The sequence below is a fragment of the Chenopodium quinoa genome, unplaced genomic scaffold (assembly GCF_001683475.1).
Source record: "Chenopodium quinoa cultivar QQ74 unplaced genomic scaffold, ASM168347v1, whole genome shotgun sequence".
Classification (NCBI taxonomy): Eukaryota; Viridiplantae; Streptophyta; class Magnoliopsida; order Caryophyllales; family Amaranthaceae; genus Chenopodium; species Chenopodium quinoa.
The window spans coordinates 7009620-7153798 of NW_018743252.1; the positions used below are offsets into that span (position 1 = coordinate 7009620).

The 144179-nt window shown below is 36.5% G+C and overlaps 8 protein-coding genes across 14 annotated transcripts; 4 read left to right on the top strand and 4 right to left on the bottom strand.

Moving 5' to 3' along the window:
- The first annotated feature begins 11196 nt into the window (after nucleotides 1-11196).
- On the top strand, nucleotides 11197-20972 carry LOC110735130 (glutathione S-transferase DHAR3, chloroplastic-like). Its single transcript, XM_021915282.1, has 6 exons — nucleotides 11197-11447; nucleotides 13178-13268; nucleotides 13360-13503; nucleotides 14709-14826; nucleotides 18613-18753; nucleotides 20708-20972. Exons 1-6 carry the CDS (start codon nucleotides 11378-11380, stop codon nucleotides 20789-20791), a joined length of 648 nt encoding a protein of 215 aa, XP_021770974.1. The 5' UTR covers nucleotides 11197-11377; the 3' UTR covers nucleotides 20792-20972.
- A 5706-nt stretch (nucleotides 20973-26678) lies between these two features.
- Nucleotides 26679-28458, top strand: LOC110734914. The gene is made up of 4 exons (XM_021915040.1): nucleotides 26679-27000; nucleotides 27161-27356; nucleotides 27435-27939; nucleotides 28048-28458. The coding sequence occupies exons 1-4, from the start codon at nucleotides 26679-26681 to the stop codon at nucleotides 28456-28458; spliced, it is 1434 nt and encodes a 477-aa protein (XP_021770732.1).
- A 4878-nt stretch (nucleotides 28459-33336) lies between these two features.
- On the top strand, nucleotides 33337-65738 carry LOC110735131 (valine--tRNA ligase, chloroplastic/mitochondrial 2-like). Of its 7 annotated transcripts, none has more exons than XM_021915284.1 (28): nucleotides 33337-33805; nucleotides 33879-33981; nucleotides 35216-35342; nucleotides 37699-37782; nucleotides 40513-40607; nucleotides 42523-42614; nucleotides 44319-44372; nucleotides 44825-44877; nucleotides 44965-45032; nucleotides 45225-45300; nucleotides 46283-46366; nucleotides 47825-47973; nucleotides 48049-48166; nucleotides 48267-48383; nucleotides 51854-52074; nucleotides 54074-54163; nucleotides 54663-54774; nucleotides 55748-55858; nucleotides 58485-58622; nucleotides 60531-60596; nucleotides 60660-60772; nucleotides 61620-61767; nucleotides 62935-63039; nucleotides 63177-63278; nucleotides 64099-64171; nucleotides 64260-64426; nucleotides 65074-65207; nucleotides 65308-65738. In XM_021915284.1, exons 1-27 carry the CDS (start codon nucleotides 33670-33672, stop codon nucleotides 65203-65205), a joined length of 2934 nt encoding a protein of 977 aa, XP_021770976.1. In that variant the 5' UTR covers nucleotides 33337-33669; the 3' UTR covers nucleotides 65206-65207; nucleotides 65308-65738. The 7 variants fall into 7 exon arrangements, with proteins under 7 accessions (XP_021770976.1, XP_021770975.1, XP_021770977.1 ...); XM_021915283.1 differs by having other exon boundaries at nucleotides 33338-33805; nucleotides 65298-65738; XM_021915285.1 differs by having other exon boundaries at nucleotides 33339-33805; nucleotides 60531-60581; nucleotides 65298-65738.
- Nucleotides 65739-69393: 3655 nt separating this feature from the next.
- Nucleotides 69394-74118, bottom strand: LOC110735133 (DNA-directed RNA polymerases II, IV and V subunit 12). Its single transcript, XM_021915290.1, has 4 exons — nucleotides 73974-74118; nucleotides 73563-73618; nucleotides 73361-73453; nucleotides 69394-69744 (listed from the first exon to the last, which is right to left on the bottom strand). The coding sequence occupies exons 2-4, from the start codon at nucleotides 73600-73602 to the stop codon at nucleotides 69722-69724; spliced, it is 156 nt and encodes a 51-aa protein (XP_021770982.1). The 5' UTR covers nucleotides 73603-73618; nucleotides 73974-74118; the 3' UTR covers nucleotides 69394-69721.
- Nucleotides 74119-93362: 19244 nt separating this feature from the next.
- Nucleotides 93363-94532, top strand: LOC110735134 (protein RSI-1-like). The gene is made up of 3 exons (XM_021915292.1): nucleotides 93363-93529; nucleotides 93723-93747; nucleotides 94139-94532. Exons 1-3 carry the CDS (start codon nucleotides 93449-93451, stop codon nucleotides 94318-94320), a joined length of 288 nt encoding a protein of 95 aa, XP_021770984.1. The 5' UTR covers nucleotides 93363-93448; the 3' UTR covers nucleotides 94321-94532.
- A 1595-nt stretch (nucleotides 94533-96127) lies between these two features.
- Nucleotides 96128-99034, bottom strand: LOC110735135 (myosin-binding protein 2-like). Its single transcript, XM_021915293.1, has 2 exons — nucleotides 98131-99034; nucleotides 96128-97501 (listed from the first exon to the last, which is right to left on the bottom strand). Exons 1-2 carry the CDS (start codon nucleotides 98771-98773, stop codon nucleotides 96378-96380), a joined length of 1767 nt encoding a protein of 588 aa, XP_021770985.1. The 5' UTR covers nucleotides 98774-99034; the 3' UTR covers nucleotides 96128-96377.
- A 1217-nt stretch (nucleotides 99035-100251) lies between these two features.
- LOC110735136 lies at nucleotides 100252-109121 on the bottom strand. Its single transcript, XM_021915294.1, has 13 exons — nucleotides 108978-109121; nucleotides 107585-107978; nucleotides 107209-107361; nucleotides 105769-105842; nucleotides 105159-105235; nucleotides 105003-105074; nucleotides 101954-102022; nucleotides 101757-101803; nucleotides 101566-101680; nucleotides 101410-101478; nucleotides 101214-101317; nucleotides 100713-100788; nucleotides 100252-100629 (listed from the first exon to the last, which is right to left on the bottom strand). The coding sequence occupies exons 2-13, from the start codon at nucleotides 107917-107919 to the stop codon at nucleotides 100477-100479; spliced, it is 1344 nt and encodes a 447-aa protein (XP_021770986.1). The 5' UTR covers nucleotides 107920-107978; nucleotides 108978-109121; the 3' UTR covers nucleotides 100252-100476.
- A 3899-nt stretch (nucleotides 109122-113020) lies between these two features.
- Nucleotides 113021-119014, bottom strand: LOC110735137. Its single transcript, XM_021915295.1, has 5 exons — nucleotides 118073-119014; nucleotides 116843-116901; nucleotides 116567-116695; nucleotides 114688-114823; nucleotides 113021-113593 (listed from the first exon to the last, which is right to left on the bottom strand). Exons 1-5 carry the CDS (start codon nucleotides 118772-118774, stop codon nucleotides 113231-113233), a joined length of 1389 nt encoding a protein of 462 aa, XP_021770987.1. The 5' UTR covers nucleotides 118775-119014; the 3' UTR covers nucleotides 113021-113230.
- Nucleotides 119015-144179: the final 25165 nt, after the last annotated feature.

A 144179-nucleotide genomic window follows, 5' to 3' on the forward strand; every position in this document is an offset into this window, starting at 1 on the left:
TCCTTGTGCTCAAAAATTTCTTTCTAATGCATGCTTACTCGCCCAACTTTTCGCTGATCATCGCGATCAAAGTGATTATGATCAGTATCTTCCAGCAATGGAAAAAAAGTGGCGTAAATATTATAGTGAGATTCCTTTGATTTATATTTTTGCTTCCATATTAGATCCTAGGCAAAAGTATGAAAACACATTTATGTTAGTTGACATTTACTTTCAATGCATGTTTCTTGACGATGATGTAGAAAACTATAAGACTAATGTGAAGGATCAGTTTTTTGCTTTATATAGAGTCTATGAAGCCAAATATGGCACCGTTCCTCGCTCAGGGCCTTCCCAACCATCCAAAAACGTAAGTAAGAAGGCCAAACATTTATTTTCACAAGCTACTAACTTGATTTCAAGGTTTTCAGGTGATTCATCAATCAGGAGAACGCAAAGCGACGTCTCGGAGTTGCAGATGTACCTGAGTTACGACTTCACCAAAGGCATGGACGACGATGAGATAAACAGCCTCGACCTCCTTGCATGGTGGAAACAACAAAGCTCGAAGCATCCAACTTTGGCGGCAATGGCACGAGACATTCTTGCTATCCAAGTTTCCTCCGTCGCCTCCGAACGAGCTTTCAGCGCATCCGGAAGGGTTTTAGACGATAGAAGAACAAGTCTAAAACCCGAAACACTAGAAATGTGCGTGTGTTTCAAAGATTGGTTGGATGCGGAAAATCGCTCACAAGACCGTTCTTACGACCACAACGACAACGAAGAAGGAACCTCCGCTTCCGGTTCGGGTTCGGCTAGTTCCCAATCTATGCAACTAGCCGATGACCTTGAAGGCGAAGGCGAAGACGAAGACGAAGACGAAGACGAAGACGAAGACGAGCAAGAAGAAGGAGAAGAAGAATAGACAATTATTGTATATTGTACGATTTTAAAAATATCAATTTTATCATTTTCCAATTTTTGTTTAATACCATCATTGTATGATTTTTATCATTGTTATCATTGTACAATTTTCTCAACTCAAGTAATAATATAAAGTACGCATTATTCACATCCAAAGTCCAATTTGCCTTTTTTCCCCGTTTTGTTACAATTTGTAAATTCATATTAAAAAAAATAAAATTATACCAATTACTAATAAATCATAAACATTAAATTTTAAAGTAATAGTATAAAGTAAATATATAAATATAAATATTGAATATACAAATTATAAAACATAAATATTCAACTTATAATTATAAAATTCATAACTTAATAACTTATAACTTATAAGTTATAAACTTATAAGTTACCTTATAAAACTTATAATTATAATTTTATAACTAATATACATTATAAACTTATTAATTAATAATGTTGTCATTAAAAAAAAAAAAAAAAAAAAAAAAATGAAAATTGCACCAGCCCGCGCAGGCCAGCCCGCAGCCCGGCACGTGGCCGGCACGGCACGAGCCCGCCAGGCACGAGGGTCGTGCCGTGCCGTGGGCTGGCCTGTGAAAATGGCCGGCACGGCACGGCACGAAATCCTGGGCCCGCCGGCACGACCGGCACGGCACGAACCAGCCCGCGGCCCGGCACGGCACGGTGCCCAGGATTAGAAGCATCTGCATCAGGTAGCGTCATCCAACCCCTGTAGGTACATGAGGTAGGTGTATGCCATTAGGTGATCTTCCGGGTTTGTGGTACCGTCGTAGGTACGAACCAATATATTTTTAACCTTGGCTGGCTGTGCCGCCTCGGTTATTTCCCGGGAGAAAGCCGAAGGCTATTCCCCAAGGTTTAGCAGTCGGAACTGCCAGTCCATAGGCTGGACCTGGTATGCCGCCTGACCCCCAAAGGGAGTCGACTGCATGAAGGGAGATCCATACGGGGCGTATGGCTGTTGGGGCACATACGGATCCTGTTGGATCACGTGAGGACCAGTACGTGCGGACACGCCGCGTGACTGACTCCCTTGTTGCGTCTCCGAATGCTTCATTGAAGCATTTTGGAAACTGCTTGGGTAGGTCGACGTGGAGGCCGACTGAGACATGCTCTGACTTCTCTTCTCCTGGATGAACATCCGGGCGTTAGAGAAAGTCTTCTTTGACCTATCCGACTGTGTATGCCGGATGGCCTTCCTTTGCCCTGATTCAGGGAAACAAAGTTTGGAGAGGTCGATCAGGGGCCCATCCGTCCCCTTGGGTTTGGGGTGAGGAGTAGGCACCCGGTCTTTGATTTGCTTCTTCCCGGAGGGAGAAGGCTTCTTTGCCGACTGACCCTTGTTTGAGTTAGTTGACTTCTTGATTATGTCCTTTATTTCCCCTTGAAACTCGCCATGAATTTCATGAGCTCGTCTCTAGTGACGGGGGCAGCACCCTCCGCCGCCTGGGGTTGTCCAACAGGCTTGCCGCCTGGGTTGCTGGGACCAGCTTTGTCTTGGCCCTGTTCCCTTGTTTCCTTGGAACGGGTGCGCGCCTGGAACGAAATGACCCGTCTGGGGCCATGTAGGTTTCGACGTTGTAGTCGTCACCACTGCCACATTCATGGTCCGTATGGACCTTAGGGTCAGCCGTAGGCCGACTGCCCTCTGCATTCGGTACAGTGTCGGATGCCATCTCAGTAGTACTCTCCCCACAGACGCCGCCAAATGTTTCGGGTGTTTTTGGAGTCCCTCGGGAGAGTTACAATACTGAGTATGCGCGCCTGACGTCTGTACGTGCAAAACCACGAAACTCCGGTTGGGTGGAGTTCCGCCTCCGACGATCAAGTTAGTATGATTCCGGATAAGTGAATGTGCGGAAAGTAAGTAGGTATTTCTCACTGATTCAGAGAGATTCTGCAATTAATATTGCTCGGGATTCGTGTTTGTATTTGTGTGTGTCCAATAAATGAGGATGCTTCCTCTATTTATAGCAGATGAGAATCTGCTCCCCCATTGGGGGTACAATGCCATGTGGCATCCTCTGATTGGATCCCTCTGGGTCTGTATGATGGTGACACGTGTCGGTCCCTCACTGGGCCACGTGGCAGGGGTAATTTTTACCCCAAACAAAAACCATTATTAAATAAGAGAAATAATAAATTTCTGATTAAACATAATTTTGCAAGTAAATGTATTACATATGTAATAAGTTTGCTCAAAACAAATACAACTTAAATTACATCACTTGCTTCAATCTAGTTGCCCTAGTATGAGCTTCATGCTTGGGGTGTGGAAGGGATTTAGTAAGAGGATCAGCGATATTCTCATTCGTATGAACTTTGCTCATCTTGACATCTTGTCTGCTAACGATCTCTCGAATGAGGTGATACTTCCTCTCAACATGTTTGGATTTGAAATGTTACCTTGGCTCCTTTGATTGAGCAATGGCCCCATTGTTGTCACATAACAACTCTATTCCTTCTTGAGCACTTGGTACAATGTCCAGCTCATTAAGGAACTTCTTGATCCAAACTGCTTCCTTAGCTGCTTCAACTGCAGCCAAATACTCAGATTTTGTCGTAGAGTCTGCGATAGTGCTTTGCTTCGAACTCTTCCAGCTCAATGCTCCTCCATTCAGATAGAAAATGTACCCGGACTGGGATTTGAAATCATCTCTGTCTGTTTGGAAACTCGCATCCGTATAGCCCTTGACAACCAACTCATTTTCGCCACCATATACTAGAAACATTCCTTTAGTCCTTCTCAAGTACTTAAGGATGTTCATGGCCGCTGTCCAGTGTGCTTCACCTAGATTTGCCTGAAACCTGCTACACATGCTTAGAGCATATGCAACATCCGGCCTTGTACATATCATGGCATACATAATGGACCCTATTGCAGAGGCGTAAGGTATATTAGCCATACGTCTCAACTCCGAGTTTTATTGAGCATAATACCATGAGACATGGGAAGAAATCCTCTCTTGGAGTCTTTCATGTCAAACTTGTCAAGGATCTTATCAATATAAGTCTCTTGACTAAGTCCAATCATCCTTCGAGACCTGTCTCGATGGATCTTGATTCCTAAAATGTACTCGGCGTCACCCAAGTCTTTCATGGAGAAACAACTCTTCAACCATTCCTTAACTGACTCAAGCATTGGTATATCGTTCCCCATAGCATTATGTCATCTACATACAAGACTAAGAAAACTAGGCTGCTCCCACTAGACTTCTTGTATACACAAGGTTCTTCTTCGCTCTTGAGAAAACCAAACTATTTGATCGCCTCATTGAAACGAATGTTCCAACTCCTTGATGCTTGCTTCAATCCATAAATGGATTTCTGAAGTTTGCATACCTTTCCAGGATTTTCTGGATCTTAAAACCCCTCAGGTTGTGTCATATACACATCCTCCGTTAAGAACCCATTCAAGAAGGCGGTTTTGACATCCATCTGCCAGATTTCTTACTCGAAAAATGCAGCAATCGCTAGAAGAATCCGAATGGACTTAAGCATTGCTACTGGGGAAAAGGTTTCATCATAGTCAATACCATGAATTTGTCTGAACCCTTTTGCAACCAGCCTTGCTTTATAGATGTAGGCATTTCCGTCTTTGTCTGTCTTGATCTTGTAGACCTATTTGCAACCAATAGGTTTAACCCCATTAGGCAAGTCTACTAGGGCCCACAAATCATTTTCAAACATGGAGTCCATTTCGGATTTCATAGCCTCAAGCCATTTCTCTGAGTTGGGGCTCGCCAAAGCCTGCTTGTAGGTTGTGGGTTCCTCATTTTCCAACAGGAAGATTTCGGAATCCTCAGTTAACAGAACATCAACAAACTATTTGTTTATGATTCTACTAGACCTACGTAGGGTAGGAGCAACAGTAGAAACGTTCTCTTAAACTCTTTGAAGATTTTCGCAAGAATTAGATTGAAGTGGGATGATAGGAGTCTCGCTAGTTGAATCAGCTTGCTCCGACGCATGATTTGTCAAACTAGTTGACTCATGTGCCCTCGCTTCTAACATGGTATTATCCACATCCATTTGTTGCTTGTCTCGAATTTCTTCAAGAACCACTTTACTCCCACTTTGCTTTGTAGAAAGAAATTCCCTTTCTAAAAAGACACCATCGGGAGCAACAAACACTTTGTTATCTGCGCGATTATAGAAGTAATACCCTTTTGTCTCCTTGGGATAACCTACGAAGAAACACTTTTCTGATTTAGGGCCTAGTTTATCGCCTTGTAAACGTTTTACACAGGCTTCACATCCCCAAACCTTGAGATAAGACAACTTTGGAACTTTTCCAGTCCATAACTCATATGGTGTCTTCTCAACTGCTTTGGACGGGCTTCTGTTCAGTATGTTTGCAGCTTCCTCTAATGCATATCTCCAGAACAATATATGCAGATCAGTAAAGCTCATCATAGATCGAACCATGTCAAGCAAAGTTCGATTCCTCCTTTTTGACACACCATTCAACTGTGGTGTTCCTGGAGGAGTTAATTGTGAAAGTATTCCACAATCCCTCAAATGATCATCAAACTCTTGAGGCAAATGTTCACCACCATGATCAGATCGTAGTGCTTTAATTGTCTTCCCAAGCTGGTTTTGTACTTCATTCTAGAATTCCTTGAACTTTTCAAAGGATTCCGACTTGTGCTTCATTAAGTAGATATAGCCATACCTTGAGGTTCAGACTGGGGGGTCACCCCACCCCCAGCCGCTGCAGAACCAGATGCAGCATTGAGTGGCATGCCACTCTTCGCCGTCTCAGGGACGCCCGGCTCTTTGACAGCCGTCTCTGAACCAGACCGAGGTCCTTCAGGCTTTTGCCTACGAAAGTTGGCCTGTCCTGAACAAGCGGCCTTGATGATGCCGTCTGGGCGGACGGGGTTTTCCTTGCCTTGGAAGGAGCTTTGGAAAGTTCCTCAGCCTTCCGTTTGACGAGCATTTTCGAGATGGAGTATGGAACGTTCTTACTTCCACCCTGAAAAGTCATGCACAAGGGCCACAGCCGGTTAATAGCCGTCTGATGACAATAAAAGATAAGTTAAAACACATAGTCGGAGCTTACCCCATCATCCTTGGACGCCAGTTGGGCCCTTTTCTTTTCAAGTTGATCCTTCCGAATCTGGGCTGCTGACCTGGCAAGCGTCTTTGCTGCGTCAAACATTTCTAGACCTTTTTCTGCAAAAGGAAAACCGGTTGGTTAAATGCAAAACAAATCAGAATTATAGAAGCGGCACTAAAGCGCCTGTTAAGTGGTCTACGTACGTCTATCATAAAAGGTACTAAGGCTAGAGGCGGAGAGGAAAGCCTCATCCTTGAGCCAGTCCGGATGGGGTACCCAATTCTTGGGTACGGTTATTTCAGTTCCATCATCCAGAGGCATGATGGTCCTCTTGAAAAACTCCGGCTCCATTATTTGTGCCCAAGCCTCCTCCGGGACACGCGGAAGGACACACTTTTTCCCCAGGAGAGCCGGCTCCTTATTTTAGTGACAGAGCATACGATTTAGACGTCTGGATGGAGAGGAAACCAAGTAGAACTTGCTTTTTCAGTTGCTCCACTTAGACGGTTTATCAAGTGTCATTATATACTCCAGATGCGTGGTTAAAGTGTACCACGCCTTCCAGCCGCCTGGGGCACGACTTAAGTAGTGCATATGTGCAAACGCCTCCCAGCTGGGCGTTATGACCTGCATCTCGCAGGCGGCGATATAACTAATGATGTTCACCGAGGAATTGGGGGTGAGTTGCCATACGCCCAGATCATTGCCCCTCAAGATTGATTTTATTGCGTCATGAAAGGGGAATCGGAGGCCGGCTTTGAATGCTGGCTCACAGCAGCCGAAATAATTGTCGGCATGCTCAATATCGTCATCCCAGACGATTGTCGCCTCTGCAGGCGGCACGATTATTTCCCATCTATCCCCCACTGGCATTTCTCTACAAAGGCGGGGAAGCTTGCTGTTAGGGTGACTATATCTCTGGCGGACATGTGTGCCTCAGTAAGGTTGGTTATAGACAACCACTTATATGCCTCATCCTCTTCACTAACGGCATCCGTCTGATGTGAGGTCGACTTCTCCGAGCCGGATTGTTGGGCGGCCTCAGCGCCATCTCCTTGATCAGAGTCTTTTAAAATACCGTCACTCGGAGTGCTAGGTGCACCCGGAGGACAGTTATATTATATGTTAGTCGACACCTCAGCTGAGCCGTCTGTTCTATAATCTGGGTCAATGGTCGTCCGCTTCGTCCGAGCCATATTGTCATGCACATGCATAGAGACGGTCAGATTCGAGGAAAAGCAAGGGTGGTCCAAACACCCGCAGGCGGCACCCCCAGTCCTAGAATCAGCTGTACCAGGAGACTGGCTGACCACTGTCCTAGGCTGTGCCGTGTGTGTTGTGGGTGAATCCATTATTCAATGTAATATATACAGACGATAAAAGCTTGAAAGAGTTGTGAAGGGGAGGGACGGTACCTCGAAGATTTTTTTGTAAGTGAAGAAAAGCGTTGACCGGCTGTGATTGGCAGGAGAAAATCAGTCAGCTGCTTGAGAGAGGTACAGACGGTTGACCGGATGTACCCACTTTGAAAGCAAGAGAATTGGTTGGAAGGTGCCTAGACGGTAGTCCGGCTATATCTAGCTGAAAATGGGGGCCGTTCTGGAATATCCCCTGGTGGTTATGAGGTTTCTTGTTTGTGAGCTACACAAACGGTATACCGACTGTGTCAGGCGGAAAAGGCAGAAAATTGTGAAAACAAAGGCAGATGGGGTCAGAGCTTCTCTCTCTAAAATCTTCTTTCTCAAACTTTTCAGATTTCTAAAATGAGAAAGGGGAGGGGGGGAGTCTTACTTATAGAAGGGATGGAAATAAGGGAACCCCTATAACTTCCCCAGAAGGCGAACCGTTAAAAAAAAATAAAAAAAATAAAATAAAAAATAAAAAAATTTCACCCGTCAGCATGTGACACCAGTCACAGGCGCCACGTGGCACGCCACGTCACACCTGTGAGGAGCAAATGATTTGGGTAAAAAAAACCCCCAAGGCCACGTGGCCCAATAAGATGGTGACACGTGCCACCCTTAGAGAGGTTCAAAATTAACCTCTCATCTGCTGACACGTGGCATCCTCAATCATTGGGAAAAAAGTGGCCTTCAAGGCCCAATTCCTGAGAAAGCCCACCATTCCTAGGTTTCCGTAACCTAGAATGGCGGCACAAATTCCAAGACTATAAATAGGGAGATATTCCCACTTGGGAGGACATATACACATATTTACTGAAAACAGAGCAATCATTAATTGCAGATATTCTCCACTGAGAGAGCACTCTTGATCTCGGAATCCGAGAAGATACTTTACTTTCCGCACTTTTTACATCATCCGAACACGTTCTAACTTGATCGTCGGAGGCGGAACTCCTCCCAACCGGACTCTCCGTTGTTTTGCAGGTACAGGCGCTTGGAATCCAGTCTTGGTGTTGTAACTCTCCCGAGGGATACAGAAAACCCTGAAACAAGCATATACTTCTTTCCCTTAAAAGAGAATTACCAAAAGTGATGATATAATGATTTAAATTAATTTTGATCACAAAACCTAACCACATTATAAAATATATATCGAACCTTCTATGCCTTAGCGTCTTCTCAATAATCATGATTTACATTTTACTTTACCTACTCATTTAGATTTGGACTGTTAAACTATACATACAAAAATAAATGTTTAATCATCTAATGTCAGAATTACTATAACAAATAACAATAACAACAGAAAAAGGAAGCAAAACCAACACAAACACTGCATTCTATGAGATAAGCAAAGTAAATAGTACAACAAATGTTACATTCCTTCTCTTGAATACCTACTAAATAGGTAGATAGATAGACATTTACATCCATACTAAATATAGCCACTACCTTATTCCTTATTATAAAAAAAAAGGAAAAAAAAAAACAACCTTCAAGCAACTACCAAAATATTTGATACCACAACTTAGTCCCGAAATAATGCAATCTTCAGATCAATAGGATCCCGACTGTTCAAGAACATGTAACCAAGTCTACCCACACATACACAGGTTTCAGACAATATTTCTTCGACCATAAACAACTTCCCTATCATTAACCATTATCTCCACTAGAGCATTCCAAGTCCGACCACCATAGCAAACTCGAATTAGAGTGAGCATGTTAGCCTGAGGAAACAACTCAGGAACAAAATCCAAAGGCAAACTCTGCAAAGAATAAGTAACAAAAAATATATATATTAGTTTACACATACCAATGTAGCAGATGATAAGTAAATTTACAATACAACCAGCCACTCTAATTCAAACCATGTTGGTGAGATCACAAGAGGAAAAGCAGGTCTGCTTCCAACACCTAGCATTATTTCTCTTGGTGTAGGACTTGATACATTCCGTACATAATCTCTCACATTACCACTTCTTGCCTCAAGGGAAGAAAACCTTTCATCCATTGAAGAAGCAAAAATCCTTACATAAAACCTTCGATCCCCATGCTAGCATAATAAATAATAATGATTTCACCATTGACTAAGTTATTATCCCCGACAAATTGATCCCAGCCAATATCAAGGATCATATTACAATTCTTGTCATCCATGTATTTTAACAACTGCACCTTCCAAATCCTGTTGTTACTCCCACGAATCACCTCTATAGGACTATGGACACCACTCAACATAGAAGTCCAACTGTCCGGTAATACCTGACATTGCACAACTAATGATACACAAAAAAAAACTACTTAATATCATATTTAAAAAAAAAAAGAACTAAGAAACCAAAATAAAGAAAGAGAACAAAACATATTCACATACCAACACATTCTTGCAATCATCTCTAAAAAAACTAAATGGCATGGCAAATCCTTATACATTTTCACAAACAATACACAACAAATCTTTAATTTATAAGTAAGCAACAACACTACTATCACAACTTGCAAAGTTAAAAGAATTGTAGTAGCATATTTATAAGACAATAACTACAAAAGAATAGGGTTTCAAAAAGTCTTTGGCACAAATGACAAACAAACAACATGATTTATCTATCACTGACTCAATCCAAATAATGTCAAACCAAAAATGCACTGCCTTTATTCAATCCCCATCTATCATACCCAAAAAAATCCCTCCCTTGAAACTCTCAAAGTAATTCATATTTATCCAAAAAAAAAAAGATTAAAATCAAACATACCTAGAAAACCAAATCAATGTAGACTTATCAACACATTACTAACTCCAAAATATATAATCCCCAAAGGCAATAGATTAGCAAAACAAGATAATAGAAAAAGTAACCAATGCTTAATATTGCTAAGTTGCTAACCATAAACATCAACTTAAATACACAAAAAAACTAACTTATTACATCTTTGGCTACCCACATAATTCGAATTCCAAAAACAATCCAAATTAATTGTCAAGATTTGCTATACAAGTTTGACCAAGAACAATTACAACACCATATCAAATCAATGCTAAATTAAAACATCTTTCAAGAAAGCTAATTGCTAAAAATTATACAAGTTGCTCCAATAACATCAAAGAAAGCTAATTTCTATTAAAATAAAAAAAATTCACAACAATATGGCACCCATCATAGTAAAACAATAACCTTAACAATCAACAAGGGAAAAAAAACACAAAACATGTAATCATACATCCTAAATTAGTTCATTACAGAAACACGCATACTATTTTACCTTAAACTATAATCCATTCATGCATAAAAAGTAACTTCCTCTTTTAACCTTGGATACCTAACAACAACAAATCATACGACCATCAAACATATCCAACGGTTGGGGGGGGGGGCGCTCCAACAACTAGTAAACAAAAAAAAAAAAAAAAAAACTTGTCGTATGTCAATTAGAGCTGATCACACTGAGCCCGACCCGATTTTGGGTAGGATTTTCAGCCTGGCCTAATTTTAAGAAAAGTTTGGACGGGCTTGGAAATGGGATTTTATGCAATTTTAGTTAATTTTTTTTGGCTCGGCCCGAAAAGCCTTACGGCCCGGCTAGTTTGGGTGGGTTTGGATACATATTTTCTGGCTTGGCCCGACAAATGGGTGAATTTTTTTTACCTCGACCCGGCCCAAACCCGTCTCAACCTGCCCAATTATCACCTCTAATGTCAACCCAACCCAACCCAACCATCCTGCACGTGTAGCCTCCAGGGGGTAAATTCTAGACATAAACATAAGAGAAAAACACGTGTAGAAGGACGATAAATAGCGATGAAGAAAAGCATGGTAGCAGAAGAAGAAAGAAATGTCGACCGTTAAAATAACACCAGTCGCGTATTCTCTCTCATCATCAACCTTTCAAACGTCAGATAATCTCAAACCCCCATTTTCATCACCACAATCGCACCATTTTTACTCAGAATTTCAAGCATTCTACCAGAAGATCTCTTACTTTTTCAATGGCTTCTTCGGATCCTCTCCAAATTTGTGTCAAGGAATCTATCACCACTCCCAACAAGCTTGGCGATTGTACTTCTCTCTCTTTCTTCCAATTTTATTGTTTTACTATATAATTTGATTGTTATAATGCTGAATTTCTGTTTTAATGGTTATAATTTTGTTTTTGAAGCATAATTGTGTAATTGGATACTCGTATTTTGAATTTATGAATTTTTATTTTTATTTTTATTTATTTATTTATTTATTTTAATCAGGGTAATTGAGGAAAATGTGATTGTTTGAGGTTTTCTGGTTGAATTTTCAAGTTGAATTTATTGGTTATTAGATTAGATGATAAAAGGTATACTGTCTTGTACTAGGAATTTGGGCTCATAAATTGTCACCAGACTTAACAGATACTCGTACAACCGTTACGCGTAATCTGAATTAGTATTGTGACAACTATATCCTGACTCGGAGGATATTAAATAAGTACTCCACTAATAAAATATGGCCACTCTTGAGGGTAATATGCAGAAATTTTCAGTGTGCAATAATAGATATTTTATTTTCCTAGTGTTTCTGCTTTTTATACCGTTTTGTATTAAAGTCTCAGCATTGGTTGTATGGCTGGTTTGATTATCCGCTATTTGTTTGGGTTAAGGTCTTTTTGTCTACTTGATTGAACTACGGAGTACATTATTAAGCTATGTTTGGTTATGAGGTTATTGAGACATAAAAGTGAGAATGCAGTGTAAAATATCTGGTCATTATGTTTGGCGTACAATAACGGAGTAGAAGAGAATTAGAAGACTTAGAAGAACAAATGTATATTCCAATTTACTTGTCCCATATCTATTTGCACAAAATATCATGCAAGTTAGAGTAGAGAGAAAAATGGGCAGGAGAGTGTAGAACCTAACTCTAGAGATAATGTAGAGAGTAAAATTCCTATTTGAGAAGCAGGGTAAGTATAATGGGGCTGAGGTAATACTTTTAGGGGCCGGTTGGTGTAACAAGGAATGGGAAACAAGGAGAATGGAAACAAAAACCCTTAAGGGCCGTTTGGTTCATCTAAGGGAAAGGGAATGACTAAAACAAAGGGAAGAGAAGAATAAAATGTAATCCCTTTGATTTACTATGTTGTTTGTTTTAAATAACAATGGGAATGTGTGCCACCATACAATCACCATGCGACCTCCTCTTCGCTTCTCTTTCTCTCTTTTTCTGGACACCATGAAGACCCCAACCACCCACCTTAGCCACCTATCCCACCACCTCCCCCGCCGCCCGTCCCCTTCCCCTCAATCCCTCCCCCCCCCCAAAAAAAAACCCTTAAATTCAAACCGTTCTCGTATGTTGCTTTGGTTCTTCATTTTAATTTACACAACACTTCAATTTTCATGATGAAAACTTTATTTGTCTAGGCCACATGTTTGTCAGGGAAAAGTGTAAAAAGAGGGGGGTGGGGAGGAGAAATTATGTAAAATATGCTCGCAAACAAACTTAATACATAATTTTAACAAGGCCTAGAATTTACATTAAATCTAAGTGTGTGCATATGTAATTAAAATATTAAGAAACATGTTTCATGAATTCCCTGCCCTGTGTTCAAGTTTAGGATAGAATCCATGTCTACAATTTCAGGCCTTGATGTGCAACACATTTTTTTGTTTTCACTAATGGCTATTTCTCAGTTATTTTGATGCACAGCTGAGAAATTAATGCAGCATTGGTTTTGTCGGAGTATATGCTAGAAAACTTTCACAAAATTTTTGCTACAATCTTTCAATCAGTTTATTTTTCCGTTGTAATGCCAGGTCCATTTTGCCAAAGAGTGTTGTTAACTTTGGAAGAAAAGCATCTCCCATATGATATGAAGCTGGTTGACTTAACTAACAAGCCAGAGTGGTGAATTGTTTGCAGCTTCTAGTCATTTTAATTTCTTTTTTCCCTGAAATTTGCAATTTAATAGTTAGTTTTTGAATCATTTTGCTGTCAGGTTTACAAAAATCAATCCAGAGGGTAAAGTACCTGTGGTGAAATTCGATGAAAAATGGGTTGCAGATTCAGATGTCATTGCAAAGTCCCTAGAAGAGAATTTCCCAAACCCACCTTTGGCAACCCCTCCCGAGAAGAGTTCAGTGTATGTTCCCCACCCCATTGTTTATGGGTTTTGATTTTGGACATATGCAGTTAATCTTGGTTCAGAAATCATCTACACAGTATTCAATATTTAACTTTGATCAGATCACCAAAAAGAGAAAAACTACATTACCCTGCCTCATCGGTTGCTTTGTTGTTGATTTAAGTTGTACTTTTTTTGTGAAAATTATGTTTAGATGGAGAAATATCATTTTTGAAGTTTATCTATTCTCAATAAATTGTACCCCGTATGCGTTTTGCCTTGTAATTGCAATATGTAAGTACGAGAGTTAAGAATTTATGAAAAGTAAGAGAATTAAGATATTGAATTGTTACACTAGCATACCACCCTTTTTTTGGATTTCCTCCTCTTGTTTTCATTATGATATTAAGAGTCAGCAATGTCAAAATTGTAATTGCCAGCATGGTCATGGATCAGTGAATGTAGCATATTGCTGGTGTTACATTTATATTTGCTGACATGAATGGATATTCTGTCTTGGACTTTGTAGATTGTACAAATTAATATTCTCTTATGGGAAGGAGTAACCTTTTCCTTGTTTTGTTCTGTTTTGATGTGAGATTCTGTCTGAACAATCTTAATGAGTATAAGAGCTGGAGTCTTGTAGATTTGAGATTTTGCTTATTTATGATATTTAATGAATTTGATAGGCGTAATCAGCTTAGTAATGGATTTCAATGACAAATCCGTCAGCATAAAAACCTATGCAAATGCTGCTATGTGATGTTCTGTCCACATTACGTATTGAATATCACTCTACAATAAGCTGAAATCATTTGTTTGTTTACAATACGGTGTAGCCATGTATTTAAGTGCCTCTTTCGCTTCAATGACTGAAAGAATAATAGAATAGCATACAATCTTCATAGACAATATTGAGGTATGAGGTTTATACTTAGCTGAATGACAAGTTAGACATGGCGTTCATGTGATTGAATTTTTTAAGTTTGTGTGAGATGGCTTTACTATTTGTACCCTTGCTAACTTGGTTTCCTGTATCATATCGGGCTTCCTGGCAGTGCCACAGTATAAATATTAGACTGTTTACTACTTTACTGCCTGCATTCCTGCACCACTCTTTATTTGGTTGTGTTTTAAGAGATGAGGTACAGTGAGACTACCTTCCACTTTTGGTTTTGTAGCTAGATTGTCAGTGTCTCAAACTCTGGCTGTTTTTTGTGCAGTGGTTCAAAGATTTTTCCTGCGTTTGTTGGCTTCCTTAAAAGCAAGGACCCCAGCGATGGAAAAGAGCAGGAATTACTTAATGAGCTCAGTTCCTTCAATGATTACCTGAAAGAAAATGTGAGATCCTTCTTCCCTGGCACAACCTTCTCCCCTTCCCTTCTTCCCCACAAACCCATTATATCCAACTATCTAGTATTGAATTGTAATAAGACGAAATTTATGCATTGTATTAAATCATTACCGGATCTCCTTTTTCATGTTTACCTCTCTCATTTGTTGTTAAAGCTGCTTGAGATTGCTAAGTATAGGCAGACATGAATGTGCTGGTGATAGGCGATCACAAGAACCTTTAAATAAAAACCCTAACTTGGTCCATTTAGCTATGTAGTATGATGGGTAAAGGTTAATCAATAGGAAACCTATTGCAAGCACTTTTGCCACAATGGTAAGCTAAGTTCAGTCTAGATTTAGAGAATAATGATCTCTAGAGTCTTTACTAACATGTAAGTACCAAAAACTATGCTTATTAAAGGTATCAAAAGTCTTGAAATGAAATAGTAAAGCAATAAAACTAAGATGATTATCAATAAGAGAAAACATAAAGCTAGGAATACTCCCACAATAAGCAAAATACGGCAACATAGATCAATTAAGAGGGAGAATATTCAGTTTCTTGCTAATGACATGATGAGTTTTAATCGTGCTGGACTCCAATAATTGATTGTTTTGAGATCATCTTATGAAATACCAAAGGATTAAACTACAAGTTAAAAATTTATGGAAATAGGACCTTCTAGGTAGGGGGAAACTCATTATTGGAATATAAATTTTTTTTTTTTTTTTTCCTAGGTAGTTTCTTGACTCCATGCAAATAGGTGATTAACTAAGAAGTCAAGCATACCATATTTGGCTTAAAAAGTTATAAGAGAACTTAAGGTAGCCAAGGAAGTATCTCTCTCAGCCATGATCATTTAATATATGCCATCAGGTCTGGGGTTTTCTATTTTTTGATTTTTTTGTTTCTCAAAATCATTTTATATATGCCATGTAATGAATAAAAAGTTGGTCAAACTTATTAAAATCATGATAATTTTGAAACTGACGTGAAAACACCTTTTTTTTATTTTTTGTTTTTGACTTTTGTCTTTTAAAAATAAAAAAACTGAAAACAAAAAATGATGCCAACCAAGCCACCGAGTACCCCAAATTAATCCATTAACCTATATTTACATGATTGGTTTTTACCATAGCCCTAGAAGCTTAGACTATTCACCACTCATGATTTAGAGCAAAACTAAAACAACTTTAAGCACTTTATTTAGATTAAATTAAGTAGGGATTAAGCAAGGAATCAGCAAAAGCATGAAGCTAAATGATGAGAAAGAGTAAGTAAAATTCTCAAGAAGCTTCAAAAGAAGTAGTTGAAATCTTCCTAAATAAGTTTGAAATCTTAGTTCCAAAACTATTTATAGCTTAGCTTCTTTGGGGAACAGAAGAACATCCCCTATATATAAGGATAGTGAAATGGAAAAAATTAGACAATCCAAAGAAGTTCCTATTAGTTATTCTTTGAAAAGGGGTCTAGTTTCAGCAGAGCCCAGTCATCTTTTTGCTTTCACTACTTATTTAAGGTGTGTTCTCTCTTTAAAAAAAAATAGTTTAAAGTCTAATAAGTTTAGATAAGTTTCAATTAGAAGTTTTATAAGTTCAAATCTGATCTTATAAGTTCTAATAAGTTTCAATCAGGTCAAATTCATCCCCACCCACCCAAAAACCACCCCTACTACTGATTGGCTACCCCACCCCTTGAAATCCACCCTACCTTGTTGAATCCACCCCACCCACTTGAAAACCCACCCCCACCCTAGAAAAACAAGATCCAAGAGATAGAAAAGGAGATGGCAATAGCGATACAGGCGGTGGTTCAATGAGATCTGGTGGAGATGAATTGAGAAATGAAGGAAGGAGATACTGTTGGTGGTTCAATATGTTTATATATATTTTTAACTTTCTCTTTGTACCGGAAGAACAACAAAATTGGCAATCCAAACCTTGGCCGCTTTAAACATGAATTCTAATTAATCGCAAGGGATAACTTTACAACCAAGGTAAGATTTTTTTGGTGATGGCCTTGGAAAATGCGTCGGGGACACCTTGGTAAGTGGCGCGAAAGGTGGAATCGACCATCGGAGCAGGGAAAAAGTCGATGGAGAAAGATGGTGGTTTCGGGAGGTTGTTTGTGATAGTGGTGGTTGTTGTGGTGGCGGAGATTGGGTGGAGATTTAGGGTTTTATAGTTGTTTAAGGTGGTGACTTCACCCGAGTTTGTCGCCGACGCCGCCGTCTTCGGCCGTTGGTGGAGATGATTGAAAATGATAAGATGGAAATAAGAGAGAGGGGAGTGCAAATAACAAGTTAATTGGGTGCATTTAAGAATAAGAAGTTAATGCTTGAAATGATAGTCAACGCCGGAAAAGTACACAAAGGTTTCTTTTGACAAAAAAAATGTAAGTTGGTCATTTTTGTTTGTCAAAAAATTTAAAGGATTTTTCTGACAAATTTTCCTAATTACAAGTATGTAATATTAATAGATGAATCGTTATAATAAATGTATTACTTTACTTCTAGCTAATTTTTTAATAGTTATTGATTTGTACTTTGTAGTTTTTAGTAATGACTTTACAAGTTCAAGTCCAATCATGTGAAGAGAACTCACCCTTAAAAAAGTTCTTTCCGTTCCAAAAGTGAATGTAGTGTCTGGTAAAGCAAGGTCCTTCTTCAACATTTTAGCTTCATGCTTCCCCCTTGCGAGCTCGTGAGCCTGATAGTCAGTTATTTAAGGCTCATGATTGAACGGAGTTGTCTCGGAAGGCGTACTTTGAATGCCTACATGGTAGAGAGCAATGCAAAGAATTACAAAAGAGTCTAAAAACATTTAAGATTGCCAAAATAAATCTAGAATGAACTCAAGGGGAATAGGAAATAAATCAAAACTGAACTCTTAAGGGGAAAAGGAATGAATCTACTTAAATTGCAAGGTCTAAAGTGAGTTAAATCTCTTATCGTGATTGATGACCTTTGTTGGGGTTTAAAACCAAATTTCCTACACTGAACTATACAGTGGATTCTGTCAGCACATGAAATGATTGTAATTAATACAATTGCTAGATGGTGTTGCTTTATTTTTTCCTTTTGAGTGAATAATTTCATGTAATACTATCTAATGTAGTCTAGTTTAGTGACTTAACAGAGACATACAAATGATACAAGGCTTTTTTCTGGAGCTTGTCCATGTATGTCACTCATTCTGATGAAGGCAGGTATCGTATGCAAGTGTAAAGGAAATTATCAACTCAATAATATATTCTGATAATGTGATGTCTTTGGATTCATAAATTTGGACAGTGCTAGGAACTGACATAATTTTAAGCTTAACAATGGCAGCAAATAAGAAGTAAATTGATGATTGTAGTATGAAGATGAGAATTACAGGAAGACAAATGATAATTCCACTTTCGACAGGTGGATGCTCTCCTAATATGAGCTTTCAAGAGGCTCACTCTCTCCCAATAACAAACCTCTAACTTATTCCCCAAGTCACTACTAATGGTCTATGACTAACATGCTCTCTTCTTAATATTGATTCCTTGCATACAGCAATCTGCTTGTCTGCTCTGTTTGCTGACTCCCTGATTCCACCTTTCTTCGCTTGATATGAGCCTTGTTATTAGAAGCAGCTCAACTTTAAGAATTATGTGGACTATGAGAATTATGTGGATGTTGTTGTGGTGCGTGTGCGCGTGGGCGTGGGCGTGGGCGTGCGCGTGATTAACCAATTACAAATGTGATTAACCAATTACAAACAACCTAACCTTTACATATATTGATAAATTTCTACCTGTAGGGGCCTTTTATTAACGGGGAGAAGATCTCTTCTGCGGACCTATCTCTCGGACCAAAGCTTTACCATATGGAGATTGCATTGGGAAATTACAAGAATTGGTCTGTTCCAGAGTCACTTCCCTATGTGAAGTCTTACATGAAGGTATCTCTTATCTGTTTACTCTTTCACCTCCTAATGGCATAGAGAATAACTGCAAAAGAATTCTGCTCGTTTATGAGGGGAATGGAAACTGCATATAAGTCAAAACTATTTATTCTTAATTTGTTTTATTTATTTTTTTGGAATATGAGGATTGAATATAGAACATCAGTCAAATTAAAGTGAAGGGTCTTCTTCAACTAGAATAAACTGGTTCAACCACATTCGATCTTCTTAATCTTGCCATTGCCTTCCTTGAAAAAACAAGTTGGAGCCTCCTTGTGCTTTGAAATTTGAACTAATTTTCCGGTTAACAAGCTAATAACTAGTTAACTACTTGTCCCATGTATACTTGTTTATTCTTGAATATTTAGGCTGAAATGAGAATAACTTAAAACACTTTTCTATGATGTGACAAGTGCTGAAACTGCTGACTATCAACTTGTAGAGTCAAAGCTGTTGCAGTGATCCATTTTCTACTATATAACCATCCCTGAATACCCTTGAAATTTTTATTGGAGACCACATAGTCTGTTAAACTTGGACTCGAGGGAACTACACCTTATACAATTAAAAATCTCTACAGGCCCCATCTTTAGTTGTTCATTCCAGGAAGTAATCAGTAGCCAGATCCTGACCATTCCTTTTTCATCCTTCAAAATAGTATATTCCCATATACAGTTGTACTCCTTTTCTTTTCGTTGTACTACTAAGGAAATTTTTATAGTCAATCATAGACTTAGATTCACTAGTAGATGTTGATATCCTTATAATCCTCACTCTTGTCTTTTACCCACTTCTTATTCATCTCTAGTTCATAATTAATATCGAATACGGAGTATCAAATTATTCACTTGCTTTAACTACTCATGCTCTGGATGTGGCCCATGTTGGAGCATTAACTCCGTTCTTGTGGGCTTTTGAGGAGCGAGAGAAATTGTTGGAATTCTATGAAAGAGTCCCAGGATCCATATTAACATCATCAATGATTTAAGTGGAGGAACTAGAAATTGAAGATTGCCACTCCCTTTGTAACATATAGAGCATTCTCTTCTGTGTCTAATTTTTCTATATATTCTTTCAACTTCAGCTCCAACAATTTGACAAGGTTCTAAAAGTCATAGCAGAAAAGCCATAAAGCTTTGACTGAACTAAAGATCTTTGGAAAGTTTTGCCATTGATCATCCATCCTTGAAAATTATGGTTGCAAAGAGAGGTTTTTTTTTTTTTTTCTTTTGTTAAACCATAACTTTCAAGCTTTAACATATTGCCACTTATTGAACACTAGAGATAATAGAATTAAGGGACTTCATCTCATCCTCTTCATCTTGTGGCATTGGCAGGTCTTGCTGACCATAGTTGCAGTATTGATTACCTTTCTTTTTCATCTCCTATTCTCGGTTTTTCTTGCCCCCCTTAATTTGAGGCCTTCCTTGTCCTCCCACTTTAACATACTGATTAACCCCTAAATTGATAATCTGTTTGGTTATCCAAAGGATTCTGCCGCAGCAATAGCTGTGTAAAATAACCCAAACATACATGCACACACAAAAAGGAACCAACACAGTGATAATTAAGAGTACATGAACCATAGTTCTCGCTTGAATTTTGAGGCCTTCCTTGTCCTCCCACTTTAACATACTGATCAATCCCTTAAAAGATAATCTGTTAGCTTATCCAAAGGATTCTGCTGCAGCAATAGATGTGTTAAATAACCAGAACATACAAGCAAACACAAAAAGGAACCAACACAGTGATAATTAAGAGTGCATCTATTGCGAAGAATTCTCGAATTTATCTAATGCCAATTCAAAAATGCAGAAAGTCGAAATGATTTTAAGATATAGCAAAGTTACAGAATAATACTTGATTGAACAAACCTACTACCTTAGAATTATCAATCATAGGTAAAAGGTGCAATCGAAGTGAATTCTGATAGTCTACTACGTGTGTGCAGAATATATTTTCCAGGGATTCATTTGTGAAAACAATTGCATCACCAGCGGATGTCATTGCTGGTTGGGCAAAACACATAAGCTGAAGCTGTCCAAGATTTACGGTCACTGGTTTCTTGTGCAGAAGATGAGAGCCTTGGTGTGAATTGTATTGTCTCCGTAAGCGATTTTGGCAGAGCTTGTAATCGCTTAAATGTAAATTATCTGAAGTATAGTGAAGACTATTTTAACTTCTCTATGAAAAACGTTTTAACTTCTTAGTCTAAATATATATATATATATATTTTTTTTTTTGGTGTTTAGAGAGTCATAGTGGCGGGGGTAAGAATCGATCCCAAGATCTCTTGGAACCGGGAGGGAAGCTCTAACCACTTGAGTTATCCCTCACTCGCTTAGTCTAAATATAATGGATGGGAAGAAATCAATGCTAGATACGAATCCTTGAATTATTTTTTTCCATGTTAAAAATCAGAGTACAAATTTAGGTGGTGCAGGTGAGCTATGGCAACGCAAATGTCCTGCCCGCAGATTCAGTGTTCTCTTGGACTCAATAGGTACAATATTGTAGGTACACTTCTAAGATAACATTACATTGGTCACATGGTTACAAATTTTTTCATAAATCTCTTAAATAATTTAGAGACGGGAGCTCTTTTGGTTTGACCTTTTATTATAATTGTAGGGGGCGTTTGGTTAGTGTATTTTTTGGAGTGGAAACGGATTCAATTAAACCGATACTGTTACCGTGTGTTTGGTTAGAAAGCATGGTAACAATTACCATTACATAAGGGTAATGGTTACCCCTCATTTGTTACCCCTAAAAAACTTAGGGTAACAAATACCCTTACCCTCTTCAATCACAAAATTACTATTTCTCTCCTTTCCATGGTTAAACCAAATAAATGAAAAGGTAATAGTTATTTGATTCCTTTCCCCCCTTTTATTTGTTTCCATTCTACTCCATTTCCATTATCCGAATCAAACGCCCCCGTAGTTGTTACTTGCATTAATGAGAGAAAATATTTCCTCAAAAAAAAAAGAAAAAAAAAGAGAAAATAATAAACAAATATCTTTAGGTTTAGAAGATATCATTGTTCAAACATTATATTCGTAAAATTATCTCAAACTTTTGTAATGATTTAGATTGATTTCTTTATTGATCATTATAATTATCTCAAACTTTTCTATTGATTAGATTTATTTCTTTATTGACCATAATTATCTTTTATGTGCATACATATTTCATGCATATGATAAGTATAAATTGACAAATAAAAAATGATAAATTTAATATATGAATAGTACAAAACATTAACAACTAAAAAGCAACAGACTTAATAAACATATACTATTAAATCTTAATATAAGCAAGTAACAAAAAACAAACCCTAAATAAATTGAAATTATCTATTATATCATAATTTTAATAAGTTTGACTAATTTTTTTTTATATATTATATGATAATTTTAAAAAACAAAAAACCAATAAACAGAAAATCACAACAATATCAAACAAATCCTAAATAAATTGTAATTATTCAATTCTCCATTTATTCATGCTAGCAAAATAGAAGATACGTGTTGGAAATTAAACGAGTATTAATATTAATGTAACCTCAATTTATCACATGGAACTATGGTCTATGGAAGCCTATAGCTTTATACGCATATATGGATTATAGTAGAAGACGTAAGGTTTGGAATGAAATAATGTTTGTTTTGTAGGTTATATAATTATAAATTAATAATGTATGTAATACTTTGCTTAATTGGCTAAAATAGGTCAACACTTGCGTTGTTAAATACTGTTTCATTATTAAGAGATTTAGTTTACTCTAATAATTATAGTGTGTATATCAGGATGACTCTGTTTTATAGTATCTTAGATGAAAATCATACTAATAAATATTATAATTAGAGCAAATTATATTCCCTTAAATATCCTGGCACAATATCTACCAAATAAACATAAGTTTTGGCAAATCTGAATTATTCACATCTATATGAATAACCCAAATATTTACACCTATCATCTATTGGTGTGTCCTTAATTTAATTTGAATTGTTCACACTTGTCATCTACTGGTGTGTCAATTTTGTACAAAAATAATTACCTAATATCTTTTCATCAAAAAAAAACCCTAATCTTATACAATATAATTATTTAAAATAAAAATAATTTGACAGATCTTTAACCCAAATCTAATCTAATATATCATATCACTTCACTAATCATATAAAGCTGGTCTCGCAGCCAGGCCACGAGACAGCAACACTTGGCATTTCATTTTTTTGCCAAGTGTCACGCCATGTAAGGGACAATTATACATAAACATGCCACATAAGATGTTATGTAAGGATTATTAGATATATTTGTTTAGTATAAAAAGTTATCTTTGAGTTTTAATTTCGATAGACTTTTAATCTTTTTTAGTTTTAAATTCCTCTTTTTAAATGATAAAATATATTTAGATAAAATATTGACATCTATCTTGAATATCTAATTAACAATAAAATTTTATTTTTATCAATACATCACATAATTTTAATTAATTTGAGTATCCAATTAAGAAGTATAGAATTTTACACTATACGAATACACCACATAATTATAACTATAAATAAGGTCAAGTATCATTAATTTTTTAGTCTACCATCAAAGCTTATCAATGAAGTATTCTTTATATTCAAATCAGGTAAAAGTTGAATCAAATGAAAGTTGAGAAAGTTAGAGAGAGAAAGTTTTTTTTGCCGCCATTTTTTACATTGAAAGCTTGTGCTTGGGCCATGGCCAACCGTAAAAAAGGGAAGGCAAAGAAGATTTCTGGGTCTAAATCTTCCTCTAAGGCTAAGAAAAAGCAGAGATATAAGCTTAGGTCATGCAAGAAATCGATTGAAGATCAAGAAGTGGTGTCTGATGGAGGGTCGATTGGAAGTTGGTTGAATGATGAAGCTATGGATGAAATTCCCATTAAAGAAGTCTCTGAAGATATCAAAGCTCAGCATCGATTCGATTTTAATCAATGGTTGCAAGTAATTGATTCTACCCCTTTAATGGCGAATGGCTCTATTTCAGGGATACGATCAAATTCCTTTAATCCTTCCCCTTTGATGATGATTGTGGATTCAAATCAGTCGATTCTTGAGAATAATTGTAGAGATAATATTCTTTCCCCAAATTTAAACTTTGAGGGTGTTGCGAGCCCAAAATTGAAAACCCCTAATTGCAGTTCCCCTGTTTTGAACGAAAATCAAGATATTGGGGAAAAATCGTGGGGTGGCCTGTTCAAGAACTTGGTGGATGAGGGGATTAATCTTTCTAATGGGAATAATTGTCATAATCGTTCTAATATATCTTCTAATGGTAATTGTATGCTGCAATTGTCAAAGGAAGATGTTCAACCTGAAATTGAATTCTGCGATTCTGCTATAGTATGCTATGTTCTATGCACTCAACCTCCTTATTCTATGATGAATAGTTTCTTGAGAAGGATTTGGGGGAAGTATGGTATTGATAAGGTTGCTTCATGTGATAATGGTGTGTTGTTAGTTCGGTTTAGAACACGTGAAGCTAGAGAGCAAGCTCTAGCAGAAGGGCCCATCTTGTTTGACAGGAAGCCTATGATTGTTAAGAAATGGCAGCCTGATCTGAATATTAGAGAGGAGAGGGTCTCCGATATTCCTGTTTGGGTAAGGCTTCCCAATCTGGATTTGAAGTTTTGGGGAAAAGAGGCTTTAATGAAGATTGCAAGTTTAATTGGTAAGGGTAATCAAGACTGATAAGGTTACATCCACTAAGGAGAGAATTACTTATGCTTGGATAATGGTGGAAGTGGCTGTTAATGGGAATTTACCTGAGTACATTGAATTTCTGGATGAGGAGGGGAACAAGATTAAGCAAGTTTTTCATTTTGAATGGAAGCCAGTAAGCTGTCATATGTGTAAGGGTATGGGGCATGTGGAGCAGGATTGTCCTAACCATTTTGTCAAAGTTAGGAAAACTCAGGAAATGAGACAAGCTCAACATAAGAGGCAGAAAATGTGGAGGCCTGTGCACAAACCTATGCAAAGGTCTATGCACAAATCTAAGCAAAATCCTATGCAGGGAACTGGACAGGATACTAGGCAGGGGGATGTACAGGAAGCCAGGCCAGAAAATGTGCAAAAAACAGGTACAATGCAGAAGGTTGTAAGACAAGATAATGCTGTGAAGATAAGTAATAGATTCACAAGAATACAAGACATGGATCAAGATCATGTTAGTGATGTTCCTATGTTTCTAAAGAGGCGGGTGCTGGATTCAGGAAAGAGAATGGATATGACAGGTGGGAAGGTGGTGATGGGGGTGTGGGAGAGGGGTGAATGTTCTCATAATGTTGATGGATAAGTGGGGTTTTTGGAATGTGAGGGGACTAAACCAATCTAGCAAAATTTGTGATGTTCTTTGGTTTTTAAAACATCATAATATTGGTTTGTTTGGTCTCCTTGAGACAAAAGTGAAGGGTAAGAAGTTTGGGAAAATTTTTGGAAATTTTAAGAACCATTGGTCTGTCTTAACAAATTATAGTAAGGTGGATGGAGGCAGGATTTGGGTTGTTTGGCAGCCTACTGCATATATATGGTTCAGGGGGTGAGGAGTGAAAGACAATGTATCCAAGCTTATGTTACACATAAAGCCTCTGGGGTCTCATTTTGGTGTACTATGGTGTATAGGGTTAATCTGGCTACTGGAAGAGAGGAGTTATGGAGGTAGTTGATGGAGTTAAGTCACACAGTCACTGGCCCTTGGGTGGTATGTGGTGATTTTAACAATATCTTGAACATGAAGGATAGGGTGGGATCTCCTTGTTGCTTGAATGAAGTGGAAAATTTTAGAGAATGCTTGAAGTATTGTGACTTAATAGACTTTAAAACTGGTGGTTCATTTTTTACTTACACTAATAAGCAGCAGGGTAGTGATAGGGTTTGTACTAAGATTGATAGAATGTTGGTGAATGAGAATTGGTATGAGACCTTTCAGAATACTAGTGCTATGTTTCTTCCTGAAGATCTTATGGATCACTGCCCATGTCTGGTTTCCTTATTTGAGAATGCTGCAGCTGCTAAGAAACCTTTTAGATTCTTCAATATGTGGACTGAGTTCCCAGGATATTAGGATATAGTTTCCCAGGCTTGGACCACTACTGTGCATGGAACAGATATGTTTGTATTAGTAAAGAAACTTCAAGCTGTTAAAGGATGCCTTAAAAATTTGAATCTGTCTCAGTTTTCAGATGTTGAAACAGCTGATGCTGTGGCTGCTGGAGAGCTGCTGAAATGTCAGGAGAGGCTGAGTAGAGACCCTCAAAATGAGGATCTCATTTAAGCTGAGCATTTGGCCAGGGGAAGGTATGCTGATGCTCATAAATCTAAGTTTCAGTTTCTAAAACAGAAAGCTAAGCTTCATTGGCTTAGGGATGGGGATGTAAACTCAGCCTACTTTCATGCATGTTTGAGAAATAGAAGAGTTCATAACAGGATTGCAAGTATAGTGGCTCCAAATGGAGAAGTAACCCAAAACCCCTCTATGATAGCTGATGCCTTTATTAAATATTACATAGATCTCCTGGGTACCTTCTATGTGCCTCAAAAGAAGGTTCACCCTGTGGTTGTAATGGAGGGACCTGTTCTCAATGATGATCAGAAAATGATTCTCTGTAGACAGTAGGATGTCAAGAGTGCTTTGTGGAGCATAGATGAGGACAAGGCACTAGGTCTTGATGGTTTTTTCGAGCAGATTCTTTAAATCTTCATGGAACATAGTGAAGGCTGATCTGTGCAAGGCAGTGCTTGGGTTCTTTGAACATGGCAAACTTCTGAAATAGGTTTGCACTACCACCCTCACCTTGATCCCAAAAGACTGATAATGCTTCCTTGGTTTCTCAGTTTAGGCCCATTGCTTGTTGTAATGTGGTGTATAAAATAATCTCTAAAATGATTTGCTCAAGATTGAAGGAGGTTCTGCCTGTTATCATTGATGATTGTCAGGGGGCTTTTGTGGTTGGTAGGTCAATAATGGATAATATCTTGATTTGTCAAGATATGCTTAAAGACTACAATAATAAGAGGAAATCTCCTAGGTGTACTATAAAAGTCGATTTGAGGAAGGCTTATGACTCAGTGCATTGGGATTTCATAAGGGATATGCTAGAGTCTCTTGGTTTTCCTGATAAGTTCATTCACTGGATCATGGTCTGTGTTTCTTCTCCTTCTTATTCCTTGTTATTAAATGGTGGGCTCCATGGCTTCTTTCAAGGTAAAAGGGGGGGTTAGACAAGGGGATCCTATGTCCCCGTTGCTGTTTGTGATAGTTATGGAATACCTCACACGATTGCTTAAGAAGGTGGGTAAACTTAGGGGTTTTAAGTTCCATTATAGGTGCAAAGGTCTTCAGCTCAATCATCTGATTTTTGCAGATGATTTAATGTTGTTTGCTCATGGAGATAGGCAGTCTGTGAACTTGATTTTCAAAGCTCTGATCAAGTTTGAGAAGGTGTCTGGTTTGCAAGAAAATGCTGAGAAAACATCAATTTATTTTGGGAATGTGGATGATAGAACAAAACTGAGCATTATGAGACTCACTGGTTTTGTTGAGGGTTCTGGACCTTTCAGGTATCTGGGTATCCCTCTTAATTCAAGATATCTGAGAGTGTCTGACTTTGATGTGCTGATTGATAAAATGTTACACAGGCTTTTGTGTCGGTCAAGTCGAAATTTGTCTTATGCGGCAAGAGTTGTTCTTATTAATGCAGTTCTAATAAGCTTGCACTCTTACTGGGCTCAATGTTTAATTTTACCTAAGACTGTCATACAAAGAATCAGAGCTTTCTTATGCAGCGGTTCAGCTGTCTTATCTAAAGCCCCTCCTCTGGCTTGGTCTTGGGTTTGTAAGGCTAAGAAAGTTGGGGGTTTGGGCATAAGAGACTGTGAATTGTGGAATAAAGCAGCTCTTGGTAAGTACATATGGCAGATTTCTAAGAAAAAGGACTCTTTATGGGTCAAATGGGTTCACAATGTCTATATTAAGACTCAGGATTGGTGGACTTATAGTTCAAAGAAGGCTGATGGGTGGGCTTGGAAGAAGATTTGTAGGATTAAGGATGAGCTGGAAGAGGGATTCAGGGCTGAAAACTGGACTGAGAAGAAGTATTCCATAGCTACTGTCTATGATTGGCTACAGGGCAAGGCTGAGAAGGTAGATTAGACAGATTGGGTGTGGAATAGATACAATATTCCCAAGACTTCCTTCATAACTTGGCTGGCAGTGCTTAATAAGCTTAGAACTAGAGAAATTCTTTTCAAGCATGGTATTAGCAATACTGATTTGTGCTTACTGTGTGGAAATGGTATTGAAAGTCAACAGCATTTATTTTTTGACTGTGCCTATAGCAGACGATGCCTGTTAAGGATTAGTAGGTGGCTTGGAGTCCAGGAAATTCACTTCAATATCATAAGTACCTGGAAACATTGGAAAAGGATTCTCAAAGACTCAATAGTGAGAAAGATTGGGTATGCCAGCCTTGCTGCACTGGTTTATTACCTGTGGGCTGCTAGGAATAGTGTATACTGGAATCAAGCTGTTCCAATCCCTGACATTCTTTGTGATAGTGTTTGCTCAGCAGTGGTAGGACGTGCTCACCAGCTTATAAACAGAAAGTGGAAAAAGCATCATTGTAAATGGCTGAAAGCCTTGAGAGACAGTATAACCTCATAAGTTGTACTATTTGTGTTTGAATGTGGTCTAGTGTTGTCTGTTTTTTGTACTTTGTCTTGTTATGTTGGGTGTTTTAGCTGTTGTTGTCCTGGTCCTAGTGATGAGTTCCTTTCCTAGAAGGTGCCTTGTCACTTGAGGCTAGTGAGTGTTGTTTTCTTCTCCCCTTTGCTGGTCTGGTACCCTTCCTAGAAGGCGAACAGTTCAGGTTAGGGGATGTGGGGGATTGTGTGCCCTTGGGGCTTGTGTAGTTTGGAGGTTACAAGCTTCTTGTATTTGCTTTTGAGGGTTAGCCCTCTTTCTTTGGTATTAATAGTACTTCTTATTACCAAAAAAAAAAAAAAAAAAAAAAGAAGTATTTTTTATATTCAGTTTTGATAATTTTGTGTACGTTTATGATTTTGTTTTCGGTTTCATTAATTTTGTTTATGCCTTGAATCCTTAATGTATTTAACCGCGGCTTATTCGTTTATTGTACTTATAAATTAAATATTGTACGTTACCTGAATAGATAGTGTATTTTTGTGTACTTGTCCTTTCCTTTTACAGATGTCCAAGTATTTCTCAATTCATATCCAATTTTTCAAGATAATTCAATACTAATAGCATAGATATGATACCAAAAAACAATGGAATGCATTGACACGAAGAAATAATATTAGGCATCTCATCATAAAATCGAAATCTAAATCAAAATTATAGTTATCCCGTCAATCCTAAAATTATACCCTGCCTTAGCTCCTCCATGTTTTCGGTTTCGATATAATCTAGACTAGATAATTATTTTCATTTTTAATCATATTATTATTGTTTTTTACAACTTATTTGAAGAAGAATGGATGCAATAAACTGTAAAAGGTACTACTTATATTAGTACTACAATTAGTTTCTTTTTTGCATTTTTTTTTTAATGTTAACTCAAATTTCTCAAAAACTTTTGTAAAAAAAAACAATAAAAAATCAGGAATTAAGTGATTTATAATATTTTAACCTAGCAATTCAGAGGCATAGAACATCACATGAACAAGAATATATCATTTGAACAAGGATTTAGAAATTAATAACGAGAGACGACAAGACTAGATTTTGAAAGTGAGGATCACTCGATTGTGGAAAAAATTAAGCCCAAAGAGGAACAGTGGTCGAAGTACGTCAAGCTAATAGTGCCAAAAGTGTAAATGTAACATTTAAATAATACAGGCAATAGTAATATATTTAAAAGTAACAAAAGTTAAAAATAGTATATACTAGTATATATATGAAGGGGAGTTTTTTTTCCGAGTTTTTAGAGATCCAAGTAGGATAAAAATTTCTTAACGTGCCACATAGGATTATAAATTTTAGTTATAGCCAATTACATGAGAGATTTGTAATTTCTTTTAGAATTAATTAAATAATTCAAATGCCACATAAGCAAAATTGGCGAATGAGATTTTAAAGTTTAATTTAATTAAATATAAATTATAGCCATGCTTGGTTTATAAATTATTATTGATAATTGATATATAGAAGTTTCTAGAGGAATATAAGATAATAGTCAATTATAATAATTAATAATAAATAAATATAATGAATTTCCTAGGTAAATTAATGTTTCTACACCAAAAAAAAAAAAAAACAAAACAACGGAGTTTTGGAGGGCAAATTCCCTCCAAAAAAATAAAAAAAAAACTCCATTTTAATATTGAGTAATATATTTTTGTAATTAAAATGATAAAAAGATATGCTTCCTACATATTATGGTACTTATTTCTATATATTATTACTTTTCATTATTTACAACTTAGAATTACTAAATTTTTGTAAGATTCCTTCGAAGTTTCTAACCATCAAACTTCAAACATTCCCACTAAAACTGTCTCATTAACACTTAAATATTGCAAAGACTTGATAGTGATGATACATTGGCTAATGGACTGTATAAATCCAACCTAAATTTTACTTAACGCGTTTTGATATTGACTAGACTTAATTCTCTACAACATGTGATAAATTTCTCTACAACATAAAATATATTCCATCAACAAAATATATTTTCTAATGATTGCATCTCTATGTATCCATACTCTTGTATGGATACATTATGTGACTTAGAGGAATTTTAAAATTGCACATGTATAAGTCAAAGATAGATGGAAATATATCGTTTCATATGCAATTACTAAGTATAACATAAATAAATTACGAGGATAATAAGTTCAATAAACTAGGTAATCATGAATGTGTTATTAAATCAATTATGATATGAGGATCAACAAAATTTAGAGTATCACTTGGATCCTATCAGCCTATCGGGTCACACAATAAACTACGGATTGAAGCGAATATACCAAACCTATGATGGGCTTAGTGGACGATTAAAAGGGAGTAAACTAAGGAGTTACTTTTACCCTAAGTAGATAATGAAGATTATTTATTTGGGAAAATTGAGAGAGATTTTGTTAGATTATCTATTGTCAAACCGACCCAATATGATGGACATTGGACATAAAGATCAGGTATAAAGTTGGGGCCGGTCCAAAATAAAATATTACTCAGTATTATTTTGAACAGACCATAGACCAGCTTTTTAAACAATTTTAATTATGTTTTTGACTCAGCCCGAAAAGCTTGCTAAGACTGATTTCTGTAACGAGTTTTGGGCAAGTATTTTTTGGCTAAAAACTTGGCCCGACCTGACTTAAAGGGCTAATTTATTAGCCTTTGACCCAGCCCAAACACTCATGATCATCTCCATTTTTTTTGGGAATGTTAAAAAGGAAAGTTTATTAATTGTAGCTATTTAAAATTTATTTTTTGCAAATTGCAGTAATTTTTTAAAAAATTGCAAATTACAGTCTAAAAAACTAATCAATAATAACTTAATACTAAAATTGACACCGGAAGTGACACGTGTCACATCTGGTGCTGTTTTTTCCCTCCAAAATCCCCTTCCATTTTAGCATTTTTTATTTATTTTTGGAATACTTGTATAATAATACAACTATAATAATAATAATAATATTATTCATAATCTTATATACTACTTTTATGAATATATTTTGTTTATCAAGGAGATAAACTTGTATTTTCTCAAATAATAATCCCACCTTTCAGTTATTTTTTAATAATCCGAACTTTAATGCCAATTCGCCGCTTTAAATGGTCCCAACCAATCATTTAACTTGTTATACCAAGTTACATGATACGTGTCGACGTCTAATTGGTCAATAAAATTAAAAAAATTGATTTTTCTTAAAGAAAAAATAAAAAATTATTACTTAATTAATTAAAAAAAAACCCCGCCAGCTAACCACCCTCCACGACGGCCCACATCCACCAGCCCGACCCCCTGCCTGCCCCTAGCGCTGGAGCGTCACGCAGACTACCCTCCCCCTGAAACCGCCGACTCCCCTCCCCTCCCCCTGAATCACCAACCACCCTCGAAAAACCCTTTCCTCGTCCCGATCCTAAGCTCCTTCCCCTTCTCCCGGCACGTTTCCGGCCCCTCCCCTTCCCATTTTCTTTTTCCAGCCCCTTCCCCTTCCACACGCCCCGATTTTTCCCCCATCCTCTTCTCGCGCCTCGAATTCGGCCCTCCTCCCCTTCTCATGCCTTGATTTCGGTAATGGTTGTGGTGGTTTAGGGGCAACGGAAGGGCGTAGGGGAGTGCCGACGAATGGCGCGGGGAAGCTAAGGTCTGGTCGCGACAAGGCTGGCGGCTTTGGGCCGGGTCTGGGCTGATGGTGGGGGCGGGGAGGTGGCTGGGGCTGATGGTGGTAGTTTTTTTTTTTTTTTTTTTTTTTAATAAAAAAAGTTAGCTTTAAAATAGTTTATTAATGTTAATTAGTAATAATTATTTTTTTAAAAAATTAAAACTTTTTTTTTACCAATCACGTGGTGTCACATGTAAATTGAACTTAATAAAAAAATTACACAGTTTTTCCAAAAAAAAAATAAAATTGGAAAAGAAACTTAAGCTACTCCCTCTGTCCCATAGTATAGTTTCTATTTGTGTTTTTTCACAATATTTAAGAAATGGGAGGAGAAAGTGAATAAAGTACATTAAAAAATGTAAAATAGTACAATTATAGACAAAAGTTAGAGAGGAGAAAGTGAATGAAGTACATAAAAACGAGGTGAAAAGTACAATTATAGACAAAAATTAGAGAGAGAAAGTGAATGAAGTACATAAAAAAGAGGTGAAAAGTACAATTATAGACAAAAATTAGAGAGAGAAAGTGAATGAAGTACATAAAAAAGAGGTGAAAAGTACAATTATAAGTAGGGGTGTACACCGGTCCAAAACCGGACCGGACCTGGACCGGACCTGTTTGGACCGGGGACCTGAATTGGGTAATTATGAGGACCGGGGACCGGACCTGAATTAACAGGTCCGGTTCCGGGCCAGACCTGAAAAATCAGGTCCGGTCCGGGTTTGGACCTGAATGGACCTGTTTTGTGTCTTTTTCGTTTTTTTTTTAATACAAAACCTGTTGGACCTGCATATGGACCTGCATATGGACCTGTTTTGTGATTTTTAGACCTGTTGCATAATTTAATAATTACATACAAACCAAAATTATCAATTACAAAACTACATAAAGTCTATAAAGTCCCGATTCTCAAACACCAAAAATACAAATGAGTCCACCGAAAATACAAATAAGTCCACGAAAACACAGTTTCAATTTTTCAGAGTTTGGTTTTCTTCTTCTTTTTTTTTTTTTTTTTTTTAATTACGATTTTCCCGGGTTTCAGGTCCGGACCTGAAAACCCCGGGTTTGGACCGGGAACCTGGATTTTTAAGAACCGGGACCGGACCTGAATCAACAGGTCCGGGTCAGGTCCGGTCCGATTCAGGTCCGGTTTCAGGTCCGGGCCAATTTTTGTACACCCCTAATTATAAGACAAAAGTTAGAGAGAGAAAGTGGAAAAAGATACAAAACAAGTGGAAAATTCAAGGGTAATTTAGAAAGTACAATGAAAAAAATTAGAAAAAATGAGGGTATTATGCTCTTTATATATAATTGAAAAAATAAAAATAGGAACAATATTTTAGATCTCGAAAAACAAGAACAATTTTTTAAATCTCTAAAATAGGAAAATAGTAACTATAATACGGGACGGAGGGAGTAGGATGAAATAATTAAGACCCATTTCTCTACCTCACCTCATTTCAAAAGTCTTGCCATCACCGCACTCTGCTGGTGAAGCTCTTAGAGGAGCACAACGATGGCGTTACTTGCCAACCCTTTAATCCTCTCTTCTTGCTCCATTCGCAAATTCAATCCTCTTATCCTCTCTCAACGTCGCTTCTTAATCAATGTCTCCTCTCGTTTATCCTATTTCAGAACTCGGCTTTTCTCCGGTAATTCTTTATTGTGGAAGAAATTCCCACTTTTAATTTCGTATGTTTTCTTCTCTATAATTATCTTTCATAGATGCTGTTTTGGTTGCAGTTTCGGCTTCGAAAAATGACGTGTTTACATCGCCGGAGGTGGCGAAATCATTTGATTTTGATTGGGAGGAGCGCATTTACAATTGGTGTGTTCTTGACATTAATTAACTAGTAATGCTATGAAGTTGTTTAAATTATCTTGTGAATTAATGTGTTTTAATACGACTTTTTGCATTGCATTTTCTCTTTGTTATCTTACTTATCTGCAAACAGCAAATTTATAGCTGATATTCTTGAACAATTATTTTTTCAGTTTCATTGAATTTCTGGTATTTCATGTGTCAAAAATCAAAACCATGCATTTATTTGACTGTTAGGATCACTAACTTAATATTAATATGAAGTGAGGAGCTTATTTATTATTTATTTAACTTTTTTAATTTTGGGAGTTGGGCTAAATTATCTTATAGCTTGGCATGCCACATCAATTTGTTATGCTACTTGTCAATTGGTTTTCATTCAAATCATATATACCAAGCTAGCAAGATGTGCTATAATTGTGGAGCTACTAGCTTAAGAAATTTTAATATTTGCAAGCAAGTCCCTTTCTAAAGTCATAAAAATGTAGTAGTAGATGAGAAGAGGGAATGGGGGGTGAGATACTGTTTGATTGGATTTGTATATTAGAAAGAAATTTTAACTTTGAGAAGAAAAACAAAATAGCTCTTGCTCTTAGTTTATGTTGCCTAGACTCTTCATTCTATTCACGTTAGATCATGGACGCTTTTGGACATGGGTAGGATACTCCGACCTTTATTTTTGACCATTATCATGGAATTTTTTCACAAAATAGCTGCGTTGGACACTTGGATAGATTATGCAAGCAACATAGCTTACCATTGTGCATATTTCTCTTTCACTTTTAAGCTTGCGTGAAAACTATGTTTGGATAGATATTGTATATTTGTATAGTGTAGAAGGAAAAAGAAGGAGTTGATTTTAAGGTGAGGAGAATGGATCCCCCCAATTCTTTTCACTTCCCTTCCCTCATATTTTATCTAAATACGGGGAAGATGTATCATTCACTTTCTTTCCTTCTCGTTCCCTTCATATATTCCAATCCAAACTTAGTGTAGCCTTTTTTGAGTTGGAAGTAGCATCCCCCCTCCCTTGTTTTTCAAATTATTTTTAAATGCCTATATGAATTATTTGCTAATGTTTTTCGCTGAATAACCTATCTTACATGGGTCTCTCTTCAACTTAAGCTATTTAATTCCACATTTGGGTCCTCTCTCTCTCTCTCTCTCTCTCTCTCTTATCATGTCCTTTTCATGTTGAAGGCAATTTATGGCATCTTAAAGTGGAAGTGGCTGCTTTCAGGTGGGATTCTCAAGGTTACTTCAAACCAAATATGGATCAAGGAGGTGAACCTTTTGTTATTTCAATGCCACCACCAAATGTAACAGGATCATTACATATGGGGCATGCAATGTTCGTAACTCTTGAGGTTAATTTCTTATTACATCTTAATCGTTTTATGTGTTTCATGGAGGGAAAACTTGTTCTTGCATGTGTACTATGTGATTTGCTAATGCAGTGGAACTTACTTGTTCTTGCATTTGTAATTTGGCATCTTTCCTTAGAAATTATCAAGTGTTGCTGAATTATTGGGATTCCACCTATTTTTTTAATCATTTACAACCTAATAGGTCCATTATGTGACTTTTGGGAGGTGCATGGGCCATAATACTCCGCATATTAGCTATTTTGCTTATCATTAGAGAGTAATAATATGATACATTGGGATTAAATGTCTAATTGAGCTTTCTTATCGGAGTGGACGATGTTTTTAGCTTTTATATAGCTTATTGAGCTCATGGCCATGAGGTCTCCGTGCCTTATTCATATGTAACATATGATTAATTCCTCTCTCTTTCCTTTATTCTTATTACTTGATTTTGGTGGACCAGCTATGCCCCTTGTATTTCCTCTCCCCTTCTCTCTTTCTCTTCATATGTTGCTTTGATGGAAATTTTCTTAATGAAAAAATGATGAGTGAAAGTCGAGTTTTGTATATCTTTTAGAAATTGTTTGAATGTGTCAATAATGAAAATATAGGGAAAAAACTTATTTGGGAGGCATGAAAGTACATACCAAAAAAAAATAATGTAAAACTTTAAACACAAAACTTGGGCTTAGCTGAAAGTATATTTCATCTCTCTTTTTCCAAATATTATTTAATTTAATTTTAAATTATTTAAATTTTTATAAATATTAAAGGTATGAGAACCCCCTTAAATTCTTTACTTGTTCAATTACCTATAGCTCTACAACCACCATGTTATAAATGAATGTACTCTCCACTTTCACCGACGGAAAAGTAAAAAAAAAAAAAGGGGTCTTGTTAGTTGCATCTCATAAGCCCAATTTTGGATTGCCCCAAAGTTGTGTAATCCCATAAGTGGGGTCAGCAACATGAACCAACATGAGGACTTTCTAGGAGGTTACCCAGCCTAGTACTACTCTCTATCATTGTGGATAAGAGAGAAGATGTAAAGAGGGGGGAAGGTTATACGATAAAGTAGGAGAGAAAATGTAAAAGGTGGGTGGGTGTAAGATGAAATAAGAGAGAGAGAGTGTGAAAGATAAATTAAAGTGAGTAGAACCCAACAACAACAACAACAATAAAGCCTTAGTCCCAAAAATGATTTGTGGCCGGCTAACCTGAATCGTCATAAGGAACCATTTGAAAAGGAACTAGAGCATAGCAAGATAATCAATTGAATAAAAGTTTAAAGGTGTGTAAAGTGAGAAACATAAAAAGTATACAAATAAAATTTAAGAGAGTTTTAAAAGAGTGGTACTAGTTTCCATTTGAATTGGAATCTTATCATAAAAGAATTAAGTGAGTATATAAGATGATTATATATATATATATTTTAATGTATATTTCACTATAAACTTTTCATAATTTTTACTAATAGATTATTAGAGATGTTAATGGTTAAAATTGTGCATTGACAACTAATTTGTTGTTGTAGTTGTGTTCTTATTCTATGTGCCCAAAAGCATCACAGAAATAAAATGATTTATTTTATGGGATTAAATTGAAATTAGTCACTTTAATGATTTTTGGGAGCTTGTCTCTCCTCTATTTCATTGTTTTATCTAGGTCAGTAAAGGTATATAACTATACGTGAGCAGGGGTTTAGAATAAATCAACAAAGTTAAGTGAAGATTTTTGTAGTTAAGGATATTTTGGACTTGATATGTAATGGTTTTGGGATTATAATTTAATTTCATTTTTCTTAGATCACTTTTATTTTATATTTTATGGTTTATTTACAAAAGCTGCTTTGAATTTGTTATCGTAAGACTTTAAGTGCATCGATAGCACTCCCAAGGTTTGAATGGTGTTTATTAACCTAAATATGGCTTCTATATATAAAAAAAAGGGCTTTGTGGGGGCATTACAATTAGCTTGTCTTAGAAGGAGAAAGTATTAATAAAAAAGGGTTCAACTTTAGAAATTGTTGTCCTAGACAATGCCATTTGGAACAGAAAAAATGCATGATAAAGTGTTATCATTTGAGATTAGATGACTTTATGGGCTTTTCCTCTGTAGGGTGTATGTTTATGCAGCTTATGCTTGCTTGGCACTTGGAAGTAGTGTCCCTTTATGTGACATCTTGAATATTATCATCATTTTTATCTTATGTGATGCTTTGCTTATCCATGTAAAGTGAAGAGGTGGTAGTGGATAAATGTTCATCTTTTTCTACAATATAGCTGCCTGCTTGATGTTTCAGCTGGGAGGTTTCTTGGAGATTCTAAAGTCTAATGCTTTTGGTGGTCTATTCTAGGATATTATGGTTAGATATCACCGCATGAAGGGAAGACCTACAGTGTGGATTCCTGGTACTGATCATGCAGGCATCGCTACTCAGGTTTGGTTCTGGATCTGTTCCTGGTAAACATAGTGTGATAACCCCTAAAGAAACATGTTGCACATATGGGGAGTTGATAGAGTTTAGTTATCTTCACCGCTTCCAAATTTTTTTCTGTTTGGACTAAATTGCAGCTGGCTAATTATGTGAGTGTTTCTTGAAATAACTCATGTTGACTTTCTGAAGTTCACTTTTGCACCCCCTGGTCTCCTTTTTTTCCTCCATTGAACATGATACTAATTGACTTGCTTACATGGCCTCTGCAAATTATCAATCAGTACTTTCATCTTCATCCATAATTTATATCATCACTGTAAGACCTCCCAGCACCCAGGGCTGCACCTTTATTTTCCGTTACTATTTAATAAAATCTTATTTTGTCATCATGAAAATGACTAGTATGGCTTTTCCTTCTGTTTTCTAACTTAATATACTTGGCATTCCATTGCTGCGAAGTTGGCTTTACAATATAATTACAAATGGCCTAATAGCAACTTATATGAACTTAACTATGTTGAATTCAATTACCCTTTTTTTCTTAGTGATTGTATGACCTGGATGCTTGGTAGTAGTTGTGCCATTGGTTTGGGAAGGGGGATTGTTTTTAACAGCATGTAAGCACTTCTTCCTAATTACATTATGGCTAGAAATTTGCGTGGAGCTTAATGGAACAAAGATTTGATGACAGTGGCATTATTATTGCGTGTAAACAATGGAAGTTATAATTATTTTTTAAAAAAGAGGCTTTTTATTATAAATTTTATTTATTTATTTATTGTTTTTTTTTAATTTGCACTGTTCGTTCCTCTTTGTCAAACTTTGTGGACTTTTGCCATATTTTTCTACTAATATATACCAAGAGAAAAAAAAAGGATCTCATTAGATTTGTCATAGTGTGTATATACATACAAATTATCAACTTTTTATTATTTGTAATATACAAATCGAAAATTATTTTTGGTCAAAGGTATGCATTGGACGTTAGGAAAAATTGTGGTGCTAATGAAAATAAAAAATCATTAACAAACAAACAAATACCATAAGTGACATGCAATTTCTACAATGAGTGGCGTTCATTAGAGCTGGTAATTGATCAATAGGAAATACTGTCACTGAAAGTTGACGTAGGTGCTGCTAATCAATACTTCTTAGGGACACATTAAGAGTAAATATTGAAGGGAAAGGAGTAAGCTGTGAATCACAAGTTGAGAGGTATAGGTCGTTAACAATTTGTGGTCTTGCAAGTGTTAGCATTCTAAAAACTATATGTATGGAAACTGTAAATTGAAAAAAATCTGTATTTTTGAAGCGTCTTATAAACAATAATTGAAGAAACGTTGGCAACACTCACTTTATTTTTTTTTTTTTTTTGGTTTTTTCTAAGTTTCTGATCATTGGCACAATACACATCTGTTGACTCCAACAAGAAATAAGCTTAATAATTACGATTTTTTGACTTTTACCACAAAAAAAAAACATGAAATTATTTTTTACCACCAAACTTCTATAACTTTTATTTTACCACAAAAAAATTCTATAAATTGTTTTTTTACCACCTACCGTCAAGAAAAACCGTTAAATCTAACATTTATAAAAAAAAATTCTTCGATTTTCGTGCGCAAAACATATTTTTTTTATAGGTTTAGGGGGGCATTTTAGCCCCATAGATCCAATTTGAGGTCAGAATTGACAAAAAATAATCGGAAATGCCTCGTTCTTCCTACTAAAAAATACTTTGATTTGCGTGAAACACACAAAACGAGGCATTTCTGATCATTTTTAGTCAATTCTGACCTCAAATTGGATTCGTAGGGCTAAAATGCCCCCTAAACCCCCTAAAGATCATGTCTTTGGCACGAAAATCGAAAAACTTGAAAATTCCGTTAGGTTTACCGGTTTTTTTGACGGCACGTGGTAAAAAACAATTTTTAATTTTTTTTTTTTTGTGTTAAAAGAAAAGTTTTAGAACTTTTGGTGGTAAAAAACAATTTTGTGATTTTTTTTGGTGGTAAAAGTAAAAAAAACCTAATAATTATTCCAAAAGTAACTATAAAAGGAATAATAAGTCTCTGTATGAACTAGGTATGATTGAGCTGAACACATTCGATAACTTTAATGTCTAATTGAATTGGGTTGAACATATTTTCGAGCTAAACTTAATCTCAAGCTTAAATTGGACTTCAACTAGATAAAATAAGTTTGAACAAGAACAAGAACAGAATAGTACTCGGTTGAAATTGGTTCATATAAATCCCTATGCCCTAGTGATATATCATACACTCCCTTCATCCCTATTTCTTTTTGGAATATCCCTTGAAGATCACCCTGTTTCCTTATATAGTAACATATCTTCACCATTCAACCCCACTTGCATACACTCATAGAAGTGAAAAAAAAAAATAATACCCCATCCACTTGCAATTTTTTTGTTTAATCTTAAAGCACATTTTGCTTATGGGGCAAACAAATAAGGACAAATTGAATATGGATATCTTTTGGGCTGAAAGGCTTTTCTAAAATGTAATGGGTTGTGGCTACATGGCAAGTTTGACTAGAATCAACTAGTTTGGGAAAGAAACTGTATCTTTATTTATTTATTTTTTATTGTAGAGTAACTTTTTCAGAAATCGCGGTTTATCTTTTAACATTTTTATTTCTTATTTGCCTCTTGTTTAAATTCAAAAACAGCTGTTCTTATAAACCGATGATGCTGTGTTTCTTTTCTTGTAGTTGGTTGTTGAAAGAATGCTTGCTTCAGAGGGAATAAAGAGAGCTGATTTAGACAGAGATGAGTTTGTAAATCATGTTTGGAAGTGGAAGGAGAAGTAAGTTTGATTCTTGAGTTTATTGACAATTACACTTAGTCATTCTTGATTCGAAAGTAATTCTTCTGAAATTATGACAATTATAAAATTTCTATAGACCACGTTAAAAAAGGGATTGGGTGTTATAGAAATAAGGTTGTCATTGATGAAATCTTTTCTTATTTAGTTTCATTGATATAATAGATGAAAGTGATGATGAACCTCAATCAATAGAATGATGTTAACTTAGAGATGATTGGGAAAGTTTGAAAGAAGTTATACAAGCCGATTTTGATTCGTCGAATAAAAGAGGTGTATTTAGACCTATAACTTTTACACCATAAGGTGCTGCACTCGGTTACAAGTAGATTTTTTTTTTGTGTAAAAGCAATGAGCATAATGTGGTTGTGAGATACGGGACAAGATTGGTAGCATAGGAGTTTTACAAAGGCCATGAGTCGATTATACTATAACCTATTCACTTGTTGTGGTCTTGTGGATGATATTACTCTTACGACCTAATTGGTAGGTGGCTATAAATGATGGTAATGAGAATGAATTTGCATTTAAATTTTTAAGGAAATTCAAGTTTTATTCCCGTGGTAAGGCTAGCTCACCCTAAATTAACCATTTTTCCTTAGAAATTTCCTCCCCATTTAATAACTCCTTCCAAGTGTTAATGGAAAAACTTAAAGAAGTGAGGATAAAATTGCATAACCATGGGGATTACAATGTTAATTTCCTTCCTAATTTACACTACTAAACGGGCTGTAGGTTTCTAATGAGCTTAACATCTATTGAATGACATCATTGCACCTTATGAATGTGGGCACTGCATACCTATATGAGTCATAAGACAAATATATATCTGTAAGGATTGAAAATGCAAGTAGTTTTTAAATGTAAGCTCCTGGTATGTACTTCATAAAGCTAAAGGTCCTTGTATGGCCTTAAACAATATGGAGGAATGTGGTATAATTGTCTTAGTGAGAACTTATTAAAGATAGGATATGTGAATGTACCTATTAAGCCCTAGGTGTTCAAAAAGAGGATTGAATCATATTTTGTTATAATAGTTGTTTATGATCTTGGAAAGAGATTCCCAAAGTATTTGAGAAAGGAATTTAAAGTGAAGGACTCAAATGCACTTGGTATTTTTTCGGCCTACAATTTGCAATTTAAAGTGGAATTTTCATTCATAAATCAAATAACTTGAGGAGCTTCTAAAGTGCTTTTATATGGATAAAGTACACCTATTAAGTACACCCATGGTAGTTCGATCACTTAGGAGAAAGATCCTTTTTGTCCTCCAAATGAAAGGCAAGACATTGGTTCCCAAAACCCCATATTTTGAGGCCGAATATAGCTTTTGTAGTAAATTATTAGCAAGATATAGTTCAACGAAGACACTGGTATGGTGATAAGTTACGTTATCTATGTGGGACTAGTGATATGAGACTGTTTTATAAAAAAACACTAGGATCTAAGTAGTGTCCAATTGATTGAATATGCAGATGCTTGCTATTTATTTGATTTACACAAATCAATATCGTAAACAATGTAGTTATTCATGTACGGTAGAATTGCCATTCCTTGGCTTATAAATGCAATTCCTTCTCTACTCTAATTTGTTTATTTCACCAATGAAAATTGCATTTATAGGGAAGAAATATAATGGGGAGAAAAAAATGTTTATGTGTCATAGTTGAGACCAAATTTTTTGATTTTAAAATGTTGTTTTAAAAGAAAAGTTTTGGATGAAGGGGTTCATGGTTTTTGCTACCTTCTAATTTATGTTGATAGATATGGTTTTTGCTACCTTCATTTTATGTAATGGACATTTATTGCATTGCATATAACTTGTTATGTTGTACAATTGCTATTTAGAAATTTGAGCTGTGGATATAACAATACTTCTTCATTTTGTGACTTATAGGTATGGTGGAACCATTACAAAACAAATCAAGAGGCTTGGGGCTTCTTGTGATTGGAGTCGAGAGCATTTTACTCTTGATGAACGCCTAAGTCGTAAGAGTTTTTTTTATTTTTATTTTTTAATTGTTTTATTTGACTAATAAACCGATAACTACATTTTAAAATAAATAACTGTATTTGTGCTAAAGTGGAAGGAATTTGGGGGGACAAGATGTCCCAAAAATGTATTCTAACTCAAGAAGCTTGTCAATCACTTGCTTTGTCACTTGCACACAATTTTTGAATAGATCTAATGGTGAGATCTCTGGGAAACTGAATTTAGGAAAATCTGAAACCATTTTGGCTGTGTTTGTTTTGATGGGAAACATCTTTCTAGGTGAAATCCATAAATTCATCTTTTTGAGGCTGAAGGTGTGTGCTTTGTGTCATGGAAAAAAGGATATAGAAATCTTGTAGGAATGATGTGTGGAAAATGTTTCATCTATCTATTTGGTGCTGCATGCAGAAGGTAACCTGCAAATCTGTATGTACAAAATTCTTCAACCTAGCATATAGCTAATATAGAGTTGAGTGATGAAGTCAATATGCCATGCATTTTTTAGAAAGAGGCTGCTCTATCATCCTTTTGGAAGTCGTCGGATCTTAGAATAGAGGAGTACTACCTGTGCTGCATTTTTTGATGTATGATACAAGGTCATTTTGGAGCATTACAATTGAGGCACCAAATCAATTTGGCATTTATGGTTTTTGGTTGAGGAACTTTTGTGGCGACCCAGATTATTTTTGACTATACCTGATTTTAGTTTACGGCAAAACTCCAAAACTGTTCCGTTCCTTTGTACTTTTTCTGTTTATAAAATCTCGTGATTTTATGTACTTCATTCTCTTCAGCAAAATGTGGTGGGCATTTATCTCTTCACTCTTGTCATGTCTGAGGATCCTTTGTTGATTCTGATAACTGCATGCCGCTAGGAGGAGCATTTCGCTAGGTTCATTAAGTTATTTTCTTAGGGATTGCTTTCAACCAGTTTATTGTTTCTTTATGCTGTTTATTGTAAAATTCATAAGGTCTAAAATACGTGCCTTAAAGTGAATGAGTGTTTTGGTGTCATAGTCTTGTACTAGAACAATTTCTCTTCTAAGAGGACATTTAATGTCTAAATGGAGATTGGAGATGTTGGACATCTATATAATTTGGTGGCCGAGGTGAGGCTCTTAGATGGAAAATAGCAGCAATGTTATTTGACCATGTTTGACTGGACCAATAATTTGGAAGCTAAGAAGAAATATCTAAAGTTAATTGGATAAGTGTTTTATAGAGTGGCTAATAGTTTTAGATTGTATTGGAGGACCCTAAAGCAGTCTTTGTCTTGCTGATTACAAAGTGTCTGCCATATGCAGCATTAAAACGGGAGGGCAAATTCATTCTAAGGCATTTATCATGAGAGAGACAGGCAATGTTTTTATGTATAAAAATTAAGATGGATAGCTTGTAGTGTTGATGAAAGATAAATAATACAAAGCTACAGAGATATAAAGTTCTATGGTCCGTAAAGTTGCCTAAAAATATGCTTCTCAGTGGAAAATTTGGCCAGTTCTAACCATCACATATGGTTAGCCATGAACCATCATTCTAATGGCTTTTCCTTTAACCTTTTATTCCTGCAGCTTTAATGAGTTTTTTGTTCTAGAATTTCTATTCTTTATTGAGTTTATTTTTCTTGTTCTAGCTGGTACTCTGTATCCACATTTCAAAACAGTGCAATGTTTGTGATTTGAGAATTTCTACTTTTGCAGGAGCTGTGATAGAAGCCTTTGTGAGACTCCATGAGAAAGGCCTAATATACCAAGGTAGATTATCTGAAGTCTATCTTTTAAGTGTGAGTTATGTATTCTAAATATGTGCTGCTCAAGTTCTGTATATGTTCTGTGAATATGTGCTTTTCAAGTTTTGTGTTGACACCCAGATCCACTTTTGGCACATAAAGTCTGTCTTTTGCTTCTATCTTCTAGGGTTGGTTCTTGAATTAACTGCTTGAATTTGTTCTAAACTCGTGTATGATGATGCCCTGCTAAGCCTTCGTGGTGAAAGAAAACAGATCAGTTACCAAATGTATTTCCCACTTTTCATTTCCCTTTTAGAGTGTTATCAGCCAAGTATATATTTTGTTCTACACAGTATTGTTGCACAAAATTTGACTTTCACAAATATATATAGGTGATTGTGGTTAACTGCTGAAATAAACTTTGATAGTACAAGATGGAAGGTGCTCACATAAATATGCATGGGTTGAATGTTTCAGGTTCATACATGGTAAATTGGTCTCCTAATCTTCAGACAGCTGTCTCAGATTTGGTAAGTTCATGTTTGGTGAAGGTATTGCTGATATTTCTATTTTGTGATTTTTTTTGGGTTTGAGTTATATGTTCTACATACAAGTAGGAAGTGGAATATTCTGAAGAACCAGGTGCTCTCTATCATATTAAATATCGCGTGGCTGGAGGCTCAAGGTGATTGTTATGCTTTATTTTCCTATTCTAGTTATACACTAGACTTTATTCTCCTTTAAACCAGATCTTATAAGCTGTAGCTGCTTCTTAGTTTGAAGGGCTTATATGTTTAATTTGCACTGGAGCGACCTCCTTTTGTCTTCCAATTTGCTAAGTGTAGCCTCTTTTTTTATTTTTTATTTTCATTTGAAGGGAGGACTTTCTGACAATCGCAACGACAAGGCCAGAGACTCTATTTGGTGATACAGCTATTGCCGTTAATCCTGAGGTTTACGGCATTATCTTCCCTGTTCCCTAGATTTTCTTGTATTGTATGATCGGAATAATTGTGCTGATTTTTTTCTCAGTTACACATCTTTCTAGAATATCTGTCAAGTAATAAGCAGTGTTGTTTATTCTCTTACACATATGTTAAGAGAAAGTTGGATATATTAATGATGACAGTGGACCTGCAGGCATTATTGTATCAACAGCATTATTTTCTTAATTACTAAAATCTACAAAAAATATAGTTGTCATGTAGGTCCGGTATCCTTGATGTTTTTACTCAGTCATATTCAATGAATTGATATCTGATTTTTGTCAATGTTCCATTGGTCTCTGTTAGAAATATACTTTTAGGTTCAGTTTAAGATAAATGAAACTAACACTTGATAAATCAACTTGTTGTTTTCTGTTGTCTTGCAAATCTACTAGGAAATAATCTCAAGGATAACTAGCAGATTAGCTACCATGTTTAAGACCTATAGGTTATTAGGATTCTGCAGCATTATTAGCATAGGATTGTACTGTAAGGGGTAGAAATTGATCTGGACTGTTTGAGGATTAATGGGACGAGTTTTGTATTAATTAGGATCCCTGATCAGATTCTATGATCCTTTCATGTGACATGTACCGAAAATATGAATTTCATTACTAAAAGCTTTATCTTTTCACATTACAAGGTAATGGTACATGTCTTGTCAATGTTTGTGCATGTAAAAGTATGTGTTATTACTTGTGCATTACCAGATTCAACGTGCAGCTGCATTTGAGGAATGGTAGAGACTGCTGTCAGTGACATATACTGTATGCGTGGCAGTATGTAAAAGTATGTGTTATTACTTGTGCATTACCAGATTCAACGTGCAGCTGCATTTGAGGAATGGTAGAGACTGCTGTCAGTGACATATACTGTATGCGTGGCAGTAGTTTTTAGCCTTTTTTTATGATTTATTTCTGCATTCTGACAATGGTTGTTGTGTTTGAAGGATGAACGATATGCAAAATATGTAGGCTGTCAGGCAATCGTCCCCATGACATATGGTCGTCATATCCCAATTATTGCAGATAAGGTAAAATCATCACCTGCTTGTGTCCTCTGATATTTGGTACCTTTAATTTCCTTGACCTTATAAAACCTTTCCTTTTCCTAATCTGGGTCGGATTGATCTGTGAGAGGTTCCGGTTTAGTAGGACGCCTTCCTTACCTACAAATAAATAAATAAACAAATAAGATTAACTAGGGTTAATCAAGTAATTCATGCAAGGGAGAAATAAGAAGTAACTGGATTTCATGGAAGGAAGCTAAGCAATACAACAACAAAAACAACAAAGCCTTAGTCCCAAAATGATTTGGTGTCGGCTAACATGAACCGTCATAAGGAAGTTAAGCAATGAGGTTGTTTTTTTTTTTTTTTTTTTTTTTTTTTTTTGAATAATAAGCAATGAGAATCTTGTAATAAGAAATGATCATGAAAACTGTATTACTTGATTACACTGATTAATAAATACAACTCTTTAAGCTTTCTCTTAATTTCCTTTTTTATTACTTGAAATTACCGGGTTCATTGTACGATAATACTATGAGAATGTAGGGAATGATAGTGAAAAATGCCTCATGTAATTGGATCCCGAGAACTCTCTGGTAATTCAATGTAATAAATTATTCAAAAGTCATGTCAAATCACACATTATGTCATTCCAACACAGCTAGTAACCTTCCAGGTACTGCTCTACACCGCTATGTGGGTTCTGACATAAACTTAGGCATTTACAGATGATTTCAATTATTATTCATATTGCCCAATCAGTACCTATAAGGAATATCTATTAAAAATCTGCCAGTCCTCTTCTTTCTTTCTTTAATTATGCATTTTATTTATTTTCCAATTTTCATAGACCGAGTAAATTATATAGAAAATTAAGCAATGTGCTAGAGTAGAGGACTAATTTTTTTGGATAAAAATAAAAGAATCACCATCGTCAAGTTGAAGACAGTACTTGAGAGTTAGTTGCTTAACCACATGATCATAATACATATTGTTATGGAGGCTCGTTACTTTGTAAGTTGTATGTGACGGGCCAAGAAAGGCCACCAGTAATTCAAACTTACTCCTGATGCAAGAACAAACAGAAGAGGGAGGGAAGGGAATTGCTAGAGGGAAAGGACCTTAAGGACTGTTGATTGGCAGCGTATAGTGCTGGCATAAAAGGTGTTAGAATCGTCCCAGGAGTTGCTGTAAATAAGTAGGAAAGGTGGTCGACAGAAGAAGGCATCTTGAAGTGTCATAGGTTATGTGGGAGAGTTAGTTAGTCTCTCCAATACTCACCATTTTATTGTTCTATTTTGGCAATTGATTATCCTGCTTTATTTCAAAGCTTGTTTCTTTTTTGTTTACTGCTGTGTTGTGTTGTGTGTATTTGTCCCAATTGCAAGTGCTGCTCAGGTTCGTTACATGATAATATTTGCAGTTTATGCATGTGTTTACTTTGTATTATACATAATTTCAGATGCTTATTGATTAATGCAGTATGTTGATAAGGAATTTGGAACTGGTGTCTTGAAGATAAGCCCAGGGCATGATCATAATGACTATCTACTAGCTAGAAAGATTGGTCTCCCGATACTTAATGTTATGAACAAGGATGGAACATTGAATGAAGTTGCTGGACTTTATTGGTAAGTTTCTGAGTATTAGTGCACTGTCAGTGATCATGTCAAATATATTTATCCATATGATCATGCATGTTGCAGTGGGCTAGACCGTTTTGAGGCTAGGGAAAAACTTTGGAAGGATCTCACCGAGACAGGCTTAGCTGTAAAAAAGGAACCCCACACCTTACGAGTTCCTAGATCGCAACGAGGCGGAGAAGTGCGTGCTGTAATTAATTCACTATTTAGCAAAACTCTGCATTTTCCTTTTCATACATCACTCACACTATTTTCTTTCTTTTAAAAAATTGGCAAAGCAGATAATTGAGCCACTTGTAAGCAAGCAGTGGTTTGTAACTATGGAGGCCTTGGCTGAGAAAGCCCTTCATTCTGTTGAGACAGGAGACCTGACCATTATTCCTGATAGGTTTGAGAAGGTAAGTCATCGATAATGTTTTGAGATAGACCTAATTAATCACTCCATTCCCATTTGGTAATTCTTAGCTTTGTTCATTATTTTTAGACGTGTATGCATAAGGATTGTTAACATGGGTGCAAGGCCTTAGTAATTTGTATATTTGATTAAAGATGAAAGCTGTACACGATTGTAGTGAATGCTTTGAGAGGAAACAAAGAGGAATTTTTATATATTTTTCCGTACTTCATAATGTTCATGACATACTTCACTTTGTTTGAGAATGATGTTGTATATTTAGGCCTAAACTTCTCAGATTCTTAGTCATTAGCTACATCTACATACCCTAATTATTTTAAGTAGATTGTTAAACTTTAATTGTGATTGATAAAAATAGCCAAAAAATTCAATTTCAGCACTTTTGGACAAGTGTGTGTCTTGGGCAGGGGACTTGTGAAAATTCATGTTAGCCAACACCAAATTGGGACAAAGGCTTTGTGGTTGTTGTTGGTTGGGGGGGGGGGGTGGGGAGGATTGTTGGATCTAATTACTATATTTGTAGGTGGAGAGTGCATGTGACACCTATGAGCTTGTATGAAGATACATGAGAATTAAGGTTGTTAAAAAAATGAGCAACACCCACATGATATGCATGCACTAGTGACGTCCAGTGTGAGTAGGGGGTTTGGAAGTGGAAAAGATGTTTTTTTTTTTCTTATTTTTTTTTTTCCCCCAAAAAACTAAACTTGCGATGGTTGTTATTAATAGAAGTTTTCAAGTTAGGCTTTGCAAAGGCACCTAGGTTGTAGTGGTTTTGGTGATTTGTCATATTTCATTGATGGCGTCTAGTGTGGGTGGGGGGTTGGAAGTAATAAAAATGGTTAACCCCAATAGAAATTAGCTACTTGCGATGGCTAATATTAATAATAATTTGATTTGTTGAAGTGACCATGTCAATTTAAATGACCACTTGCTTTAATCATGATTTAATTTAAGGCAGCCTAGGGAGGTGAGCTAGAGATGATATGTCATCATTGTCTTGTACTTACTGTTGGTTTTGTTGTCACCTTTGATTGACTAGGAAAGAGAAACTTGATGAGCTTCAAAGTTTGCCCTATGACGGATAGGTTTGGAAGAAATAATGACCATTTGCGTTTTGCTATCTCTTGCTTATAGACATGAGGTGAAAATCCATGGATTTTGATTGAGATTTTGGGTAAACAAATGACTCTCTTATTGGAAAGTTCATGACTATTTTTTTTATGCAAGCACAATGTGGGGATGGCATCAATTACTTTTGTTTATCTGATCATAGTAAAACATGACATTCTATGTCAAGACAAGGAGTTTGATATGGAATATCACAAATTACAGCCACTTACCATGTTAGTATAGTTTTGTGATGTAAGAATATTGAAAAAAGAGGCTGTTAAGGTGGTTGTAGAGATTAACGGGTTGAAGAGGGTTTATGTTGATTGATATGATGGATTTGGAATGCAATTTACAAAGGAAAATAGTATTAGGGAAAGTTAATTAGATATTGGTATAAGGTAGTAGGTCAAGAATTGAAAATCAGAGGTGAAGGAGGTCTGGATTTTGGAAATCAAAAGGGAGGATTGTTGTGATGAGTGTGATGATTGATAACTAGTGATCCAGATGCCACTGTTAGGGAGAGCATTTCTTCCATGCAGGGGTCCACAGTGATGACAACCATTAGAGATATATGTTGGATGGCATTGAGTGGAGAGCCTGCTGACTTAATTTTGCTGCTTATAGTTCTTAGAGAAAGCATTTATACGTAGTAAATTTGCAATATTGAAACTGATAAGCAGTGTATTATTAGGACCAAGGGTTGTGCTCACAGATTGTGCAATGAATTGGTATAATATGTAATAAACTAACCTAAGGAGGGGCATTATGGGTAGTCTGGTATTATTTGTTAATAGCTTTATTTTTTAAAAGAATTGAGAGAGAGGGGAAAGGAAGAGGCAGGCAGATTTTTGGAGTGAATCCTTTGGAGAGTTGTGACCTCAAGTCACTATTTTGAGAGTGGTGACAGTCACTAATAGACATTGGCAGCTTAAAGTTGCTAGCTTGTACAAACCCCCTTTTACAATATTTTCAATCAAAGATTCGATCTTTTCTCTATGTTATCTGTGTTAATTGTGTGTGTAGAGTCCAACAAGCTTGAGTCCATTACGTTATATTGCGGATTTAATGGACATGAAATAAAAATGAAAAAAAAGATAGATTTTTATGTGTAAAATCTTCTCTTTGCATAAGAGAAGTTTAAACCATGAACTTTGCACTAGGATTTTAATCAATGTATGGGATGATGATACAAGACTCTAAGATCTCTTACTAATACAAATTCTCTCACTTAGGGTTCTCTAACCTAAGAATTATAATTTTAAATGATGTAATAGGCTATTTGTAGAAGGGTACAAATTCTCCTAACCATGGAATTAAAACTCGGCCGTTTTGTTACGTATCAGCTGTTCTGTAACAGATTTTGGATGTGCCGTTCTGCAAAACCCCGTAACATAATGTCGCGACAAAAACCACATCTTTCTCCCCGCTTCATCCATTACGTAACGCTGACTTGCCGTGTTACACATTTTTTTTCCCTTTACATCCATTCTATTTTAGTAATAAGTATGCAGTCTATGATTCATGATATTTTGAGTGATTATTTGTTCACTAAATATGTTATCCACTCTTATCATTATAGTATAATTCTATTATGTTGAAAGAATACTTTATTAATTATATATATATATATGTATATATATATATATATATATATATATATATATATATATATATATATATATATATATATATATATATATATATATATATAAAATGTAAACAAGGCTTAAAACCATTAACGTGAGTTTTTTAGAAAAAAAATTCACACTCTGTTAACCATGATCCGTTCTATTCATCCATTACAAGCCGTTTCCTCGACAACGCGATCGTTAACATGATCGCGACTGCATCCACAATTTTCATAGATGCTCCTAACCCTAATCGACTAAGCACATTTTCTTGGAGAAATACACGACCATGTATAGTACACTACATGGTCGTGTAGTAGTCTAGGTACACGGTCATGTACCTTAGTCTACACGGTTGTGTAGTCTATTGCTTACAGTCTTACACACCCCAATAAGCTCGCAACGCCTCAATCACCATGGTCGTTGCCATGAATACCTGTCCTAGTAGAACCATCTCCAAAAACCCAACATGTAGTCATGCATAAGGCCCTGGTCATTATCAAGAACGTGGGTACCGAGAATACAATAATGGAGGGTAAATTAGTGGCTAATAAGAGTATGTCGTCAACTTTGTTTTACTCTCATTCCTAATAAAGTGGTATGGGCATATACGTACTCCCTTCTGTGGTGTGTGGAATCTGTCAGCTTTCTGTTGTTTTCCTTCTTTACCATGAATGATTGTTCTTATGCAAAATTTGTTTTACGTTTATAGATCTATAATCACTGGCTATCAAATATAAAGGATTGGTGTATAAGTAGACAATTGTGGTGGGGACATCGTATACCAGTCTGGTATATTGTGGGAAGAGATTGTGAAGAAGAATATATAGTTGCCAGGAGTCCAGATGAAGCACTTCAGAAGGCTCAGCAGAAGTACGGGAAGGATGCAGAAATATATCAGGACCCAGATGTTCTAGATACTTGGTTTTCAAGGTTAGCTATTAATGTTGTATGATAAGTGGGCCTTGTCATAGATATTCATGATGCTGAAAAATGTGCATTAACAATGGATCCCATTTCCTACATTAGATGGGTTTTATTTATTTACTTATTTATTATTATTATTATTATTAATTTTTTTTTTATTTTTAATTTTTTTTTATGTGAGCTTATTCCCTTTCCTTTTCTTATTTGGTGTCCTTATTTGAGGAGATTAAATGAGTCATTTATTATTCCTTCTATCTTAAGATATACTCCTTCTGTTCCACAATTTCGGTTACAATTGGTGTTTTTGTGTGGTTATTAAGTAAAATAAGATAGTGGAAAGCAATGAGTAGATGTCACATATATCAAATATTGAGGCATTAAGTCAGCGTTGAAGAATGGGAATGTTTTCTTTGGGAGAAGGTAAATTTTTTGGTAAATAGGATTAGTTGCTTTGGGAGTAGGTAAATATTTTGATAAATAGGAATAATTGTTTTGGGAGTAGGTAATTGAAGTTGCGTTGAAAGTGGGTAAATATGAGGGAAAATGCAAAATATATGTATTGAAAATAGAATTAATTGAAACGTAACCAACAAAGGGGAACCCCCAAAATAGCAAACTTAACCAAAATTGTGGAATGGAGGGAGCAGTTCCTAATTTAATTTTGCAAAGTTTTTAGAGTAGTTGAATGTAGATAAATAAATAGAATTTCATTATGAATTGTAGGTAGATAGAGTGAGAAAATAGTAAAAGTAGATGCTGTGATATAGAAAAGGGCTAAGTTTATTAACTGTTGGCTTTTACTTAAAAGAGAAAGTGGAATCGTCAAGTTTGGATGTCCAATTTATGTATCTGTAAGTTTATTTTGAGACAAAGAGAGTATTTTTGAAATGTTGTAGATTATTGCCTGGCATTATGCTACAAATAACTTGTAACATGCCTTACAATTTGGAAGGTTTCCAAGTATAACTTTTCTATGTCAGTTCTCTTTGACTTATACTGATTATCTTGTTTCCTTTTATGATGTTGCAAAGTTAATTATCTTGTATGATTTGTTATGACACTTACGAGAAATGTACTTGTATTCTTCATTTCACATTAAGTACCATGTCATATCCACAATAATCCGAAATGTGTATGGACACTTTGACACTTCAATTTAGACCAAACTCATGGAATTGTTTCAAAATCTTTCATCTAAGAAAAAAAAAACTTGTCATTTTAAATATCAGTTGTATGCAATATTTCAAAATCTTTGAGGCATAATTTTATTATTAGGTTAAGAAGACTACTATATTCTACATTGAGATTCAGTGAGAACTGAGAAGTCCTGAATTTTTTTTGTTCCTCTTTACACAACACCCATAAGATAGCCACATATGTAGCATGATAAGGGGCTTCACAGAGGATAAGTAGTCTTCCATCTGTGTCCAAAAAAAAAAAAAAAAAAAAAAAAGAAAAGAAAAGAAATAATTCTAGAAGCTCCCTAATCATTTGAAATTTTGTTTCTATACAATCCTTCAAAATCTTTGAGATTTAAGTTTAATATGAGGCCAAGAAGACTGCTATCCTATAATGAGATTTAGGTTGTTTATTCCTATTTACACAACATCCACAAGATTTGTTTGTTCAAAATGGCGATGGGTTTTCGTGTCTTCACTGGGGAGCAGAACTAGAAAATAAGTCCTCCTTCAAAGCTTCTGGTTATATTGCAAGAAGTTGTTACTACAGGACTTGCACAATATAATCCTTACAAGGCAACTTTTATCAAATTACTGAGACATATTGGTCATAGAAAATGATCTCATCTACACATTAACTGTTCCTATATTGCAGCAGAAAATTTGAGTCATTTACTCACTTCTGTATGAGAGAAATTAATGACCTTATCTCATTTCTTTTTTGTCATTTCCTTTCATGGAATAATGACACCAATTTTTATTCCATTTGTGAACACTAAAACTTCTGTAAGCTTCTGATGATGTTTTGCTTATACATTTTTCTCCAGCTCACTGTGGCCCTTCAGCACACTGGGATGGCCTGATGTATCAGATGAGGATTTTAAAAAGTTCTATCCAACAACAATGCTTGAAACAGGGTAATTAAGAGCAATACTCTTTTCTGACTGCCACACATGTTTGTTGTCTACAGTTGCATTAACTATGAGAATGTAACTTCAGTATGGAAACCTGATAGTTGTAACTTGCTGCCTCTGTGAGCAAGAGTAGGGACAGCTGTAGCCCACATCTTACTTTTCAGCTACATGGTGATTTCTGTATGGAATCTATTTTACCTTAAGTTTTGGTTTCCATTTTTGTATCGAAGATGTTTGGGAAAATGGATAAGATAACTGAAGAAGTGGATTGGTGTAGTATGGCAGTGGGTTCCATTAGCTATCTGGTAGTCCACATAGAAAAAAGGAACTGAGTAACTTACTAAACATCGGGTTATTGCTTGCTCTCACGAAGATTTAACTTATAATTGTTAGTGCTTTTATATAGCTTGCATCAAACAGTGCAGGTAGAGCATTTCTTGTTATTTCTTGACTATATTGATCAATGCTTGATGATTCTGATGCTTGCCATCCCTTTGTATAGGCATGATATACTGTTCTTTTGGGTAGCGAGAATGGTTATGATGGGAATAGAGTTTACAGGAAATGTACCTTTTCGTTATGTATACCTGCATGGCCTCATTCGAGACTCTCAAGTGAGTGGCTTCCTTACTTATGAATCTGATTTACATTTTTTATGGGAGGGTTAGACACAAAGGCATATGTTTGGTATCTGAAATCAAGGGAATTTGCAGTTGCAAGGTGAAGCCCAACCCATTCATCTGGACATTCGGATATTGAAAATTTGAAATGTGTTGGACTTATATTTTTTGTTCATGTCACTTATGCTGCTTTACAAAAGCTTCAGGCACAGAAAATCATCATACAATAATGAACATCAAGAAAATTTGTTAATCATTTCCTATCATTATTCATCTTTCAGTGATCCAAGTTTTGGGAAGGGGGCGTGGAGTAGAAAATGAGTTGATGTAATGCGCAATTAAAACCTAATATGACAGAAGTCAAGGAAATTCTAGGAAAAAAAATTACTAAAAAATAAAAAAATTTAACTGAGAGAGCTGTTGATTGGGCCTTCCAGGGACCTGGTTAAGGGCCCATTTTGAAATTATTGCTGTCCTGGTGCTATGGCTACTTGTCATCTTGCGCAAATACTAAATTTTTAGTTATGGTGTTTTGTAACTTAATTATGCCCAATGCCTGATTGGATTTCCATATTGGGACTCCTCTTGTCCAACCTGATATTATGGAGTCAGATCAGATTATTACGTTGCCAAGTCCCTTCCATGTACTGGTTTCCTGCCAACTTTATCTACCAACTAAAAATGTCTTTGCCTTTAGTCCGCTATCTTTTTATAATCAGCAAAAAAATGTTTGCTAAAACTTCAAAAAGGGCAATACAGAAGGACAAGGTGACCTTACAGAGTTTGAGCTCCCCATACTAAATAGAACATCCTTGAGTATGAGTAAAGGTTAGATGATAGAATAACTAGAGATTTACTTGCTTCTGAATTAGATGCCAAAGTCTGAAAAGGTTGTATTATTATACCTTTAAACTCGTCGTTTCTAACTTTATTTTATTCTTTTATTATTTTTCATTGTGTGTTTTAGGGAAGAAAGATGTCCAAAACACTGGGAAATGTAATTGATCCTGTTGACACAATCAAGGAGTTTGGAACTGATGCGTTACGATTTACACTTGCACTGGGAACTGCTGGTCAGGTCTGATTAATGAAATTATAAACTCCTACACTATTATCTAATAGTAGGCCAGCTTCCATATCCTTACACCCTCCTTTCTCTTTCCTAATATCTTGTACTTCTGTTTCTCCTTTATAATTCTCATTTTTTTCGGTATCATTTTGAAATGGTTATTTCACTACGTACCACTAAGTTTAGTATGCTCAAGATCCCGATATTTGAATTAATGCGTTGTATACCTCAAAGGTTTGAAAAAATACTGCATAATAAACTCTTAATGATCAAACAGATGTCAACTTTCAGTAGTTAAAACCTCAAAATAGTGAGATCCTTAATTTAAATGCTGCAGAATAATCAAAGCATTTTGTGTAATATTTTGAATTAAAACCTCATTCATTAGGAGTTTTTAATGACAAAAATTAATTTCTGTTTGGTCTAATGGGGTATTATCCAATAATATTTCATACCTTAGGGGTGAACGACTGCACGGTGCATTTATATAATTGTTTGAAACCTCGAGGGTACATGGTGATATAACCAGTGATAAAACCTTTTCTTATGGTTTACAATATTATTTATATCTAATCAAAATATCATGTGAGGAAGACTTATAATAACCTTTTAAAAGACCTGGGTACCTTTTCTATTTTCGCGATAATCTTTTGTATCTGGGGTGTAACTTTTTTGTGCTGCACAATAACTTACTGCATGTCCACATGTGGCTTCTATACCACTAAAATGTGAATGCGAGGCATGCACTCCTTAATTTGCTTAGATGGGGAGTACTAGTGAGATGCCAATTGAGGGAGTAAGAGTACTGAGAGGTGTATAAACCTTGTAAGTAGTCTCGTGATATCTTTCTATTGAGATATACTAATGTTTCTTTCTTATACCATACTGCTCATTTGGCCTCTAGGATATCCCATTTAATCTCCCTATTGTTGTTGCCTCTTAATGGTATAATGTCTTCGTGGGACAAAAATGTATTGAAATTCCGCCGATGGCACCAAATGGCATCCAATGGCTCCAAATGACATATATTAAGATAGTAACTATAGCAGTCGAGCTTTTAAGCTAGGATATTATTTGAGGAAGCCCCAGATTAATCTCCTTGATAGTCAAAATTTGTTTATCAAGTGGCAAAATCATAAATAAATCAACAATTTTGTCTAGTCAGCATGACAATTTTGATAAATCAACATATGTGGGACCCATAGTTAACAAAAAAATATGAATTTATTTAAATTTATTTACATTTTTCCATTTGGTAAACACATTTTGTTTATCAAGGAGATAAACTTGTATTTTCTCATATTATTCATTCGGAAATAAAAAAAATAAGATACTTCAAATGCTTCACATTTTCACTACCAGCTGCTTGTCTTGTTTTTTTCCTAGAAAAATACAGGATTATATTACAGGTTTTGTACCACATGACTTTAAAAAAAATTCTTTCAACTACCACATGTTCAATTTTCATCTGTATTTATTAATTTTTCTCACATAGTCTAGGATTCTAAACATATTAAGGAGTGGTGAATAACACAAATATAGTGGTTTTGTTTTATTAAAGGTGGATTTAAAAAAAAAAAAAAAAAAGTAAAGGTTTGGTTGATTAAATTGAATAAGTAGAAGACATCTAGGGCTTGCTTGATTAAGGGTGAATAAAAATAGACAACATTGGAGTTTGCTTGATTATAATTTATAAGTGAATGAAAAAGAAAATAGTGCAGCAATGACACATTTAAAAGGGACAAGTTTTGTAGTGAAATGATACTTTTTATCTTTACTTATTTATATTTTAGTTGACAAATGAGTCTTTTAGTTAGGGATGGAAGAAGTACTATTATCTCCATTTTACTCACACCACAAGTATTAGCTCGAAAAACAACAAACTAAATCTGCTAAGGCTTTTGATGGTTTCGTTGCCTTTTTTATGTAAACTATTGAGCTTTGTGCATACTTTTTTAATTCATATAACCTTTTGAACTAATGCATTCTGATTTATCGGCCGTTTCTTTGTAAATGATGTATGCTGAGGCCAATCTATCTATTTTCTTTTGTTCATTCTCATACATCTACTGGTGAATAATGGGTTAGAAACTTGTAATTCTTATGATAATTATGGAGCTGATAGGAAAATTAGTTTTTAATGAACTGAACAATGAAAAGAGGACATTGTGTTAAAAAAGTAATAACTTCTGGTTTAATATAGTGTTTGCTAGGTATTTTATGAGCTACTATACAATTATTCCTTGATGCCAGATAACCAGTGATGAATGTTATTGTATGGTGCCTTTTAGATAAAATTTAATGGTTAAAAATTTCTTGGTTGATTGTTTACCATCTCTAGTGGGGGTTCTTCATCAGGGTTTTCTTATATTAGTTATTGAATATGTATATGTGTAAGCAGCCATGTATGGTTAAGCACTTTCTGTCATTCTGGGAAGAGTCACTTATTTGTCTTTTTTTTGGAAAAACCTAGGTGTAAGTTTTTATAATAAAGCTCATATTCTTTGTATAAGTGAGATATTTTGTTTTCTTTTGTGAAATGGCAATAATTAACGGATTAGGTGTTGTTTGGTTTTTTAAAGGCTTCTTAGGTGATCTAATATAAATTAATACCGCCTCTTTGTTTTCAAACCAGGACCTCAATTTGTCAACCGAAAGATTGAGTGCAAATAAGGCTTTCACGAATAAATTGTGGAATGCTGGGAAGTTTGTGCTACAAAACCTGCCTAACCAAAGTGATAATAATGCATGGGAAACTTTACGTGCATATAAGGTTGGTATATTTCCTTTTTTTTAATGGCTGGTATATTCTTAACCAAGCACCACAGCATTTCCTCTCATTTATACTTGTTGATTTCTGTATCTCTTTATGGTATGTTTGAGTTCATATGATTGTTGTGTCAAGAAAGCTTCAATTTGCATATTGTTTCAGTTTGTTGCCAGTGAAAATGACAGCTTTTTTACATGAAATGTTAAACCCAAAATCAAATGGACAAGTTTAATTTTCATATCCTAGTGTTTTTGCTTGCTGCCTGTCCTTTTTATCAAGTTAAGCCACAGGTTCCAATTTTTGATTTGTCTCCAGAGATGCAGATACGTAGCATAGCATATGAACATGGATATATCTAAAATATTAAGAGTTAATTCTAGAGATCAAAAGGAATAAAGTGAATCTGTAGTAGTTGCTATTTCCTGGAGGATATCTGTCCTCTTCTACACTCTTAGTCTACTGTCTTTGTATATCTGCTTATTCTATCGAAAAAAGTGAAGAATACTCCCTCCCTTCAGTTTTAATTGCAACATGTTGACTTTCACGTTTGCCAATGCAAAACTATAACCATTAATATCTTTAATTATCATCAAGTAATAATTAAAGTAGATATCTTGAAAATACACTTTGAGATGAATCTAAGATCCCAATTGACTACATTTTTTTTAAATACCAAGCACTAAATATGGTCTAATGAAAATTGTGATTAGTGGCAACTGGCAAATGTCAATACATTGAAAATAATACAATGTAATAATTGAGTTGTGAGCATATGACTCCGTTAGGAGGTATCTTTAATAGTTTAACTTTTTCCTATAAACAAATAGTATTCTTAGTCACTGGTAGCGTCTTTATGATGTAGGATGGCAAGAGTACAAGATTTATGAATTATATGGTTAGAAAGTTCATTGTGCCTCTTTTAGTTGACTAGTATGCCAACTTAAATGATATGATTTTAGTAATATGATTGGATATATGCTTATGGTTTCCAGGACCCAAAAAGTGTTTTGTTTCTGACCTTTTCAGAATGGGGTGGTGGGGTTTGGGTGGGTGTTTGAAAATTTAAAGTGTAGTGATGATGTGGAGAAGGTTTTGAGAAACAACTCATTTTGGTAAATAAGGGGGATAGAAGTTTAATGAAGTTTTAAAACCACAAGGGTGGTAATTTTCTTCAACTGGCCTAATTTTCTGAGCGGAAAATGGCACCAAATCAAGAGGGACTTAGCCTAGCTCAAGATTCTTGCACTCGTATGGATGTATTCTTAAAAGATGACTTGTATATTGTAAACTCTGATACCCTTTTATGTTACTGTAATTTTCATTGAAATATACTAGAAAAGGAAGTCTGACCATGTTGTCACTCTTTAAGTGCTTTGTTCTTCTTTTGTTGTAAGGTATATAATTTGGACAGTTCTGTTACTATAAGAAAATATTTTCAACTCATTCCATCATAGTCTATATAATTACTTGTTCTTGGTCAAATGAGTCATATCTTACATAGTACTAGAGTGAAGCTTTTTAAGGAAGTCATGGATAAAAACACTGCTTACATTGTTTGACAAATTTTTAGGATTGAATATTAATTGTAATAAAAATGGCATGTGGCATACTTGATTACTTCACTTTCCATTTTGATTAAGAGCAGGGTCTTTTAAAGACTTGCTTTAAATTATTATTTTTTACTTACGAGTTTTTCTTTTCTCTTCGACCTTCGCTAGCATCTTCTATCAATTTCACTTTCTTCCCTCTCTCTCTGTCCTTTTGGCTTTCCATCTGTGTGTGGTTGTGCACGTGTGATTCTACGTATAGAGCATTTTTTGAAGTTAAAATTTTTCATAATCTAATGAGAACATTAGCACGTTGCTGATTATTTCTGTATTCCATTTTCTACTTTTTATTAAATTTTTACAGTTCGATAAAGAAGAGTCATTGCTGATGTTGCGATTGCCAGAGTGCTGGGTGGTGAGAATTCTTCAGGTTGTGCTTATGTTTATTGAATACTATACTCCTATATTATATTGAATCATCTTTAATCAACAGGTATCAAAACTACACATGTTGATTGACCAAGTGACTACAAGTTATGACAAATTTTACTTTGGAGATGTTGCAAGAGAAACTTATGATTTCTTTTGGGGAGATTTTGCTGATTGGTATGAATTTCTAAGTTCTAATGATCTGTCCTCAAATTCTGCTTCAATTATAGTTACCACAAAAAGTGAGCAATGTAACTAATAAAATGTATGGATATATTTTCTTGATACTACAGTAATTGGTTATATTACATGTCTTGTAAATTATGATATACTTCGTCCATTTCTTTTTAAATGCATCACTTCCTAAATAAGGAAGTTTCAATTTCCTTTTTAGTTGATGATTTCACTTTCTCTCTCTCATATCACATGGGTCCTCTTTTTCTTTCTCTCTATCTCTCTCATCTCCAAAAACTGCCTAGGAGTCCAAGTTTTTGAAAATGATGCGAAAAAAAATTCAGCGGATGTATTATATTTTGTAAAGATCATCCATGATTACTGAATACGTACCTAAGTAACAGATTACAATAATGTCCAGAAAATATTTACACATATTCAGTAACAATCAGACCTTTCATTAAGCAATGCGCAGGAGCCTGAAAGAATGGATATACATCACTTTGTAACTGATAATTAATCTTATTTCACTGTCCGTAGTTGATTTCATGGTAAAGAAGGGATTGAGGGTACTGTTTTAGTGTACTCTATGAATTTGCTTGTATAATGATTTGTCAGTGATTGGCTATCACATGCTATGTATCTTCATTGATATTCATTATAGAGTATACTCGATTTCCTCCGTCCTTTTGCCAATTTCTATCAATGAAATATTTCTCCATCAAAAACTGCCCGAACTGTTTTCTGCATTATTTTCTAATCTAACTGAAGTGAGTGTATGAACAAACAATGTAAACCTTATGAATATTTCTTTGTTTGACTTATTCTAATAAATTCTTGCCTATAATAGGTACATTGAAGCTAGCAAAGCTCGCCTTTACCAAGCAGAGGATAACTCTGTGTCCTCTGCAGCAAAAGCAGTACTTCTGTATGTCTTTGAAAACATATTGAAAATTCTGCATCCGTTTATGCCATTTGTTACCGAGGCTCTTTGGCAGGTATGATGAGTGAACTTCAATAATAGTGGTCCTGCAGTCCTGCATTTGTCTGGATAACTATAGTGACATTATTTTGGTTGAACGGATTTAGATGCTGTGCCTAACTGTCACATGAAATCACCGAACAATTATGTTGTATTGGTTTATTAGCTCTTCAGTGAGAAGTCTCACCTTAATAAACATCACAACTTAATGCTGTTATTCTAGAGGCCTTTATTATTTTGTTAAATAGTGTTGGTTTCAGATGAAAGGGTGCTATGTCTGATTCAATGTTCATAATTACTGTTAGAAATATTCATTTGAGGAATAGGGACAGTTTGAAAATGTCTAGTACATCCTGCCACCTTGTCGTGCAATAAATTTGGATAATTTATTCCTGTCAAGCTGTTGCTTTAGATTCTACAGAGGCATGTTTAAGTCTGTAACTATGAGACATGCCTTTTGCCTGTGATGTTTGTGTGTTCGTGATGAATGATTTAATTTGCCAAAGGAATTATTCATTAAAAAAAATAGTAGTTTACAAAGAAATTAAATTAAAGTAAATAATATATGAAAGCAGAGTCTCTATTTTCCTATTCAACATCTTCAATTTCTCCTGGCTCCAGCCTTTGAGGATGACAGAATATGCAAACTGGAAATAAGTTCTCCGACATGATTATGTAGTAGGAAACTTGGTTGGGGAGTGAAAAGTTTTACTCTTAGGAGTTAGGACTATGGCATTAAGATACTGGGTGTGAATTGCCTCACTCTATATATAAATTCCTCTCAGACTAGATATAATGATTTTCCTTTTTTAAATTGTCTTTAAAGAATTATATTTCCTCTAAAACAAACCTCAATTGCAGTAATACCATTCCTGAAACCTTTTGGGAGATTTAAAGTTGTTCTAGTGTTGAGTAAGCTCCTTGTGCTTTAGTAAATCTGGTTAGCTTATGTTATATGTGTTTGTGATCCCAAGCTGTTGTTCCATAATAACAATGGTATTGTGACTAACTTTTTTAGATACGTAAATTTAAGAAGCTCAGTCTGTTGGTGACATCAATAATAATAATCGTCGTCTGTGATGGTTTTTATGGGATTCAAATTAGTACTTATATTACGCCCCTAGTATTTGTATTAGATAGTTGCTTCTGTTAGGGTTTTGATGGTGGTTTATGCTTTATGTAGGCAATCCCCCATCAAAAAGTGCCTCTGATAGTATCTTCATGGCCAAAATCTTCACTTCCAGTGTATTCAAATGTGATAAAAAGATTTGAGAACTTTCAAGCTTTGGTGAGTATGAATTCTTGGTGCACTAAAATCTTGTTTTTGATTTTTAATTTTTGTAAATGATTATTTTTTTAATATCAATTCCAGTCATGGTGTATGCTAATGTAAGAATGACAGAAATTAACACTATCTGTTTCCAGACTAAGGCTATCCGTAATGTTAGAGCTGAATACTCGGTTGAGCCAGTGAAACGGATATCTGCAACTATAGTTGCCAACCCTGACGTTCTTCAGTACATCTCTGTAAGTATACAACTAATGTCTTTCCATCCTGTATATGAATGTTCTAATGATATGCTAATAGATGAGTTTTTATGTATGTATTTTTGAATCTTTATGTGACTCATATCAGAAATATCTTATTAATTTATTATATTTAAAACACTTATGTGAACTAGTGTTATAATCCGTATACTATAATTTCAAATTAGGCTTTGGAAAGGCTTATGAAAAAAAAAAGGTTCAGTTCTCTCTAAGTTTTTTGATGATAAGTTTTTCTTCCTGAAGGAATTGCTTGATGTCTGCCTTTGTTGCCTCATTTCATGTCAGCAATAGAAGTCATCCTAAGTAGTCATTCAGAGTAATAAATTATGTTATACAATACAGTCAAACTTTTCTTTATCACCTTGTTGCGTATGTTAAGGCGTGAGCCGTCCTCTGTGCATCATACCATGTACCTTTGTGGTTGTTCTTTCTGTTTACAAGGCAAAATAATAAACTAGTGCTCTATTCTGGGCTTTTGAGAAGAATCACATAGCTGAGATGACCAGGACTTACTGAGGCTTTGTATTGTAGGAAGCATATGGTTATTCTGATATGGGTGAGTGTATGTGTTTAGTTTGTGGTGTGTGTGTGTGTGTGTGTGAGCGAGTTGGTGGCAGGCGGGTGAGGTTTGCATTCTAGCGTGCCAGTTGGTGGTGGGCGGGCAAGGGGTGTGTGTGTGTGTGGCAATACATTGTGTTTTTTTTTTTTTGGTCTCCTGAGGTTGTAATTAGTGCCATATTCTATTTCTCTAACTGTATGTTTAAAAAGAAGTGTTAAACGTTATCTTCTTTCATAACAGGAAGAGAGAGATGTTCTAGCTCTCCTATCCAAGCTAGACCTGCAAGCCTTGCGTTTTGCAGAATCACTTCCAGGTTTGTCATCACTACAGTTGAATATTGTGCTTTAACTCTAAAAATGATGATCTACTCTATGAATACATATTAACACTTTCATTTCCAGAAGATGCAAATCAATCAGTTCACCTAGTTGCCAGTGAAGGTTTGGAAGCATATCTTCCTCTTGCCGATATGGTAGATATCTCTGCTGAATTGCAGCGGCTTCACAAGCGTCTTCTTAAGATGGAAGGGGAGTATAAAGGAATTAAAGCTCGCCTTGGTTCTCCGAAGGTAGGAGATGTTTTGGTCACTAACTTCTGTTTAACTTTTGATCTTTCTTTCTTTATTGTTTTATACTCTCTAGTATGCCCATATATTGGTGCAAAAGAGGCTAGAGACTGGAGCTGATGATTTTACTTTGTTGACCTATCACATCCACTCACATCACACCCATATATCCAATCATTTTATGCCAAAAAGCAACACTTGAATGGGTTAGGGTAGTACTTATACGAAAGACACTGAAAATAAAAGAGATCCAGCTTATATGATCTAAGTTCTCCTTCTTAGTGCTAATTTTAGAGTCTTTCAAATTCCTGCTATTTTGGATACATAGTTTCATTGAAGAGTTTGGACACATGTTAAAGACTTGGTTGTAGAAGAGCGATCAAGATCTTTATGTTCTTGTCCTATAGAAATGAAGGATTTTATCTAATGAATGGGCCATCTGGCTTCCTGTACTGTCAGAGCCTTAGCCATCTTTCACATGTGTAATAAAAGGTTTTTTATTTTTAATTTACGTAGTAATAATTTTACTTTTAGTCATCTTATCTAACACCCCTTGGGCGTTTATTAGGTTTTTCCTTTTTTTTTTTGTTTTTTTTTTAATTAACATAAATTCTTTCTGAGTCTTTCCGATTTTCTTCCCATACCCATAGTTTTTGGAGAAAGCTCCCGCGGAAATTGTCCAGGCGTCTCAAGAAAAAGCTCAGGAAATGGAGGAGAAGATAAATCTGACCAAAAACCGAATAGCTTTTCTTGAATCAACAGTTTTGGTGACAAACAGTTAAAAGTGAGTGATACTAGCTGCTTCTTTTGCTTATTTGTCTTTATGTTGGATCCTGTAAATTGATATTTCAGCATAATAACGGTGAATGGTCAGGCATCTCCAGGCAATTCGTCGGTGTTTTTGCTGTTAAGAGGATTGTGGTAGGCAGGTAGCATTCAAGCTGAGAATCTTAGAAAATTTCTGTTGATTCAAAACAACACATCATGCAATTTTGACTCATTTACATTCATGTATAGTGGTATTTAAATATAAATCTTGACTTTAGCCATTTCATGGGACTCCTCTCTATTTAAGAGTCAAGGTACATCAATTTAGCTAGTGAATAATATATTCAACAACTATATTATATAGTGATATTTTAAACAATTTTGCCTTGTTTTTTTATGTGTTGGGAACATTTTAAGGTACTCCGTAGCATTTTTCTTGTGCATGCGCTGCAGGAATTTGTAAAACAAAATTTTCGTTGACAACCTCTATTGATCACAAGTAGAAGTGATCGAGGCCATATACTGCAGGTTTATGAAATTGTGGTAAGATAGGAAAGTTTGAGCACTACTTGCCTACTAGGAGTCATCAGGGCCAAATATGGCGTGAGTTTGTGGTAGCTAGGGATAGATTGACATACAATCATATACATTTGTTTATTTATTTCCTCCGTTTCAAATTACTTGACACATTTTTTCATTATGCATGCCAATGCATAATTTCAATCATAAGTATCTAAAATTATCAATAAAATTGAAATTATAACTAGTTAGGTAATTTGAAATTACACATGATGATTCAACATAGCAATGTTTTGCCTTACCTATAAATTACTAAAACTTGTAAAATTAGAGTGAAATATACTCAAAAGTCAAAACATGTCGATTAATTTGAAATTGGTGGGAAATATGTAGGGGATGAATTTGGTAATAAAAGAGCAATGTTAGGTTCATCACCTTGACAAACAAGGGGTAAACATTTAATCTCAAATAATATTTTGAATTGCTATTTGACGACAAAATCATGACAACAATGTTAATGGATCTTATCCTTATTTCAAATTGTTATTACTTCCTCATCCATAGTCACCTTCAACCCATGAAATCATACCATCTCACACCATCACCTAGACTGCCATCACAAGTAATACCATGATTGCCGCCGTTGCCACCACCATCACTGCCGCCGCCACCACGACCATCACCACCACCACCACAATTGTGCACCACCACCCTCTACTTAATGCAATGACGAAATGCATATACCTCGAAGGCATTGGGCGAGGATATTGTTGTAATTTGGTATATACCTAAAATAACCTTATAAAAGTTGTGTTAAATGACGTTACCCCCTAGAATAAGTAATATTAGAAGCTCAGAAGCCGCCTCCCTCTTCTCTTTTTTCTCTCTTATCTCTTTTAGGGTTTTAATTTTCTTGGCCGTTTAGGCTGAAAATAGTCTAATTTCTTCGGAAATTAGACTATTTCCGACCCTTTTTCTTTGATTTAATTGACTTAATTGTTATTTGTTTTGTGTTGCTTTGTTTTGTTCTCTCTGTTTGTGAGAGTCTGTCCCAATTAGGGATGGCAACGGGTCGGATCTGGATCAGGTCTGAATGGACCCGGATCCAGATCCGTTTTTGTATCAAGGATCCAGATCCGACCCAGATCCGTCGGGTTTGGAAAGTGGAGACTCGGATCTAGATCCGACGGGTCCAACGGATCCGGGTCCATATCAGGATCCAAAACAGGTCTAATACGTTTTGTCCAATTTTTTGCAATAAATGTAATATTTAAGTCAAAAAATGCATTTCAAACTTCCGTAAGGGGTTATTAAATTCAACCTAAATTTAAGTTATACAACTAATCTAAAAACACAAAACAATCAACTTATACACTTATGTTTTGAAATAAAAATTATAAACAACGAAAAAAGTACGATGTTACAAATGAGCAAGCGAAAAAACAACGATGATGTCTTCGATATGAACATCCAAAATCCATCTCTTAGAAAGGCTAATCTTCATCACTACTAACATCATCAACATTTTTAATAAAGAAACAAACAATTTTAGTTTTTTTTTATATATTTTTTATATTTTTATTTTTTTATAGGGAAATTATAAAACGGGTAAACAGATCAGACCGGAATCCAGATCCGTTTTTTTCAGCAGGACCTGGATCCGACCCGAATCCATGGGGTCCAAAATTTGAAGACCCATATCCGTGAAAAACGGATCTAGATCCACAAACCCGGGTCAAGTCCAATCCACTACCATCCCTAGTCCCAAATTTTTTGGGTTTTTCCCAATTTCCTGGGATCTGATTCTCATCTATGGATGTGAATTTTGTTTTTAGAGTTTTAATAATAATCGAGAAGGTGATTTGGATTCATATGGGTTTAGTGTTTGCCATCAACTCTACGATCAAAACATCAGCGCAGATTGCAAAGGTCTCTACTTGGAAAGATGCAAAGACATCGAAAATCACTGCTCGTGTCAAGTTTGAAGCGGTGGAGTGTGAGCTATGCCCGATATGCAAAGTAGTTATGATTTTTATTATAAAGGTTATGTTATTTTCTCTAAATATGTGGTTTACAAATCTTTATTATTATTACCTTATTATTATTATTATTATTATTATTATTGTTATTATTGTAGATGACGTATGACTATTTATTAATGGTAATATTTATCTTCTTGTAAAAAAAAAAATGGCGTTACCCCCTTTGGAAGGTTACTTCATTTTCTTCCTCACCCAACTTCCATCTTCTTCATCACCATTCTTCATTTTCTTCCTTAGCCACCTTCTTCATCGCCTTCAAGTCGCTTCAATGAAGTCTTCGCCAACATCAAAACCAACACTCCACCGCCATTTTCGGCAACTTAACCGTCGAAATTAAAAAAAAAAAGGAGAAATAAAGTGACATAAAATTGCATATAATTTTACGGTAAAAGCTTGCATACAAACAACAAATGCTTCAAACTACAATCCCGATCGACTAGCACTCCTTAGGCCTTGTTTAGTTCAACTTATTTTTACTTATTTGAGAAAAAATAAGTTCAGATCAGAACATCGTATTATGTGCGGTTTTTTTATCGCTAAATATTCTTAATTTCGTAATGAAAAAAATTGTGAAAATTACATATTAATAAACTACACATTATTAAGAATCTAACAAGATCCCACTTGATATATTTTTTCCTTATAGATTATCGTACACTTAAGGTCAAAGTTTGGTCAAATCAGACAATCTGATCATATCAGACCAGATCAGATCAGACCAGATCAGACCAGATCAGTAAAAATAAGGTGAACCAAACAAGGCCTTACTATGATGGATGATTTTCATTGATCTTCTCTTTATAGAATGTTCCCATTTCAGTGTCAATTGGGTAAGATTCGTTTAACCGAGTTGCTTCATGCCTTCATGTTAATTTTCTAAAATTTAAAAATTTGATTCGTTTAGTATTGTAGTTTTCTAAATTTTGGTTTTTTTTTTAAAAAAAAATAAAAAAAAAAATCATGTACTACATGTCGCTTAATAAGGTAAAAATTAGTTAAACTTATTAAAATCATGATAATTTTAAAAACTAAAAATAGAAAAGTGGAAACAATTTATTTAGGCTTCTTTTAGTATTGTTGTGGTTTTTTGTTTTTTAGTTTTTCAAAATCATAAAATAAATGTCATATAATGAATCAAAAATTAGTAATACTTATTTATATTATGATAATCTTGAAAACTAACAACAAAAAAGTGAAAACACTAACGACAAAAAACGATGCCAAACAAGCCTTTAGTTTTTTTTATTTAAAATTAAAATTGAAAATTTAAAAAAATTGATGCCACATTCAGAGTATTAAGACTTTTAAGAGAAGTAGAAAAGAGAGAGAAGTATCATTAAATTTGGGAACATGAGGAGAGACAACGACTTATGCCCTGAGCATCACCATTTTCTCTTGAGAGCAAAAAGAACGCCCAATGGTGGTGGTGGAAGTGTAATTTCCTACATAGTATAGGTGGTTAGCTGTAAAGGAGAGAAATAATATTTTGGTGCCATGGTGGAGGGCTGGTGGTTGTGAGAGAGGAGACAGTGGGTGACTTTAGGTTCTGTTATGAGGGAGGAGAGTGAGAGCAACGAGGGTAAAAGTGACACCCAAAAAAACAATAAAAAAATAAATAAAAAAAAGGCTAAAACAGAAATATGTCATCTAAAAAGTAACTTTCCTAAGAGGAATGTGTAATCGAATTTGAAATGGAGGAAGTATGTCAGATATAACACCAAATTAAACAAAATTTCAGACTCCCATTTCAACAAAACATAAGTTGCCCAAGTGAGCATACCAATTTCTAGTGAAATTCCCTGCTGAAATAAGACCAGCCAGACACCAATAAAGGTTGGCGCATATCTTACAACTCCTACAATCATAGTTCTCTTTATGCATAGCTTAATTGTCCATTACATACAACGCATTCCATAATCCATGATATATCTCCACTTCTGTTTTGAACCTTGCATCCCTTCAGCCGTGTTCAGCGTGCTTCATATTGGACAACTGCAATGGAAACAGACAAAGTCAATTGCGTAGACGCAACAGTGGGCTAAACACAACAAATCATTTTACAGTTCATGCAGGATACAATATTTCAATGCCTAAAACCACAATCTTCACAACCCTTGTGACAATCACAATACATATCACGCAGCATACAATATTTCAATGCCTATATAATATAATCTTCACACAAACCTTGTGACAAACTCAATTACAAAATACATTGTCTACATATCTTTCTGTTCAAGTAAGACATGATGTAAGACCGCAAAAAGCTCAAAGTAGTGATTGTTCACTATTATTTTGCATTTCCTGTCTACATAACTTTCTGTTCAAGTAAGACATGATGTAAGGCCGCAAAAAGCTCAAAGTAGTGATTGTTCACTATTATTTTGCATTTCCTGTCTACATAACTTTCTGTTCAAGTAAGACATGATGTAAGGCTGCAAAAAGCTCAAAGTAGTGATTGTTCACTATTATTTTGCATTACCTAAAATTATGCTTTAGCCTATGGAAAAAAATAGATAAAAAGCATAAATATAATGGTACTCCCTTCTTCCCGGGAGTTCAATTCACTTACTGTAGACTTTTGTTACAAGGAAAGTTCTGAAAATATAAGCTGGTGTAAGAAAAAGGTTAAAAGAGAAAGAGTAAAATATGGGTAAATAGAATAACTACAAAATGAGTCTAACTTTCTAAAACAGTGAAAAAAGGTTATATATATATATATATATATATATATATACACTACCTCTGTTACACATTATGTGCAACTTTGGAGGAGGCACGGTATCCCAGGCAAAAAATGAAATGGGTAATTAAGAAAAGAAAGGGCATGTGATTAAGGAAGGATAGAGAATATGGGACATTAATTAATTACCACCACCACCAGTCCACCACCCTCAACAACATCGCACCACCACCGCACGTCCGCACCATCACCACCCTCATCAACACCGCAACTCAGACCACCACCGCACCACTGCAACCCCACCTAACCACCAGAAATTCTCCACTCCTCCATTGACCCACCTGTAAAACCACCGTTCACCTTAACTCGAAACTCTCTAAACTCTCCACTGACCCACCTAACCACCCGAAACTCTCCACTCTCCATTGACCCACCTGCAAAACCCACCCTTCGCATCGCGCACATGATCACCCGAACTGACACCCACTTGCCCCGAAAACATGCGAAACACAACCAAGAGCAACCAGAAAACGACGATTTTTTCCCTTTTCGTCTTGAAACCACCAGATCTAAACGACATAGGTAGAGGCGTGGGTGGAGGGTAGTGTAGAGGACAAGGCTCTCGTCGGCGGGGTTAAGAGAGTGGGCCGAGTACAAGGCTCTCGTCGGCGGGGGAGGTCGAGGCAGGGGGGTGGGCGAAGGTGGTGGCCGGAGGAGAGAGAAATTCAAGTTTGAGGTTGAAGATGATGAACATGGAGTTAGGGTTTCAACTTACAGTCAAATTTATTGGAGTTGAAGATGGGTGAGTTTAGATGGGTGGTTGATGAAATGAATTTTAATGAATTGTTAGTTCTTTTTTTTTTTTTTTTTGAGAAATGAATTGTTAGATTAATTAAGTTAGATTAAGATTTTAATAAGGTGTGTTTTATTTATGTAATATCAGTTTATAAAAGTTTAAGCAAGGGTATGGAAGTAATTTCATTAAAAAAATTTACTAAAATTGAAAAGTTTTGGAAAGTTGCACATAATGTGTAGCGGACAAAAATGGCAAAAGTTAAACATAATATGTAACGGAGGTAGTATATATATATATACTTCCTCACATGCAATAAAAACTGTCTCATCGGCGTGAAAAATCCACCACATTTTCGGTAAATACACATCTGAATCGCCAAAGAAACAGCCTGAATCACGAATGAATTGATACTTTTCTCATTTTTTGAGAAAGTTTTATGATTTTAGGAGAAGAAAACTGTAGAAAAGTTTTAAAGTTTGGGCAGAAACAAAAAAGTAAGAGGTGAGGAATCTAGGAAAGGATGAATAGGGCTAGATGGTATATAAGCAAATAATAATTACTAAATCCCATTTTTGGATGGATTTAAAATTAAGATATTGCCTTAATAAAATCTCTTGACATGCAAGCAACCAGAGATTGTTACAACTAGGAAAAACAAAGAAATCAAAACTACTAAATCCTATTTTGGATGGACCTAAAATATAAATATTGCATAGATAAAAACTCTGTTGAATTGCAAACAACCAGAGCCTACACACTGCATCAAATATATTCCATTACTGAAAAATGCAAATCCACTAGAAAATAAAACATATGCAAAACAACAGTCCATAAATTTTAATACTAAAATAGTGAGCAAAGGGCTCAGACGATTTGGCCCCCATTCTTTAGCTTAAGTATAATAACAAAAGGTTTAAATTTAAAAGTTTCATCCAAATTTTCATGCTATACGAAAGATAAATTCTAATAAATCACAATTCATGGAACCAGAGAGCAAAGTACATGATGGTTTTGATAATTTCTGTCTAAAGAGCATACTAACTTGCTCAGCTCAAGATGTAGATTTAGCTTTAAAGCTCACATTAAAAGGGGGAAGGCAGTTGCATCTCTCAGTGTAGATCTCCACAACACAAAACAAAAGTGTCAATATCTAGAAGACTACAGCTAGTGTGTAAATGGTGAGATTTAAGAATGATCAACATGTCCATCTTATAGCTGCTAATATGAAATGTAGCACACAGGAGGAGCAATCAGAATTCAAAGTAAAAGCTGATTGCTGAATATTTTGGAATAAAAATTATAAATTTTTATTTAAAAAAAATTTAAAAAAAAAAAAAAAAAAAATAATGATAGTCCACATTAAGAGTAAATTTAGGAGAGGGAGCCCCAGTTTGTATATCAGCCTTCAAAAACAGAGGAATTGCCTCGGTTTGTATATCGGCCTTCAAAAACATGGGAATTACCTTAAGCTGCTATTTCATATAGCAGTTTTACCCTAAAACTGCTACTACCCTATTTTAAAAGTCTGATATACAAAGCCTTATTAACTTGAATTTCCCCCATTAAAGGAAATCATACACTTTAAAACCTCCCAACAATTCATGTTAAGCAATTCATATGCTCGTTAAAACTTCCAAATAATCACATACCCCAAAAATTGCCACAAACAAGTGCACAAATAATCAATAGCACAAGGATCCACTAGCATTCGAAAAAACCTTACAGTTCACTATTAATAAACTATGAGTCAAATCCACATTCAGCAACAACCATATAGTTTTCCAACTTTTCACCATTAGAAAGAAATTCCTAAGAATGATATCAACCCCAAACTACTGCATAACCGAATCAAAATACACTAACCATCAAAAGGACATTATTTGCTTAAAAGACAAACTAAAGTAGCCAAAGAACCTACAAAATCCAACTCAGAGCACACAAGTGTCAACCAAAACACTTCCCTAAAGTTCATACAACGAAACTAATGTTGTAATTCTTCAACTCCAATATATTAACAGAATATAAATGCACCCTAAAAGAACATACATAAACACAAATAAAAAGAAAAAAAAAAGTAATAAATAAAAAATAAAAAAATAAAAACTGAATATGTACAGAATCAAACTTACTTCGACGAGTTCTTTTCTTGTAGAGAATGCGATAACCACATTCTCTACACTGGATGACATCTCCCGGCTTCAGAGTGTTCTCTTGCCCACAATCTACACAATCACAAACAATATTAATTTTCAAATAATCCATCAAATTTTCTGCCAAAATATGGATTTAATAACTGACATGCAATTCATAATTGTAGGAAAATTAAAATACCTCCACAGATGTAGCTTACTGGTTCAGGTTGAGGATCCATTGCAATATAAGAAACCCTAAAAAATCAGATAAAGCAAATTAGGGTTTTCAAGAAAATAAAAAGAGGTGAACAATTCAATTTTGTAATGTGGCCGATCAAATTATGATAATTTGTGTTTAAACAAGATAATTCATCAATTACTGGCTTACTGCTAGGGTTTTGCTAAAATATTAGGTTTTTGGCCCAGAAAGAAGACGTATAATTTCATAGTTGAATCCTAACATTAAAGGTTTCTGCAATACATTAGCAACTAAATTTGACTCAATTATCGAATAACCTTCGAAAAATCACATAATTTTAGGCTCATAATTTTCTTTTAATAATCTTAGTAATAGGAACCAATAGTTAAGATTTTTGAAACAACAACTTACCTCAGAAGCTGCTTCAATGGGGGATACAAGTATTTCAATGGAGAACGTCAAGTGCGCTTCAATGGAGAACTGAGACTTCTGAGAGGTTTCTAATTGACAATTAGAGCAATTCATTGGGTTGAAGTCCTATTAAAAGCCCTGACCCGCCCCAATTATATACGTAGGGTCAAATCCGTCCAATAAATAAATTGGGCGGGTTTTCATACAGTTGTCTAATGACGGATCCTTAACGGGTTTGAAATTAGAAATAATCTCTTTTATAAAATACTTTGTACCATTTTCCTTCAAAAAATAAAAATAAAAATAAAAAATTATTTCTACCATTTTTATTTATTCTTTTTAATACTGAAAAATTTCATTAATAAAAAGTCATACGACATCTGTAAAAGAAATTCAACTTAAAAAAATACATAAGATATTGAATCAAATAAAAATTTCCGTCAAAACAAACTACTATTGTTGAGTAAATCTTGTATTGTGGAACATCTCCTACTTATGTTGATGAAAATACAGCTTTGTTGGAGAGAGAATCTAACGATCCTTTGTGGCCAAGGAGTTTTCCTCTGATTCATCTAACTATATTCGAAAGCTTGATAACCCTTGCGATTTCACATAATTTTTCCCAACGAAACAATTTACAACAATCCATTAGATCTAATATCATGAATTCAACCCTAAGAAATTTCTCCCCCAAACAGAGGAGATAAACCTTGTCTATCGAAGGAGGTCAAAAAACCCTTGTCTTTCGAAAGAGATCGAAAACTCTTTCTTTCGAGGGAGAAAAGTTTCACCCAAAAGGAGGAAGCATTATTAGAGCAACTCCAATGACAAACTAATTGTCAAATTAGCTTCCCATGCCATATAAGCTTTTAAGCTAATTGTCATTTTAGTTAATTTGAGCTCCAATGGTTAACTATTACCTTACTATTTAAATGGACGACACCTCTTTAATTTACATTTTTAATTTTTTATCATTTTATTTATTTCAGTAATTTTTTTTCAAGCAAATTAGCTTTGACAAAGCTAATTTGCTTGGCCAAGCTAATTGCATTTTCTAGCTTCAATGGTCAAGCTAGTAGTTAGGGATTCTTTGATATTGCAAGCAAGTCCCTAGCTACAACCATTGGAGTTGCTCTTATAAACCTAAAAAAACTTTTAAAGAAACAAGGATTGAGGCTTTCTAGTTTCCACCGGTTAAAATCGATGGAAGCCCTTTCAAAAAACAACAATGGAGGCTAGGGTTTAGAAAAGAGGAAGGAGAAGAGTGGAGAGAGTGATGAAGTTATATCATTATTACTTTGTACCAATTTCTCTTCTACCTTTCCGTTCACCAAAGCTTGTATTTGTTGTATAAAAGATTGTTTTGGGGTTTTTTTTATTATTTTTTTATTTTTTAATTTTTATAAAAGGAGAGATAAAAAAGCGCAGTGTCAAGAATCAAACGTCACAATTTTCATCCTTTAATAAACCTAAATTCGACTTTTTTCTCTTTTCGATCTATTATATTAGGTTTTCAAAATCTAAGGGTTTTTTTATTTTTTATTTTTTTTTTTGGTGATGAAATATGAGAATTGACCCTTGATTTAGGGGTTTTGAGGCATAATTCTATGATTCTTCTCTAAATTTTTCTCTCTATAATTGGCTATGACAGACATAAAAAGTCACATATCGGTCCATCTACCGAGAAGAGAGAAACAAGATGTAATTTTTTTCAAAAGTAAAAGGGTTGGGGCATGCAAAAATAACAGCTCTTGACCCGACCCGTCCCACTTAAATTTTAATGTGACCCGCCCTGCCCATGACTTGACCCATTAAACAAGTTCGTTGATAAGATTCATTAATGTAGCATGTACCCCTTATAATTATATATTTTGATTTATTTTGAATTTGCAATAATTGTTTTATTCTTCTATTTTTCATGTTATTGAACCTTTTTTCCTATACTGTACTTGGGTGGTGTAGATCTCGACCACGCATAATGTATATTCAACGTAGATTTTTTTTTTTTTTGACAAAAAATAGTATGTATATATAAGTACTGAATAGCTTTGGACTTTTTTTTTTGACATTGGAAAAAACATTATATTAATCATAAAACAAATTACACACTAAAACATTACGGTAGGACCATACAATCTCTTTCTATTGGAAAAATCAGATGTTTTCGGAGGAGCAAGACGCTCTTCTCTTAGAGCCACTCATCCTAAAAAACAAGGAGGTAGTAATAACAGTGAGAGTTTAACTTCTTTGACAAACATTTTTCCTTTTAACTCTGGAACGGCGGGAGGAGCCAAATATCTTCGAAGTCTTAGGGGAGCACGTTTTGGGGTTCGTAGTGGACTTCAATTGGGAAAGGATTGGTGCATCTGGAAGGGGCATCGACGTACTTTCACATTATGATGCATGAGTGACTATACCTGTGTTCGAATCTTCTTGCGTCAAGATTGGAGTTGTTTCACACCTATCATAATGCCCTTCAAAAGGGGGGTGACTAATCTCCATTAGTGTAGAAATTTCTTGAGTTTCAAAACAATCCATCTTTTTTGGAGGATCAAATACTCGGATGCTAATAATATTCTTCCTAGAAAAACAATAATATAGTAGAGTAGTGTTCGTCCCTTGAAAACCGCCCCAGACATTAACAGGGTGAGATGCAGATAAGAACCAATTTGTTTTCGATTTGAAAAAAAAACGATAACCTGACCCTGTAAGATTTGTTTTTTTTTTTCTTCTGAAGTTGAATTTTGAACATAATTGTTATCAATAAGTACATTGGGCCTTTCATCTTGATCGGAAGGGTTGACCTTACCCTCCAAATCCAAAGATTTGCCAACAACTTTCTTTTCCATTTTGGTGTCATCTTTTACACTAGTACATCTACGAACACAACCATTTTTCATGATTCATCTCCTCCTGTCCTTTTCCCTTTCTTTCCTACCTTTCTTTTTTCTTCGTCCTTCCCAAACTAAACAAAGTCTCTAAACCTCTCATCCTCTGTTGTAACCACAAGTGCATCATCAACAAAACTCTAAGACCAACCCAATCTAAAGGTCACCTCCTTGAGTTTTTTTTTTTTTTGAAACTCTTTGTTGTTGGGAGCAATCTTAATTGGTTTTGAAAGATCCATGAAAGCTAAGCTGGCTTTGTTTAGCTCTAATGCTGCTACCGCTCTTCTAAAGTAAGCTTTCACATTTGAGGTATCATAACACAATATCGCCAAACACAATTGACCCACCTTGTTAAAATTTCTCTCTTTCACATAACATACACCTAAGTTCAAATTAAGAGACACATCAAAGCTCAAAAAACCTGATTTATCCTCATCAAAAGACAAGATTTTGAGTGCAAAAGAGTATTATGCAATGGCTAAAACAATATTACTCTGCTTATACAACTAGTTACCCTCATCTTTATTTAAATTAAACTCCTAACAAATTTCAAAATATCTAAACACTATATTTTCTCTAATTTATGAGAAGAGAAATCCTCCTCTTTAACATGAGAAAAACACAAATCTCCCCTAAGTTGCTCAAAACCATCCATAACACTTAAAATACTAGTAGTAGTATAAAAGACAACACTGAAAACTAGATAATAAAGGCCATAAAGATAGAAAATAAATTGCTTACATAAACTAAACAAATAAGGGACACAAGCCCACAAACCTTCTTGAACTTCTAACAACGCTGAACACTTCCCACCAGGTTAACTAACCAAATATCCCTTTGTAATTAACAAACAGAGCGTGTTTATGATCCAACCAATTACAATTCGACTTGTTCTAATCCATTACCCAATTAACCCAACTTGTTTAAGTCTTGACTCGATTTTTAACAGATCTGTTTCTACCCGCAACCCGATATTCAACTTAATAGGAGCCGAGTCTCGATTTTTGTAATACCTCGTATTTTTATATGAATTTTAATTTAAATAAGTATCTCTTAAAGTATTTAAATAATTCAAAATGAATTATTTATGGTTTTTATCAATTTTAAAAGAATTAATTTAATTAAAAAGTTTATTTTTAATTATTTAATAATCTTGAAAATATTTTATTTTATGATTTAAAAATATTGGGGCATACTATTTTATAAAAAGATAATTTTTAAAGTCAATGGTATTTAAGGAAAGTCAAAATACTAGTTTGACTAGGAAATGGATCATTAAGGGTAGTAAGGGAATTTTAAGTAGGAGGGATATTGAGAGGGGGTATAAATACCCATCATATGCCTAAGGTGGAGTGCACCCAAAGGTAAACTCTTTCTCTCCTCTTATTTTCTTTTCCCCTTAATTTTTCCCCTTCCCCTTTAATTTAATTTAATTTATTTTATTCTATTTTATTTTAATCACCACCACACACACCGGCTGGCCACCACCGCCAGCCTTCGCCGGTAGCAGCAGCCACCAGGTGGCATGGCAGCAGCCAGCCTAGGTGGTTGTGTGCGCCGGTGGTCTTCAAAAAAAAATTATTTTCTTTTTATTTTTAATTAAATTTACCCTAATCTAATTATTTTTTATTTATTAATGTGATGCTTTATTAAATGTGTGGTTAGTTAGCAATCAATATTTGGTTGAAAAGCTACAAATTTTGGGAGTTTTAAATTCCAATTTGTTAGCTTAAAATTTAATGTGTATGCTTCAAAGGTGTAAACTAGTTAGGTGAGTGTCTAACTTGAGAGCTAGCCAAGACCGTATTTAATAAAGACCCCTTTATGAATTCAGGCGAGGAAGAATGACAGGAAGGAGAGGTAACAACAATGATTGTGGAGAGTTGAGTGAAGTTGTGAGGCAGTTGGCAGCTGTTGCTCAACAATTAGCAAGGAACTCCACCAATAACGTAGATGCTCAGGGAGAGCTGTTTAAGAATGTGGCGCAAAGTAAGCCACCAACCTATCAAGGAGAGCCTGATCCAACTATACTAGAAAACTGGTTGAGGGAGTTTGAGAAACTATTCGGGGCAGTAGGGTGTCCAGAGAACTCAAAAGTAGGTTGTGCTACCTATTACCTTAGGGGCGAATCTGACCTTTGGTGGCAGCAAAATGAAGCTACCATTAAGGCATTACCTGGATTTAATTGGACTATGTTTCAGGAGAAGATTAGGGACAAGTTTTACCCTAGCTTCTTACAGAAAAAAAAAAGCTGAGGAATTTTCAAATCTTGCTATGGGGAATATGTCAGTTACTGAATACTACACCAAGTTTATTGAGCTGTCACGATTTTCTAAGGAGTCTTTTTCTACAGAAAAGTCTAAGGCTAGAAAGTTTGAGAGTGGTCTGACTACTGATTTGCAGTTAAAGTTATGTGGTCAAGTATTTGAAACCATGGATGAAGTGTGTGGGAGAGCTGCACACCTATATGCTGGAATATTTAGAGTGTCGGAGTGGAGCGTGCTCTACTGATTGATCGCGCTCACGCTAGCTAGGCGCGACCCGCGATGAAACCGCGCCTAAACCGCGATGACTTTCTGGAAATCTGGCAGATCTTTGGAGGCGCGCCTGCTCCTCCAGGTGGCGCGCTCGCGCCACTATTAGGCGCGGCCTGCGCCTAAATCACGTCAACTTTCTGGAAAATCATAAAGTTGGGGTTTCAGAAGAGGAGCGCCCGCTCCACCTTGAGGAGCGCTCGCTCCTCCTGGTGGATCGCCCGCACCCATCTGTTTTTCGCGATATTTTGACGGTTAAGTCTTTTTAAAAGACTGGTTTTTCGATATAAAGAAAACATACAGATTTTTCTCTCTTTCTCTCCCTAAGAAATTCTCCATAATTTCTCTCAAAAATCTTGCAAACTTTTGTGAGAAATCTTCTTCATTTTAGCCTTCTTTGTGAATTATTCATTATCAATTCGATTCTTAGTGCAAAGAACAATTGGCTGTCTTTTGTATCTCAAAGAGTATTTCCGGATCAAACCCAAGCACCATTGTGGGGGAAATTAAACTCTTTAGGAAAGTGTTCACACGCCTAAGACAGTGTATCAAGGATTGAGACTCAAGCGGTCACCGATTTTTCTCATGTTCATGTTCGTTTTCTAAGGCTTGGAGTAGAGGCAAGTTTATAATCTTTCACACTAGTGTTTTCCGTTGTAATTTCTGGAATATTATGATATTTTGGTGTTTGGTTGTAATACATTGATTGTATTAGGATTGTTGTATAATTTGATATTGATTATACATTCTTAGGTTTTGTTCCCACATTTATTAAAGTAGTTCTTGCTCTAGAATTACTTGAAAACCTAACACTATATGCCTTAGAATTAAAGAAAAGAAAGAGATAGCTGAGATTGAAGGGAGAGAAAAGAGAAAAGAGGTGGGACAGAATTCTGGAAACCCGCAAGGTAACCAGAACAACTTTAAGAAGAAAAAGTAAGGAGCTTTGGGAGTCCTTAGAAGGCAAATATATGGCTGAAGATGCTTCAAGTAAGAAGTTTTCAGTAAGTAATTTTAATAATTTTAAGTTTGTTGATGGTCGGTCCATAATGGACCAATTTCATGAATTACAACGAATCTATGGGAACTTGAAGCAACATGGTATATCTATGGATGAATTATTTGTTGTTTCAAGCATAATTGACAAGTTACCTTCTAGTTGGAAATGTGTTAAGCATGAGTTTAAACACAAGAAAGAGGACATGTCATTGTCCGAGTTGGCCACCCATCTTCCAGTTGAAGAAGGGATAAGAGCCATGGAAAATGCTAAGGATGGGAATCCTAGCTCATCTACCATTAATTTGGTGGAGGAAGGAAAAACTGGTGCTTCCACTAGTGGAAAAAGGAAGAATAATAATTCTTCCCAGGGAAAGTCCAAAAAGCAAGCAAATAATAACAAGTTTGCTTGTTGCGAATGCCTTAAAGTTGGTCACCGCAAGAAGGATTGCTTTTCTTTTAAGAAAAGGATGGAGAAAGCCAAGGAGGGCCGTGCTAATGGTAGCAAAGACCAACCCACCAAAGGTAATCCGATTCATGAGGTTGAATTTAATTCCGGTTTGGATTTAAATGCAACGAATCCTAACATTTTTATGGTGCAGGATGATGACTCATGGTGGATTGATTCGGGGGCTTCTAGGCATGCATGCAAGATGAGGCATTAGTTCAAAACTTTTCACAAGGTTGGTGATGGAGAAGATCTGTTTATGGGGAATAATTCAACCATCAAGGTCCTTGGTAGAGGACAAGTAGAACTATGTTTAGTTCGGGGAATGCAATCAGTCTTAGGGATGTTTTGTATGCTCCGGATATTAGTAGGAATCTTGTATCGGGGCCTTCCCTGAATAGTCTTGGCTATAAATTAGTGTTTGAAGCTAATAGGTGTATTATTACTAGAGGAACAAATTTCATAGGTCATTGTTATTTATGTAATGGATTATTTAAGCTTTCTTTGAAAGACATGTATGTATTTGATGATTTATGTTTGAATGTTGATGTCAATGATAATCATGTTGATTTAAGTTTTTTTGACTTGTGGCATTCTAGATTAGGACATGTGAATTACAATAAAATTCTTTTCATCATGTCAAAACAAGATTTGATTCCATGTTGTGATATTTCTCCTAATAAGTGTTCTACTTGCATGTTGAACAAGATCACTAGAACTCCATTTAAGAGAGTTGAGAGAAGTTCTAATATTTTAAAACTAATCCATAGTGACTTGTGTGATTTTCATAGTACTCCTTCTTTGGGGAATAAAAGATACATGGTTACTTTTATAGATGATTATTCTAGGTTTTGTTACGTGTATCTTTTGCATTCCAAAGATGAAGCTTTAACCAAGTTTGATGTTTATAAAAGAGAAGTAGAATTCCAAGTAGATTCATTTATTAAGAGAATTAGAACTGATAAGGGGGGGGGGGATATTATGATCCTGCTTATTTCCAATCTTTGGGTATTATAATTCATGAGATTACAGCTGGTTATGCACCACAATCAAATGGTGTAGCTGAAAGGAAAAACAGAACCCTTGAGGAAATAGTTAATTCCATGTTATCTTACTCAGGTTTGAGTGAAGGATTCTGGGGTGAAGTAATGTTGACAGCATGTCACATTCTTATCCGGGTTCCCACTAAGGGAAAAGAATCTACTCCTTATGAACTTTGGTACTAAAGAAAACCAAACTTGAAGTATCTCAAGGTTTGGGGTTGTAGGGCAATCGTAAGAGTGCCCGGCAACAAGAAAAGAAAGCTCGGTGAAAGGGGCTTGGATTACATTTTTAGAGGTTATGTTGAGCATAGCAAAACCTATAGGTTCTATGTAATAGAACAAAATGACTATATATCGATTCATTCGGTTATTGAGTCAAGAGATGCAATATTTGATGAAAAACGTTTTTCATCAATGAGTAGACCGGAAGATCTACAAATTAGTGCCAATGATAGGGAGATAGTAGAGTTGAATTATCAACTTGAAACTCGTGAAAGTACATTCGATAATGAGAATGTTGAAACTCCTCAAGTGAGGAGAAGTACTAGGGAAAGGAAAATTAGGAATCCTCTAGATGACTTCATAATTTATTTGGTTGAAGGATCTAGGGATGTCCTTAGTTCCACTACCCCATATTGTTTCAATGTGGATAGTGACCCAAAGACTTATAGTGAAGCAATATCTTCCCAAGATAGTGCATTTTGGAAAGAGGCTATAAATGATGAGATGGATTCCATCATGGGAAATAATACTTGGGTCATAGAGGATTTACCTCCCGGTTGCAAACCTCTGGGTTGCAAGTGGATTTTCACTAGGAAAAGGAGGCCTGATTGGTAATCCAAGGCTTTAGGCAAAGGCATGGTGTTGATTATTTTGACACATATGCACCGGTTGCAAGAATAACCTCGATAAGGTTGTTAATTGCAATGGCTTCGGTATATAATCTAGTGATTCATCAAATGGATGTCAAAACGGCATTCCTTTATGGAGATCTAGAGGAAGAAGTGTACATGAAACAATCCGAAGGGTTTGTTTTGGAAGGACAAGAAGATAAGGTGTGCAAATTGGTTAAGTCATTGTATGGACTTAAACAAGCACCAAAGCAGTGGCATCGAAAATTTGATGACACAATTTTGTCCTTTGGATTCAAAGTGAATCAAGATGATAAGTGTATTTATAGAAAATTTGATGACAAAGGTCATGGTGTCATCATTTGTCTATATGTTGATGATATGCTTATCTTTGGTACAAGTCTACAACAAGTAGAATTGACCAAGGAATTCTTATCCTCATCTTTTCAGATGAAGGATTTGGGGGAGGCGGATGTCATTTTGGGCATCAAGATCATTCGGGACAATGGAAGGCTTATATTAAATCAATCTCATTATATTAAGAAAATGATCAAACGGTTTAATATGTTTGATAAGTGTCCCGTGAACACCCCCATGGAACCTAATGTTAAATTGGTTAAGAATTCGGGGAAAACGATTTCCCAATTGAAATATTCAAGGATAATTGGATCCTTGATGTATGCCATGACTAGTACAAGACCGGATATTGCATTGGCTATGGGGAAACTAAGTAGATTTACTAGTAACCCGGGTGCACAACATTGGTTTGCAATAAGAAGGGTTTTGAGGTACCTTAAGGGTACGTTAGACTATGGTCTAACTTATAGTGGATTTCCTTCGGTTTTGGAAGGATTTTCGGATGCAAGTTGGATTACTTACAAAGAGGATGACTCTTCTGTAAGTGGTTGGGTATTCATGTTTGGGGGAGGTGCCATTTCATGGTCTTCCAAGAAACAAACTTGCATTGCGGATTCCACTATGGCAGCGGAGTTTATAGCTCTTGCTTCAGCTAGTAAAGAGGCTGAGTGGTTGAGGAATCTCATGATAGAGTTGCCTTTATTGCCAAAGCCAATGCCACCAGTGGCAATCCATTGTGATTCCAATTCGGCGTTGATAGAGGCTTATAATCAAGTGTACAATGGTAAGTCTCGGCATATTTCACTTAGGCATAGCCTAGTGAAAGAGCTTATCAATGATGGGGTCATAAGTCTTGACTATGTTCCAACAAAGTTGAATTTGGCGGATTGCTTTACAAAGGCAATGCCAAAGAATTCCATCATATTTGCCATGAATGGAATGGGTTTATGTCCAAAAACACGAATCTGTGAAACCCAATCTAACGCTTGAAGAAACATCAAGTCTTAGATTCAATGTGGTTAAATTACATTTTTGTTGTTTGTTAGCAATGTATGATGACCCACATTGCTATGGTACTTGTGATGTGCAAGGTAGCGTCTTTTAAAGTTCTCAAAGATTTAGAGTTGAGAAGCTCTAAATGTAAGTGTCTTGTCACAAGGGCACATTTACGTATATGAGAACCTACATATATAAGTTCGAAGTTTATCCGCTTCAAGAAGTCTAGATAGCCATATAGACTTTGATGAACTTATGAAAGATACAGACACTTGGCTGTTTAAAAGTGCCAAGTGATGAATGATTCGATTTATCTTATGTGTACTTCACCTTCGAATGGTTGGATATATCCGTGTGATTCAATCCATATGGAAATCATGGGATATGATCATCGTTAAGTGTGTTGTACTAGGTGTTAATTCAATCCGAAGGGACATTAACATTGATGCATGAGATGTGGCTAAAGGATAGAATTGGAGAATGTTTAAAGGGACACTCTAAATGGGGGAGGATTGTTGGAATATTTAGAGTGTCGGAGTGGAGCGTGCTCTACTGATTGATCGCGCTCGCGCTAGCTAAGCGCGACCCGTGATGAAACCGCGCCTAAACCGCAATGACTTTCTGGAAATCTGGTAGATCTTTGGAGGAGCGCCCGCTCCTCCAGGTGGCGCGCCCGCGCCACTATTAGGCGCGACCCGCGCCTAAATTGCATCAACTTTCTGGAAAATCAGAAAGTTGGGGTTTTAGAAGAGGAGCGCCCGCTCCACCTTGAGGAGCGCTCGCTCCTCCTGGTGGATCGCCCGCGCCCATCTGTTTTTCGCGATATTTTGACGGTTAAGTCTTTTTAAAAGACTGGTTTTTCGATATAAAGAAAACATACAGATTTTTCTCTCTTTCTCTCCCTAAGAAATTCTCCATAATTTCTCTCAAAAATCTTGCAAACTTTTGTGAGAAATCTTCTTGACTTTAGCCTTCTTTGTGAATTATTCATTATTAATTCGATTCTTAGTGCAAAGAACAATTGGCTGTCTTTTGTATCTCAAAGAGTATTTCCGGATCAAACCCAAGCACCATTGTGGGGGAAATTAAACTCTTTAGGAAAGTGTTCACACGCCTAATACAGTGTATCAAGTATTGAGACTCAAGCGGTCACCGATTTTTCTCATGTTCATGTTCGTTTTCTAAGGCTTGGAGTAGAGGCAAGTTTATAATCTTTCACACTAGTGTTTTCCGTTGTAATTTCTGGAATATTATGATATTTTGGTGTTTGGTTGTAATACATTGAATTGTATTAGGATTGTTATATAATTTGATATTGATTATACATTCTTAGGTTTTGTTCCCACATTTATTAAAGTAGTTCTTGCTCTAGAATTACTTGAAAACCTAACACTATATGCTTTAGAATTAAAGAAAAGAAAGAGATAGCTGAGATAGAAGGGAGAGAAAAGAGAAAAGAGGTGGGACAGAATTCTGAAAACCCGCAAGGTAACCAGAACAACTTTAAGAAGCAAAAGTACCACCATAATAACAAATTCCACAACAACACCAATTTTCAAGGCACTGTATCGAATGATACCTGCAGAGATGAGTGAGTTAAAGGAGCAATTGCAGGATTTATTAGAAAAGGGTTATATAAGACCAAGAACATCACCTTGGGGAGCGCCAGTAAGGCTGAGCAAAATTATCTGAAAATCCGAAAATCCGATGGTCCGATCCGTATCCGATTCAAAAATTATGGATATTCGATCCGAAATTGATTTCAGTTTGGATAACCGATCCGAAAAAATCGGATATCGGATCGGATATCGGATATCTAAATGTTGGATTTCGGATATCTGATATCCGAAATCACTCATTTTTAGCATATTTCAGATCTTAAAAGAGTATAAGTAAAGGCCCAAACTAGAAACCCTAACCTCATTCCCCACCCCCAGTCTCCCATCGCCTCTTTCAATCTCTCAGACTCTCTCTCTCCTCTCTCTATCTTCTCTCCTCTCCTCTTAGATCTGAAATCAAAAAAATCCTAATTCGACAACTCTCCGACAGTTAGTGGCGAGCGGCTTCTTTCTCGATCTCTCCTCCTCACGCGGCTACTCCATCATCCTCCTCACGGCTGCTCCACTATCCTCCTCAAGTCGACTATTTCTTGCTCTTCATTTCTAATTTCCTTTGATCAATTTTTTCCTTTTCTTCTTTGCAAAATCTCAAATCATTGTGTCTCTCTACAAAAGTTCCCATCTTTGAGCTCTAATTTTATTCTCATATAAACTCTAGATCTGATTTTGCATGATTGATTAGATTGGGATTTGGTTAAATTTGCGGCTCATCGGTCGTTCTTAATCTTCAGAAGTTCACGACTTGTCCTTACTGCAATTTGGTTTGATTGAAAAAGAAGTACAAATGAAATGCATGATTTGGGTTATATTTTTAGATTAATTTTTTTTTTCTCTTAAAAACTTTAGTTGTATCCTGTTCAATTTATCTTGGAATGGTAAATTAAAATGATGATGTATCAATATCTTTCTGAGTTGATGGTTTAGATTACTAGATCTGATGTCCTACAATATGCAAAAATATGAATCTGTTCAAATTTTTGTTACTTTTATTTAGTAAAGTAATGTCATATATTAAAAACAAATCAATTTTTCCATTAGATTAATATTTAATTAATTTATTAAGAGGGTAGGGTCGGGTATCAGATAACCGAACTATTTGATCCGAAAACTTTTGGATATCCGAAAATTTCGGATCGGATACGGATATCAATTTACCAAAAATTCGGATACGGATATCCGATCCGAAATCCCATTCCGGATCGGATATTTGAAATCCAATTCCGGATCGGATATCCGATCCATGCTCACCCCTAAGCGCTAGTGTTATTTGTGAAGAAGAAGGATGGAAGTATGAGATTGTGTATTGATTATAGGGAGTTAAATAAAGTCACCATAAAGAACAAGTACCCTTCACCAAGGATTAATGACCTATTTGACCAGTTGAGAGGAGCAACTGTATTTTCTAAGATTGATTTAAGGTTTGGATACCATCAACTTAGGATTGCAGATGAAGATATTCCCAAGACTGCATTTAGAACAAGATATGGACATTATGAGTTTACAGTAATGCCATTTGGATTGATGAATGCTCCAACAATTTTTATGGACTTGATGAATAAGGTGTTTCATCCATTCATGGACAAGTTTGTGGTAGTGTACATAGATGATATATTGGTGTATTCGAAGAGTAAAGAAGAACACGTAGAACATCTAAGGGCAGTTCTGCAAACACTATGGGAAAACAAGCTTTACGCAAAATTCTCTAAGTGTGAGTTTTGGTTGGAGAAAGTAGCATTTCTGGGCCATTTTGTGTCCAAAGATGGAGTAGAAGTAGATCCCGCAAAGATCGAGGCAGTGAAAGGTTGGCCTACGCCAAAAACAGTGTCTGACGTTAGGAGTTTCTTAGGTTTAGTAGGGTATTATAGACGTTTTGTGAAGATTTCTCGAAGATCGCTAAACCTATGACCTCTCTAATGAAGAAGGACAAGAAGTTCGAATGGGATGAAAAGTGTGAAGAAGCATTCCAACTCTTGAAACAAAAGCTAATCACAACGCCAGTGCTTACACTGCCAGACGATAGTGGAGTTTGTGATGTATATAGTGACGCATCCAAGAATGGTCTAGGATGTGTGCTTATGCAAAATGGGAAGGTGATTGCGTATGCATCAAGACAGTTAAAGACTCATGAATTAAATTACCCCACTCATGACTTAGAACTAGTTGCAGTCATTTTTGCGCTAAAAATTTGGAGGCACTACTTGTATGGAGTGAAATGTAGAATTTATACGGACCATAAGAGTTTGAAATACATTTTCACTCAAAGGGATTTAAACTCACGCCAAAGGAGATGGTTAGAGTATATGATGGATTATGACTTAGACATACAATATCATGAAGGGAAAGCAAATGTAGTAGCAGATGCTCTAAGTCTTAAAGCCAGTCATGGACTGAATACTTTGATAGTGGCTGATGAGTTATCTAGAGAGATGAGGAAAATGAATCTAGAAGTGGTAGAATGGGGAGTGCCAGCAGGCATACTTGCGAATCTAAGTATTCAACCAACAATATTTGATGAGATAAGGGGAAATCAAGTAGGAGATGTAAAGTTGGATATGATTCGTGAGAGAATAAATCAAGGAAAAGCTACGGGTTTCAAGATCCATGAAGATGGAAGTTTAAGGTATAAAGGTCGTTGGTGTGTACCGCAAAAATGTGAGGAGTTAAAGGGAAAGTTGATGGAAGAGGGTCACAATACACCATACACCATACTCTGTACACCCAGAAGGAGACAAACTATATAAGGACTTGAAAAAGGTGTATTGGTGGCCCAGAATGAAGAATGAAGTTGCGGAATTTATGACAAAAAGTGTCTAACTTGTTAGAAGGTGAAGATAGAGCACAAAAGATCACAAGGAACTGTGCAATCATTGGGAATTCCTGGATGGAAATGGGATTGTATTTCAATGGAGTTTGTGACTTGCCTCCCAAAGTCAAAGACTGGAAACGACACCATTTGGGTAGTGGTGGATAGACTTACAAAATCTGCGATGTTTATACCAATGAAGGAGACCTTGAAGATAAAACAACTTGCAAAACCTTACATAAAAAATGTGGTGAGATTACATGGAGTTCCAAAAGATATTGCGCCTGACAGAGATTCTACATTTCTTTCAAGGTTTTGGAATAGTGTACAGGAAAACTTTGGTACAACACTTAAGATGAGTACAGCTTTTCACCCTGCCACAGATGGGCAAAATGAGAGAACCATTCAAACCTTGGAAGACATGTTGAGGGCTTGTGTTATAGATTTACAAGGAGGAAGGGAGGATAGCTTGGACTTAATTGAATTTTCCTATAATAATAGCTACCATGCAAGTATTGGCATGGATCCATTTGAGGCATTATATGGAAGGAAGTGTCGCAGTCCAATATGTTGGAACGTCATAAGTGAAACAATGATTTTAGGGCCTCAAATGATCGAGGATATACTTAAGAAGGTGAGGGAGGTTCAAGCTAAGATTCAAGCGCCGCAAGATCGCCAAAAGAGCTACGCGGATTTGAAGCGTAGAGAGGAGGAATTTGAGGTCAGTGACAAAGTATTGTTAAAGGTGTCACCAATGAAAGGTGTATTGAGATTTGGAAAGAAAGGAAAGCTTATCCCAAAGTATATTGGCCCATATGAGGTACTACAAAGGATAGGCAAAGTAGCTTATAGGTTGGCTTTACCTATGGAGCTAAGTAAAGTGCATGATGTATTTCATGTATCTCAGTTAAGAAGGTATATCCCTGATAAGTCACATGTGCTATAATCTGAAACTATTGAGTTAGATCAAAGCTTAACTTATGAGGAAAGACCTGTCAAGATCCTTGGCATTAAAGTGCGTCGTACACACAATAAAGAAGTTAATAAGATTGTTAAAGTGCTATGGTCTAACCAAGAGTATAAGGAAACAACTTGGGAAGTTGAGGATGAGATGAAAAAGGAATATCCTGAGTTGTTTAAGGTATGGTGAGTTACGGGGACGTAACTTGTGTTCTTTAAGGGGGGTAGAATGCGGTAGAATTTCGCGTTTTTTCCCTTTTTTCAGTTATTTTTGTGCTTTTTGCACATTTTTTACCGTAATTTTGAGTAATTTTGATCTCAAAGAGTTGTTAAAGGCAAGAGTATGCCAAAAATTACAGCAAATATACAAAGTGAGGAAGAAATTTCGAATTTCATTACCCAAGTTTCGGGACGAAACTTCTTTTAAGGGGGGTAGACTGTAATACCCCGTATTTTTATACGAATTTTAATTTAAATAAGTATTTCTTAAAGTATTTAAATAATTCGAAATGAATTATTTATGGTTTTTATTAATTTAAAAAGAATTATTTTAATTAAAAAGTTTATTTTCAATTATTTAATAATTTTGAAAATATTTTATTTTATGATTTTATTGGGGCATACTATTTTATAAAAAGATAATTGTTAAAGTCAATGTTATTTAAGGAAAGTCAAAATACTAGTTTGACTAGGAAATGGATCGTTAAGGGTAGTAAGGGAATTTTAAGTAGGAGGGATATTGAGAGGGGGTATAAATACTCATCATATGCATAAGGTGGAGTGCACCCGAAGGTAAACTCTCTCTCCTCTCTTATTTTCTTTTCCCCATAATTTTTCCCCTTCCCCTTCCCCTTTAATTTAATTTATTTTATTCTATTTTATTTTAATCACCACAACACGCCACCATCGGTCGGTGGCCACCACCACCAGCCTTCGCCGGCAGCAACAACCAGCCTAGGTGGTTGTGTGCGCCGGTGGTCTTCAAAAAAAAAATTTATTTTTCTTTTTATTTTTAATTAAATCTACCCTAATCTAATTATTGTTTTTGGATTTTGTGATGATTTTAGGATGTTTAATAATAAGAATTTTTTTTTAAATTAATTTTCAGATTTAATTGTAAATTAAAAAGCCCCAAATTTAAAACCCTAGGTTTCTGAATTAAGGTATATTGATGGAATTTGATTGTGGTTGATTAAAACTATTGAAATTAATGTTTTAAAACTAAATTACAGAAATTTTATAAGTTTTAATAATGTTGGAATTTTTATATATAAAGCTATAATTATGTTTCTTGAAAGGATTTTTAATTACCCATTAATTTGGGAATAAAAGTAAGGGTTTTAAATAAAATTTCAGATTATTTTAGAGGGTTTATGAGTGATTTAAAGAGAGTATATATTGCTGGAAATTTGTGTGGAAGAGGTATTAATACTTCTTTATAATTTTGGTTTGAAGGAGACTTTCAAGTGAGTTATTTTATTTAGTCGTGGCGATTTTGAGATCATATTCAAGGTACGTTCGCGTAGTTAGTAATTGTGTGAATATGTAGAGGCATGCTAGGCTTTGTTTAATTAATTTCAAGTAGTATCATGATAGGTGATAGTTGGAATTTGTTGATTGAATCAATGTTGGTGAATGATTTGTGATGTATAAATTATTTGTGGTGAATTGGTGATTGGAATTAATTATGTTAGCATGTTGGTTACGAACCACACTTTTATTATGGGCATGTTAGAGAGCATGTTTAATTAAACCAAATGTTTAATTTGGTTTGGAAAATGAAAAGGAAGTTTTATTATGGTTCATATAATTTTTTATTGATGCTTTAAGCATGAGAATTGAGCTATCAAGTGTCTTAGTACACAGGAATAAATTATATTGCGGTGCTTATGTGCACTTAAGGTGTTTCTAACACCGAGGGATAGGGTTTGCGGCTCATTATGTGTTTAAAGTGTCTTTGACATTTAGGTAGATTAAAAAGGGTTTAACTATTAAATTTATGGTCACTTATTATTCAAGAATTAAATTGGTATGTTTAATTGCTTGAATGATTCATTATGATTGATTGTATTATGGTTTGAGAGTCATCACCAAGTATAATAATATGTAAACAACGTAAAGTGAAAGAGATTACACACCAAAACTCTTAGAATGTATATACCTTGAGTATGAACATATGAGAGGAGTTATGTGACTTTATATTTGACAATAACTTCTACTGATAGTACCGGACGCTGTATTTTCCTTATTATTATGCGCAGGACGTCCAGTCACTTCACGTGACATTTGCCTTCCCGGTTAGCTCTCGGTGTAGTTTACCTCAATTTATTTGAGGCAGGGATTTGGTTGGAAACCCTTTCGATGTGTAATCAAAATTAAATGAACATCGGTATTGGTCTAGTTAGGTGTTGAATGTTTTGTATGCTTGTAAACAGGTGCAACACGGTCAGTTATGTGATGGTAGGATGAAAGCATGTTAGTGTGTTTTATTACGCTTATGTACTTAGCATTGCTGATTGTGTGTTTGTATGTTTGTGTGGCCTTGTCTTTACCTTGGCCCTATGAAGACCCATTTCTAATGGCGAGTAGTGGGAACAAGTAGAGAGAAGCTTTTTAGTTGATGAAGCATTTTCATGAAGGGCATGAGTGAAAAGCGAATCATGCTTAGTTCTCATAGAAATATGATGTGTTTTATTTGTTTTGAATATTATTTATTTTATTATGATCATGAGACTAACGCAAAGGTTTTAAATATTGTTTGGTTTTTAAGGGCCTACAATGGTTCTAAGTTGTAGGTTGATTTTGTTTGACTTAGTTTGACCTTTACTTTCGTTTGGTTTGACTTTTTAAGTTGACTTGTTTTAAGTGGTTTTAAAAGTAGTCTTCCGCTGTGTGTGAGTCTTTGATATTTGCCTTAGCCGTTTTCACGGTGGCGGTAATGTCTTAGATTATCCTTTTTTCGTATTTTAAAAAGGGCAAGATGGGTATTTTAAAGGAAAGGAATGTTTAGGGTGTTACAATTTTGACCGGCTCGTTTTTACCCGCTACTAGATTCTTAACCAAACTTGCTAAGAGCCTATCTTGATTTTTACTCGACCCTTTTCAACCCGTTATTTGTAAACACAACTTATTTAAGACTCGACTTATTTATGATCCGACTTGTTCCTACTGTTATCTGATTGATCTGATCCGGTAATGATTCGAACCAATCAATTTTAACCCGATTTTATTTGAACCAAACCCCTCTTTAAACTGGCTAAACCTGCTTTAAAACCGACCCAGTTCAACCTAAACCAATTACAACCCACCCCGATTTGAACTCGACTTGAATAGAAACCACAATTAAAAAAAAAAAAAAAAAGAAAGCAAACCGACTCGGTAATTTTCAAAACTGACCCGAACAGAAGGACCAATCATTTAAACCCGTTTAAACCCAAAATCGATAAACCCAACCCAATATGGAATTGTTAACCCAAATTGACAGCCTAAAAATCAAACAAAACTAGAGAAAGTAAATAATAAAATCATAAAATTAAAACAAAAAACCGTCGGTGATAATTCGCAAGTCACATGATAAAAGAGATAATAAAACAACAGAAATAGAGGTGCAAACAGTTAAAACAGTAGTTACTGTTGAACTAACATGACATGAAACATTGACAAAAGTGGAAAAAATCCAAACAAAAAACAAAGTTGCAAACTTTTACGAAAGAAATGCAACTAACACGCCGGATTTACCGTTACAAACTTTTTATTCATCAATCACATCTCCCATATATCACGCCTAGACCACCGCTAGTTGCTTCCCCACTTGAGCATACAACACTATCCCCCACAAAATCATCCTCCTTTTACTTTCAACTAACGCTTTCTTACATCTATATAAACTCTTTTTACACCCCTTTATTTTCTTCATGTCTTAAATTTGCATTGCTCTAATCTTCTTAACTTATTTATTTGTTTCAAGAGAGAGTTTGGATATGGCTGGACGTATTAGTCACATTTACAGCATTGTGCTGGTTGTTTTACTAGTGTTGGTTGCGTTTTCTAGCGTCATTGAGGTAATATATCGTGTAGTTTCAATACGATGATACTATATATGCTTAATGATAATTTTATTTTTTAAAGGTAAGGTAAACAAAAAGTCAGGATAGTTTTCCCTCAAAACTATATGTATGTAATGCCTCTATTTTCGTGTTGTAAGCATGTTTATTGGTTGTGTAGCTGATGTTGAGTTTTATTTTTTGTAAACAGGGAAACAACAGGCTTCATCCAGGAGGTATATGATGACTTTTTTTTTTTTTTTTTTTTTGTCAACTTCTCTGTTTTCTTTATCACTATATATACTAGTATATATATTGTAGATACTTAATAATCCACTTCAAATAACAACTTAAGAAAAAGGCTAACTTGCATTTAGTGGTACTACAGTAACTAGACTATAATATAAAATGAAAGTCAAATTAATGTACACAGGTTACTTATAAGGCCACATTTTTAAAGCTAAGCTGAATTCAAATAGAAAAATGAACCAAGGAGCTGAACTGTGAACTAAATATTACTGAAAATGAAGTATCCAGTAAATGTTAGACCAACGAAATAATAATTACTCAGCATTAATATTGATGTTCTGTTTAACTCCGAAACTAACTTGAACTAATATGATCTAGATTGCCAACCAAGATGCAACTATAGATGCTCAGCAACATCACACAGGAAGCCATGCATGTTCTTCTGCCTCAAGTGCTGCTCAAAATGTCTGTGTGTACCGAAAGGTACTTACGGCAACAAGCAATCGTGCCCGTGTTACAACAACTGGAAGACCCAACAAGGAGGCCCCAAGTGCCCTTAATCTCCATCTACTTCCCAAAACTATAATTAGGCATTAGTTATACTTAAATAATTATTGTTTAGTATGTGGTCGTACTATTTTTTATGTTATGTACTACTATGTATTACCTCATTAACTCGTGCCCTGGGTTAATTTGTTGAGTATTTGGGTTGATTTGATGATGAAAGAACATTATTTTAAGCATATTTATATGAATGATTATCATTTTACCATTGATCATGTGTTCGATTTGTGCATCTAACACGTACAAGCTAGCTCATCTATAGTGCTTGTATGTATCAAGGTTTAATTAGCAATCTCACATACATAATCTTCTTGCCGTGTTAGAAACTAATCCGATTCCTTAGACAGTACTTAAAATTTGATAGTTGTTGGTGCTGTAAAATATATGATTACAATCAACTAAATTATCCAACAATGATGGGAGAGCACAACTCTTATGAACATTTAGCCATCTTATTTATTTTAATTTGCTTCTTAATTACTCTGTAATTGACATAGCGTTACCAATTTCAAGGTGTTATATCAATCTAGAGTGTAAGAATTCTTATATATGAAACTAGATGCAATGTTACCATATATCTTTTAACACATTTATCTTTTTGAGGGTCTGTTCATGGTGCTCTACTGGCTTCAATTTGTTCGCCGGATAAACTTTCAATTTTATTTATTACCATGTTTTTTGAGTAATTAGTATAGCTACATGATCTTCCGAACATAATAGTTCCCTTTTAGGAACGATATGTAGTTGAGAATTAATCCTTGACTTGTACTTTGAGCTTATAGATCTGCAAAAAGAATAAAACTGTAGTACTAGTGTACTGCAGCCAAATTAGAAACTGCGCGTTTTTGTTAATGCAATTTCATGTAAGAGAGAACGTTATAGAACATACCTTAGCTGTTTATGGTTCCTGTCAACAAAACTTTTGATCTATTTCTCCAAGAATCTAAGACCACCTAGTTTGTTCTTGTCTTATCTTTTCTTTTTCTATCAAAACTTTCATAGAAAAAAGATGAAAATTGTAATGTTTGTAGCCCTCAAACTCCTTGGTGAAATCAAAATTTATCTTGATCTAGTAAGGTATTTTATTATGAAAATCTCAGTGCAACTCGAATATAAGATATCATCAAATATCCAAATCCAATTAATCGCGTAGGTATTGATCTTATGATCACAAATATCCAAAGAGTTCAAGTAATCATAATAGCCTTTAAATTTTAACGTAATCCTTAAGCTCTAAGATATGGACCAAAGTTTTGGATGTAAAGTAGTCAGACACGAAATTATTACAGAAGTGTACCATCATCCTGTGTTGGTCATGCTATCAGAATGCACACTAGTGGTTTGTTATTGCTAGATATCAGAAATATTACGCTAAGGTTTCCCTTACGCTAACTTTGATCCTAGACTCCTGAGGTTTTTCTTATGCTAACTTTTGTGTTGTTGCTCCTGCATCAAGATATCAGAAATATTTTCAGTCACATGTTTTTTTTGGTAGTCTTTAATCTAGTTCACTTTGATGTTAGTTACTTGAGCAGTTGATCTTCTGGATAACTATTAGGCTGGAAATTCTTGTAAAACTATATGGTTAAGAAACCTGTGCTTAGGATTCCTGTTTTGAATTCACTGATTTGGAAGTGAATCTTGCTTGTTTAACATTTCAACCAGCCTTGCTCAGCAACATCTTTTTGAGTAGCTTTTATAAGACTATAACATTGACTACTGAAAGCCAAAATAAGAATTTGGCCAAGTAGTTTATTTGGTAACTTTAAGTTAAGGTAGTGTTTTAGAGTTGTTTAAGGAAAATAGCTTTTAAAGGTAGAAATTAGTTCACTTTCCTGTTGCTACGAATAGATTAAAAACTATTTTGAGAGTTAACCTCAAGATGCTCGACCAACTAAAAGTTTACTACAACTATGATTGCTTGGCTTGCCAAACATATAACAATGTTGAAGGCAAAAAGGAGCATCTTAATGACATAATCGAACCACAAAAGGAAAATTAAAGTGTCGAAAGGACTCAGGATGGAGGCAGCATTGACACAAGAGCACCTACTTTACATGCAAATCTCTGCATCTCTTAACTCCCGAAGATGCTGCAAGATTTCTTGAAGTAGACTAAGTCCTTCATCTCCTTTATTCACAGAGCCGATACAGTGCCTAAGAAACTCCGTATCTGCCTCCAGTGCTTGTAGCCTTCCATATACATGTTCCATTTCTTTCTCAATTGCTAGCCTTTTGCTTTCGGTTTCAGCTCCAACTTTATTAGTCAAAGCCATGTCTTCCATTTCATCATCTTCTGATCCTACAAGATCAAGCAGCTTTCGAGCAACAGAAGCCATTGTTTTTGGATGATTTTCACTCTTTATTATGCTGGTAGAAAAACAAGAAGAGACCAAGTTAACTTCTTGGCTGCAGAACTCTGGATTTGGGTCTAAATCATTTTTATCTTGCCCTTCTAATAAAAGATTTGTTTGTTTTTCGTCCTCAAACATCTCTTCATCCTGTTTTTCACTGCTGCGAAGCTTCTCTTCCAACTCCTTGAGCCGTCTTATGATGGACAGTCTCTCCTCCTCTAGCTCATTCAGTGAATTTTCAATTGCACCCCACTCCTTAGAGCAGTCAACAAGAGAAATTTCTTTGGAGAAAATAGCATCTTCAGCTTTGTTATAGTGGCGATTTAGATCAATAGATAGCACATCACTATCATTGTCAATGCTGCAGGAAGAAGAGAAATTCCCACTGCATTTCTGAATCAACAGCATCGCCTTCTCTTTAGCATCGTAATCTGAAAACCTCTCTCGATACACATCTAGTTCTTTCTCGAGCTCTTGCTTCTCTATTTCTCGCTTGGCCACTACCTCATTCAACAGCTGCAGCGCATCTTGGTCATACTCAGCTTGCTCCTCCATCACCCTTTGGTATTGTAGTGCCTCCATTTGCATTGCAGCCTTCTCTTCTTGAAGCCTTGTTATCATAGCCATTGTCTGATTTGCAGCAATTGCAGCAGCATTTCGCTCTGCCTCTAGTTCAGCATACAGCTTATTTCTAGCTTTTTGTTCAGCTTCAAGTTCTGATTTGAGCTGTTTGATTGTACTGAAGATGTCCTGATCACTCTTCTTCATCTCATCCAGAAGACTTTTATGAAGGGACTCTTCCACTTTGGACTTGTTTTCGTCAGCTGAAACCAAAAGATGGTCAGTATGTTCAATACATATCATTTTATTTTCTTTTCTAGAGTTTCCTATCTTCTTTCACAATTCCACCCAACTTCCCAAAAAAATTGTCAATTTTAATTATCAATCAGAAGCTTTGGCTTCTTAATAACTTGGTTTTTCACTATTTTCAAGGACCAAGTAAATGCAAATCAGCAAGTATTTGATAAATCTCATTCTATTTCTAGAGAAGATAACGATTATCTGCAAATATAACGACTACTATCACACCCAGATTGTAGCCTATGTTTCGGAGTAAAGTCTTACAAGAAGAAAAATTGGAGATATTTTAATCAGGTCATCTAAGCTCTCAAGTAGGCCAAGCAAAACCAGCTAGTTTGAGCCCGAGGCAGACTACTTTCATTCAGAAAGTTTCTGATATTAGTTGAACTAATCGCGCAACTCAGCACAACTCATACACATGCAGAGTATTATAACTCAGCAAGCTTCTGATCTAAAGCTCTTAAATTTAAAAAAAAAAAAAAAAAAAAAAAAATTGTTTTAAAGAAAATGCAGAGTATTTTTCTATTTTGATAGACTCAGATGCTTTAGTATGAATTACATGATAATATACTAACAAAGGGTAAGTAGCTACCTGCATGACCATCCACTTCTTCATCTTCATTACTGTCATCTTCTGCGGCTTCTCTGAGATAAAAGCTTCCAACATCTGAAAGGATTTGAGGTTCGCATTCTGAGCAACTATGGTTACCATCATCATTAGCTTTGGACCAAATCTCCTCACTTTTCTCCTCTTCTATTTCTTCGATCACTAAACTTTCTCTGAAAGGCATATACCGAGAATGTTGAAGTTTTTTGTTTGAGATTTTTGCACAACAGGAACAGGTTGACATTTTCTCATTAGTTACCATCTGATCAGAAAGAACATCCTTTGTCTTAGCAGAAGAACATTCCGCGCACATTTCCTGTGATTCAGTGAATCTCTGATGTTTCGAGCAGTAACTCAGATTTGATATCTCAGTTGCATGAATCTCACAAACCAGATCTTTGTAAGTATCTGTAGTTTTCACAGGCTCTAGTAAGTGATCAACTCTAGAGCACAAAATGCAGGGTTGTTTAAGGCCAAAGTAAATGGCAAATTTTCTGATCATGTATGATAAAAAGGAGTTTGTAAGAAGGAAAATAATTAAAACCCATTCAAGGAATGAATGCACTAGAACAGAAACGATTCTACGACTGTTTCTGGATAGCGCGACAGCTAACTTGTTTGAAGCCATGAATATTGCTACACTCCCTCTTCTACTCTAAAATTGGTGTATATGGTTGTACTGACTGAAAATCAAGATTGAAGTTAAAGCAGTCCCATAATGATGATCTGTAAATTTCACATTTTCAACTTTTTGGGTTAATGAATATCTTGGATAATTAGGAAATGTAAAATATGTTAAAAATTTAGTAGTTTGGCTTCCCCTATTATTGAATTATTCATCCACTATCTATACAAGAGACAGCTTAGTCAATCTCGACTATTAGGAAACAATTCTAACACCTTACAACTTCCCATAAGATAATATTCTAATATCAATAATTAACATAATTCTGTCTTAGAGTATTACTAAGATATATTATTTTCTTAAAAAAATATTAAGTACCGTAAGTTGTATAAAGAAAATATATCATAATATCACAATAGCATATATTTATTTATTATATATCTAATAAAAGTCGTGTTTAATTCAACTTATTTCAACAAAAATAAGGGTAGACGAGTTTATAAGAGTTAATTGATTTTTTTCTACTTGATAAACACGAAATATAAATCAAGGGTAAGTTATAATGAGGTCTAATAAATTCGGGATGTTTATGTAAGGAAAATCAAGTAAATAAAAAGCATCCTAACAATTTTGCACAGAAACATACTTTGGATTGTTGACTAGAAAAGAAACTAAGAAAGGATATATCAATTAATTTTAAGGAAAAAAAAATGAGTACCAAAAGAGGGTACATAATAATGATGATACCTTATTAATAAGATTAAGCTTTTACACAAAGCTGTAAATAATGGCCCAGCCTCATGGGATTGCCAGGAAAAGTAAGAATAGAAAAGTGGAAAAAGGGAAACTAAAGTGAGACACATTGGGAGCTCTCGGCGGTAATGATGGACTAAGATGCTATCAGTTAAGAGAATTTTCAATAGTCCTCCACTAATTTCATGATGGTCCCATTCTCTAATCTTGCGCATGTTTAGTTAAGTAATCTAGGTTAAATGTAGTAGTGATATTGCTACCCACCTCAAATCCCAGTTATGCGAGTAAAAACCTGTAAATATAGAACTAGGGCACTTAAAAATAATGAAGGTAGTAGTATATGTCAAAGTATTTTCACCAAGGTAGTTTTACAACAGCGTCTTGCAATGTCATTGGCTCTTTGGACTTGTCCATGTTAAACTTTTCTTAAATATATGGGTCTGACCCGCAACCATCCATAAGAGGAGGAGTCCAATTCACAAGTCCAAGGAGATTCCATCCCAAAACTATAAGGCAATAAACATGTAGGACATTACATAATTGTACATTTGTACTGGGAAGGTTACACTTCAACAACTTTCATTATAGTTCATCACTGAAAGTGAAGGCAAATAGAGCTGATCATCTTCACTTTTCAGAGCTTTAAGATAAAAAGATGAAATAAGTCTATTGTAGTAAAACAGAAATCAGGAAATAAATCTCTAAGATAGAAAGATGAAATAATTCTATTGTAGTAAAACAGATTCTATTTAATATGAAGTTTTCTATTACGAATAGCAAATACATTGGATTCGTGACACTTGACAATGTAGTAAAGAAAACAGTTTTGAATTAGGAATTAGTTAACTCTGTGGTTCAAGGGTTCAACTTACAGACTACTAATTGAGTTTTCTATCATCATAATTATGCTACATTCTTTACAGTTTAATGAAATAATAACGTATACATTTATATCAGCTTGCAGTGCCATCATCCTCTTCAGCACCATTCTGATTTAGTGTAAACCTCCAGCTATCGCCCTCTTCAATATCCCATTGTTGTTTCAGCTCGTAGATAGCTCTCGACGCAGCTGCAGCAACAACTGGGTCACTATCCTCTGCCAATCTCTGCACGGTCAATATAATAGTTACTGTAAGAACTGTAGGTAAATGGTAGCATTACTACCAACTCAGTGATACCAAAAACAAACCTGCAATGCTCCCATGCCTGCATTTCCAAGTGTCCACATTGACGGAGCTGCTGCTAAAGCATTTGCCAGTGCTTGTCTACATCAGAAAATCAAGATTTCCAAATTATGCGATGAAAATCGACAAATCAAATATGCAGTAAGAAAAAATCACATAATCTCATGTTGAAACATCAAATATTAACATTTCAGTATATAAAACTGAGTCTTTTTTAGTATTACTATTTATTTATGTTGGTAAATATATTCTGCAGCTCTGAGTTTAAAGTCACCAAGTTTCTATCAAACTTAAGAGCTACATGCAATTTCTATGAATGGAAAAAGAACCCATCTAAAATACTCTGTTGTACATAGGAAACATTATAATACAACTATTAATTTAAAACCAAAGCTGGAAACTAAAAGGTTAGATCTCCTAGATAGTTGTTTCCCTATTAACATTTCAATTTTTGTGTAATAGCGATCAAACATACAAAGTATAAGCACATTTAAAAGATAGGATACCTAGTATTAACATCGGGAGAGCTAGAACATTCAGCCAAGAGTGATACACTTGATTTACCGTCCATAGCATCAAGGTCTATGAGCGTCGTAATTAACAGCTCAAGCTGGATCCAAGAATGAAAAAGCATATAAATATACAGACAAAAAGATTTCATCAGTAGTTTTGTCAGATTCAAATGTGTGCATCCATTCAAACCTCTTCAGGATCTGTGTAGTCAATTCCATCTGCTTCAGAAAGTGCAAATGCCATGCTCCAGTAAGCTTCCTGCAAACCGCAACTTCCAAAGGATTAGAACTCTATGTTTAAACCTACTCTGTACATCAATAGCTACACAATGAGAAAACAAGGAACCTGAATAGCACTGATGCGATCATCGGACACTTCACCGGGGAAGAAATCAAGAGCCTTTCCATTCTTTTCAAGCATTATATTTTGAGATAAGGGCCCATATTTCTTGCGCAGAGGGCTAAAGACAAAAAGACAGATTACAATTCCACATCCAATATGATACAAAGATCAATTACACTCCACAAAGAACTTACAATTTGTACATCCTGTTGACCATAATATCATGGATGTTCTTGACAAACTGCAAAGACCAAAAGTCAAGGCTTATAGTCACTCAATTTACAAAACAAAATTATAAACAATCAAGATTGAATAACTACTGCAACAAGAATCATCACTAAACATTTTATTTTTTTGGTTTATAATACTAGACACAGTAACTGGTTTGTACCTCTAGGGCCATAAGGGTATCCTCCATTGCACGTCTCTTCGCACGTAGGTCAGCTCGTCGTAAGTCGGCCTGTAATAAGAAGTTAACATCATCTAACTAATGCTCATGTTTTTGTAAAGTCAGACTAGTGTCTAGCCAGCAACACTCTAGGAAGCTCATCGAAACAATTTGAGCAATACACAACCTTCCTATTAACTTTAATTTAGGTTTTGAATTTAAACTGCATAGTGCATACTATATTCCAAGAAAAAAATTACATGAATAAGGAGATGACCATAAAACATCAACAACAAAAAATTTAATCAGAAATTTTGTCATGCACTATCACTATGTTCTCTTTTCCTGAAATAAGGTGATCTAGTCTGGTTTAAACTTGTTGGTATGACCTAAGTCATTCTGCTCCAGTGCAGTTTAACATTTCTGATATATTTGAATAAGAAAACGTAGAGAGTTTATTCAAATCCCTTCCTAGTAGACACGTCCTTTATACTTTGTCCAAGCAAGTAGAGAAGGTTGTACTAATGATGATAGTTTAAGAACTTATCTACAGAATCTATGTACAATACAGCATACTGCAACAACCCGGATCAGTCATTTTCATGCAGGATTGGATTATGTTAACTATAGAAGGGACACCAATCCCAAATCATGCCTCACAAAATGCTATTAATATCTATTATTACAAGCACCCCCACCCCCCAACAAAAAAATTCCTCCCTAAACAAATACGGACAGGATAAAAGGGTTAGTAATCCATAATGTCCGGATCAATTTTGAATTCTGGAAGTTTCAAAAACACAGTTGCATGAATATCTTGATTTGTTAACAAACCATTTCAACATCTTTTAAAAGAGACATACTATCTTGATGTCATAGCACATAGAGGACAAAACTAATTATATGCATAAAATCCATATTATCAAAGTTAATTGTCAAAAGCACAATAGAGAAATACAATTCTAAGATTTATGAACTGATGGTTTAGAAGGCTTGCATAAGCTCAGACACAACAAGACTACATTGAGTTTGAAATGAGAACCCTTACTAAGATAACAAAATCAAGCAAGAAATGACTCCCTTTGTCCTTAACTTAGTAAGGATATTAAAGATACTCATGCTATTAGGATAATCCTTTAGGAAATTCCAAATTTGTTCATAATCAAGTGTTGTATAAATGTATAATACAGGGTTGATATGGAAATTACTCATATTTAGGGTTAAATTAGCGCATTGGCAAATGTGTCAAGTTTGACTATGTCGGCTACTATGAAACGAATATAATATTAGTTAAGTTGTGGTTATTCCCTTACTGTTGAGGAAGGGTTTTCCACGTAAAAATAGCTAGTTGTATTTTTGTAATTCATACCATATATGATAATTGTGCCAAAAGTTTGAGGTGTCCCATAAAAATAAGTCGTACATTAATCTTCCAAAATGAATTTAGTTATAGCCATTGACCATTCTATCAACATATTCAATTTGATTATTATTATTAAGTATTCTTAAATTAAATTTATTATTTAAAAAGAAAAAAAATTCTAAAATCTCTTTACCCATGATCTCTTTCTTACGCTTTTTTATGAGCCTGTTATTCCAACCTTCTTCTTTCTCAACCCTTCCCTACGTGTCATATCGCCATATCAGCATCAATAAATTAATCCATTTAGATTTTGGTCTCTCTCCTCTTCCTTGGCCCTTCAAGCACCAATAAGATCGAATCAACCACTGGTCTCCAATTTCTCCACACCCCATTTAAGGTCTTAGGCGCCACCCTTCATGGTTATCTTTCATAATTCTCCATGTCAGTCATGGGACAACTGATTCTCCCTCCATAAACAACATCCACTTTTCAAATTTTTTTTAACATTCCAAAACTATCTATGAAGATATGTATGAGAACGAATAAGGCTGCAAAACGAGCAGAAATGCAGAATATTGCAATCCAACACATCGATAGCTGAATTTAGTTTGATAAACATGGAAATAATACTTGTAGGTTTGTACCATCCCCTTCCTTCCCCACCCGCCCCCAGGGCCCAAGAACAAAGTTTGATTTGGTCTAATTCTGATCGATATTGGGAATTAAGGTTTGTTTGCTGTTCTGCTTGTACAATAAACTAGGGAAAAAAATTATTTAAATGCTCTACAGGATGGACAAGAAGAGAAAAAGGAGAGACCTCATTTAGGCAGAACCTGCTAGCAGCAAAAGAGTCTGGATTGCTTAAATTTCTTTTTCACAAACCTCATTAAATAAATTAAATCAATTGTCATTGAATAATTAATACTTTCAACAATGATATTTTTCAGAAGATTTAATGTTCAACTTGGGATTAATTTGGAATTAGTAAAGTAGTTAATAGGCCTAAATCTTGGGTTTAGTTATGGTGAATCGCCAAAACTTACACTTTCTCCTTCCTATAAGGATATATTATTACTTATCAAGCTCCATATAACCTTTTTGAGTAGCTTCAGCTTCACTCATCATAGAATACATAGTCTTGTTAAAAAAAAAAAGGGAAAAGAAAGGGCATTGGAATATCACAAGGCACTAGAGGCTATCTTTATGACTCAAATAAATAGTAGCAGACTGGCATCACAACAATAATCCTCTAGGAAGAAACCCAAAAAAAAAGGTCCTGCCTCTCGAGCAGCAAACAAAAAGACAGGGATCATAACAATTATCCTTTACAAAAACCCAAAAATACAACGTAAACATCATATTTTTTGGAGGACTCCAACCACCAAGATCATAACATGTAACATGCGAAATACCGAAGAAATGACATAAAAAGCTACAATTAAAGCAATGCAGACCTCAATAGCAACTAGAAATTTTTTTGCAAGACATAATATGAATCATCTCATGAGTTTTTTATATTTAGGAAAATTAAACTAAACAAAGACCGACAACCAAAATTGTAATACGCACAATTGATAAAAATAAAAAATAAAATGAAATAAATCAGACAAGTTTTACAGGAAGTTGAACATTTGTGACAATACAGAAAGACAATGACACACATAAACTCTAAAGCATTATAAGGCACACCTCTAATGCACCAGCACTCCAATGTTGATCTGCTGCAGTCTTCAGTCTTGATTTTGCTTTGTCTTTAACAATCTGATGTGGTTAAGAATAAGTTTTTAGCCAAATTTCCAGAATTTACAATGATAAATTAAAATAAAAACAAATCAAAGTGCCTACTGTAGCAATGTGATGAAGGCGTTCAGCCTTTCTCTTGACGTTATGGTCAATTTTTTCAGTATCCTCCCTTGCCCGAGCTATAAATCACAAAGGACAAGGCAAAGAAACATTTAGAATTAATAGGACAACAAAATGTAGAAAGCAGTAATGCTTTGTGAAAATAGAATCCAGTTTTGTAAATAATTTGATGCATCACAATTATAGAGGGTAGGTCTTCCAATATTGAATTATGAGAATTTTAAAAAGACTATCGAAGTTGTCTGGGATAATTTATCAACACCATCAACTTTGGTTTTGAAGTCCTCTGACACTCAAAATGGAACTTAAAACTGATAGTTTAGTAAGAATGGGAAATTTAATAAATTTTGTTTGTTGGCAATTGTGTGAATCAAGTCCTGCACCTCTCATTTTCTAGTAAGTTGTCAGAAATCCACACACAAACCAAGCCATCTAACCAAAAAATCTTCTCTGTATTTCAAGAAATTAAACATAGTATGCACATTGGACCTTTATCTTATCCTCACTATATAAGATCATTATATGAGGCCGTACAGAAAATAAACTATATTTACGAAAATAGGAAATTAAAACAAAATGCCAATGAACTCACCATCTAGTTTAAGAAATTCCAAACCTAGGATAGCTACATCCTGACGTGCACGAGCATCAAGGCTGCGTAAACCACTGCAAAAGAAATCAGAAAGGAAAATCATGCACAAACTTTTAAGGAGACTGATCAGAGCACTAATAATTGGCTACACACTAAACTAAAGGATCAAGCATTGTTGAAAAGTTCATATATCACAAAGAAAGTACAATAGCACTATAACCATCACCATCATTAACAGCAAAAAAGCCATTCGTGTTCGGTGCATGGGTTTAAAGCCCTGTTCACTTCACCTTAAATTAATAATATTCAGTTCAGTAAAAATAATTTCAAATGAGTAAAAATAAGTTCAGTTGAGTAAAAATAATTTCAAATCAGTAAATATAGTTTCAGTTCAGTAAAATAAGTTTAGTTTGGTAAAAATAATTTCACTTCAGTAAAAATCAGTAACTTTAGAAAAAATATAATAGAGAATCAACAAAAATAATTTCAGTTCAACAAAGATAAGTACAGCACAGTAAAATTAATTTCACTTCAGTAAATATAATTTAACTTCAACAAAATCAATTTCACTTCAGTAAAAATAATTTCAGTTCAGCAAAAATAAGGTGAAGTGAAAAAGACTTTATTGTGCAAATCCACTTCCATATTTTGGGCAATTGAAGACACAAGATATTTTCAACAATACAGTTCACTTTTTAAACACTAATTGATTGGATAAACATTATTTTCAAATCACAATTATATTACTTTCAACAACACAGCACGGCATTAACTGAATATTTATGCCCATTCTCATCCCACTGCACAAATTACAAAAATTTATGATGAAAACCTAATTCACTGATGACCCTTTCATTCATTGATGTAGATGAATCTGGCTTCTGACATAAGTACATAACCTATCCTACAAAATCATCATCTATATCATGATAAACAAAAAATCAAATACGCCAAGTTTATAAGATTTATATTTGGGAAATATCAGAAAATGGACTGTTATATTTACACATTCAGTCTGAACTCTGAAATCAGTGCTTATTTGGTTCAATGTATGAATATTAACTTGTGGTGGAAAATCTTTCAGCTTCTAGAAAGTGTGAAACAACATTTTAGAAACATCTGACCCTTTATGAATAGGCATCTACTGACGTAACACTTTAGCTCAAGAGCTTTCCTCCAATGCCTTAGGCCCTTCGTTTCCATTCTTGTTCATGCCATAGAACAATTTCTCTGACTATGACATTCTTACATTCAAAGGCACCTTAATTTCTTCATTTCCTTGTTATTTAGGGAGGTAGAAGTGGCATCAACTTAAAGATGCAACAAATCCGGCAACTTCGGGAAATTAAACAGTTAAGACTTGTGCGGGTAAAGGAATAGAAGGTGAAGTAAACATGAATATGAAAAAACTAAAACAAGTAATCAAACTACAAGCATTACCGAGAAAGTATGACCATATCTCTACGTGCTCTTTCATTAACAAACTTAGCATCGTTGTGAGCATATTTATAGGCTTCTGCTAGTCCTTGAGTAGTTGAAGCCAACTCTTGACCTTCAGCTGAATTCTGAATTTCCTTTTCTTCAATCCCTTCTCTACAATACAAACCAAAGAAGTATGAGTACAAGATCAGAGCTTAAAGATATTAATGGATAGAAACATCAATTTTGTCTTTCTAAGAGCTCAAGGATATTAATGGATTGATACATCAGTTTTTTTGTTTGTCATTATAATCATTCTAAGAGCTCAAGGATACCCTCCAATAATCACTAAAATATTGACGAGGAACAATGAATGGGTAGAAGCTATTCACAATACCCAGTTATATCTGCACATTCACTAGCATGTCTAATGCCTTCTCTTGGTTTTGTCTGAGGAGTTTCTGTCAAGTGGCATTGTACTAACAATCTCCGACAAGTAGCATGGCTTATAGGTCTTTTGCATATGCCCCATAGACTGTCCGAGGAAGGACTCGGCCTGGCTTCCCTGTTACGCTCATTGCGTAACCTTCTGAAACTGGCTCCACAACTTCCACTGTGACTACTAGATCTAGGCGAATTAGGAATGGAACATAAAATTGCTTGTTGGTTAGAATTTGCAGTTTGATCAGCAATAGCAGGATATCTTAGTACTCTGCTTGAGGTTAGCGCCATTTGAAGGATCAGAAATTGAATCTGACTATGCTGCGTGACATTTCACTGATGAAAGCTCACTGTTGGAACAAATCAAAGAACGGGAGTTATTAATGGTACATCAATAAAGATTTTAAAAAACCAGCTAACAAGAAACACAAATGAAATGCAAACTAAGTTTAGGGTCCAATTCAACCAAAGAACCAAGAACACAACAAGAGAACAGTCTTTTATCAAGAATTAACAACAGCCAATTCACAAATTCGACACGCAAAGGCATTAGCATAGTAACGGCTCATTTAAGTTTTTGTGCAGATTGTGCTGCATGGAATAAACACATACAGGTACAATTGAGGTAAAGATTTATGAAAGAGAGCTACACAACAGCCCAATTGTATGCTCCACATTTCTGAAGTATTCATGTTAGTAGGTAAGTAGGTTCCTTCATTCTTTTTGCATTTTTACTTGTGGCTCATCCCCTGTTTAATTCATTTATGTTCATATAACCATAAGATTGTATAAATTCTGATTGCAAACTCTTTAAATTATAGGATTATACATCCTAATTTATTTCGGTGTACCAAGTTGCAATTTCTATTATACACCCGACTACAACTAGCACCTTCCAAATGGGGAGGAAACTATCTAACTATACGCCCATGTGTACGATGGACACCTATGTGCCGAATGTTCAAGAATACCAACATAATTCTGAAATTTGTATCATCACCAAATCACCAATAAGACTTTAATTACAAAAACATCAGCTTAAGTTATCAATAGTTCAACTCCATTATTGCAAATTCTACCATTTTTTTCAAACCCACATATCTAAACAAAATATAACATCATCCCACCATAAAATTGTAACACACTTACAATTTAAAAAATACCCTTTAAATTATAACCAGTTTGTCAACATAACATGAAATTGCAGCAAAAAAAAATCAACTTTTCCGAGCTACTCATATATTGAAGTGAGAACTGATCAAAATTTAGAATTCCAAATACAAGTAAAATCAGTTGAACAGTAATAGTATATGAAACAAGGAGATGAAAAGAGAGAATATTCAACTGACCTCAGAGGGATCAAGACAGGAGAGCAAGAAGAGAGTGAAAAAGGTGTAATTGAGTCGTAGAAGATATTGTAGGGATGATGAGTAGTGAGTAGTGGGTGAGAGTGAGATGAGAATAAATTCCAACCACTAGGACCAAACTAACCCACTTTGATTTTGTTGAATTGGATGTGCCTGCGTCGATATTTGCTCTTCTGCACGACAAATGTTCAGCCATGCTCACCCCACGTCCTACTGTTGTAAAAGTCGTACCGAGGTAATCGTATAAATTAGGCTATGTTCACTCCACCTTATCTGACTTATATTTCTAGATTTGATTTTCATATTTATCTAAACATTGACCTTTGTTTGTATGCTATTTTGAATGTGTTAGATTGTCAAATAAGATGCCACTAAATTCATACTATTATGGACTTTCTAAATGGGAATTTTGGTTTTCTTTTAATGTTTTATTGGTTTCCCGCCTAATTCTAATGCAACGAACATAAGAAAACGAAACAATTTTGATTAATTGAAATTTCATCAAATTTCATCTCAAATATTATACTTTGTATTTTGTTAGGGAAAAAAATTGACCAAATATCTTTTAAAAACGGGGTAATTATTGCTACCCATTGGGTGTAAATTAAAACAAAATTTTAAATTATTTATTTGGCTAATTAAAAAGAAAATGACACTCATTTATCATTGAATTTTTTTAATACTCATCTAATCTAAGATGTAGTTTTATTGTTTTAATGTACTCATGGTCTAATCGACTATTTCTTTGTATTAAAGTATATCATAGTTGTATTTTGTCCATGTTATTTTTTTTTTAAAATAAACTTTTTTTAAAAAAAAATTAATATAGTAAAATTACCATGCATGGAACGGCCCTAACTTAGATCGTACTATTATGGACTTTCCAAATATGAAAAGTTTATATATTTTAATTACGAAATTAATGATATTTCACAATAAACAATTTCAATTTAAATTAAGTTGACATGAACGTAGCCTTAACCCATTCTTCACCATTAATCAAATCTAAAAATTTATTGTCTTCTTTTTAACCCATTTGCTATCAATCAATCAATCAATAACATAATATTAAAACAGACACCAGGAATGACACGTGTCACTTTCTGGTTCTGTCATTTTCCCTCCAAAAGCTATTTTCTATATATATTTTTTTTAAATATCTCATTCCTTATATAAAATATTTCTCTATAATATTATTTAAAATATATATATCAAGTCTATAATATGAATATATTTGGATTAAAATATTTCACATATGTAAATATTCTATTATGAAATATTCTATAGCAATGAATATATTTGATTCTCTATTATAATAAATTGAATATTTGAATTGATAATATCACAATAATAGAAATCCTTTATAATACTTACTATAATAATAGCACTGTATAACTATATGCACAATTTGGTGAATCATTACACTTACTATAATAGTAGCACATATAACTATGCATGGTTTGGTGAATCATTACACTTACTATATAACTAATGATTTGATCTTACACAGTACTATTCTTTAAAAGTAAATCTTATATAGTTAGATGAACACACAAAATGTGAAGTTTTTGATCGTATACGCACAAAATGATTAGATCATACGACATAATTTTCTGTTGATTTGATCTTCATACTACTTAACTTAATTAAACTAAACTTTTTTTTTTTTGTTAAGTTTCAATAATATTTTATATAAATAAATCTATGAATAAATGTGTTTTGGAGCCACAAACATCTTTTTATCATGGAAATTAACAAATCATGGTTCGATTAACGATATTAGTCCTACCAACGAGCATGTAGTTATACAGGCTAGAGTAATTAGGTTATGGATGTACCTTCGAAAGCTTTTCCTTCTGAAAATGCTTCTTTGAAAATGGTGCTAGTAGACGCAAAGGTGATTTTTATATATAATTCTATTTTATTCTACCTTGAAAATAACCACCATAAGATATTGTTGTATGAATCTAATGGTATTTTTCATACATTTGTTTAACAGGGTGGCAAAATACAGGCATGTATAAAAAAAAAAATCTTTGTTATTCAAGTTCCAACAACTACTTAATAAGGGGGAATTGTACACTATATCCAATTATAGTGTTGGAAAAAATAATGGGTAGTTCAAACCTACTAATCATGCATACAAAATAAATTTGCGACATTTTGCTGTGATTACAATTGCTACCGAAATGAGCATTCCTAACTTTGGTTTCAATCTGGTGTCTTTTGATAAAATTGCTTCAAACAATCTAGACACGGATTGTTTAGTGGGTATAATACATTTTCATGCACTTAATATATTCTTTGCTTTGAGGTAATATCAATTTTTTTAATGAACGCAAAACATCATTATTTATGTTAATTGATTTTTTTTTTTTATTGCAACAAATGTTATTGGATATCTTACTGATATATTGGGAACTTTCAATTCAACAAGAGATAGCAAACCAGTCAAGCGGCTCACTTTTCAGTTGGAAGATTTGCAGTAATTACTATGAATTATTTGAACTTTAATAAAACATTGCTATCGTATAAATATATATTTTTTAAGAAATGTTATTGATAATTTTAAAAAATATTTCAGGAAAAATGTTTTGAGTTGCACTTTATTGGATAGGTATGCAGATCAAATGCAAGATTATTTGAACGAGCATTCGAGTTGTCAAGTTATATTGATAGTGCAAGATTAAATGCTTATTTTTATACTCCTTTGCAAGAATAAATGCTTATATTCATACTCCTTTGCAAGAATAAATGCTTATTTTCAACCTTATTACAGCTGCTATTATTGCATTGTCGGAGACATTTGGTTGTCGATGTTTTCATCTTTTTGCATTTTCATAACTACTAGTTTTTTTTTTTTTTTTTTTTTTTTTACAGGACAATTTCATAACTACTTGGCTATATCATATGAAGTACTTTTGGAGCCTAAAGTTAATTACAAGTTAAAAAAAAAAAAAAAAATCCTTTTTCTATTTTAAATTCTACTTGAAATAAGAGTCTTAATTATTATCATGCACAATTATTTTGTTTTTTTTAACAAATATGATACGAGGAAATACAAGTTTATCTCCGTGATAAACAAAATTTGTTTATCACGAGGACAAAAGTGCAATTTTTGCGGTGAAAATGAGTAAAATCGCTACTTGAGGTAGCGGTTTTACTTCGTGATAAACGAAATTTGTTTATCGCGGAGATTAAATGGGGTCAGCCTCAATATGATAACATGCCTATGTTGCTAAACTAGCAATTAAATTTATTCTTAAACTAACGATTAAATTTGTTCATTTGCTTCAATTCAGAGATTGACGACTGATGTCGAATGTGAATTGGATAATAGATTTTTTAACGAGATATCTGCTGGAGTTAATGATGAAATTGGACTAGACATTGTTGACATAATCACAAGTTTTGGACTCTATGTGTATCTTGCTTAAATACTGTATGAAATAAATTAGATAAATTGAAACATTTTTAAAGCGATTGGTGATCAACTACCTTTAGTTCACCATTCTACTTTATTTATATTTTTACTGTATTTAATCACTATATGTTTACGTTTTGTATTATTCATAATTAATTAGGTCTCCGATATTCATTGCATATCTTTGATATATATATATTTTTTTAATTTATTTTGTTTGTTATATAGCTATATAATTAATGTATAATTTGTTTTGGACTTACCGTGCATGGCACGGGTCCTAAACTAGTTGTTAAAAAAAAAATTCCCCATTTTTGTTCCGCTCATTGTGAAAATTGGATTGATACATTCATACATCTATTAAAGATCTTTAGCAACCAACTATAGGTAGGAAGCTCAGTTACTTTACAATTGTAGGTTAAAATTACTTCAGATTGATTAAAATGTTGCCCTACAGCTGAGCAACATACAGTCAAACTAATGTCAATCGAGTGTACACAACAGTAATTTCATCTAATTTTTATGGGAAGAAGAAGAAAGCTACACCACATACTATAGTGGATTGGGAAAGGGCAGGAACTGAGAAGTTGGAAGAAATAAGTTAACAAGCATTCACATTGCCAAATGCTGCACGAGTCAAAAATTGAATGAAGACAACATTCACAAGGATCGTCGTGTTCTCACTATTAATATACACTTATACAGTCTACAATCGTTAACAATTATACAATCATTCAAGGCTATGCAATGTACATGAAACAATTTACAAACTCATGGCAAAAACAATATATGATAGTGCATTGGTCAAATATTAAGAATTTTGGGAGCCTGGTGACTTTGAAGCACCTTCAATTCTGTGTAAATTCATTCCTCCAGCTTCTGACTTTTTAAAGAGCTTCGATACTAATTCGTCCCAAGTAGCTCTCTCACCAATCGATCTTGGTAGGGGTCTTGAGGACTCCTCTGTTGGCTTATCTTCCGATGAACGTACAGCTCCCTCCTCGAGGGACACCGGCTTCTCAAGTTCTTTCTCCAAAGATACAGCGTGAGGCACCTTCAGACTTACAGCTCTTTCCAAAGCATCCTTGTGCTCTTTTTCAATTGTCTGCAACCTCTCAAATCTCTGCACTCTTGGCGGACTTGTTACAGTCTCTGTGCTGCTGTCTTTCATCCTCTGTAAAAAGAAGACAGTAAATTTTTAGATTTGATTTTTCTTTCACGTATGTTAGATTACAGTCCTCTCCATTTTATTTTAAGAAAGGTGAGCATTTCCTATTGTTGGAAAACTGAAACAACTGTAGGTGCCCACATAATAAGGAGCATGCACTACTCTCACCTCTAAACAAGAACAGATAATTTAATTTAATACTATCTACAGCAACCGAATAAAAATAATACCAATACTTTTTACAATGTGATGTTAAATTACTAAAATACAATGTTAACGCAAAGCCAATGCGTTATAAGACTTACAACCTAAGCTAGTCCAGTATCATTTCATCAATCCATTAAACTGCGAATCTAAAATGGTGAACTAATAGGTGAATGGTACAGTTTTTACTGGCAAATTAGGTAATACTGCTACCTATAGCTCCGGGAAGCATTTCCAGATCTTCAAAAACTACACCATTAGGAATCTACCTCTACACTTGGCAATTTAAAAATTTGGTTAGGAAATCCGAAATCGTGTTTTGTCATCCACCCAAGCACCATTAACCGCATGTTACTCAGGAGCCAGGACTAGTCCAAAAAAGCTTCCCTACGTAAGTCTCAGAGGAAAATAACATATTACGGAGTATCACAACTCACGCTTGTTCATTGCCCCGGAGCACTGGGAAATTCCCCACATATACAGGGTTCACAATGATACCATTCCTTTTTGGGAGATCTTCCAAAAGATTTAGCGGTTAACACATGTCAGCAAGTTAGCATCAAGAGATCAGAAAGTACATACCAAACTTTTCAAGCATATACCATAAGATAACCAAGAAAAAAGGCATCTGATGCTTTACCTACCCCCCTCAGACACATACAAGTATTTCAACCCAAGACGTGAACTTTCATCAAATGACAATTCTTACTTGATTGTTGATTCCCCGATTCACCATCTTTTCCGCCTTTTTTATTAAGCACCAAACTTTGGTAAAAGTGAAATTTTGCTTTCGCATTAAAGATGTGAACATTGAAGAAAATTCTTAGACTTCATACAGTCACATTATAGGATCCCTAGTAAATTAAAGATCTCAATTCAGATGTGAATTAACTTACTAGTAAAGCTTTCTCTGCTTCTCTTTCGATCCACACAATCCCATGATCAGATGTAGCATTACAGGACAGCACAATATGCTCAAATCTTCCATCAACAGGAATAGCAGTTCTGACTTCGGGAGGAAACCTTCCACATCTGAAAATTTCGATATTTAAAACCCAAGCTTATGTAAACAACATTTAGCAAGTCTATTTCTACAATTATGCTACTGAAAGGATGCAGAATTCAGTAAATTGCATGAAAGCATAAAATGATTGAGCAGGGATTCAAACATATTTGTGGGTTAGGGACTTTGGGTTATAATCTTATAACAGAATCCTGTACAGTACAAAACATATATCTGCAAAGAACCAATTATCATTTATGTATATGACTTTACTGCGAATAACCAGATAGTAAGGAAATCAAAATTAAGCAAAAATGGTCAAACTCTCACTCCCCCCATGCAAGAGGTACTCCAACTCCATACTGATTATCACCTCTTTGGATATAAAAAAAGATAAAAGGAAACACAGGAAGCATGTCAACCTTAAGGAACATAACAATCAACAAAGATGTTCAAACTCGAGAAGAAAACATATAGATGAAAGAGTAAAAGCTGACTTACTAACACATGACAATCTCCCCTCAGATTTTCCAGCCAAAATCATTTTTAAAATATCACCTTTGGGCGAAATAAGTTCTTCTACAAAATATTAGTTGCTCTGTAGCATAAAAATACCTACTTTTAAAAAAGCTTAACAAAATACCTAAAATGAGTAGATCTCGATATATTTATGTTTCTAATATTGAATTTATAATACGTAAAGTTTTGTATATGTAAATTTACCAAATAAATACAAAGGCATTTTCTTATAAATACTAGTCTGAGCTTCAGGTAAAAGACTAGTTTTGCAATAATACAGTGCCTGGAGAATTCGTTAAGTTGGTTTTGCTAGGATCTGTGGATTAACATGTGATGCCTTTTTCAATTGCATTAAAAAAAGGTCTTAGTTCTTGCACTTAAGATATTCTGAGCTTTTTTCTTTATTTTTTTGAGGGAGGGGAGCTAGGAGGGTGGGATTTTTCTGTAAGAAATAAACAAATAAAAATAATTTACTTTTAGTTTCTGTCAATCCCACACATACTATTGGGGATTCACAAAAAAAATAAATAGCAACAATCACAAGTTATTTGCATGGTTTTGTGGCAAACTATCAGAGCTTTGTTGTTTATATCACAAAAGCATATGCAATTTCCCAAGCACTGGAAGCTGGGAAGAGGGACTTCTAAGCTTGTAAAAAGTGCTTGTTGCAGTGGCAATTCCTTATCATAGGCCTTCTCCACTTTTGATTATGAGGGTAAGAAGTGAGAATAACATGCCAAAAGGTGGTGCATTGCTTCCTCTCTAGCTATCTTGAATGATGTGCCACTTCTCTATGTAGCATCTATTACAAAACTGAAAAAAATATTCTAAAACTATGAAAAGAAACTTCATAATGGGAAGATTATTTTGTAATATTGACACCAAAAAAATACACCCTGGAAGGAGTAATAGAGACACTTAATGTTTGTATGACTGGCATCTCAGCTCCTAAGTGGCAAACACCAAGATTTACAACCATGAAAGAGATTAAGAGATCCTCCAAATGACATGTCTATGCAATGAAAAAGCTGGATTGATTTCAAAAGTATTAAAAAAACAAAAAGGCATTGCCACTGCTCCAAGCACTTTTTACAAGCTTAAAGATGGATATGAAGGTGGTTTACGAGGAAAATCTAGCTAATATAGTTCCATACTGCCTGTAATAGTGTAATATGAGATTCTTAAAACATTAGGAATTTAGGATTCAATCCTAACATGAGGAAATAACCAGAACAACACAACTCTGCTCTTACCTGCAAAATTTCCTTTCTACAATATGGTACATTCGTCCAGGAGCATATAGTCTTCTTGGATCTCTAAGCTTCCTTTCTTCGGGGATGAAGGTGTCCCTCAAGCAAATCAAAAACATCAAACAGGGCAAGCTGTTGAAAGCATTTAAGGCCTGGTTTGAGAGATTGATATAAATAACAAACTCACTGCTTTACAGATCACTGATTCTGTAGTAAATTCAAGATGGAGTTCCTTTTTTTCCCATGCTCAATTAAAAAAATATAGGGAATAAGACTAACCAGAAAATTGACTTGAAAATATCTTCTAATGGAGTGGCTGTTCTGGGTAGAAAGTCATCCTGAATAAGAGCATAAAGTTGGTGATGTTGTCAGGTCGCTAGTGAAATTTAACATTTTCCCATGTAATAGCTTAGAAGTACTTTGTAAATATTTATAAATTCATTTAAATATAAAGCAACTAGATAAGCACAAAACAAGGGAAATTAATAGCTTCAGTTTAGCATCTGATGAGGGCATGCTTATTGAATGGGCGAGAGCTACCAACTGAAGCTATTAATTTCCCTTGAAGACCATAAGACACCTCCAAGACTGACTGGTCCACAATTGAAAACCTAACATTCTAATGGATGACTATCGGGTTGATCTCTAAGCTGACAAGCTGGCAATAAAATTATCCTACATCAATAGAGAGGACAAATTCACTAACTAAGAGAGGTTACAAAGAACAGATTGAGGAATGATCACAAGTCGGGCTTTTAAAGGAGTTAGTATAGCAAGCATGTAAGATGCAACACAATATCTGTAGAAATAACCAAAAGCCAACTGCACCTAAGTCCTCCAAGCCACGGGGAAGAGTAGAAGGGCTTCCACTTGACCCAGGTTGCTTGAATGTGGTTGAGTTACTAGACCAACTAATATGAAGAACAATAATAACACTAGTCCTAAAGGTTTCGTTATCAAATCATTTAGAATGACCCTTCCCATCAATGTCAACGGTTAGTTACTCATACCATACCATTAGTCCATTACTAATTAGATCTATAATCACCCCTTATGTTACTCACACTCGGCTGTTTGATGAAAGGTTTCCATGTAATTAGTACAAAATGGATTATCAATTCATACTCATGTCTTGAGTATTGGCTATCCTACACCACACTTGAGGTTAATGAAGGGTCCGAGTAGCAACAATTGAGCTATACAGATTAGCCAAATTTACCATTATCAGACATAATGCACAATTTCTGAAGAATGATCCCTATCCTAATTACCATAATCTCTGATTTATGTGTTTTTGACAAGTACTTGCTAACAGACACTGATGTATGACAGAATCCCTTCCCTAATTAAACTCAGTCAAAAAATTCAAAACCCATAAGTATCAATGATCCAACACGGGTATCAAACGAAAAGTCAGAAACAATTATTACCAATAAATTCAACATCTTCTAAGTAACAGCAAAAAGAATTCAAAGTAATGAAATTACAAGATCTTATCATAGTACTGACCTGAAGTATGACAGAGTGAATAACATCAGCATACTTAACAGCAAGATTAAGCGACATACACCTCGCAGGAGCAATCGAATAACAAGTAACAAGATTCCGCGGAATCCCCCCAAGTTTATGACCATGATTCACAACAACAACAGCCAACAAAGCAGCAACACCAGACCCTAAAGAATGCCCAACAAAAACCATCTTATAACACCTTCCATTATCCACCCACAGTTTCTTCAGCGTCTCTGACTCCCTATTGAGCAACCAAATCGCCGATTTCAACAACCCATGATGAACATACCCACCATCAAACATCTGCATTCCAAGCCGATTATCAAGCAGTAGCTTATAATCCGATTCTTTAATCAGATTAAGCCCGCGAATAGCGAGCAGGATCTCACGGTGCTGGTGGTCAGCATAGATAATGTAAGGCGGAGCACGACCTTCAGTTTGCTCATACGTTACTCGCTTTATAAGCCAATCTGGGTTGAGTCGATACCCACCAGGTGGGGCGAATTGGGGGTTACGGATATCTGGTTCGTAAACGGCGAGGATGACACGGCAAAGGCGGGGAACTGGCTCGAATTCATCTGGGGTTGCAGATGGCCATGTAGCGCTGTCATTGGAGCCGACGTATGTGCAGCGCTTCCATAGCCATCTGGAAAAGCCAATGATTACGACGCATTCGACGCCGCAGCAGCAGACTGACATGGTTGTGGTGTGGTGGAGGAGAGAGAAAGAGGGGTGTGACTGCGACTGAGTAGAAGGTGTGAGGCAGGCTGTCGATTGGTTGGCTATGAAAATGAATAGAATCAGGAAGTGAAGTTTGGAGTAGGTGCTAAAAAAGGTAAATGTCTAAATGAAATGAAAAAGAGAAACGTGACAATGTTCGAAGGTTCTTGTCTTGGCATCGAAGGTGTAAGCTGCCAGTGCTACAGTGCCAGCTCAAGTTGCTTCATTACTTGCCGGAGGTCCTATAAGCAATAATATAGTAATAAATTTTAAGTTGTAGTGGTAGCATAAAGTACCATTAAATGGTACATCAAAATATTATATTTCTGTGAGAAATAATAGTACTACTAAGACATAATGGTACAATATACATGCATATAGTACAAAAAATGTACCACTAGAATCATAAAAAGTACCATTTTGGATGTCAAACCTAATCGCTTTTCCACTTTTGCCCTCCTATATGCAAAAAATGCATATAGGGACTATGCGACTAGTGGGACTCTTACTTGCCCATGTCTTTTTTGTTTTGTTTTTTTTTTTTTTTTTTGGTTTTCCGAGTGAGTCAAAGTTAATTATCGTGATAAACAAAATTCATTTATTCAGTTTCATTTATGTAAATAAATCAACAAAATATCTCAATCAGCATGGTATTTTCATAAATAAATCGTTTGTGTTTTTGAAAAGCTAGTCTCATCAATCGTTTGTGAACTTAGGGTCCTGAAAACACAAAGAAACACACCAAAACATGGTCTGATATTCCATTCATCTTTTATTGGCCGTGCATCTTCTCGTAATAAGCGGAGGATGGTTCGATACCTTGTAAACAAGTGCTTCATTGCCTCTAGTATAGACTGTTTCTCAGGTCTGTTCTGGTTGTAGCTTATTCTCTCTACTTGCAGTTAATATTTCTTTTGTCGATCCAGTTTTTGGTGAAAAGCTATGTGAACAAGTAGAGGAGCGACTTGACCTCTATGACGAGGGAGCTGCACCACGGAAAAATATCGATGTGATGAAAGATGAAATTGAAGTGCATGATTCTTATGTGAAAAAGACTAATACGAAGTTGGAGAAGTTCTTCAACTTGCGGAGTCGCTTCAGTTCGTATCAGAGTGTCAGATAAAAACAGTGGTTCCAGGACCATTTTATTGAAATGATGAGCATATTTTCTGATACTGAATGGCGAGCATGTCATCAAACCCGTGATACTGAAGGTTGGTTGTCCTATTCAGATCACATTTGCTGATGGGCACATGTCTTATAGTTTCAAGCCGGTTTCAACGCTTGCTCAGTGTGAAAATGATTTTGGCCTGCTTTTTGGTATTGATAAGGGTTGCTCAACATGAATCTAAGGACAATATGCACTTTTTTTGAGTTAGAAGAAGCCTTTGAAGAGGTTTATTGTTGCTCCTACCCATGTGGGGTGGATTATCCTATTGGAGTGGGAGGGAGGGTTTCACAATGTTGTGTTGACAATGGTATTGCATATGATTTAGCAGTGGCCAGTGACTCCTCTGGGACAGCAGTACTAAAAAGGAGGGGAGAAATTCTAGTAGTGCATGTTGAAAGTGAAAAAGCTCATATGTTAAGTTTGAAAGACAAAATGAACATAGGGACTACAGGGGAATAGTTAAGTACGACATTCCCTCCTCTCGGATATTCGAGGAGTTAGCATGGACAGATCTAAATTCAAAGCAACGGGGTCAATTGACCCCACTTGTCTTTGACTAATAATTATTTTTAAAAATATTTATAAAATGAAAAAATAATGATTTATTTAGCATTGAATTATTTAATATAAGAATAATAATATGCAAATTTTAAGTAATGTATCAATACGCATAATTTTTTGAGCTAATTATGTGCAATATAATATTTATGTAGTTACACATAATTTGTTATTTTATAAATAATTTCACATAATTTGTTAATGCATAAATTTTAATATTATTTGTTTTAATTAATTTTTTATATCTTAATAACTAATTTTATTTCAACAATAATACTGATGGATTACACAAGCTTAAGTGTTGGGTTTCGTGATGTCCAACACCAGCGGAAGGAAACCCGCCCAAAATCCGCACACAAATTAAAATAACTAAGCGTGTATTAAAACCTTAATCACACGATTAACAAGAAGAGAGAGAAAGAATCATTACCCGTGTAGCGTGCTTCGCTCTAACTTAGAGCTCAGACTTGAAAGCATATAGTCCCGCAAACGCGCGAACCTCTAATGACTAACACCCCTCGCTACCGAACCGAGCCAGCCCCTACCACAAAGCTTAGTCAGGGCTAGACCAAAAATTACTTAGAGTATTAGAACAAAGGTTTTCTCTCTTTGGAGATCCCTTCAAATTCACCAACTCAAGTGTCTTTCCCAAATGCCAAGTGATTGGTATTTATAGGGCATAGAGCCTCTTGAAATCCCATCATCTTTTAATGTGGGATAGTTGGTAGAAAATGCAAAATGGAATTTAATTTAATTCTAAATTAAATTAAATAGAAAAATGAATGACCAAACGACAAGTGGCATGAGGAGAGTAAGGGGCTAGGTGAGAATCACAAGGGGAGGACCACCTTCCCCTTGCTCCCAAAGCAAACCTACAAAATCACTCCAAACACACGCCCACTCGCAACATGCCAGCTGGCGTGGCCTGCCTTGGGCGCCAAGGCTGCCTCGTTAGTGGCCTGGCCCCTAGGCTGGGCCTGCTAGCTGGTCGTGTGTGTGTGCACCCTAGCAAGCACGCCACGCATGCATGCGGGCTGCTGCTGGGCGTGTTGGACGCACCTACCGCAAGCTCAGCTTGCGAGCTGCTGCTGTTGTGTTGTTTCCTCGCGCAAGGCCCACCTAGCAATTGCTGCTGGCCTTGCTTGCGATGGTGCGGGGCTGGTGCTAGCATGCGCGCCAGCGATGCTGGCCTTGCTGCGCCAGCTAGCTAGCGATGTTAGCAAGGGGTAGCTAGCTCGGCATGCCGCAGCCTTGTTAGCCATATTTGTAACACCCCCAAATCTCCCTCTACGGAAATACTAGTATAATACGTATAATTATACCGTGGAGATAGGCTTAGGCGTATTATCGTCGCGTGATTACGTAAGGCTACTCAACTACTAACCAAAACCAATACTTTGCAGCGGAAATTCAAACTCTTTCTTTATTAACAGTAACTATAAATAGAAACCATCGTCATGAGTACTCATAATTAAACCAAGACCAACAATCCTAATCTAGGTGAAGAACATTCCTGGGACTCCCATATGCTCAATTCTTGACTCTACCTGAAATCAGTCAACACTGCTCACCATTACAGTAAACAGGGCGAACTAAAACAAATAAGAAATACGGATTAGCAAAATATGCTAAGTATGATAAGTGTAAGATAAGTAAACTCAATTTATTTGCAAACATGCTTTTAAAACCAATTCCAATAATTAATCCAATGAGCTCTAAAACTCATGATTTCAAATCAATTCTCAATAATTCGATGAAACGATTTATAAAACCAATTCCTCTTTTGAAAACCAATTCCTCTTTTAAAAACCAATTCTCAAATATCCTCAAAATAATTCCAATTACTCAATAATAATGATTAATAAAATCAATTATTTTCGAAAACTCAACCTCCTCTCTAAGTGTGCACACCCCCCAAGCTAGTCTCCTACTATTTCAAGGCTATTCTTGGAGAAAGACTAGGTCATACAAAGTCCAAAGTCTTCAATGATTCCGCATAGTGGGATTAATATAATAATCATGCTTGTAAAGCTTTTATAAATAATTCAATAATTCTCATGAAACTCCTCTTTGAATAAAATCAACCTTTATAATAGAATAACTCAAAAACTCATTCTGTATTTAATTCAATAAGGTTTTAAATCAAACCCTTTTAAAAACTTTTTAAAACAATCCAACATACTTTTTAAAACCAAGTTCCTTTAAACATAATAAATAATTTCAAACCATTCAAAACATGATATTAAAATCAATCCTTCAAAAATACATTTATTAAAATAAATATTAAAATCAATTCCTCCAACCATACTTTATTTCATAAATCATAATTCAAATCAATTTAATTCAATCATCAATAAAATATATAAAACATGCTATTCAAACCGATCACTTCGAAGGTATCTAGCCACCTAAACGTACCTTGATTCCGAATCTCAATCAACACTTCGCCTTTTAATTTAGGCATTCCAATCACTTGACCTCACTGAAAATTAGCTTTCTAATTAATTCTGAACCCTCTATCGGAATAATACACTTATTCGAAGGACACCATTCCTTTTAATCACCCACTTGTCCTTCCGGACAAGTGTGCTAATTGTGTATAGCCTATTTCCTATGTCACTTAATGTCTCTTCATGAACTATAAGGTAAGATTCTTTGTCATCCTTATTACGTCCAGAAGTGTTTCTCAATTTTCGAGTTCGATTGTCAATAAGCAGATGATTTCTAAAATCAATCTGAGCATGACCATGCATTTTCACAGTGTTGCTCTTCGAGAGGCCTTGTAAACAACAAAGATATGTTCCCTACTGTTAATAAGGGGACATTCCCAGTCTTGCATTATTAGCTTCCCTTACTAAGAGGCCCTAGCCGCCCAACTGTTGCCTTTATAATCTCCTTGTATGGCAGACGTTTGACAATATCAAAGCAGACTAGTACTCAAACAAGAGAACTAACAATACGCATGGTCGAGGAAAGAGGTTCCGATAGCTATAATGAGTAATATACTTATGACGATTGTTAAATCTCTTAAAGTATTCTCATAGGTCGATCCGGCATAGTTCCAAACTGATACCTGTGCAAATGATTTATGCCAATCATGTCCTTGTAGCACAAGAAACGGTGCTATAAGTCGTCCAACTTTTAAATGACCTTGATTACGGGATAATTTTCGATTAAAATATTCAATGTTCACTTAATAGGTGTTTCTTTATCCAAGACATTGTCTTGATACCCTATTTTGAATGTTCAAATCGAATGGACTCATTATTTAATTCTAAATCACAATTAAATAGAAATGGAATAATAATACAGAAAAATTAAATTACTCCATAAATGAATGGTTTAACAAGGTGTTTTACATTCAGATCTCCACAACTTAATTAAAACACACAAATAGGGAAATCAAAGTTGATAAGGGGATTTTTCCCCGCCACGTGGACCAATGGAGCCATGCCACGTGTCATCCACGTGGACCAACTAGAGCCCGCCACGTGTCACCTCGTGAGAGGTCCAAGGTAGACCAATCAGGCCACGACACGTGGCATGCAGATTGCCAACTAAGAAAGTGGCCTTTAATGGCCCAACTACTCAAGCAAGCCCAGTCAGTCCTAGGTTTCCGAAAACCTAGTACTAGGCACACATTTCAAGACCCTATAAAAGGGAGATGTTCCCTCTGAGGAACATCGTTCAGAAATTCCCAAGCACACGTGTACATTGATTGCTGCGCATTAACCCTAGCATTAATTTCACTCTTTGAGAGCTAAGGCTCGGATATTGAGACTGTCTCAAATAGTCGGATAGATCACTCCCCCTCTAAGAGGAGCCTGATCCCCTTTACTTTCCGCATCTTTATTTCCGAACACGTTGTAACTTGATCGTCGGAGGCAGAACTCCCACCCGCAAGAGTCTCTGTTGTTTTGCAGGTACAGGCGTCCAGAGGTCAGTCTTGGTGTTGTAACTCTCTTGCAGGACATCCAAAAAACCCTGAAATATTTGGCGCCGTCTGTGGAGAGGGTACTTCTAAGATGACTTCATAAGAACATATACTGCCTCTTAATGAGAAACGACCTATGGCCGACGTCCAGGTCTATACATATTAGGATACGGATGGCGACTGTGAAGTCGACACACACACGGCCCGTGACGGGTCCCTGAGAACTAGGCACATCCGTCCCATCGAAAGGAGGGAACGGAATGGCGAACAGGCGAACCCTAGTGAACCAGTTGGCCATTCGACTGGTCAACCCCAGGCGGCTGAAGGCTCCGTCCCCATCACTAGAAACGAGCTCATGACCCTCATGACAAGTTTCAAAGGGGAGATTAAGGACCTGATAGATAAACGGACGACTGTCCCTACCAAGGAACAGTCGGCCAAAAAACCCTCCCATTCTGGGAGGAATAAGCCGGTCAATGACCGAGAGGCCACTTCTTACCCTAAATCAAGGGAGGGATAGAAGCCCTTGATAAATTTGGCCAGACTTTGGTTCCCTGAGCCAGGGAAAAGGAAGGCCATCCGACATGTACAGCCGGATGGTTCAAAGAAAACTTATTTTGATGCCTGGATGTTATTCCAGCAAAAGAAGAACATACAACTGTCGGAGTCGGCTTCAACGTCGGACTTGCAAGACAGCTTTTAGAATACCTCAATGAGGTATTCACAATCAAATCGAGAGAACCAAACAGGCGGCATGTCCGCCCACTCTAGTCCTTAGATGCTCCATGCGGCCCCGTATGCGCCTCAACAGCCGTACATGCCGTATGGACAGCCTTACATGCAGCCGACCCTCTTCGGGGGGCAGGCGGCACACAATGTCCAACCCTTGGATTGGCAGCTTCGACTGCTAAGACTAGGGGAACGACCCTCTGCGTTGTCTAAGGAAATAACTGAGGCTGCCCAGCCGGCCAAGGTGAAAAATGTGTTGGTAGGTGCCTATGACGGTACCACCTGATGGCATACACCAACTTTATGTACCTTCAAAGGTTGGACGATGCCGCATGGTGTCAGTGATTCCCGGCCACATTGAAGGGCGTCGCCCAACAAATGGTTTGGCAACCTGCCAGCCGGATGCATCAATAATTTCAGGACGCTTGCATACTTGTTTGCGTCCAACTTTTCAATGAACATCCCTGCGAAGAAAATAAGTCTTGACTAGGGAGCTATATAGCAGGGAGAGAAGGAAGGCCTATGATCATACATCAGGCGGTTCAATCTGATGAAAATTCAGATTCAAGGACTGTCTGATGAGGTGGCCTATATAGACTTTTTCAAAGGTCTGAAAGATGGGTCGGCCTTCAAGTTCGACCTTGTAAGGAAGAGGGTTGCTACCCTCCAAAAAGCACTGATGGAGGCGGACTCCTATATACAGGCGACCGAGCTCTACAACATCAGTAAATCGTCGGACTCAAAGAATTCTGACAAAAAAGAGAGTCGGCCATTACAGTCGGCTAAGAAAGAAAAGAAAAGAAAAGAAGTCTGGGTGGCCGATACTTCTGAACAGCCGTCCTAGAAGAAAAAGAGAGAAACAAAAACGTACTCCCCAAAGTACGAATTCAATAAAGACTTTCACTACATCCTCATGGAGATTAAGGACCGGGTCTCCATTGACAAGTCGGCTTCTATGAAAGGTTCCGCCAAAAATCGGAACAAAATAAGTATTGCCACTACCATGAGGATATTAGCCATGACACCAACGAATGCTTTAGTCTCAAGCGGCTGTTGGACCGTCTGGCTGATAAAGGAGTTCTCAAGTCTTATATTTTGAGGTCCAAGTTTACCTTGCAAACTAACCCTGGGCAGTCGTCTAAGAAGAAGCCTTGCTCTGCTAATAGTTTGGACACTCAAGAAACTCCGATCGATACAATAGCAGGCGGCTTTGCTGGAGGCGGCCCAACGATCCAGGGTAACAAGGACTACATTAGATGGCTTGACGTTAACTCGGTTGACGAGGGGCAGGCGTCCAAGGGATCCTTCCCCGAATTTGTAATTACTGAGGATGATAGGGGCAAAGTCAGGAGGCCGCATGATGACCCTATTGTTATCGAATGCAAAGTGGCCAACCAAAGTGTTGGTCAAATCCTCATTGACACTGGGAGTTCGTCTGATCTCATCAGTCACAAGTGCCTGGCCAAGCTCAGGTACACGCTCGAGAGCGTGCACCAGGTCTCTCATCACTTAGTGGGATTTGGAGGTGGTATGGTACATCCGGTAGGTCAAATAGACCTACCCATTCGTATAGGCAAAAAAGGGGAGGGACGCCACATGGTGGTCCGGTTCTTAGTTGTTGAAGAGCTGACGGCCTATAACATGATTTTGGGGCGTCCCACCCTGAATGAATCCAAGGCTGTTATCTTTCCTTCTCTTATGCTCCTCAAGTTTGAGAATGATGATGGAACAGTCGGCTCCCTTCGGGGAGACCAAAAGATGGCCAGGGAGTGCGTGTTATCTCTCTGATGTCAAAACCATTGTGGTCGCAGCCGGCCCCAGTGGAGAAACTACTGACCTTGACCAAGTCAAGGAAGCTGCGCCTGTTGCCACAGCAGCCGGAAAGAAGAGAAAGGCCAGCCAAATGGTGGCTGAGAAAATTGACAAGCAATAGCAATCATTGACTGGTGAAAGGCCGGATGAACTCCGTCCCCAGCCGGATGGTGAACACATGGACATCGTTCTGGATGACACTCGTCCTGAACGAACTGTCAAGGTGGGGACGACTGCTTTTGCTAAACTGTCAAGGCCAGCCAAATGGTGGCCGAGAAAAATGATAAGCAATAGCAATCATTGAATGGTGACGGCCGGATGAACTCCGTCCCCAGCCGGCTGGTGAACACATGGACATCGTTTTGGATGACACTCGTCCTGAACGAACTGTCAAGGTGGGGACGACTGCTTTTGCTAAACTTGGTGCAGACTTGCACAATTTGTTAAAAGAATTCAAAGACATCTTTGCCTTTGAGGTGGACGAGAGTCCAGGCATCAGCCCGGATCTAGCCGTCCATAAGCTTGTTGTGGATCCTAAAAAGAAGCCGGTAAGGCAAAAGAAAAGGAACCATGGAGAAGAACGAAGCCAGGCGGTAGCCGCCGAGGTGAAAAAGTTGTTAGATGCTGGGTTCATTCGGCAATGCTATTTCCCTGATCGGGTTGCCAATATTGTGCTTGTAAAGAAGCCGAATGGAACCTGGCGCATGTGTGTTGATTACACAGACTTGAATAAGGCATGTCCGAAAGATAGCTATCCTCTCCCAAAGATTGACAGTCTGGTCGACTCTACAGCCAGCCATGCCTTGATGAGCTTTATGGACGCCTATTTAGGCTTTCACCAGATACCTCTGTGGAAGAAAGATCAAGAAAAGACAACATTCGTCACTGATCAAGGGTTATTCTGTTACACTGTGATGCCGTTTGGTTTGAAGAATGCGCCTACTACCTTCCGGAGAATGATTAATGCAGTCTTCATTAATCAAATTGGAAGGAATGTGGAGGCGTACATTGATGATATGATAGTTAAATCCAAACTACAAACGGACTATCTTACAGACCTTCGAGAAACATTTGCCACACTCAGGCGGCACCAGGTCATGCTCAATCCCAAGAAGTGTGTCTTTGGTGTTGAGTCTGGGAAGTTCCTCGGATTTTTGATTGATCAAAGGGGGATAGAGGCCAACCTGGAAAAAATACAGGCGGTCATAGACATGCAGTCGCCCCGCACTGTAAAAGAAGTTAAAAAATTTACAGGCTGTCTGGTGGCATTGGGGAGATTCCTCAGTCGGTCAGGCGACAAGTGCCTCTATTTCTTCCAAGCAATTAAGAAGAAGACTATGTTTGAATGGGGGGTGGATGCGGAGGCGGCCTTCCAAAAGTTGAAGGAACACTTACACTCTCTACTAAGGCTGGGCAGTCCTTTGCCAAAAGAAGTGTTTTACATGTACCTAATTGTCTCTGACCATGTGCTTAGTGTTGTTCTCCTTGCTTAGGTACTTCATCAGTCATGTTCTACGGAATGCAGAGCTGAGGTACCCCATGGTTGAAAAATTTGGACTTGCCCTCTTCATGGCAGTCAAGAAGTTAAAGCCTTACTTCTTGGCGCGTTCGGTCGTGGTCTACACTGATCAGCCAATCAAGCGGCCACTAACAACCATGGAATCATCCGGTCGAATGATCAAATGGGCGATTGAGATTCAAAGCCTTGAAATAACTTCTGAGCCAAGGAAAGCAGTGAAGGGGCAGGTGTTTGCCGACTTCATTGTTGAAATGGCTAGGTCGGATGATCCAGAAAATCTTGATCAAGTCTGGAAGGTATACGTGGACGGGAGCTCCACAATGAACGGTTGTGGTGCAGGCGTCATATGTCAGTCTCCCGAAGGAGAAAAGTATGAGTATGCACTACGTTTCAAGTTCCAAGCCTCAAATAACGAGGTAAAGTATGAAGCCCTACTAGCCGGCATCCGCATGTGTAAGACGGCTAGGGCAAAGAAAGTTGACGCTTGTTCTGATTCACAATTAATTGTTAGCCAATACCATGGTGACTATGAAGCCACACATCCGACTATGATCAAGTATTTATAGGCGGACAAAGAGGAGGCTGAGACACTTGATGAATTTCATCTAAGTCAGGTGCCCAGATCCGAGAACAATCAGGCGGATGCTCTCTCCAAACTTGCATCGTCCGCCTCTTGCGACACACTTAGGTCAATTTTCTGGGAAGTGATGGAAAAAAGGAGCATCAAAGAGGAACCCATTGGAATCCTAGATCGAAGCTCAACCTGGATGGATGCATCCAGACTTACCTAATAGACGACACCTTGTCGGATACCTACCTAGAGATGGTCGCAATAAAAAAAACTTGCGGCCAATTTTGAAATCCACAATGGATATCTTTTTAAGAAAGGTTATCTCCAACCTTTTTTGAAATGTGTTGCACCAGAGAAGGGACGAGAGGTCCTAGAAGACTTGCACTCGGGCTTCTACGCCTCCCACATAGGCGGCAGGTCCCTAGGAAAGAGAGCCAGGCGGCAAGGCTACTTCTGGCCTACCTTAGAAGTAGACGCCATGGAGATGGTGAAAAAATGTGAAAAGTGTCAAAGGTTTGGCAAGCTCATCCATCGTCCGGCCACTAATCTGACGACTATCCATAGCCCAGTACCATTCGCCAAATGGGGCATGGACATTCTGGGTCCGTATACGCCTGCTACAAGCGGAAGGAGATACATTTTAGTTACTGTTAACTACTTCACCAAGTGGGTAGAGGCGGAGGCGGTCAAAGGCATTAAAACAAAGGATGTTATCTTCTTCATCTGGAGAAATGTCATCACCCGGTTTGGGGTGCCTATGTCTATGGTCTTTGACAACGATCCTCAATTTGAGACGCCTACTCTCAAGAATTGGTTTGGAGACCAAGGGACCTCTCACTGTTTTGCATCAGTCAACCGTCCCTAAGCAAACGGCCAAGTTGAAGCCTTCAACAAGTTAATCTCCGATGGCATCAAAAAGAAAATTGAAAGAGCTGGCGGCCTTTGGGCTGACGAGCTACCGCATGTTCCGTGGGCCATCAGGACGACTGAAAAAGGGGCGACTGGTGAAACTCCATTTCTCATGACTTATGGTGCTGAAGCTGTTTTGCCTATTGAGCACTATGAGCCGACTCTTCGAGTCATGCTTTATGACGAAGAGGCAAACTAAGAGGCCATGCGGCTAGCATTGGACTCACTTTCAGAACGCAGGGGCAATGCGTCCTTGCGTCATGAGATCTACCGTCTGAGAATAACCAGAGCTTACAATAAAAGAGTGCACAAACGCCCCTGAAAGTAGGGGACTTTGTGTTACGAAAAATGGAAGCAGTCGGTAGGGCCAACGAGTAGGGAAAGCTGACTCCTAATTGGGATGGCCCCTACCGAATCTATGAAGAAGTTAGAGGCGGCACCTACCGCCTGGAAACACCAGACGGCAGGCAGCTAGCCAGAACTTGGAACGTAGACAACTTGAAAAAGTACTACTTATGAGATTTGTAAATTATTTGTACATGAAAGCAGATCAATAAAATTTGCAATTTATTACTCAGTATTTTGTAAGTCTCCTCCCAGTGGGGCAAGTCGCCTGTGTTATACACAGTCGGCCTTATTTCTTTTAATCACCTACTCTACCATGAGTAAAAATGCTAAGTCTAGATAACTTAGCAACTATGTTCTTTTCTGAACAATTTATTGAGGCCTATGGCCGGATGATCAATTTGAGGCCCATAGACGGAAGATCAACTTGAGGCCCATGGCCGGATGATCCTAATAATTTTAAACTAATACGTCTGTCCCAAACTTGAGCAGGCGTCCATCGACATCCATCTAGGTGAATTCGTCGCAGAGAGCATATCCCATATGGGTGGCACATTGTTCTATAAACCTAAAACAAACGGCCCTACCGAATGTCTCTAAGACAACCTCGCAGTCGTTTGACATGAGACGAAGATAAACGTGTCGTTTACTTCAAACAAGCGGTAGACAGTTAAAATCTAAGTTAGAAACCGCCTGTTATTGCTTGGGACAATACAGTCGGCGTAAGCTGAGTTCTAAACTTGGCAGCTATTTGGGTGATAAGCTAAGTCTAACTTAGCAAATGGAGAAACAACATGCGGCCACCGTCGACTGTTTCTACTGTTCACTCAAGTTCAAGTGACGGAGACTGATTAACCCCAAAGGTTAACTCATAGTCACAACCAACCTAGCACGGAACCTAAACGATGCGAACAAGAACGCTTGTTTTTTGGGAAAACAGAGGTATTTGACCACTATTTTTTGCAAGGGTTGGCTAAACTGCCAAAGCTACCGCCTGTAATCCAACAAGTGTAGCTACTTTGGTTAGACATCCCGTTTGACGCCTGCTTCTACGCAGGCACCATAATAGACGGCCAGTTAACACCCAATAAAACCAAGTACAAAACTTAGTTAATGAACTATAGCGAGGCCGAGAGCCGAATTATACTATGTTTTCGCCTGCACAAAGGCCGACTGAACGTCTGGTTTGGGGCAATCACTATAGTGATTGATTGGCTTGAAATTAGTCATACTCTAAGTATCAAAAATTCCAAGACAATCAACTCACCTTTGAAAACTAGGCGCTCAGTCGCCCAGGGGCAAGAACAGTCGGTATATAGCATTCATGAAAAAGTCAAGTTGTACGTAGCAAAATTTATGTAAAAATTCAAAGCAAAATGCAAATTGGAAAATCCGACAAAACTGTCGGATAATTCATATAAACAGTCGGCCATAAGACTGACAAAAAAGTTGAAATTGTTAAAGAAACCTCGACCCCTTGGTCGGGTAATGATACAACACAAACGGCACACAGGCCGAAGAAAAGTTGATATAAAAAAGGAAAGCTTAAGCAGCCAGAGGGGGTACATCAGCATTAGCAGCCGTATCCTTCTGGTCCCTAGTCGGCCACTGTTCTTTTTCATTAACCTCCCCCTCCTTCTCCTCTCCCTGGTCCGACTCCCCTAAAGCAGAATCAAACGACTCCTCCTCCTCTCCATCGCCCTCTTGGTCTTGGTTCAGGATTTTTTCATTGTATTCCTTGGAGGAGGCGGCAAACTGATTCTCCCAGTTCTCATAGCTGGTCTCTGGGAAGAGAGCCCCCCATGTCATCTTCATGATGGCGCTGTTGTCGTCCATCATTTCCTTGACCAGGGCCTCCTTTAATTCATCAGCCCTTGAGAGGTACTTCTTGGCAAGCTGGGTCTCCTGGTTCTGCAGGCGGAGTTTGAGCTTGTCCACCCTAGTGCGAAGGCCGGCTGCTTCGTGGTCCGCCTCCCTTAGAGGCTCGAGCTCAGCCTTGAGGTCTTTAACGGACGACTCCAGCTCACAGATCCTCTTCTTGGCCGCCTCTAAGTCCGCTTTGACCTGCAAGTTGGCAGCCGCCTGATAATACAGTATGTCAGTAGTTAGAAGTTCATTTTGAGCAATCTAGAACATAGCTTTGTCAGAAATAGAGGCGCCCAGAGCCTTCACATCCTTTACCTCTTTGGTCTTCTCGCTTATGGGCCTATGAAGACCGTGTACTCGCAGCATAGACTACACCCGGCCAAAAACAGACGTCAGATACAGGCGACTAGCAAATTATATAGACAAACTAAATTTTTGCAAGTACACCTCAGCGAGAAGAGCGAGGATGGCATCCAAGTTGAGGGTGCCGACTTCTTTGACCGTCTCCCTGTCAAGGGAGACGACTTTCAGCATGGACTTGGCCAGGTGGACAAGATCCGGCCTTTGAGAGACATCTGCACAATCAATACCCTACAAGTACTTGGTGTAAATTTGGCCAATAGACCGCTGCTCTCAGAGGTGCTAGACGACTGCTGATTGAATTTGACCCTCAAAGGGTAAGGGAAAGGAAATAAGTCTTTGATACCTTTAGCAGCCGCCTGCTTCTCCTTCTCCTTCTCAGGTCGACTTCCAACAGGGACGACTGGAGATTTTGGAGGTGGGTTGCTCCCTGGCCATGAGGCCACATGTTTCCTTGCTCTTCCAGGGGTCGTTATGTCACCAGCCGTCTGTTTCCTAATTTTAGGATCCGGTTGGGAGGAGGAGGAAGGCGTTGCTAAGTTTCCATGCAAAAATAACCATAATAAGTAAGAAGCAAACGGCAGAAAAGCTAAATGAGATTTGTTCAAAGTTGAAAGTTCACCATGGGCGCCTGCACAGCAGGCGACTCTTCAATTGACCACTTGCCCAAGATGGTCGAGCGGTACTAGGCAGAAGCTTTCTTTGAGGCAGAGAGCTTTTCCATGGCTTTGTCTGCAAAAGATGAATCAAGGAGTTAGTTTGGCACAAAATTAATCAAGTGTTACAAGACACTTGAACAGGCGGTCAGCTAGCTACCGCTCGGCATCTCTTCACTAAGGCCACAGGCGGCCAGATATGTCCTATTGTATAACCAGTTATACTTGGGAATATAATTTTGAGGAATGAACTCCCTCTCCCCAGTCTCGGGGTTCGCCTGGATGTCTACTTTGAAGAGCCCTTTGTCAAGGATCTCTTCTTTTGCTTTACGGGGAACAGGCGGCAGCTCAGAACCGCCTGTTAGGAAAGGTGGGTTCCTATTCCACCTGTTGAATTTTTTGTTCCTGACTGTGTCAGGGCTGGAGACAATGTAGAAAGTGTTCCTCCAATCTTTCCACTTGTTCTCCTTCCCCACAGTCATCATATGACCCTTGTGGCTAGACAGCTGATACTAGCCGATCCCGCTTGTCTTCGGGGTCCGGCTGAGGTAGTGCATATGAGCGAATGCTTCAAAGCTTGGCTCTACCTCATGCATTTCACAGCCGGAAACATAGCCCAAGATGTTGAACCAAGAGTTTTGGGCCAGTTGCCAGACACCTAGCTGGTATCCGTAAAAAATATTCTCCACAACCGGATACAGAGGAAATCTCAGGCCAACCTTAATAGCCGCCTTATAGCAGCCAAAACATGCGTCCCCGTAGCTGGACTGCTCGGGCCAGACTACAGTGTCCTCGGCATCCGGCGTTCATAGGACATAACCATGCCCCATGGCATGGTCAGCTCTGAAGCTCCCAATTTATTCTGCCATCATTTTCCGCCTGCCTGCAGGAACATGATGATAGTAGGCGACATATTGCTCTCGGTTGGTGGCAGATGGCTCCGCCCAGTTTTCTCCCAATTCTACTGAGAGGGACTCTCGCGCAGTCTCTAGCCGAGAGTGCCTCTCTTCAGATTCATCCGAGAATTTGCTGGAATTACTTGGCTCAGAGGCACTGTCTGAGCTCTCAGATGTGGTGTCCGCCTGGTGGGCTAGATCAACAAAGCCCGACATATCATTTTGAACCTCCTCCCCTGATTCTTCTAAAGTGGAATCACCGGGAGTGCTTGGGGCACCAAGTGGCACGTCAGATAATTCACTGACAAGCGCATAGAAGGAGGAGTCGTCTGAATTTGTCACCCTTGTGGTTCTCTTTGTTCTGGCCATGGTGTCCTGCACAAACACATAGACAGTCGGACTTGGGGCAGTTCGCAAAGGGTGATTTAGCAAGGGGCAGTCGGCACTCGTATTCTAGATTCAGCCGTCCCCGGTGACCGGCTGATCACTAACCTAGGTTGTGCCGTGTGCTTTTGGGAAACCATTTTCAAAAAGAAAAAGAGAAACAAAGAGAAAGTACGAAAGAAAAACAGGCGATTACCTTTAATAAAAGAAGACTGAAAGTTTTTGAGAAACGGGCGACTGTTTAAGCTGACGGTCCAAAAGCAAGCGGCAATCATCCAAAATGATTTCAAGGGTCAGTAAAAAATAAAAAAAAAAAAACAAAGCAAAAAAACGGTAAATAACCGCTAGCCAATCAGAGCGTGACACCTGTCATAGGCGCCACGTGGCAAGCCACGTCACCCTTGTGAGAGGCAAATGATGAGGGGATTTTTCCCCGCCACGTGAACCAATGGAGCCCTGCCATGTGTCATCCACGTGGACCAACCAGAGCCCGCCACGTGTCACCTCGTGAGAGGTCCAAGGTAGACCAATTAGGCCACGACACGTGGCAGGCAGATTGCCAACTAGGAAAGCGGCCTTTAATGGCCTAACTACCCAGGCAAGCCCAGTTAGTCCTAGGTTTCTGAAAACCTAGTACTGGGCACACATTTCAAGACCCTATAAAAGGGAGATGTTCCCTCTGAGGAACATCATTTAGAAATTCCCAAATACACGTGTACATTGATTGCTGCGCATTAACCCCAGCATTAATTGCACTCTTTGAGAGCTAAGGCTCGGATATTGAGACTGTCTCAGACAGTCGGATTGATCACTCCCTCTCCGAGAGGAGCCTGATCCCCTTTACTTTCCACATCTTTATTTCCGAACACGTTCTAACTTGATCGTCGGAGGCGGAACTCCCACCCGCAGGAGTCTCCGTTGTTTTGCAGGTACAGGCGTCCAAAGGTTAGTCTTGGTGTTGTAACTTTCCCGCAGGACATCAAAAAACCCCGAAACCTGCGAAAGATACAGCTTTCGAATTACTTCGTTTTATTTTGGGTGGTTTTTTGTTGTTGTTGTTGTTTTTTTTTTTTATGTTTTTTAAGGTAATTTCGGTGGTGGTTTCGGGTGGTTTCGGTGGTGGTTTGGGAGGGTGTGGAATGGCGAGGTGGGTGGTGGTTTCGGTGGTGGTATTTGGGTTGTTGGGAGGGGATATGGGTTAGGGTTATGGTTAGGGTGGTGGGGAGGGGATACGGGTTAGGGTTACGGTGGTGGGTGGGATTTTCGGTTGGACGTGGTGATGGTGGGTGGTGTGGGAAAAGGGGTTGGACGAGGAGGTTGTGGGTGGTGTGGGATGGTGGCAGGGGTGGTAGGGGCTGATTTTTTTTTGTTTTTTTATTGGCTTTTCCGACGGAAATTCCGTTGGAATTTTCCGGCGGAACAGTGTTTATCGGAAATATCCAACGGACTTTTCCGGTGCCGGAATTCCTCTTCCGGCGGAACAATTCCGACGGAATTCCGTTGGAAAAGGTCGTTTTTCCTACAACCAGTCCGACGGAAATTCTGTCGGAAACGGGTTTTCCGACGGAATTCAGAGTGATTTCGGCGGGATTTTTCTGTCGGAATGGCCTGTTTTCTAGTAGTGCATGTAGTTGTTGTTTTTATTAGTTGCATACATGATTCTTCAATTGAAAGAATTTGCAATAAAAAACCATTCATAAAACAAAAAAGTTTGAAATTTAAAGCATACATGCAAATTTTCAATCTTATTAAGCGTTTTATCCATACATTTAAAATTGTCCCATTTAGGCGAGAATAAAACGATTCCAAGACCCCAAAAATCAAAAAGTGATTAAGCATGCTTTGGCTTGTCTTAACACTTAATATTTTAAGGTAAGCAATCCAATTGCTAATAGATCTAAGCTACTCTTGGTTCAATAAAAACGTCGCATATAAGGCTTTCTTGACATTTTATCTCCATTGCCACGACTTCTAAGGATTCCTTACTGATATCGTTGAGTTTAACCAAAACTAACGTGTATGTGATGCCTTGCTTTGGCAAGCGCACCAACATACCTTACTTTCCTAGGAAAATAGTAATGCCTTGCTTTGGCATAACCCATTACTATTCTCTTTAGTTCCGTAAGTGTTATTTTGGAATGACAGATTTAACTCAATTTTCTTGGGACTTAGGGTTTCTATGTTGGTTGATTTAAGTAAACTAAACTAATCATTCAACATTCGAAATCCGAAACATGCATCTAACATCGCAATTATATATAAGCAAAATATACAAAGCATAATTAAAGATGCATTTGGCAACTAGCATGACCCCTTGGAGTCTTCAAGTCTTCAAGTGTCTTCATCGCATTATCTTAGCCTCGTCTTCTAAGAATCGCCATCTTCGAGACATCGCCATTAATAATGCAACTACAAGGACTAATCTAAATATTAAGGTACAAAAATACGCAACGGTACGCAGACCGTATTTAGATTTACAAAAAATACATAACGGATCGCAGTCCATATTTACTATCCTAATCGGGCCCTACTAGTTGCCATTTTGTAAAACCTGTGATAGAATATTCATTCCATTCATCCATTCACTAACGTGAATGGCCCATGTATTTTACAAAATAAAACAAGCAATAAAGCAAAACACGCGCAAACTAGTAACTAACTTAGGTGGTTAATCCAATTAACACGTCTAATTAAATCTTGTCAAAGTTGTTAACCGATTATGTGGTTAAACACAATAAAATTAGCTTAAAAAATTACTGAAGCTCCCACTAAATTCCGCATCCAACTTAATTAAAATTAATCCAATTAATTTAATTAAGTCGGTTTACCCAAATTATGCCAAAATTATTTTGCAAGTGCTGGGAAAAACTAAGGCCTAGCCTCGTTTTAATAATTAAATAAAAAAATTAAAAACGACAAAAATCGCAAAACGCATATCCCTACGATGCTCGAGTGCCTAGCACCAAGCTACGAGGCTTGGTTTGCTAGGCACCGAGCCACGGCTGCCTTGCGTGGCTGCTGCCCCAGCACAGCCACTTGCTGTGCCAAGCACCTGCATGTGGCTGACAGCATCGCACCAAGTGCGTTATGCTGGCCACACCAGCATGCTTGTGCGCACGGAAGTGAGGGCCTCAAAGGCCTGCTGCTGTGCGAGCTCGTGCTGGCCGCAACCACACATCGCAGCCCACGCAAGCCTCTCGCACCAAGCGCACTAGCACTGCACCATCGCAAGTGCTGCTCGCACACACCATACGCACAAGCAGCCCGCACTCAACGGCAGCCACATGCGGGCTGCGCAAGTAGCTCAACTGGTCGAGGGTAGTGCTTATGGCTTTGTGCCTCGATATGCGTGCTTGTGCCTCGGGAGTTTATCCTGATTTTTTTGTGTGACATAAAATTAATTATAAATTATTTTTAGAGCAATATTGAGCAAAAATGAAAATAAAACAAGTCCAACTTAAAGAAATTCAATTTTTAGTGCACAAACCAAAATTAATTCAAGAACCATTCCTTAAATTATTTTTGGCTCAACTTGATGCTACAAAAATTGAGGGCTATTCTCACAATTAATTTAACCAAACATAAATTAATAATGAGATTTGACAAAATAAAAGGAGTTGGAAAAATAAACACAATCATCCAATGAAAAATTTTCCAACACTAACTTGTGTAAACTTGAAAAATTACATCCTTCCAATATGAAGAATAATTAAATTTCAATCACAAGTTTGAACTTTTAAGACTTTAATCAACTAAAAAATGATTAAATCAAAAATTAGTTCAACATGGAATTCAGAAAGTTAAGTTCCAACCAAATAAACAATTAAAGATTGGATCTTTAACATTTTAGGGGCTTCAAAAATACAAATTCACCATAAACATTCACACTTGAAGTAATTAATTTTCCAAAATGTGAAATTGCAAGTTTATGTGAAAAATGAACTCACCAAATTAAGCACCAAATATGACTTCATAAATATGCTAAATAAGGGTTATTATTGCAGTAGATTAATGGTTTAACCATACACATAATCTAACATTAACATGCCATAATTAATCAAGGTTTAAAGATTTAAAATTTTTCGTCAAAATGAAAAACCCCTCGTACAACATGTTTCTGGGTGGATTTTGACTTCTGGAGCCTCTACAAAGTGATTCAAAAACTATTTCGAACGTCGATTTCAGATTAAACTAATTAAAAAACGAGCTTCTAATCTAATTAGAAAACAAAACCAGAAATTCAAATCCATTTAAATCACCTTAATTAATTATTATTTACAATAATTAAATACACGCGGCTCCGATACTGCTGTTGGGTTTCGTGATGTCTAACACCACGAGGAAAGAAACCCGTCCAAAATCCGCACACGAATTAAAGTAACTAAGCATGTATTAAAACTTTAATCACATGATTAACAAGAAGAGAGAGAAAGAATCATTACCCTTGTAGCGTGCTTCGCTTTAACTTAGAGCTCAGATTTGAAAGCGTAGAGTCCCGCAAACGTGCGAACCTCCAACGGCTAACACCCTCGCTACCGAACCGAGCCGGCCCCTACCCTATCCCGAAGCTTAGTCAGGGCTAGACCAAAAATTATTTAGAATATTAGAACAAAGGTTTTCTCTCTTTGGAGATCCCTTCAAGTTGACCAACTCAAGTGTCTTTCCCAAATGCCAAGTGATTGGTATTTATAGGGAATAGAGCTCCTTGAAATCCCATCATCTTTCAATGTGGGATAGTTGGTAAAAAATGCGAAATGAAATTTTATTTAATTCTAAATTAAATTAAATAGCCAAATGAATCACCAAATGACAAGTGGCATAAGAAGAGTAAGGGGTTAGGTGAGGACCACAAGGGGAGGACCACCTTCCCCTTGCTTCCCAAGCAAACCCACAAAACCACTCCACACACGCCCACTCGCAACACGCTAGCTGGCGTGGCCTGCCTTGGGCGCCAAGGCTGCCTCGCTGGCGGCCTGGCCCCTAGGTTGGGCCTGCTAGCTGGTCGTGTATGCGTGCACTGTACCCTAGCAAGCATGCCACGCATGCATGCGGGCTGCTGCTGGGCGTGCTGGGCGCACCTACCGCAAGCTCAGCTTGCGAGCTGCTGCTACTGTGCTGCTTCCTCGCGCATGGCCCAGCTTGCAATTACCGCTGGCCTTGCTTGCGATGGTGCGGGGTTTGTGCTAGCATGCTAGCATGTGCCCCAGCGATGCTGGCCTTGCTGCGCCAACTAGCCAGTGATGCTAGCATGCTAGCTAGCTCAGCATGGCGCAGCCTTGCTAGCCATATTGCTCTAGCCCTCGGTTGGCTTGGCCATTCCGAGGCTAGGGCTATATGTTCTGACTTGTCATTTGGCTGGTTTTTCCGTCTCGTCTTTTACTAAATTCGAATCGACTTACGATGCTCGGTTTCGACGCTCTAAGCTCGTAATCCGACGTCTTTGTTCGTAAATACTCTATTGACTCATTTAATCCTTCGAATTAATTCGTCGTTTCAGTTCAGTTACACGATTGGGTGTGACCCGAAGGGTTCAGTCAAGATTAAGCTGTAATATTAATTATTCATTAATATTACTATCGGAAGCGGCCTCCACCTAGGCATTCCGATCACTTGACCTTACTGAATAATTAGCTTTATAATTAACTCCGAACCCTCTATCGGAAGGACACCATTCCTTTCATTAAGTTTATACATTATATAAATATATCAGAGTTACCGTATTAATCATATAAACATAAAAAACATATATACATTTAAGTAATGATTTACTAAACAAAATTGTACTCATAATTATTTTCATATACATTGTTGTTTCTCAATAAATTATATTTGTTTTGTAAGTAATTAGGAAAATGCATTTAAATGCTTTTGTTTTTTAATGATTTATATCAATAAATTTATTTTATTTAATTCAAAGTTAATTTTAATATTTTGAACCCACTTAAAAAATATGTTAGATTCGCCACTGGGAGTTAGTTGAACTGTGTAAAAAAAGTGGTCCTGAAGATTGGTGTCGTCCAACTACATCAGGCATGTTAGTCTTGTTGTTTATTCATTTTAGAGAGATGGAAGAAAAGGGAAAGAAAAGAGAAGAAAACAAGGAAAAGGGAAAGAAAAGAGAAGAGAGAGAATGAAGAAAAAGCAAGGAAAAGCAAAAGAGAAGAGAAGAGAAGAGAAGAGAAAGAAAGCATAAACTTCATTGTGTACTTATGTTTTTGCTTCCTCTCTTGCCACCTTCCCTAGCTAGCCATGCATTTATGGTCACCTATATATTCTCACTACTGGCCTATGGTCAGTTGTTGAGATCTAACCACCATTAACTGTATTTATTGTACTGATAAGATGTCCACCACTGTGGCTCTCCAACCAGATGAGAGGGCCATTTTCTCCCTCCAACCTCCTTTTGGTGGCCGGGGAAGATTTGATAAATGGAACACTCTTTGGTTAATTAATTCTACTTGAGTGTGAAGATGGCTTAGTAATTGACCCATGCCACCGAACAGCATTCTAGCACTCTTAAAGAACATTTTGTTCATTTTATTTCTTTGTTTATGTTTTACACTGGCTGATTCATGCTTTTGGGAACAATGTATGCTTTCTCCCTCATTGATCGGCCCTCTTAAAGAGCTATATATTCTTGTACATGTCATATTGAGTTGTAATTTACCAAAATATGCATTAATGAGTATGGTTATGTACAACTTCCGGTTTTTGATGATCTAGAGGTCCCAGCTCACAAGACAAAGAACATTGTTACTTGGCCCAACATGATGGAGAATTCAAAGAAAATGCTAGTGGTTGATGGTGGTCCGATTAATGAAAAGTTGAAATTGGCTACGCATAACGTACATTATGTTAATGTGTTGCCTTCAATTATAAGTTGGTAGATTCTTATCTTCTTGTGTTAGCGTGGTCTAAAAATTTTAAAATTATAGAAACTTGATTACACTGCTGCTCATGGCATATCAAGCCTAAATGCTTTACAAAATGCTTTACATTGAGTAATTGGGAAAGAAGAAAAAGGGGTGTGAGCTTATTGCTTCTGCTTTTTGGATAAGCCACTCACTTTGGTACTTTCAATGATTTTCCTACTACCTTGATGGCCTGTTTTCTTTTTCAAGGCTTAAACGTCTATAGCATCTTGATGCATGACACTTTAGTAATGTCTCGTGATGTTGTGAATCGGATTGTTGAGTGGATGCACACCCCAAAAACCGATGAGGATAATGACAACAAGACTGTAGTCTACTCTCAATTACTGTCTAATGTTTGATGTCTGTTATCTGAAGCTCAACACATCAGACAATCTTGCAGCTAGAGAATGAGATGTATATTTATTTAATCCGGTTCTATTAGCTTAGGCTGGTAGGTACTTGTAGTTTCTCTAGGTGTGTCAACCAAACTGATTAATTTGAATGAACATGTATTGCAGTTGGCACACCATAAGGCTTTCCTTGAAGATGTAAATCGAATTACTATTCTTGTGCCTCTCCCAGGTTAATTAATGTGGGCTTGATACTGAAATAAGGAAAAACAAAATCTTTTGTTTGTGACTATGGAACGCTAATGATATTGGTAAAATCAGTTTCTTCACTTTTGACAAGCAAATAGATTTCATGGCACTTTTTGGCTTACTTATGGAAGCCCGGATTACGTGAGCCGGATCTCCTTGCTCGTTAATATTTTTGGGATGGTTTATTAATTGCGGTCCCCCTATTTTCCAGCGCCGAAATGCCCCGTGCACTCAGATCGGCCCAATTGCGAAGTTGGTTTTCGGCGGAAATTGGTGGTCTACTCAAGGGAGCCCGGATTGCAGGAGTCGTTGATATTTTGGGGATGGTTTATTTTCTGTGGTCCCCCTATTTTTCAGTGCCGGAGTGCCCCGTGCTCTTGGATTGGCCCAATTGCGAAGTTGGTTCTCGACTGAAATTGGTGGCCTATTTACGGGAGCTCGGATTGTGGGAGCCGTATCTCCTTGCTCGTTGATATTTTGGGGATGATTTATTGTCTGTGGTCCCCCTATTTATCAGTGCTGGAGTGCCCAGTGTTCCCAGAGCGACCCAATTGCGAAGTTCATTTTGGTTATTGAACTAAATGGTTGAAACCGTAACTGAACCAATCTGAATTGTTATCAACGCAATCGAACCATTATCAACCAAAACTAAACCGAAGTGAACTGAATTTCGGTCTAAAATGAATTGTACTAAACCGTTATCAACCAAAACTGAACTGAACTGAATTTCAGTTTAACTGAATTGAATTGAACCGTTATCAACCAAAACTGAATTGAATTGAACTGAATTTCGGTTCAACTGAATTGAACTGAATTGTTATCAACCAATTTTGAATTGAACTGAACTGAACTTCGATGTAAACTGAATTGAACTGAATTGTTTGGTTCCAACTTTAGCTGAACTAAACTAAAATAAATTGAATTGAATTGTTTAGGTTAGGGATGTTAGTGGGGTGGGTCAAATAGGACCCGCCCGATCCCCACCCCAATGGGGTGAGAATGGGTCTTGGTTTGGCGGGTGATGGGGTAAGGATGGGGATAAAAGCCATACCCGCCATGGGTGATGGTGCGGGGGTGGATTTTAGGTTGTACCCGCCCCATCCCCACCTTGCCCCACTTCCTACCCACCTCATCCCCACTTCGTACCCGCCCGATCCCCACATCCATATATTTTTAAAATCAAAATTATATACTTTTATACATTTTTAAAAAAAGAAAATTATGTAAATAAATAGTAAATATAATACTTTGTATTACTCTTATATTATAAAAAAAAAAAGTGTAATAATAATAACAATTTTTTCTTTTTGTAATTTTTATTAATTATGAAGGATTATGTATTTGAGAGGCTGGGATTAGGCGGGTCTTAGGTGGGGATTAGTTGGGGGTGGATACCAAGTGGGGGGTGGGGGCGGGGATGGTTTTGGAGTTGTACCCGCCGGGGCGGGGATGGAGAAGAATTTTAGACCCGCCGCGGGGATGGGGATGGGTATGAAAATTTTAGGTGGGGATGGGGATGGGAAGGCCAACATCTGCCCTGCCCCGCCCCATTGACATCCCTAGTTTGGGTCCAACTTTAACTAAACTATACTGAATTGAGCTAAATTGTTAAGGTCCAACATTAACTGAACTAAACTAATGGAATTCTTGACTTTTTCAAGATATTGGGCGAGTTCATTTCTTAGACATCCATGTCCAATTGGACACTTTATCCGAGTCTAGGTAACTAAGGTTCAGACTTAAGTCTATTCATGAATCGTGATTTTACATTCTTTATGAAAATTTTAGGGGGAAAATAACTGTTGGAAAATCTAAAAAGATGATTAATGTAAATGCACTCATGAGCTATGTATGAAAAGACGTGAGGCACACGAAGGCGATCGGATTTCCTAGAGCCTTAGGCGCACCGCAGTGCGCCTCATTGAAGTGAGGCGTACCTAAGAAGTAAGGGGGGAAAAAGCTGGAAATTTATTTTGGGAAAAAACAAAACTACGCCTTATGGTGCGCCTCAGAGCGCCTAGGTGCGCCTTAGTACGCCTCAGCACCTAGCCACAAACTCCTCGCCTTGAACAATTAAAGCGCTTACCCCTTAGCGCCTTAAGCCTTAGCGCCTAGTAGGCGCGCCTTTTTAAACAGTGCTTATGAGTTAGTACTGTGTATT

Excerpts from the sequence above, each read along its gene's own strand:
- LOC110734914 (XM_021915040.1), top strand. The coding sequence starts at position 26,679 with ATGATTTGCTCAAGATTGAAGGAGGTTCTGCCTGTTATCATTGATGAT. Across the intron at positions 27,001-27,160 it reads GCTCCATGGCTTCTTTCAAG|ATGATTTAATGTTGTTTGCT; the intron begins GTAAAAGGGGGG and ends TGATTTTTGCAG. Across the intron at positions 27,357-27,434 it reads GAGGGTTCTGGACCTTTCAG|GCTTTTGTGTCGGTCAAGTC; the intron begins GTATCTGGGTAT and ends AATGTTACACAG.
- LOC110735134 (XM_021915292.1), top strand. The coding sequence starts at position 93,449 with ATGGCTGGACGTATTAGTCACATTTACAGCATTGTGCTGGTTGTTTTA. Across the intron at positions 93,530-93,722 it reads CGTTTTCTAGCGTCATTGAG|GGAAACAACAGGCTTCATCC; the intron begins GTAATATATCGT and ends TTTTGTAAACAG. Across the intron at positions 93,748-94,138 it reads CAACAGGCTTCATCCAGGAG|ATTGCCAACCAAGATGCAAC; the intron begins GTATATGATGAC and ends AATATGATCTAG.
- LOC110735131 (XM_021915284.1), top strand. The coding sequence starts at position 33,670 with ATGGCGTTACTTGCCAACCCTTTAATCCTCTCTTCTTGCTCCATTCGC. Across the intron at positions 35,343-37,698 it reads CAATGTTCGTAACTCTTGAG|GATATTATGGTTAGATATCA; the intron begins GTTAATTTCTTA and ends GGTCTATTCTAG. Across the intron at positions 40,608-42,522 it reads GTTTGGAAGTGGAAGGAGAA|GTATGGTGGAACCATTACAA; the intron begins GTAAGTTTGATT and ends TGTGACTTATAG.
- LOC110735136 (XM_021915294.1), bottom strand. The coding sequence starts at position 107,919 with ATGGCGCTAACCTCAAGCAGAGTACTAAGATATCCTGCTATTGCTGAT. Across the intron at positions 105,843-107,208 it reads GATATGGTCATACTTTCTCG|TGGTTTACGCAGCCTTGATG; the intron begins GTAATGCTTGTA and ends TTTCTTTTGCAG. Across the intron at positions 101,804-101,953 it reads ATACCCTTATGGCCCTAGAG|TTTGTCAAGAACATCCATGA; the intron begins GTACAAACCAGT and ends TGGTCTTTGCAG.
- LOC110735135 (XM_021915293.1), bottom strand. The coding sequence starts at position 98,773 with ATGGCTTCAAACAAGTTAGCTGTCGCGCTATCCAGAAACAGTCGTAGA. Across the intron at positions 97,502-98,130 it reads AGAAGTGGATGGTCATGCAG|CTGACGAAAACAAGTCCAAA; the intron begins GTAGCTACTTAC and ends TTTTGGTTTCAG.
- LOC110735133 (XM_021915290.1), bottom strand. The coding sequence starts at position 73,602 with ATGGATCCTCAACCTGAACCAGTAAGCTACATCTGTGGAG. Across the intron at positions 73,454-73,562 it reads AGTAAGCTACATCTGTGGAG|ATTGTGGGCAAGAGAACACT; the intron begins GTATTTTAATTT and ends GTGATTGTGTAG. Across the intron at positions 69,745-73,360 it reads CAAGAAAAGAACTCGTCGAA|TTGTCCAATATGAAGCACGC; the intron begins GTAAGTTTGATT and ends TTTCCATTGCAG.
- LOC110735130 (XM_021915282.1), top strand. The coding sequence starts at position 11,378 with ATGGCTTCTTCGGATCCTCTCCAAATTTGTGTCAAGGAATCTATCACC. Across the intron at positions 13,504-14,708 it reads CCTCCCGAGAAGAGTTCAGT|TGGTTCAAAGATTTTTCCTG; the intron begins GTATGTTCCCCA and ends TTTTTTGTGCAG. Across the intron at positions 14,827-18,612 it reads ATGATTACCTGAAAGAAAAT|GGGCCTTTTATTAACGGGGA; the intron begins GTGAGATCCTTC and ends TTCTACCTGTAG.
- LOC110735137 (XM_021915295.1), bottom strand. The coding sequence starts at position 118,774 with ATGTCAGTCTGCTGCTGCGGCGTCGAATGCGTCGTAATCATTGGCTTT. Across the intron at positions 116,902-118,072 it reads TTCACTCTGTCATACTTCAG|GATGACTTTCTACCCAGAAC; the intron begins GTCAGTACTATG and ends GCTCTTATTCAG. Across the intron at positions 114,824-116,566 it reads GTAGAAAGGAAATTTTGCAG|ATGTGGAAGGTTTCCTCCCG; the intron begins GTAAGAGCAGAG and ends CGAAATTTTCAG.